This window comes from Cupressus sempervirens, chromosome 1 (genome assembly GCF_028749045.1).
Source record: "Cupressus sempervirens isolate cs-2001-9-10 chromosome 1, ASM2874904v1, whole genome shotgun sequence".
Classification (NCBI taxonomy): Eukaryota; Viridiplantae; Streptophyta; class Pinopsida; order Cupressales; family Cupressaceae; genus Cupressus; species Cupressus sempervirens.
The window spans coordinates 149,215,511-149,359,689 of NC_143118.1; positions in this window are offsets into that span (position 1 = coordinate 149,215,511).

The window sequence follows — 144,179 nt, forward strand, 5'->3', positions numbered from 1 at the left end:
CATGATATCTTATACCATTTTTTTCTCCTTCTTGATCATACAACAAGGTTGTTCATAGCATTATATCACCATTCATCTTTGGTTATGATCTCATAGTGAAGTCCACTTCTCCAGTCTTATAGCCTTCTTTCTTGCCATAACATCATGAACCTCCAAACTAAGCCCCTCGATCCTCTAGTCTCTCTATAATATTGTGGGTCCTCCCCTATCACCTCTGTCTTTTCACCTGGTGATATTACAACAAGCCGCTTGGGTTGTGCCATGTGGCATTCCTTCTTAGGTGCAAGAAGTCAAAATTTTTCTAACCATACTATCCACATAGGCACCACTGTGTGAGCCAACAACTCATTGCCCAAGTGTGCTTTTGGAGACACTCAACAAGTGTGTCTCTTGGCTTATAAATAGTAAATAAAACTATCACCCTCATGTGGGATTAATATCCTATAAGATATCTCCTATGACCTAGTTCTTTTGGCACCTAATTTTTTTACTTCAAGTGGACACTATATATTTTAAGAACTTTGATTGGCTTCTATGTTGATGCTGCCCTCTAATTGCAAGGTGTGGTGTCTATATATAATGGATAAAACAAACAAGACCCAACCTCCCTTCATGCCATGAGTCATTCTTGGCATCTTCTTGTAGGAGTTAATGTTGCTCTTATTTGGCATAGAAAGCTCCTTTACATGGGCAATTTTCTCAATGACACTCAAAATTGAGGCTTCAATTTTGAGTCCCAATAGTGGCTCTATCTGGGGATGCATGTCCCTTGTGGGAATGGCAATGACTTAGATCTATAGGTGAAGCAAACCATTCCTAAAATAGAAAAAATTCTCTCAAACAACTTTATTGAAAGCAAGAAACAACTACTCCTACTATGTACAAATGATGGCCCTAGGTCATTGAACTTCAACAAAAACTTTTACCTTTGTCATATATCTAGCTTTCATCTAAATGTGCATGAGGTAAACTAGAAACATTATTCATTTCAGTCCCACCAGTCAGATTAGCATTGTGAATTTCTTTAATTAGAAAAAAAAAATCATCACCATTACCTTCATAGTGCATGTAAAAACTTGGCATAACTTCAACGTCTTGCTTACTATGAAAAGGAACATCAGCATGCTCATGAACATCAACATCAAGCTAAAACTAATCTTTATAAACTAATTCATGAACATCATTAAATGGAAATAAAAAGGCCTTATACTCAACTTCATGAAATGAGTTATATATATCGCTCATACCTTGACTTTGCATCTCCTCAAATGTTGTTGACTAGATTTCAAATGAGCAGTTAGATTTATATTCACACATAACATCAATGTTAGAATTTGAAACTAATCCACAATCCTTCAATGACTCCTTGAAATCAGAAAATGGATTAATCATCTCATTAGAGTATTCATCATAAAATTCATTACAAGGTGCACACTGATTTTCAATAACACCTTCATCAAACACCGTGTCATCCATATTATGAGATGCAACATCATTATCATTTTCACTATCAAACTTGGAAGAAGAACAAACTAATATCTTATAGCAATAAGACAAAGTATCATCATTAAACTCATTATCAACTAAATTTGAAACTTCCATGTGCTCTTCAAACAATGGGTTGATAACTCCATGCAATGATCCTTTTTGAACATCTTGACAAAATATAGGCTAATCATCATCAAAATTTTCATCATATAAAGCATTAGTATACAATTTAAACTCACTACCCATTTCATCTTCATGGGGACTTTCAACATGTGAAGAAAAATCAGAACTATATGAAGACTCAACATCCACTTCATCAACAAAGCATGTAGAATTCTCATTGTCTTCATCAAGCTGATTCAAATGTCTTGCAAACCATTATCTTTAGGTGCTGATGCATTAACCTCAAAATCACTTGTATGCTGATTATCACTGCATATACCTTCAAGACATTCATCTACACAATTAGTTAATTCATCCTTAGAGATAACCTCTTTGTCTTCATATTGTGTAAACACCTCTTCCTCACATCTTTCAACCTCAAGTAGATTTACATAACTATGGAATGGAACTTCATTTTTAGATTTAAGAAAAGAACTCATACCTCTACTAGCATAAGAGTACTCACTTCCATCATTGCCTTCTTCCTAATTTGCATCATATTTGCATGAAGATGAACATGTACTACCACTATCTTCTTCTTGACTTGAGCAAAAACACTCATCATTATCTTCACATGATGCTTCTTCACAATATGTTAGATTAGCAACTTCACCTTCATCACTTGACACATCACTCCTAGCCTCTTCATCCTCATATTGTGATGAATAAATTTCCTCTTCACGACTAGTTATGTTTTCAGCATAATGCAAACCATCAATAGAAGAATGAATAATTGAATTTATATCTTGCATGTATACTTTTTCAAATGAATCAACTCTATCATCTACTATTGTAATACTAGAAACATGTGCATTACATTCTACAAGAACAAACTCATATCTTCCTTCAAACCAATAAACTTCATCTGTACATGTCTTTAATTTTGAATTTTCAACAAAATCCTCTACCATAGTAGGGGTATCTACTTGCTGATCTAAATTTTCCACTTGATTAAAACTTACTATTGGGGTATTGCTAGGCTAAATTGAAATTGGAGCATCAACACCACATTCTTCCTCTCTTTCAAATACATTATACGAGTACAAATTTTTAGCAAAATGACTTCTAGTCAATCCATATTTCAAATTATTTTCAATCTCTATAGCAGTCATAAAAGCCTAATTAAATGTCCTATCTTCTTTATCCCTTAATAAATAGCTCATTTTCTTGTCAAATGCATCAAAAGAGACAATTAAACACATTTGATCATCCGGTCTATGATTCTCAGGGATATCATTCAAAACTTTTGCAAATATGATATTGAATTGATGTACAAGTTCATCACACTTAACATGAATCTTCAAGAGCTTATCATAAGAATTAGATATGCTTACTCTTTCTCCAAATTGCTCCATAAAGTTTGAATAAAACTCATCCCAAGATGAAATAGTACATGCTAGTAGGAAAGAAAACTAGTCTCTATCATCGCCTTCCAAAGTTTGAACAAATAACTTCATGTGCAAATCCTCATGAGCAATCTCATAGTCACCCATCACCCATCAAATCATAAAAACTTGAAGATTATGAATAGCTAAAATAGGATGGTTCCCACTAAACTTGGGCATTTTATTTCTAAAATTATTAGGACTAACATTTGGGAAACCATAAATACCATCAAAACATAATGGCATATACCTCTTGGTAGAAATAGATCTAAAAATTTCACTAATAGGCTACATACTAGATGAAAAGGAACTTGACATTCTTCAAAGATTTGAAACTCATTCACCAATGATAAATGTTAGTTTCAAAACTTACAATGGATCTATACAACCTTCTACCAAATAAATCTCTTCAAATACACTTCACAAACTTTATACAACAAGCTGAAACTCAATCCAATGAAGTGTATGAAACTTGTCAAACTATAATCCTCATCTTAGTGCTAAAAATCACTTGATGGAGAACACTACCTTTTAACAATCAATTTTCATGAAAAGATAATACATGAAAATAAAAATACCTCAAGATCTAGATGGCTAAAATTTCTCTGTCCACTATTTACAATAGCAGACCCAAAATCTCATCAATTCTTTACTAAACTATTTGAACTAGCACATCACAAATCTTACCAACCATTGAATGTTTCAACCTCTTTGAATCTGCTCTTCTCTTGTAGAAACTAATCACAATTCATGTATAGAACTGCACTGGTACAGAGATTAACTTTGAGTCACCACTCACATTAAGTGAGACATGAATTGCATTAGTCTTGAAGATACCACAAACTGACTTAAAAAAACAATAGATAGAAGATGCCTCTTCAAATTTATCTTGAATTTAAAACCTCTACACAAAGCTGAAACATAACTTTCTTAACTTTGGAATTACAATAGCAACTCATACCAAATTGGGTTGATTGAAGGCATACTCATTTCTCAACACAATTTGAATCCAATTTAAGAACTACTGTTGTAAGAGAATAAATCTTACTAGGGAACATGAAAATGTAGCAAGGAAATGGATTGAACACATCAACTTATTGCTGTATAAAAACTTTCTCCATGTCTTTCCTCCTCTTTTCATGAGTAGAATCTCTAGCAAAGTTTCCATCTTGTTGGCTCTAGATTTAACAATTTTGAAAATAACAAGGAAACTAGACTAGTGCATCTAAGGCTAGCAAATTCCTATGATGGATACACTTGACTATAATCTTGGGCCAACTATAAGGCATAACCCCTTCTTAACTTTAGGCTCTGCAAGACTTAGGAAGGTTAACCTTGAGGTTCTAATATATGGTACCAGTGCAAATAAACATAAATTTGAACCTATTAATAGTAGATGAAACCCATTTTATCTTCTAATACTTATGCAATGATATAGGAATGAAATAACTATAGATCATAACCTATGAACCCATAAGCTAAGTGAGGGTAAATTCTTTTCAACCCACTACAAAATGTGAAATATTGAATTGATTTTGATTAAAAGATTTTGTGTAAATAACCTTCATATCAGCTTGTACCTAATTTAGAGATCAGTGCCTTATCCATTGAAACATACAGTCATTACTAGCAAGATGACCTAACTTGACTGCCTTACAATTAAGTTTGTCAATAGAAATCCCAAAATCCCATTCTTATGAAGTATCCCCTCCATACACCTGAAAACCCTATCAGAACATTGAAGCATTTACTTAACTTCTTGAATCAAAAGCAATAATAGATCTGACATACAACTCATCCAAGTTGTTTGAAATCAAATAAACCTTATTCATTTAACTATAAATTCAATAGCATATGAAGAATCAGGAGATAGAACAAGAAAACTCAAATAATTCATTGAAAATCCCCTATTATATTCATCATTGGAAAGACTGAATACATAAATGGGTAAAACTAAATGTAACTCAAGATACTTCACATGATCTAGCATCAATTACCATTATCTCAGAGAAACAATACATGAAATGAAATGAAAATCTACATAAGAGTGAATGTGTGGCCTTCACTACTAGAGCTCAGCTCAATAGATAGGAAGAAAAACCAACAACAACCATGGTTTCACAATGAAAACTAGAACCCTACTGGTATCACAGAGAAAATTGCCAACCACCACAATGAGAAAGAACAAGAATGATATAGGAGAAATGAATTCCTAGATCTGTTATGAAGACAACATGTGTCCACTTGAAATTCCATCTCCTAGAAGTTTAAAACATCTTTCTAATCTCTCTCTATAATTGCATATCAAATCCCCATTATTCTAGCTCCTAAAAGCATAAAGTATCTCAAAATATTTGATGAAAAGAATAACTAATTTTAATGCTAGATCTGAACCCAAAACAATAGAAAAAATTGGTTAAAATTAAACTCTAAAGGGATGAAAACTTTTTTAGAATTTTTTTAGGCTTCAACAGACTTCAATGTTTGCCTCATAACTCATTCTAATGCTCCATGATGAATTCTTCCTATTCCACTGAGAATGCCCCAAAAAACACAAATCTTCTTGCAAAGTGAACTAGCAAAGACCTACTAAAAAACTAACCCCAAATCTAGAAAATTTATCATCTCTCAGTTCCAATGATATGCTGCACTATATATTTTGGATAAAAATTGTGCCCCTAAGACCAATTTGAAAATCTAGCTCCTAGACTAAATTAGAGCATTGAAATTGAAAAATTAAAAATGTTTATATAGTTGAACTATATAAAACATTTAAATCAATCAAATCCTTTTAAAATCATCCCTTGAAAACTTGGGATTTGGATTTTATATTCATTTTTGATTTATTACTTTTATTTCTCCTTGCCACTTGTTGATTTCTTATTTGCCAATATTACCCAATGGGTCCCACATCCATCATTTGAAATATTTAAAAAATATGATTCTATGATATTACGATAAATCATAACATCAAAGTTCATATGCCAAACATTCCCAACCATACAACAAGCTCTAAATCATAACATCTCACCTCTTCATTCTTAGCTTCCCCGACCTCATGACAAGCATTAAATCATAACATCACAAAGCTCATAAATTTGATTTCTGATATCATAATTTTCATAGGATCATAGCCTTTATATCTTGCTTCCTCCAATTCTATGAACCTACATATTCTTGTAGCATCTTATAACTCCAAATTAATTTCTCCTATGATACAACCCCAAATTTTATCTCTCGATGTCACGACAACTTCACAATTTGGAGCTTTGAAGATGTTTGAAATTCATTACACAAGCCATCAAATAGAGCCTTCTAACCTTATGATCCATTGTAACATTGAGCAATTTCCTCCTATCATGATATCTTATACCATTTCATTCTCCTTCTTGATCACACGACAAGGTTGGTCATAGCATCATATCACCATTCATGTTTGGTTACGATCTCATGGTTAAGTCCACTTCTCTAGTCTCACAACCTTCTTTCCCGTCATAACATCCTAAACCTCCAAAATAATCTCCTTTATTCTATATTCTCTTTGTAATATCATGGGTCCTCCTCTGTCTTTCCATAATCTTGCAAAAAATTTCAAGATCATGGCCTCCTTCTTTGCACCTAGTGATCTTATAATGGGCCTCTTGGGCTATGCCACATGGCATTCATTCTTAGGCGTTGGAAGTCAAAATTTTGCTGACTGTACTATCCACATAGGCTCCACTGCATGACCCAATACCTAGTTACCCAAGTGTGCTTTTGGAGACACTCAACAAGTGTGTATCTTGGCTTATAAATAGTAAATAAAACTGTCATGTCCCCCATGTAGGATTAATATCCTATAAGATATCTCTTGTGATCCAATTCTTTTGGCCCCAATAATGTTTACTTCAAGTAGACACTATATATTTTAAGAACTTTGTTTGGCTTCTATGTTGATGTTGTTCTCTAATTGTAGTGTGTGGTGTTTGTATACAATGCATGAAGCAAACAAGACCCAACCTCCCTTCATGTTGTGAGTCATTCTTGGCATCTTCCTATAGGGGTTAATGCTACTCTTATTTTGCATAGAAAGCTCCTTTCCATGGGCAATTTTCTCAATGGTACTCAAAATTGGAGCTTCAATTTTGAGGCCCAACATGGTCTACACAATGTGTTTCCCATTGAGGAAACACTCTTTTTATGGTAAGTTTTTTCTTCTTGTAATGGGGTATTAAATATCCCTCCTAAGAGTCTTGTGGTCTCTGATTTAGAACTTAATGAAGAAGATTCTCTCCCTACCACTGGCTAGTATTGAGAATTTACGAATATACTACCTCTTGGTTTCCAAGTAGGATTTACATCTACTTTCTTCTTACTTTTGGTTCTTCCTACCACCTTGAGGAAATTTAGTATCCAATGGTATACTAGGATTGGATCTTGTATAACCTCATGTACTTTTTCATTTGTCAGCGATTCATGGGGATTATTTGTTAGTAAGCACTAGCTTCAAAACCTTGACCAAGTCACCACACTTTTCTCAAGAAAAAATAAATGTAATAACAATCTTGACTTAGGGAAAACATCATGAGATAGTATGAATTAATTTGGCACATAAAGAAACCAATCACAATAAACCTAGGACTGCAACTCTTGCTTGATAGACAAGACACTTTATAAGGGCTGCATACATTAGTGTACACCTGTAGGACTTAGGGTTTTCTCCTTTCTTATTAAATTCATGTAGTGCCTTCCCTTATTTACATTTTTCTAGACATATTGTTGCTATTATTGCTAGACTCTATTAGACTAGTTTTATGATGATAGTTGGTAGCATTGTTTTGAGACTATCAGATATTGTGCTATGGATTCAATTGATGTATGATGAGATTATTTAGACTCTACATTTCATATATGCATCGTGATTGTTACATTACTTTCAGTTATTGATGATGATTAGTTAGGTGGTAATTATTACATGTGTTTTCTTATGGATACTTTCCCCATACTTGCATGTGTATGTGTGTGTGTTTGTTCTCTTATTGTATGGCATTTCTGATGTGGTTAAGGAAGGGAGTCGTAGTCACCAGCTAGTCGGGATCTACACGATGCACCACTTCCTGTCATTGCCTGTTTAGCTTAGCTTATATATATTGTATGTACATGCATGGTTTTTATGCAGGTTGCAAGTACTGAGTATCGACTTCCCTTAATTGCCAAGATGAGCATACCCTATTGCACTATCTCAATGGTAAGAGAGGGGAGATAAATTCTCAAGTCCAAATCCTAAACGCTTAAACCTTTTTGTCCTAGAGATGTAGAACAAGTATCTGAGATATTTTACCTTTCAAATGTGTTGGATGACATAATTCATGATTTTAACCCTTTTAGATTGATTTTGTATGGATTGTTCTATGATGGGTTCTCGTATTTTATCTTGGAGGTCTATGGTGAATTTTCTATTAATTAAGTCTTAAATTAAAAGATTTAATTATTTTGGAAGAATTAATATAATGTCATGATATTTTGATATTTTGATATTTTGATTTTAGTTAATTAAATGGGGAATTAATTGAGAAAAAGAATTAAATGAAAGAAATTAAAATTAATAATAATAATAATGTAATAAATAAATAATAATAATAGAAATAATAAAAGAATTAAAATAAAAGTTATAAGTCTACCTAGGAGTAAATGCACCTCTTCAATGCATGTCTACAACACAGGAGTTAGCACACAAATTAAGCACATAGTGTCTACAACCTTATAACTCATCTAGAAGGTTGGAAAAAGCTTGTGCTTAGTTGTCAACGCTTATCTCATCTTCTAGTTTTTTCTAGAGACATTCTAGGTGCTTCTTGAGAGTTCTTTATATTTAGGCACTCCTAGAAGCTTAGAGAGAATTTTTGGAGGACCCAGGAACATTGGAGAAGGAAGGAGCTTGCTCTGCAGATTTTGAGGAGAAGTGAATTAGCATCAGTGTCTAGGTAGACACTTGTAAATTTTGCATATGAAATTTTGCTTCTTGTACTTCCTATCTTCATCATGTCTTCTGAATGCTTTTTGAGGATTTTCATATGTTGAATATCTTGGTTGTTGTATTTTGTAATGGGTAGTTAAATTCTAAATGAGAAAAATTTCATATGCGTAGATCTGAGGAAACTATGGGGCTAGGGTTTTCAAATGCTTATGGTAAAACTTATTAGAAGGATCAATTAGGCAAGTTTGAAAGATGATCATTATAGGAAAAAGATTTCTTAATTGGAAAGCCCTTCTTGTTTAAAGATTATATATACGTTTTATTTTAAAATAAACATATATGTTACAAATCTGCATACATGTATACACACACACACACACACACACACACATATACATAAATATAGGTAAACATATACATACATACATACATACATACATATATATATAGAAAGAAAAATGTTTTTTTATTATCACAATGGAAAAACAATATTTAAAAATCTGAATCGCATAGTATAAAAATTTTTTTATAAAAAAAATGTTATAAAAAAAAAGTGATATTAAACATTGTGGAGGGATTATACCCATGCCCACACACTCTGCAATTGTAGAGTACCTGCTGTTGTAGGTACTATAACAATAGGCGGTACAATGTACCATTGTCACTGCAGGCCCTACGATAGTAGGGTACCACTTGCGTGGCAACATTTTTATTTGATGTGTCATTTTTTTAAAAAATGATTACAATGTATGTTTTATGAATTTTTTTTTAATATTTTGATTTTCATATATAATATTATTAAATATTAAATTTTAAATATTAAATATTATATATTTTAATAATTATTATTATTAATTATTAGTTTTATTAATTATATATATAATATTTTATAATTATTAATTTTTATATAAGTTGTTAATGATATTTTATTTATTTAATAAGACATCAAATAAAGACGTAGTTATAGTTAAACATTAAAATAAATTAGAATTTAAGAGATATGGGGATGGTTAATAGAATGCTAGGATATTTTTAGTTGCAAATGATAAATGATTTAAATAGATAATTCTTTCTAGAGTAATTTAGAGGAAATTGATCGTTTATTAATATAGTGATTAACTAGAATATTCTTAAAACATTTTAGAGAATTGTTTTTAAGAAAAGAGCTAAGGAGGAAAACTTTCATCTATCAAAACAAACACATGGTTTGAAAGAAATGTGTAAACATTCCCTTACTTGATTTTTAAATCCAAAATGAAAACTAAGACCTCCACACTTAATTCAATTGTGCAATTTTAACAAACCCAAATATGTGCTTGTATTTTGTGTTTTCTCCATGCTATCTATTTTGGGGTTTTTGGGTTGACTAGTTGTTGACCAGTTATAGGACATCTACCAAAGGCTTGGGGGTTATTATTGTGATGTCATGATGGTGTCTTTTGATTTCGATTCTTTATAAACCCAACCATGGTAATGTGATGGTATGCTCTATGATATGTTTGTGTTTACTGATTGTTATTGCTCATCATTCTTCTTGAGTGAAGCTGAGTTATATGTATCTGAGACACTTGACTTAACCATTTTTTAGTCATCGATCAATTATCCTTGGATTAATTTCCAGTCCCCGTGATGGGACTGAAGTGTTGATTTATTCTTGATAATGTCATGTTGTGACATGTTTTGACTCAACCATTTTTGGAGTCTTCGATCAGTATTATTTCTTTGAGATATTTTTTGGTTGCTTGTTAAGAACCAATGATTATTCTGATTTTTAGTGATACCTTCAGTTGTCAATAGAGAATTGTTGTGGTCATGATTATCTATGGATGCTTTTCAGTTGTTCATGGGGATTTGATGCTCTTACTGTGGACTATCTTTTGGTATTTTTCCAGTCGCTTGTATAAGACTATGGAGATTTTGTGATTTATGATTCCATGAGCTTAGGGTAGGTTATCTACTTGTAGTGTTGGGAAGTGGCTTGCAATGAGGGCTAGGGCCCTAAGAGGCTGCCAAGGTAACTCATTGTAAGTTCTTTTAATAAGTGAAAACATCACACCTAATACTGACTTAAATGGACTTAATAAGAGAATTGTTTGTTCTCACCCATGCCTCGAGTGCTAGTACAGACTAGGATGGGAGTAGAGAGAACATTTGGTTGTGACCTTGCATTTTGTAGTATGCCTCATCTATATGAGAGGATACTAGTGGCCGCACAGGGATCACTAGGGGGCCAGGTTCTATTGGGGAGACTACCGGGGTAACTCTAGCATGATCCATGCGATGAAAATTTCTCGCTTGCATAGTAGGTTTCCTATATGTCTTTGTGTGCCTCTAGGATTAGATGTCAATTTGTGTTGGAACCTTTGAGTTAGTATACTTTTAGGATTCCTAGACTTAGAGAGTATTTGTGCTATGTGATTTGAAAGCTTGTTTGTGACTTGAGATTATCTCCTCAGCGTGGTGGGAGTGGACCATTTAGGTTCCACACAATTGGGTGGTAGTGCTTTTCCACTCTTATCATTTGAGATCCATTTGAGACACCATGGCTAATGCATTCTTTGTTGACATCTATCTTCATTATGTTCATGGATTATAATGGTGGACAAGTATCCTTACATTGATGATTTGCATATGTTAGATAATGCTATCTTATTCTTTACTTTGTATGTTAGATTTCTTTTCTGCATATGATGTGGTATGATTTAGGAGTGACATTCCTACTATGTTAATGCTGATGATCCCTTCAGTGATTTGGGATGTTATGCATGGAGGGATGGCTAGGGCCCATGATGGTCTAATGATGCTATTTACGGTTGGGAGGAACCGTGCACTTAGTTAGTTATGTTTGTGATGATGATTTTTCATGTATGACATGTGGTTATATTTACTTTATTGCATTATGGACTAGAACAAGGATGATGATAAACTTTATTTTAACAGATTTATATTCTTTTTAGTCTTTCATACCCTATGGAATGTATAGTGGATGATTGAGCATTCAGATATGTGATGTATGGACATTGGACTTTTCATTATTATTTTATGTGGATGTAGTGTTACATGGAATCATTAATATTAGTTGATTTAGATGTATTTCAGCATTAAGGGATCCTTAAAGAATGTAACCTGTTATGTATTTTTATGTTTACTTTCACTTGAATTGTTGCTATTGCTTCCGTTATCATGTGTATGATGTAGATGGTTTAACTTTCATGTTTAAAAAAAAAAAATGCTACCAAACTTAGTGAAACTTTAGGTTAATTCTTTGGATCCCTTGGCGGTGCATTACAATTCTCAAGTTTTGTCATTGGAAAAGTCCAATTTAACCATGATTAATTGCTAAGGAATCTGAAAAACATGTATACCAACATAACCAAAGAAATTGTGGCAAATTTCACACATAAGCATGTGTTGTACAACTCCCTAGTAGTGTCACCATTTTTCTGGTATTTTTAGACTACTAAGTAACAAAATAATTAATACCAAGATGATGAAGATCATAATAACCAAAGGGTTAGCTAGTTCCTATAAATAGTTATATGTTCTTTAGATCTGGACCCAACTTCAATAAAATCATGGAAGATTTTCTACTTTGTTGGGTCTAAAAAACCAAGGTGGGTGCACCTAAGGGATGAAAAAATTCACATCTCAATATTACATTCATATATCATTCAATTCATCACATTTTATGATAATATTCATCCCTTACAGTAGATTGGTCACAATTCTTCTTAGATCTAAAATAATTCTGGGAAATAGTAGCTAAGACTCAGAAGTTAAATGTAAACAAGTATTGACCAACTACTTACATTTAAAGAAAAATTGACATCAATTTTTAAATTCTTCTTTTTAGCAATATATTCAATTGGTAATGTTATAGTGGGAGTTTTGTATTTAGCATCAAGATATTTGCAACCTGAATCACGATATTAGCTAGAAATAAGCTCATATGTCCTTCCCATGCTGGAAAATTGTCTCTTTTTAGCTTGGGAATTTCTCTTTTGTAGGACATCCTAATTTTTAGCTTAGGTCTTTGAAAATTTCTCTTCAAGCACAAAAATCTCTGATAGTTACTAAGATGTAGATAATGCAACCTGAGTTACAACTTGAAGGACCTAAGTCACAATCATAGGCTATTGAGCTAGTTAAAACCAATCTTGATAGACTCGAGTCACAAACAGAAGTGCCCAAGCCTAAAACTAAAATTCAAGATGCATATGGTGGAACTCATTCAAAGAACAAAGAACCTATATTAGCAAGATATGTCAGAAGGCATCATGCACCTAATCAAATCATTGGAGACAAATCATATGGAAAAATGACAAGAGGAAAATTAAAAGGTACATGTTTACTTACTAAATTTGAACCTAGAAATGTTAAAGATGCTATGGAAAATGAAAGTTAGATTGAAGCAATGAATGAAGAGATAGAGTAGATAGAAAAGAACAAAACTTGGACTCTCGTTCCTAGACCCAAGGATAAAAATATAATTGGTACAAAGTGGGTATTTAGAAATAAGTTGAATAAAGATGGAAAAGTTTCAAGAAACAAAGAAAGATTGGTGTGGAAAGGTTATTCTCAAGAATAAGGTATTGACTATGGTGATACTTTTGCTCTTATGGCAAGACTAGAAGGTGTTAGAACTATACTAGCATATGCAACACATAGAAGATTTAAAGTATATCAAATGGATGTTAAATTTACATTCTTGAATGAAATTCTTGATGAGGAAGTCTACATTGAACAACTAGAAGGTTTTGTAGATCCTAACAGAAAGGACATAGTTTACAAATTACACAAAGCATTATATGGTCTCAAGCAAGCTCTCAGAGCTTGGTATGAAAGACTTTATAATTACCTGGTACAAATTGACTTTCAAAGGACAAATGATAATAGTAGTCTGTATATCAAGGAAGGACCAGACAAGAAGATTGTGTTCATAGAAATATTTGTTGTTAATACTCTATTTACAAGAAATGATGAATTATGCAAAGCATTTTTAGAAGAAATGAATAAAGAATTTGAGATGTTCATGTTTGGTAAGATAAAATTCATTTTTGGATTGTAGATACAATAGGACAAAAATGGTATCTACATCACTTAATCTAAGTATATCAAGGAGATACTAAAGAAATTTGGAATGAAATTCAAGACTAGTTGGAAACCCTATGTCTGTTGGACATAAAATATCCAAAAATGATGATTCTAAAGAAGTAGATTAGACCACATACAGATCGATGATTGGAAAAATTATAGTATGTAGTAAACTAAAGGCCTAATATTTCTCTAGCAATTGGAGTAGTAGCATGATTCTCAACAAATCCTAAGGAAAATTACATGATGGAAATTAAGAGAATCATGAGATATCTAAAAGGTACTGAAGACTATAGTTTATGGTATAAACTTGGAGGCAATTTAGACTTGAATGTATTTACTAATGTTGATTATGTTAGCATGAATGCTAATGCTATGGGGGAGTATTATAGAACATTGTTATGATGTATCTATAATTATGTTTGTCATTGATGAAAACATAGCAATGAGTTTGTAAAAGACTGGTAGAGCAACAAACTATTATTTTTGTATTTAGGACAATACATTACTTATCTGCTTATGCATAGTTACCAACACATCTTATAGTATGTATTTGTTACTTGGGCAAGTGCATAGAACATAAATTGATAGTGTATGGAAGATATGGTTGATATACAAAGAACCACATGGGAACAAAGCATTAGGAAAGTAATTCCTATTGTATGATTGATACAACTCATTATAAGTGATATAAAGGGTTGTGTAATTAACTAGAGGTAGTATACTACCACTGATGATGTTAGAGAGTGCACATGTATGGAATTGCACGTGAAAAAGTGTTTTTATAACTATGAGATGATATCATTAACTAAATGTGTATTTCATTTAATTAACATATGATGATAAAGTGTGAAGCTAACTCAAGGACATAATATTGAGTGTGGTATAAAGGAAAGATGTTTTCCAAGTTTTAGACATCATCATTGAGATCTTTGAGGAGAAAAGAGTTACAAATTTGGAAGCAACAGAGAAAAGTGTTTTGCTAATGCATGTAAGTGACCTTAAGGGTTATTGTTGATGGTTACAATGTTCTAGGCTTAATTATATGATTTGAAGGTAAATAAGTCTAACGTTGTTAGAGTAAATAATTAATTATTAATTATTTATTCTATTTACTTAAGACTACTTAGGTAAATGCATTTATTAATTAGTTGTAGTCTAGGAGTTAGTTATAAGTTGTTGACAATATGGGAGTTTGTTCTCTCCTAAGTCATACTTATCCTCTCACATTGTTCAAGGACTTTCCACCTTAAGTGGATGTATGCTTAGTTGTCACACTTATCTCCTAGCACCTTCTAGCTTGTTCTAGAAGATTCCTAGAGCTCTTTATAAGCGGGCTCCCTCTTTGTATTTTTAGATCACATATCACTTCATACATATTGTAAATACATATTTTCTTGTGTTTCAATATCTTGTGGTCTCTCATGTCCATTTAGGGTTTTTCCCTTGCTCCATGCTCTTCCTCTCCTTGGCTTCTCTTTGATAGGTTCTCGCATCCAAGTGATCTTAGGCATCTTTGGAATTGGCTTTCATCAACTCCAACATGGTATCAAAGCCTCCCTACTACTTCCTTGTTTGAAGATTCTTGAAGCCATGATCATTGGATGAAGATTTATGTTACATTGCTATGATCTTGCTAGCCTATTAAGATTTCAGCACTGCATGTCAGTTTAGTGAGTTTGCATGTTAGTTTTGACAACTACCAAAATCTTGCATGTCAAAATTTATGGTCGCATGCTACTTCTAATCATTTGCATGTTAGTTCTTGGTGAATTTGGTGGTTGCATGTTGCTTCTAATCAGCTGCATGTTAAAATTTATGGTTGCATGCTACTTCTAATCATTTGCATGTTAGTTCTTAGTGAATATGGTGGATATCTTGAGTATTTTAGGCCCGAGGATCATTTTCCTAGCATGGATTCTCTTGTTTTTTGTTGTACTTTGTTTTTTTACAACTTGTTTTCAGTTTTGATCATTATAGCTATCATTTGAAGCACTTTTATGTATCACACTGAGATAAAGTGCCACTCTTGCATTTTGAGGGTCATGAATGTTGTTTTAGAGTCAGTTGTACATGCACTATTTTCATAAAGCACCATGGGGGGATAGTTGTTTTCTATTTAGGCTTCTCCCTTTTTCAAGTGAGTGTCCCTTCTGTGACATTAGCCCATGCAGAGTCAGTTTGACCATGTCTTTATAGGTGTTTGTACCTCTTTCCCTCTTTCGTCGTTCTTGGTTTGTTTGCAAGAGACTTCAGCCCACCTTCTTAGTTGCCTATCATCACGCCCTGTCTGCATTAAGGGGGGGTTATTCTATTGTTCTAATGCATCTATGGTTTGATGGTTTGATAGTGTGAACTATGTATTCAGTGCTTGATCCTATGTACAAGGTGATTGCGGTGGCTGGCTACCTATGCATTTCGGTGAGATGGATCATCTACCATATAGACATGTTCAGTTCATACCTTCTTCTTCCATGGAGGTTCTTCAAATTAGTAGTTTGATAGATTTTTGACTTCTTCATGCTTCAGTGATGCTTCTTCATGATCACTTCTTGTTCCTATTTTAGGGGACATTTTCTTAGTTGGAGGCTTCTTCAGTTCTTCACTAGGTTACCTCTCTTTGGGGGAGGGTTTTTCCCATGTGGTTTTCTCTCTTTCCTCATTTTCAGAGGTTGCATTTTGTTGCATTGTTCATGGGTACCTAACATGGCCTCATTGTCGGGACCCATTCTGCATTTCATCTTATTTTTTTGAGCTTAAGGCATTTCCCTAAGTTGCACTTAAGGGAGGGTGTTAGAGTAAATAATTAATAATTAATTATTTATTCTATTTACTTAGCTTACTTAGGTAAATGAATTTATTAATTAGTTGTAGTCTAGGAGTTAGTTATAAGTTGTTGACAATACGGAAGTTTTTTCTCTCCTAAGTCATACTTATCCTCTCACATTGTTCGAGGACTTTCCACCTTAAGTGGATGTAAGCTTAGTTGTCACACTTATCTCCTAACACCTTCTCGCTTGTTCTAGAAGATTCCTGGAGCTCTTTATAAGCAAGCTCCCTCTTTGTATTTTCAGATCACATATCACTTCTTGCATATTGTAAATACATATATTCTTGTGTTTCAATATCTTGTCATCTCTCATGTCTATTTAGAGTTTTTCCCTTGCTCCATGCTCTTCCTCTCCTTGGCTTCTCTTTGACAGGTTCTCGCATGTAGGTGATCTTGAGCATCTTTAGAGTTGGCTTTCATCAACTCCAACAAATGTACTAGACATAAGGAAGAAGAAAAATATTGTCACATATCTATTATTTGAAAGGAATATTATTGAGGTCAATTGGATAGTAGGTTCACTGATTTAATCCTAAAGCTATTTGTACAGTGGGTTTAGGTACCTTCCACAACTCCTAATAGGGTTGGATTCTCCTAATAGGGAGTCAAAGTCTTCTAATGAGGACTCTTGTACTAAGTGTTGTAATAGACTCCTAATAGCATCCATCCTCTAACAAGGAATATTCATATTAGTACATCATTTTGTGGGCATCATTCCCATTGGAGTTTTCCCTCTAATCAAGGGTTTCTCTAGTCAACATATCTAGTGTAATTATGTGTATGCATCTCTTTATGATTGTTGATTACTTTGATTGAATGATTGAAATTGCTTAAGTAGACAAATGTTTTAGAGTGCTATATAATTGATTCACCTAGCACCTCCACCCCACCCCTCGCAAGTTATATTGGTGGACTATTATTTCTAACAATTGGTATTAGGGCCTCAAGTCCTTGACAAAAAAGTTAACAAATTTGGGAGATCCATGGTGAATTTATTCAGAAAGGAAAGTTTGAGATTTGATGGTACAAACTATGATAGCTAGAAGGATAAAATGAAGACTCATCACCTATGCATGGTTCTAGGATATTGGCTTGTAACCAAGGCATCTAAAAACATTGCAAAAGAAGACAATCTTGAAAGTTGTATTGAGGAATAAAGAGAAGTATTCATGTGGAACATAAGGGAAAGAAAGACAATATTTCCTACTCTACCTAAAAGTGAGTATAGCCAAATAAAACAACTCAAAACATCTCATGAAATTTGGAAAATATTAGAAGCTAACTATGAGGGTGATACAAATGCAAAAATGGTTAGATTACAAAATTTGTATTTCACATTCCAAGATGCTAAGATGATGGAAGATGAATATATGAGAACCTATATTGGCAAAATATCTGAGATTGTTGTAGGAATCACATTTCTTGGTGGAATGAAGTTTGATGATGAAGTAATATGGAAGATCTTGAAAAGTCTAACACCACCTTTCAAGACTATAATACAAATGATTTGGGTAATATTACCTTGTACCACTAATTTCACCAAAGAAACATTGGTTAGTATATTGGAAGCTAAAGAATTTGATCTAAAACAATCTAGAGAATTAGAGAAATTTGAGACAACATTTAGTGCATTTAACATTAAACCGTGTCTAGCAAGGAACACAAAAGTGCAAGGAGACATTGCTAGCAGTAGCAAGTTTATTGAGGAAAAGATCCAAGAAGGAGTGGCTCCTCTTGTGGAAAGAGAAAAGGATATTAAGAATATCTTCAAATGTTGGACATGTAATGAATATGGTCATTATGTATCTAAATGTCCTAAGAGAGAAAGAAAGTATAAGGAAAGGTTCAAATCTAGAAGACCTAGAAAATATTTATATGGCAATGAAGAAGAAGAAGAAGAAAATGATCAAAGAAAAAGTGAAGATGAATTAGGATTGATAGCTATAAAGGAGGATTATCTTGACAAAGAAATTAGAGAATAAAGTGCACTGATCTTACAAGTTGAAAAGAAGGGTTGGATCATTGATAGTGGTTGTTCACATCACATGACTTGTGATATGAGAAAATTTGTCAAATTCAGAAGCCATGACGGAGGAATTGTCAAAGTAGGAAACAATGTAGCTTGACACATCATAGGAATTGGATCTATCACACTATATGTTAAAATAAATATTGATGATGTTTATTTTGTTAATGGACTAAAACATAATTTGTTAAGTGTTGGACAAATTATGGACAAAGGTTACCAACTGCAGTTTGGCAATGACACGTGCATTATCAAAAATAAGGAAGGAAAACTCCTTGGTACTAACACAAGAACTAGAGGTAATGTATTTCAGTTAAACTCTATTGAAACAACATGCTTGGTAGATAAAGTTGACAATAGTTGGTTATGGCATAGAAGATTTTGTCACATTAATTTTGATAACATTGTGAAAGCTAGTAATACACTTGCTATGAGAGATTTACCAAAGATCACTAAGCCCACTGACATTATTTGTAAGGAATGTATCTTGGCTAAGTAGAAGAAAGTCTCATTTCCTAGCAAGTAGTTTGGTACTACACAAAACTTGGAATTGGTTCATACAGATATGATTGGTCCTTCAATAACAAGAGGATTCTATGGAGAAAGGTATTTTATGATTTTACAAGAATGATGTGGGTAGCTTTTCTTATGAAAAAGTTAGAAGCATTTGAGAAATTCAAGATATTCAAGAAAAAATTGGAAAATGAATATGGAGTTAAAATCAAAAGCTTAAGATCAGATAGAGGAGGAAAATTTACTTCTAGAGAATTCAATATCCATTGTAAAGAGCATGTTACCAGGAGATAGTTATCCTCACCCCCATACACCTAAGTAGAATGGGATTGTTGAAAGAAGAAACAGATCAATTACTGAAGTAGCAAGAGCTATGTTATTTGAGAATGACATACTAAAGACACTTTGGAGAGAGGTAGTCAATACAATAGCATATACACTAAATATAGTACAAATTAGAAAAGGTATGGAGAAAACATGTTATGAGTTATGGTTTGGTCACTCCCCATCAATCAAATATTTCAGGATATTTGGAAGAAAATGCTACATCAATGAGATGATGATATCGGTAAGTTTGATCCAAGAAGTGATGAAGGTATGTTTCTTGGCTATTCATTGAAGAGTAAAGCTTACATATGTTTCAACTATAGCAGAGTGCGCAAATGTAAAAATAGATAAAATGTTTGGAACTAAGAAAAAGATGATGGACTATAACTTTGATGGAGATAATTATTCTGGAATGACCAATAGAAGCAATGAACTATTTCTCAAGGCTAATAATGACTTGTAGAATAATGTTCAAATAGAGGAAGTAAGGGAAGAATAGAGAATGGTACCTAAAATAAGAATTAAAGTAGTAACTCCTACCCCAAATAAGAATTTAATTAGAAATCATCCTGTTGATTAGATAATAGGAAGTAAAGAAAAATGAGTAATGAAAAGAAGCAGAATTAATGATGAACTATGCCTATATCTCGAGTAGAACCAAAAAGTATAGATGAAGCAATCAAGGATGATCATTAGCTAAAAGAAATGGAAGAAGAAATTCAATAGATAATAAAAAATGACACGTGGGAGTTTGTTCCTAGACCCAAGGTCAAAAATGTGATTGGTACTAAATGGATATTCAAAAATAAAATGAATGAACAAGGAGAAGTAATAAAAAACTAAGCAAGAATAGTATGCAAAGGTTACTCTCAGCAAGAAGGAATTGGTTACGAGGAAACATATGCACCTATAGCAAGAATAGAAGTAATTAGAATGTTCTTAGCATACGCAGCAAATACAAATTTCAAAGTATATTAGATGGATGTTAAGTCAGTATTCCTGAATGTGGAACTTGAAGAAGAAGTCTATATTGAGTAGCTAGAAGGATTTCCTTTGACAGAAGAGAAGGATATGGTTTGCAAATTAAAGAAAGTTTTGTATGGATTAAAGCAAGCACCTAGAACCTAGTATGCAAGATTGGATAAATACTTAGCATAGCTTGGATTTACTAAAGGAACAACAAAAAGTAACTTATACTTGAAAGAAATAGAAGATGGTTTGCTGATAATTATTTTATTTGTTGATGATATCATTTTTTAAGGAAATGATGAAGCTAGTAACAAGTTTTCAAAAGAAATGAAGAATGAGTTTGAGATGAGCATGATAGGGGAAATGAAATTTTTCTTAGGATTGCAAATTGTTCAAAACAAAGAAGGAATATTTATTTCTCAAAAAAAAATGTAAAAGATTTGTTAAAAAGATTTGGTCTAGAAAATTGTAAACCTATTGGAACTCCTATAGTAACTGGTCACTAGTTATCAAGCAAGGATGAGGCACCTACTATTGAATAAAAGAAGTATAGATTTATGATTGGAGGATTACAGTATTTGAATCATAGTAGACCTAATATAGCTAATGTAGCTGGAATTGTGGCAAGATTTCAAGATGATCCTAAAGAATATCACTACATAGTAGTAAAAAGGACATTTAGATATTTGAAAGGAACATCTAATTATGGCATTTGGTATGATAGAAGTAATGACTTTACTCTTTGCACTTATACTAATGTTGATTGGGCTAGAGATAGGGATGATATAAAAAGCACCGGTGGAGGAGCATACTTTGTTGGTGGAAGATTGGTTTCTTGGCTCAAAGAACCTATTATCATTTACTATGATAATACAAGTATAGTTAACATGTCTAAGAATATTGTTTTACATTCTAAAACTATGCACATCTTTACAAAGTATCATGTGTTGAAAGAGAAACTTGAAAAGAAGGAGATTAGGATAGAGTACATTAACACTAAGGAATAGATTGTAGACATTTTCACAAAGGCCTTACCAAAGGATACATTTGAGTACTTGAGAGGCATGCTTGGGGTTATGCCCCTGCCTACTTCATAATAGAAGATGCAAAAGTGCATCAGCCCAAGGTACATATCACCATTGCTAGATTAGATTGGATGTTGATGCTTCCTCAATGGGGGAGTATCTGTGATCAAAAAAGTTAGTCAAGGACTCTTGGCAATTGGTAGTTGGTAATTGGTATGCAACAATGTCTTTAGAAACTTGTGTTGTTTATAGAAGTTATAAAGAAATAGATTGGCTTGTGGTTATGCTGATAGATTTGTATATGTTCAAAATAATTGAACCATTTGTGTACTATCTTTGACATTGATTTCAATAGGGGAGAATTATGGCATGAAAAACATTGTACTATAGGGGACAAATATTGCAATAAAGGATTTGCATAAAGAAAGATTTGATTGATGAAGAGATTTTTTGGTATTCTTAGAACTAGATGTTTTTCATCTATGTTGCCATCAATGCCAAAGGGGGAGATTGTTAGCATGAATGTTGATGCTATGAGGGAGTATTGCAAAAAATTGTTATGATGTATCTATAACTATGTTTTTCATTGATGACAACATAGTAATGAGTTTATAAAAGACTGATAGAGTAGTAGATTATGACTTTTGTATTTAGGACAATACATTACTTATCTAATTATGCACAATTACCATCACATACTATAGTATGTATTTGTCACTTGGGCAAGTGTGTAGAACCTAAATCAATAGTGTATGGAAGATATGGTTGATATATAGAGAACCACATAGAAATAGAGCATTAGGAAAGAAATTCTACTATATGATTGATACAAATTAGTGAGTGATATAAAGGGTTGCACAATTAACTAGATGTAGTATACTAACCACTGATGATGTCAAAGAGTGTGCATGTATGGAAATAACACATGTGAAAGTTTTTGTATAATTGTGAGTTGACAACATTAATTAAATGTGTATTTAATTTAATTAACATATGATGATAAAGTGTGAAGATGACTCAAGGATTTAATATTAAATGTGGTATAAAAGAATTTTTTTTTTTGAGTTTTAAACATCATCATTGGGATCATTAAGGAGAGAAGAGTTGAAAATTTGAAAGCAATAGAGTAGAGTGTTTTGCTAATGCATATAAGTGACCTTAAGAGTTAATATTGATGGTTACAAAGTTCTAGACTTAATTATATGATCTAAAGGTGAAGAAGTCCATTATACTAGATATGAGGAAGAAGAAAAATATTGTCACACATCTATTATTTTGAAAGGAATATTACTAAGGTCAATTGGACAATGGGTTTGTTGATCTAATCCTGAAGCTATTTAGATAGTGGGTTCAAATATCTTCCACAACTCCTAATAGGGTTGGAATCTCCTAATGGGGATTAAAGGTATCCTCATAGGGACTCTTGTACTAAGTGTTATAATAGACTTCTAACATGGTCCATCCACTGACAAAGAATATTAATACGAGTACATCATTTTGTGGGCATCATTCCCACTAGGGTTTTCCCTCTAATTAAGGGTTTCCCTAGTCAATATATCTGGTGTAATTGTGTGTATGCATCTCTTTTTGGTTGTTGATTACTTTGATTGAATGGCTGAAATTTCTTAGGAGGATAAATTTTTTAGATTGCTATATAATTGATTCACCCCCCCTCTCAGCTATATTGGTGGACTACTATTTCTAACAAATCGGCAAGTAGTATTGATGATAGAAAAAGCACTAGTGGTGGAACATTCTTTCTGTGTAAAAGACTAGTGTCTTGCACAAGAAAGAAGCAAAATTGTACATCTCAATCCACAATAAAGGTAGAATATGTAGCAATAGTAGTTAATTATTCGAACATTTTTTGGCTCAAATAATTATTGGATGGAATGAGGATAGAGAACAAGGATCCAATAGTCATATATTGTGATAACACCAGTGCAATTAAGATATCAAAGAATCTAGTGATGAATACTAAAATGAAGCATGTTGCAATAAAATATCACTTCTTAAGAGAATTGGTGCAATAAAAATAAGTTAGATTGGAATATGTATATACAAAGGAATAGGTTGTAGACATATTCACCAAGCCATTACCTAAGGATGCATTTTTGTATCTAAGAGGTAAGCTAGGGGTCACGCCCCTATTTGAAATTCACTAAATAAAGTTTAGTGATGCATCAACTAAAACCTATTGAAGATCAATCAGTTGGTGTAGAATTGGCAAGGGCATATTGCAAATGACTAAGCACTTAAGATACATTAGTATTTACAAGATTATTATCTTTGGCATGTGTTGTCAAAGAGGGAGAAGTTTACAGTCATACCTCTAAGAAAATTTTGGAACCATAATAAAGGAACTAAAGAAGGAGAAGTTTGTTGTAAGAGGGAGAAAGTTATGAATGATCTTGGAAAAATTTGTTGGAGATAGAGAAAGAATTTAGTGAAAGGAAGAGCTCATATTGATAGAGGGAGTTCTCAAAGAACTAATCCAAAATATCATTATGCTATGACATGTGTTGCCATCAATGTCAAAGAGGGAGATTGTTGGATAGAATTGATTAATTGTGTATTGTCTTTGATGTTACACAAATGCCATTATCATTATCAATCAGTATATGTCAAGCTCACTCGAGTAGTGAAGATAGTTTTTTGTGTCTACCAAGAATTCCTATGTTTGCCTAGTTTAGAAGACAATGTCTACCAAGTTCACTAAGGCCTCAAAGGAAAATATGTAGAAGATGAGTGTTAATTGAGCTCATTGATTTAATGAAGGAAAGTTGGATGGAACTAGTGCTAACCAAGCTCACTCATTTGCCAAAGGATTTTTCTAAAGTTTGTAGCATTAATTGAGCTTCTTTTGGTTAACAAAGGAAATCATTTATGAGTTAGTTTCTACTAAGCTAGGTCGACTAATGAAGGATTTTCTTATTTTGGAATATTAAGCTTAATTGATTTATCTATTAATTCCAGTCAACTAAAGTGATGAATATTAATTATTCCAAGTTATATTTGAGCCAACTTGACAAAGTGGAAGATATAAGTATAAGGTCAAGTTGTGATCTAAAAGTGTGTGTGTGTGTGTGTGTGTGTGTGTGTGTGTGTGTGTGTGTGTGTGCATGCACATGGACGCACGTGCACATGCACATTTGTGAGTGTGAAATTATGAAGGTGTTATTGAATATTTAATGATAAGAAAAGGAAGAAAATTTGATGATGGGGACACGACCCAAGCATAGAATGGAGACAACAGGAAATGAAAAATTTTATTTACTATGTAAATATGCTATTACATGCAGTACAAAGAAAATGGACTTCAAAACATGCCCTATGGGCTTACAATAGTATGAATCAAGAGATAATTTCTTCTCCCAGTTCCTTCTCTCAAACTCCACTCCAAACTATCTTTTACAATGCATGAAATGTCCTTAAATAGACCCCAAAGGGTTAAGGATTAGGAATACATTCTAGAAAGTGCTATTTGGCATCCACCAACCAAATAGAAGGCTCCAAAAGCCATGTTAGAAGTCGGTACAAAACTAGAAGAATCCAAAAATGGTAATCAAACTTTCGAGAGGCATAACTTTTGAACCGTAGCTCTGATTGATGAATCGTTTACATTTCTAGAAAGCTCTTGAAGCGTTCTATAGCCCTATTGATAGCTTTGCTCATCCCCATTTTTTGGCCTTGTACGAGGTCATTTAATGCCCTGAACCTAACTTTGAAGCACTCTTAAGAGATCTCCAAAAAACCAAAAAACTACAATAACTTTCAAACCGTGGAGACTTTTGACCTGATTCTTTTTTTGGAATGCTCTAAATTAAAATTACAATCATCGAACCAATTTACACCTTCTAGTTCACCAAAATGATGGCTCAATTACATACTCCTTTTTTTTGGCATTTACACATATCCCAAGGTGCTCAAATACTCTAACCTAGAACACTAATAGTGGAACTATGAGAGTTGGAACCTTTATTTGACCCAAATGGGTATCCAGAAATGTAAGCACATGAAATAGAAACTAAGTCTAAGTACATTTTTTGGGTGACACAGGATTGCCCTTATACCTTTGGATGCTCCTACATCAGACACCTAGGGTAGATTGAAAAGTGACCCTATCTCTTTATGGATGGTAGAGGAAATCCCAAATGGGAAACCTTAGTTGTTGATATCCAAGTTGAGTCCTCGATTAGTCAGCCTTTCCACTTAACCAAATACTCTTCATACTACCTATTTCTAGTACTCCTGCTGACATGATGATCTAGAATGTCTTCGATCTCCTCCTTCTTAGAAGTAGGAATTAGACATGGCTCTAACATCAATTCCTCATATGCACCATCGTCATGATACTCGATTAAGTCTGCAATGTTGAAGATAAGGGAAATGTGAATTCCATCTGGTAACTCCACCTCATTTGCATTTCCTGACTCATGTTTCTTCAGAATTTTGTAGGGGCCAAATTTCTTCATCTTCAGCTTGTTGTAAGTACCTACTAGAAATATCTTCTTTCTTAAGTGTACCATGACTAGATCCCGTACTTGGAACTCCTTACATCTTCTCCTTTGATCAGCCCTAGCTTTATACTCTTGATTCATCTTGATAATGTGTGCCTGGACCTCCTCATGTAGGCTCTTGATATGTTCAAAAAACTCTTCTACTTCAGCACTTTTCCTCTCCCCTTGCTCCATCTTCCTCAATTCTGGTGCAGTCCTTGGGATACTTACATATATAATTTGGAATGGTGATCTACCAGTACTCTTATTTATAGAGTTATTGTAAGCAAATTTTGTCTATGGTAGAATCAAATCCCAGCCCTTGGGCTTATCCCCAACTAAACATCTTAGCAAATTTTCTAGACTTCTGTTTACCACTTCTATTTGACCATCAGTCTGCGAGTGGTCTATGGAACTAAATTTCAAGTCTATTCTCAACTTCTTCCACAATGTCCTCCAGAAATACCCCACAAATTTAGTATCTCTATCAGAAACTATACTCCTTGGGAGACCATGTAGTCTCACTACCTCTCTGAAAAATAAGTTTGCAATATGGACAGCATCATGAGTTTTTTGGCAAGGAAAGAAATGTTCCATTTTGGAGAACCTATCAACCACCACAAATACTAAGTCATTACCCCTTTGTGTCCTTGGAAATCCAAGAACAAAAGCCATACTTATTGTTGGAATTATGATACATTTGTCATTAGTGCAAACACTTATTCTATCCTGAATGCTTATCTTGCTCATCACTTAGTCTCAAGTATATACCAAGCATTCAGTGTTTACCTTATATGTTAGGAAAATAGTTCTCACCGAGCATTCCAGAAGATACCAAGTGAAAAAGGTAAAGGAAATTTAGCAATGTTTTACCAAGTGGAAAAGGTCATCAAAGATTAGCATAGTTTACCGAGTGAAAAAGGTTATCAAAGATCAGTAGATTTTACCTAGTGAAAAAGGTAAACAAAGGATTCAGTGTTTAGCAAGCTAAGCAAGGTAAATGAAGAAGATAGTTTCTACCGAGTAACACTATATCTACTGAGTCACAAATGGCTATTGAGTTCCAAGCAATGTTCTATGACTAGTATGAACTGAGTCTCTACTTCTATCGAGTCTATGATGATGCTGAGTAATATAGTGGATGCCGAGTATCAAAAGGTCACCGAGTCAGTTCAATGAACCCGAGTTTACTAATGGGCTGACTCAATAATGTTTTGTTCACTTGTGTTTTGGCCAACCTTGTAACTATAAAATATTGAAATGGTATATATGTAATGTATGATATCATTTTTGATATATGAAATGGAATATAAATATATTAGCATGAAATAAGAAAGTATTGTTCACATGAAAAGAAGGTATTTCTATCAGCAGCAGAGCAAAAGGAATACAGCGAGGTCAGCATAAGGAGCAGAAAAGTTATATCTATCAGATCAGGTGATCAATGCAAAAGGATCTTATTAGAGAACAAGTTATAAGTAGATCCACTATTTCATCCTAACAGGTGAATCAATTTTTAAATCTTATAACAAGGTAGACTTAACAGTCTTTTGTAAATCTCCTAACAGAGTGCATACTTCACTATATGTTTGTAAATCCTCTAACAAGGTTGATCTAGTAGTCCTACTTGCTCCTAACAGGGTAGATCACTAGAAGTGATCACTAGAAGCTTTAACCAGCCAACTTCATACTGTAGTAATGAAGTTTTGTGGGCATCATCCCCACCCCAGTTTTACTTTCTAATTGGAAGGTTTCTGGGTCACCAAATCATTGTGTTCATGTGTTATGAATGATTAATCTTTCATTTATGTAGTATATTAAATGAATGAATGATAAATGGTTAAAATGCATAAAATTTTATATGTTATTGATTCACCCCTCCCCTCTCAGTAACACATTTCATCCTAAATATTTCCAACAATTGGTATCAGAGCATTTGGTTCTCTAGAAAAGGTTTGACAGCTTGAGAAAAGATCAAGAGCAATGGAGATATTCAAACTTGACAAAGCTATTGAAAATGAAAAGTTAGATCTGGAAATGATCATGGCTCAACTCAAAGAAGCTAAGGAGCATCTTTCTCAATCCCTGAAAAGAAGGAAGGAACTTGCAAGACAAATGGATGATCATCAGTATGTTGAAGAAAGAATTGAAGACGTTTTACCTTCGAGTAGTTCAAATGAAGCTAATGAAGCAATCAAGGAATTTTTGGCAAAGAATGGTTCCCTGCAAGAAGAAGTAAGAAAACTCAAAAGAGAACAAGAAATCCAATCAATCAAGCTATGTGAAGTCTTGGAACAAAGAAACAAGGCAAATGAAGACTTAGAGGTAAGAAATAGTCAATCCCTTCAGCATCAAGATCTTATAAATCAGCTTTCCAATGCAAATGAAGCAATTATGAATTTGAGATCTGAAAATGAAGACCTGAGGAATGATCTGATCACTGAAAGACAAATTAATGAAAGCTTAAAAAGTGACTTGAGATCTAAAAGACAAATCAATGAAAGTTTGGAAAATGACCTAAACACTGAAAAGCAAATCAATGAGAGAATGATGAAATCACAAGCAGACATGACTCAATTAAATTAGCTAAGTGAGCAAAATCTTCATAGACAAAAAGGAAAAGTTGGACTTGGTTACAAGGAAGAAGGTGAAACTTCCAAACAAGGTGCACAAAGAAATATAAGGCCTACTTGTAATCACTATGGTAAGATAGGTCATACATCAAACAAATGTTGGAGTAATGGAAAGGCAAAATTCAATGGAAAATACTTCAACTACAATCAACATGGTCACAAAGAAAATGAATGTAAAGAAAAACCAAAATTTGAAGGCAAATGTCACAAATGCAAGAAACTAGGTCACAAGGCATCTCAATGCAAATCAAAGGTATTTAATCCAGAAAAACAAATTATCAAAGCAATATTTGGTTGGGACTACAATACCTAGTGCAGATGTCACTATTGTTGAGAATATGGACACATCGGGATAAACTGTGCAAGACATCACCTAAGAAAGAAGGACACAACCATAAGATGTTACACATGTACTGAACTTGGTCATATAGCTAAGAATTGCATGAATATTGGAAGAATTGAAGATGAAAAGAAAGAAAAAGTTGATAACATTCGAAAGCAAATGAGAAAATAGTGGATTCCTAAATCTATTGATCAAGATAGTTCAAATAATGATCATGTCACTCAAGAAGTGGGTGACTCCATCATTTCCAATTGAGACTTAAGAAGACTCAAGAACTGCATCTTCTAGCCACATCTTAAATAGTTCCAAATTATAAAAAATGGGTGCAAATGATCAATACAGTATTTCAGATACATGGATCATAGAAATAGTATCAATCATTGAGTTGCATGTACCGAGCAAGGTTGACTAAAGACCTTATCGAGCTAGGTCAGGAGTATCAAAGATTCTATTAGTCCATCGAGTTGCAAGGTTCTACTAACTATTTCAATGACAGACTGGCATGCACTATGTCATCTCATCTACCTTTGTACCCAGCCTTAATGATAGTATTTCATTAAAAGGGCAGAATTCGATTTCATTTTCCACCGTGACTTAAAATTCTCAGTGCCAAAAGGATTTCTAGTTGCATGCCAAGTGATTTGAATCAAAATTCCTATGAAGTAATTGTTTGAAAATCTTTTCATCCACTGAGTAACAATGGCATCCACAAGCACCAGCAGCAGAAGAAGGGTTCTAAAATGCTCATAAAAGAAGTCGAATGGAAAGCCCCAAAATTCAAAGTAGTACCCGTAGTTGTAGAATCACTTGACATTCATGGAGCTCAATCAAAAATCCCTCCTAAGGTACTTCTTGTTAATGATATTTGCACTCATTTCAAATGTGATGATCAAGAAATTGGTACATTAGATATGAATAATGCCCTAGGTGAATTATGTGTTGATGGAGCCCTAAAACCTGAGCACAAACACTTAGAAGGAAAAGGATTGACCCATATTCCACACCTACCAAGAAGTTTCCAACTTAAATGGGTTAGATATGTTCTAAGCCATGTTCATAATGGTTAGTTGTGGTTGGAAAAACTCGTATTGATAACCAAAAAGATGATTCATAAAATCATGGGTTTGCCTATGCTAAGCAAAGCTAAAACCACTAACCCTAGGTCAAGATGAGTTACAAAAGATAACCCTAGCAAAGTGGGATGGTAGAGGACTAAAGCTTAACAATATATTTGATGTGGAACTTAGATTTGGCATTGATGTGATTACATATAAGTTATACAGTTCTAGCAGATTGAATAGTGTACCATGTGAAACTATGGATTTAGCATTTAAGATTGTAAAGAAAAATCTTGAATTTGATTTATCAGAATTAGTATTGAGACAACTGAATAAAAATATGGAAAGCATAAGGACTTCCAAGAATAACCCCTATAAATTTGTTTCTTTGTTAATTTGTTTATTCTTTTATGTACAAAAGTTTTTTCATCAAAAGGATCTGTAGTATGGAGGAAAGACACTCCAATTTTATATCAGATTAATGAGTTCATAGCAGAAATGGGTGAAATTTTTGACAAAGTCATGGATAACTATTTTGAAGATTTCAAGGAAAGGATGAATAATAGGTTCAGAATTCCTCCTAAGCTTGTTGAGGATTACAAAGATAATATATGTTTCATAGTTGTGGTCATACAGGTAGTCATACCCCGAGTGGCATGGGTAAAACCATTGCCTTATGAATTAAATATTGATGATGCAAGAGATATCATTGAGGCACTAGTCAATGAACCAGCTATCCCTAACATTCCTACCTTTGGAACTTATGATGAAGAAAAGGCCAAAATAGAGCTTGAAATTAAGCTACCTTAGGCAATAAGCAAAGGCAAGAGGAAGATAGCCAAAATAAAAACTGCTAGTGGTCCTCTTATGCTAACTAAAGGTAAAGGCAAGGATGAAGAAGATGATGAAGAAAGAGGAGAAGAAGAACAACAACAACAAGAATCTGTAGGAGAAGAACTTCTAAAGAAGAAAGGTAAGGTAGCCATTACCAAACCTAAGAAGATGCCTACTGCATTATTCTAAAGGAGGACCAAGAAAGGAAAAAAAGAACCTATACTGGTCAGACCTTGACTCACATTTGAGGAAAGGCTCAAACAATTGGAAGAAGGGGAAGGCATCACAAATTTCAAAGCTTTGAAATTTGAAACAAGAACAGATGCTGAGAAAATATAGATAGAGGAACTGGTACTCTCCAAGATGGGAAAATGGAAATACTCCCCGGACCAACTTGCCTCTCAAATCTCCAAGGAACTACTGGAGAGATTGCAACTAGGATGGAAAACAGCCACCAAAATGGTGAAAGATATCTATGAGCAATCTTTGAGAAACCTTCAACCAAATCTCACTAGAGTAGAAATAAAGGCTGCAATGAAAAATCATGAAGGAAAAATGACGATCAGATTCCACACTTGTTTGATTTTAATGAAAGACATTGAGAATGTTGTAAATGATGCAACAAACATTTGGAAATATATCTATCATCTACATAAGCCCAATGAAGATCTAGTAGAAATCCAAGATGATGACAGTAGTGACAATGATGGTACAATTGCCTCTCCATCCATCACAGTCTCACCAAGAGAGCTGCATACATTAATGGAGGGAGACAAGGAAGAAAAAGAGGAAGAAGTTGAAGAGAAAAATAAGGAGGAAGATGATCCAGTAAAAATTGTAGCAGCAGTCATTGCATCTCTTCCTCACTCTCCACCTAAAACTATCACATCATCAAGGTTGGAGTTAGCTTCCGTAGGTTTGATAGCATCTTCATTAGATTTATCATCTACACCTACCACTTCACAGCTCCAGGTATCACCAATGGAAGTGTCTACCACTTCAACTACTAAGCTACAACCCTCTTCTTCAGTCACTAAGCCAGCCTCCTCTATTCCAACATCATCAGGTGACACATCAGTAAGTTCTACAATTTTGTCAGTTCCAGCAATTTTGATAGCATTATCTGCATCTACTTCAAGTATAACTAGTTTAGATACTATTATAATGGGTATATCATCATTTTTGGAAAGTATTCTAGTTTTTGATACAATAAATACTTCTATTGGCATTCATTCTTCAAGTCTTATCCTAGTTTTTGCTGCTAGCCCTTCCATATCTACTATTGTGTCTACTCCTAAGATTAAACCAATGGCCATAGAAGTCAAACAAGAGAAACCATTAAGATTTCTGATAATTGGAAAAGAAATACCAGAAGAAATTGATTTAGACACAAATATAGTTATTCCAAAAATTGACTATGAAAATGCTACCATTGAAGAAATGAGGTATGCTACTCAATTAATAGAGATGAAGGCTATGCAGAAGTAGTTAAGATCTGAAAGGGATAAGGAATACAACATAATAAAGGATGCCAAGAACATTATTACAGAGGCTATAGGTGTTGAAGTAGATTCTATTCAACACATTTTGATTCAATTAGAAGAGGCTATAAATAAATTCAACAAGGACACCTCTAGTCAAGAAAAATTGATTGAAAAGGCTGAAAGGAAATTTGATAATAATGTGCTTGATTACTATATAAAACAAATTCCTTTGGTAATAAATAACATCTCCATTTCTTTAAGGCTTGAACTATTGCATAGAATTCTTGATCATAAACAGAATACTTCTTCTTCACATCATTCAATTTTTCACTAAAATATGCAATAGGCTTACCTTCTTGGCTCAATACAGCTCCAATAGCACTACCACTAGCATCAAAATCCACTTGGAACAACTTTCTAAAACTTGAAAGTCCCAAACCAGGTTGTTTTGTCACCTTCTTCTTTAGAAATTCAAAACTTCTCACAACTGTTGCAGTCCACTTGAACTCTTTTCTATCCCCTCTTATTGTGTCAATCAGGGGTGCACATATGCCACTGAAATTCTTAATAAACTTTCTATAAAAACTAACTAGACCATGAAATGATCTTACCTTAGTAGAAAATCTTGGAGTAGGCCATTCCAAGATTTCTTTTACCTTCTCTAGATCCATTTTAAGACCTTTAGGTGATACAACAAACCCCAAGTAGACTAACTTCCTTTTTTCAAAAATACACTTCTTTAGATTATTTAATAGTTTCTCTTCCCTCAACCTTTCAAGGACACTACAAATATGCAATAAATTTTCTTCCAAAGTCTTGCCGAAAATTAAAATATCATCCAAATAGACAATAACAAATTTTCCCAAGAACTTCTTAAGTACCTCATTCATAAGCCGCATGAAGGTGCTTGGGGCATTTGTCAATCCAAAGGGCATGACTAACCACTCATAAAGACCCTCCTTGGTCTTGAAGGTAGTTTTCCACTCATCTCCTTCTCATACCCATATCTTGTGATAGACATTCTTGAGATCTATCATTGTGAAATATTGAGCTCCACTCAAGAAATCCATAAGATCATCCATTCTTGGCAAAGGGAACCGATACTTGATGGTTATCCTATTGATAGCTCAAGAGTCTGTACACATCCTCCACTCTCCATCCTTCTTTGGTGCCAATACTGTAGGTACTACACATTGACTTAGGCTCTCCCGAATCAACCCCTTCCTCAATAACTCTTGAACCTATCTATTTAACTCCTCAATTTCAGTAGGAGTCATCCTTTGAGCAGCCTTGTTAGGAAAACTAGTGGCATCTTCTTAATCTATCTGATGAATGATTTGCTTTACCAGTGCTAATCCTTCTGAAACATTATCAAAGATGATATCTCCAAACTCACCTAGTAAATCTGAAACTTCAAGTAGTATTTCACTACTACCTTCTTTATCTTTCCTAGGAATCAAAGCATAACACATACACTGATGTTTCATGCCATCTAAAAACTTCCTTCCATCAACAAGACAAATCCTAGCACTACTACATACCTTTTCACCTTCCTTCTTAATGGGCTTTAGTTTGTAGCGAAGTCCATCCTTTGTTAGAGAGTATGTGTTTGCATGACCATCATGTACTGCATGCTTGTCAAACTGCCACGTTCTGCCCAACAATAGATGGCAAACATCCATTGGAATAACATCACAGAGAACTTCATCATGGTAAGTCCCAATTTTGAACTTCACTAAACATTGTTCAATTACCAAGACCTTATGATCATCCTTCACCCAAGCAATCTGATAGGGCTGGGGGTGTTTCTCCCTCTTGAGCTTTATCTTAGAGACCATCTCCTTTGATACCAAGTTATCAGTGCCACCACTATCAATGACCACATCACAAAATTTATCCTCACACTTGCACCTAGTACAAAATAAACTCCTCCTTTGTCCTAGTTCAATATCACCACTTAGTAGGACCCTTTCATTTACTAAAGTCTCTCCTCTTTCTACATCCTCTAAATGTGATGATCATGCATCCTCATCCACATGAGCAACCCTAGCTTGGCCTTCAATTCTCCTATCTATCCTTTCTTGACATTGAGGGCATTCAAATGCACGGTGACCTTCTTCATTGCAATGGAAATAGGTACCATGGAAGCCTCCTCTTCCTTTTCCATGTCCTTGACCTCTTCCTCTTTGATTTCCAAAGTCTTGATCATGGGAGCGGTTGAAACCCTCGTTCCTCTGGTTCTTGCTAGTACCCACATCTTCATTTTTCTTTTGGGTCTCATTTTGACCTCCAGATGACCTACCACTGCCCTTTCCTCCTTGACCATGCCCTCTTTGTCTCCCTTCAAACCTTTTATTTAGATTTTCTTCAACTCATAGTATAAACTGGTATGCTTCTTCAACACTGGTCATTCTTACCAGACTTAATTCCTCCTGGATGCTAGGTCGCAACCCACTGATATAATGAGCAACCTTCTCCTTATTTTCTTCTACATGCCCTGCTCTAATCAAAAGTTGGTAAAATGCCTCCATATATTCTTGGACTAATTTTCCTACTTGCTTTAAACCTTGCATCTTCTTAAACAAATCAAACTCATAGTCAACAAGAATGAACTGCTTCTTCAATTTGTCCACCATTTGATCCCACCTTGTGATCTTATCCTTTCCTCTTTTGTTTCTTTCCAATTGAACTTAATGCCACCAAATTTTGGCATGGCCTTTTAGTTTAGTCTTTGCAAACTTAACCCTATCTAGATCCCTAATATCCTCATATTCAAAGTACTCTTCCAGTTCATTGATCCAGTTGATCAACTCATCTGGTTTCAAATTTCCTAAAAATACACCCACATCAGTTGTAGGTTTTTTCCCAATCTTAGTAATGGCCCTAAAAATCCTTTCCTCTACTTGATTCAAAACTTCTTCATCAACTTCCCCTTCTAGTCCAATTTCTTCTTCATTAATGTCCTCACTTTTGTCCCCTGCAACAACATTTGCTCCCCTACGGAGCTCCTCCTACAATGCTTGGACTTGCCTTTGGAGGGCTCTAACCTCCTCAGGATTAATAGCTCTAGCCCTTCCACCACACTCTCATCATGGAGGCATCTTCTTAATTCAAACGCACAACCACATAGTCCTGGTGCAAACTGCTTCACATTCGGTGCTCTATCTACACACTCAGGAAAACCTGCTCTGATACCACTTGATGGGTACACGACCCAAGCACAGAATGGACACAAAAAGAAAGGGAAAATTTTATTTACTATGTAAATATGCTATTACATGTAGTATAGAAAAAATGGACTTCAAAACATGTCTTGTGGGCTTACAATAGTATGAATCAAGAGATAATTTCTTCTCCCAGTTCCTTCTCTCATACTCCACTCTGAACTATCTTTTACAATGCCAGAAATGTCCTTAAATAGACCCCAAAGGGTTAAGGATTAGGAATACATTCTAGAAAGTTCTAGTTGGCATCCATTGACCAAATGGAAGGCTCCAAAAGTCATGTTAGAAGTTGGTTCAAAACTAGAAGAATCTGGAAATGGTAATCGAACTTTCGGGAGGCATAACTTTTGAACTATAGCTTCGATTGACGAACCATTTACATTTTCAAAAAGCTCTCAAAGTGCTCTATAGCCCTATGGACAATATTATTTTCCCCCATTTTTTGGCCCTGTACAAGGTCATTTAATGCCCTGAACTTGACTTTGAAGCACTCTTAGGAGGTCTCCAAAAATTGAAAAACTGCAATAACTTTCAAACTGTGGAGACTTTTGACCTAATTCTTTTTATAGAATGCTATAAATTAAAATTACAATCATTAGACCAATTTACACCTTCTAGTTCACCAAAATGATGGCTCAATTACATACTCCTATTTTTTTGGCATTTACAAATATCCCAAGGTGCTCAAATACTCTAACCTAGAACACTGATAGTGGAACTGTGAGAGTTGGAACATTTATTTGACCCAAATGAGTATCCAGAAATGAAAACACATGAAATAGAAAATAATTCTAATTAAAAATTTTTGGGTGACACAGGATTGCCCTTATACCTCTAGATGCTCTTGCATCATTTAGAGGATAAGAAGAATATATTTTTCAGAGCAGCAAAGCTATATTCGATCAGGAAGGATCAAGTACAAACTAGAACAAAGATTTGTAATCAAAAAATTAGTTTCATTTATATAGTCATCTCATTTTTACTCTCTAACCATTGTAGAAATGATCTAAATCTCTTGATAGAGGTAGCTTAATAGCTATTTGCAAATCTTATAACAAGATGGCAGTTCTATTGAATTGTCTCAAGACCTCTAAAAGGGTCACTCCTAATAGGGTGATTAAATCATTGAATAGGGTCACATCTAATAGTTTTTTTTGTAACCTTTAATAGGTTTGGCTCCTAATATGGCTCACTTTAGAAGATTGAAAATAGTAACTAGTTGCAATTGGTGATTTTTCCCAAATTGGTTTGTCACATTAAATCTTGGTGTCAACTATGTTCAAGCTATTTTATTTTATGTATTTTCAACTAATTTAAAGTAGTGGTAATCATAGATAACATCTAAAGTTTATATGTCAAGCATTTACTGAGTTACAACATTCATTATGTGTTTACCAAGCTTCAACAATATTCAATTTTCATTTTGTACTGACATCTAAGGGATCTAAGATTTATTTTAGAAATAATTGATTCACCCCTCCCCTCTTAGTTACTCCTCTTATATTTCCAATAGATTGGTCACAATTCTTCTTAGATCTACAAATAATTCTAGGCAAGAGCAACTAACTAAGACTCGGAAGTTAAATGTAAACAAGTATTGACTAGCTATGACATTCTTCATACATTTAAAAAAAAATTGACATTGATTTTTAGATATTTACTTGACATCTATCTAAGACATTTTATGTGATAATTAAAATAGTTGATCAGTGCCTCATCCATGTGGATTTAGAGTCTATCCAATTTATTGACCTAATTAACTGCATTACAATTAATATAATCAACAATTCCCTTTACAACTCATTCTTATATTAATCCTTCCTAATTCTTAGAGATCTTGTCACATTCATTGAAGCATTTACTCAATTCATTGAATCAAAATAAATAACAAATTGACATACAACTTATCCTAGTTGCATTGAATTGAACAAGCTTTGCTAATACAACCTCAAAATAACTAGCCACTAAAAATGGAGACAAGATTTAGAGAGAAAAGATATTGGAGATAGTTCATCTTTGCATTAATCTTCTTTGAAAATTATATAACATTGAATAATACTAAAAAAAAATCAAAATAAGACACCATGATCATGGAAAATTAATGTCTTCTCAAAATTTATAGAAAAATACATCAAAGAGTTGATATCAAGAAAGACTAGACCAAAATAGACTAATAGAACTAAAATTTATAATAAATTAGACCCCTTTCTCTAGCTTGGAGATCTCACTTATATAGTATGAGATGCAACAAGCTTCGGGCATAGAAAAACTAATAGTTGTGCTTAAGACAAAAAATATACAATATTACTACCATAAAAGAAAAGAAAAAATGTAACAGAAAAGTTTTACCAAATATTCTCTTGCAGAGACCACTTTTTGCTATATTCTTTGTTCCTAAGAAGTTCATGATTACTTTTAAGTTGTTTGGAATTCCTCAGATGGTGTGGCCAATTAAGTTGCATGTGATGGACATGGCTTGGACTTTTGTAGAATTACTTTAACTCAAGAATCTCCATCCATGTCATCATGTACTGCCAAAACCATAGTTACATCTGATTCTCCTACTACTTTATTATTAGTTTGGACCTTAGTTCTACTAGTTGTGATTGGTTTCCTTCTCTTATCTTCTTCAACTTGTAGTGGATGGTAGATTCTTTAGTGGACACTTTCTAGGTGAATATTCTTCAACATGGGAAGATGATCTTGCTCTAGTTTCTACTTCTTGGGAGCATGTTTGTCAAGTGAGGTTGTATACCTTAGCCTCTTGTATGGTGGAACATATTGTATGTTATGGGCCACTACATACCAGACTTTCTTCTACAATGCATACTACTCTAGGGTTATAGTCATTATATTGGCCATCCTCCTCTCCACCTTAATAGCCTTGTCTAGGTATGCTTCTGTTATGATTTCATTCTTCTTATTTAGTGTTTTCATAATCCAAGAAAAGTTTTCCATTATCATATGTATTTTCATTCCTCAATACTTTCTATCTTCTAAGGGATCATATTTTGGCTCAAAAGCATTTATAAAATCCAAGACTTTGCTATAAACTACCCATTTTTCTTTTCGAAGCTCTTGTTCTTGTAAAGAGAACCTATTTCTATTTATGTCCTCTAGAAAATAGTTTGCATCTGAACCTTATCCTTGATCCTTTATCTCAGGAAGTCATAAAATCCTTCTAAGTCAACAAAGAGGGCATGGGAGTGAGCATTTTGATATTTGTCTAAGAATTTTCCCAAATTACTCCATCCCTTTTTGACAAAAAAAATTGTGAATAACAATAATCATTGGAAATAAAGTACCTTTAGACTTACCAAGCAAATCCTTCTCCTCAACTGATCCAATTTTCCATAATAAATTAACAATCCCTACTTTCAAAGGCACTTGGTGTGGTAGCCCATGTGCCTTTCCCAAAAATCCATAAACTCTTAAAATAGTGGAGAAAGGATATGAAATAATATCACCCCAATTATGGCTTACCAATAGTCCTTTACCATGGTCCTTAGGTCTTATAAACTCTAATAGAGACTATGGTATTCTTGGGCTATCCCCTACTAACAACATTCTAAGCCTAGAGGAAAAGTATTTGTCAAATATAACAAAGTTGACATCATTTACTTCTCATGTCATGTCTACACTCCATAATTGCACAAGGGAGTCTCTCTCCATCTCTTTCTAAGTCTAGCTTCATCTCCTTGAAGAAAAAGGCAACTCTTTTGTATAAATAGATATACATCAACATTGAATACTAGCAAAAGGGCTTGTCAACTTTAGCCTTTTCTATTCCAATCAAACCATTATGAATTTCTTCAGCCAAGAAAGTAGCAAAATCAAGGATTAAACTCATCCCATATTGAAAATTTTGAGTAATAATAAGAGCAATAGAACCTAGGAGGTGATCTTGTTCATCGATACCAAAAATCTTGCAAAGATCAAAGTACAAGGCATGTTCCCTAGGGTTAAAACATATTTTCAACAAGGGCTCGAGGTTATTTTGTGTGACTGAGAGAAATTATACAATTTTAACAAAATGCTATTATAATGGCCCTCCCCTTGGATACATCCTTTGTGCATCATATCTAGCTTGGAGGTCTTCCATATCAATTTTTTCATGAACTGTATGATTAGGGTTTAGCTCGAAAACCTCTCTGATTAGCTCAAGTGAAACCCTAAAAAGGTTGTCTCCTACATGGTTCTTCACCACTCTAGTAATTGGATTATACTTCTTCCCCATGTTTGCTAGTAGATAATCATCAAAGAAGACTCTAGGAACAATAAATTTACCTATGTCAAATTCCTAGACATTACTTACTAGAGTATCCAATTTCCTTTCTACAAACCATATTCTAAAAAGCTCTAATCCTCCCATAGACACCTTTGTGTCTCGTAACCAATTTGCTTTGTCATAGAAACCCTTACCAACTAGTAACCTAGGAATTTTTGGAATCAACTCTCTACCTCTAGCTAATTCATTCATTGATAGCGGCATTTGTTCTAAAAAATCATCATGAACTACCCTCTTTAGGTAATCCACTTTTCTAGAAAAAGCCTTGCATGGAGGTATTTTTTGCAATTTACCCTAATGCAATTACAATATATTTATCAATTCTTAGAAGTTCCAGACAACTTACCCATCTTTTCTTACTTTTTTTGTCTCTATAAATCAAATTGCAAAGTCTTGAAAACCTTGAAAAATCCTTCCCTTAGCTCTAGAAATTTTCACACTATGAGAATTTTACTATTTTATGGCTTAATAATGGAGAATTGTGAATTTTACTATAACATTAAGCTTGCACAAAGTGGCATTGATCAGAATTAATGCACTAACAATCAAAATTTTACATCATGCCATGAATTTTGAATTTTAACTATTGATCATCAAGCATTGAACAACTTAGTTTAAAATAAAAAATGCTTCACTAACTCATTTTTTTAGAAATTTCCATGTGTCAATAGGGCACATTCCCTCATTTGTTAAAGTTTGAGAAAATTCTCAATGTGGGCATGTACTCATTATTGATCTTCTGAAGATCAACAATTGACAAGAGTAAACAATAATGGATAAGATATTTAGCAAAGTATTAAGGAAATAAAAAAGGAAAAATCATGGTTAGGGCAAGGTTTATAATGAAGGGTTTCTAAATTCCAAAAAGGTAACTTAAAAAAATACAAGAAAAGGGTTAAATTAAGACCTTAGGGTGATAATCTCCCTGCGTTAATTTTTACAAAACCTACTTTCCAAAATTTTGAAAAGCTAGGGAACATGACAAGGGCTTAATGGAATTTCAATAATATCAGCTAGGGTTTTGACAAATTTCACAATTTTTTAACCATGGGCACCACAAAGTGTAAACAAGAATACCCTAGGAAAAAACTAGGCCAACAATGTGGATATGGCACAAAAGATTATGCCATTTAAATTTTGAAAACTTGGTTAACATTAATAAGATGAGAAGAGCTAGATGTTTTCCACAACTAAAGAAAATTCTAAATGTGATTTGCAAATAATGTCAGTGACAAAGTTTGGTTTTAAGAGTAAGAATCATACTTCAAAAGAAATTTTGGAATTACTTCATAGTGATCTATGTGGACCAGTTAATGTGAAAAGATACAATGGTGACAAGTATTTTATTCTATTTGTTGATGTTTATTCTAGAATGATGATAATGATTTTTTTGAGAGCAAAATATGATTCTTTTCAAATGTTTAAGTGGTATCTAGAAAAATTTGAATATAAAACTAGCAAAATCTTGAAATGTTTGAGATTTGATAGAGGTGGATAGTTTACATCGAATGAATTCAATAGCTTATGTAATGATAGAGGAATCATAAGAAAAACTTCTAACCTAGGGACCCTCCACAAAATGGGATAGATAAAAGGAGGAATAAATTTGTAATGGATTGTGCTAGAGAACAATGATAATGGAGAAGAATATTGCTTTGAAATACTAGAGAGAATCTCTCAGTACATCTATCTATATCTTGAACTGAGTACAAGTCAAGAAGGGTACAAATTTTATGCCTTCTAAATTATGGTATGGATACTCACTTAATTTCAAATATTTTAAGTTATTTGGAAGAAAGTGTTGCATTCTTAAGGACAAAAAAATGGTAAACTTCATGCAAAAAGTGAAGAAGGTATATTCCCAGGATATTCCACAAGAAGTAAAACTTGTAAGTGTTTAAATACTAATACTAACAAAGTTATGGAAAGTGTAAATGTAAATTTGATGAATATATAGAAATACATGAAGATGAAAAAAAAATAAAGAACATGAGGATTACAAAACCTTTATGTACTATTATGAAAGCATGTCTACTAATGTTGATGATACTACAAACCAAGCTCCTAATCAATAAGAATTGGTTATTGTAGAGTCACATACAATGGATGTCGAGTTACATTCAAGATCTGACTTATAATCAGAAGCCATGGTACATTGTCATGCTGAGATTAGTTTACAAGAATGGAATGTTAAGTTATCTAACAAAGAAGTACACAATGAGCTTGAAATTAAACTTCATGAATGTCTTATTGTTGAAGAAAGAAGAACATGAACATGATTATAAAATATGTTAGAACACATCATCCTGCTTAACAAATTAGTGGAGAAAAAGAGGATGATGAATGAAAAGGAATAGATTAAGGAATGAAACATATTTGTTAAGCATACATGAAACTAAATTAGTGAAGGATGCCTTAGAAAATGAAGATTGTATTCAAACCATGAAAGAAGAAATTGATCAAATTCAGAAGAAAGAAACTTGGACAATATTACCAAGACCAAAGGAAAAGAATAATATTGTAACAAATTCAGTGTGTAGAAACAAATTGAAAGAGAATGGTGAAGTAAAAAGGAATAAGGCAAGGTTGGTTAGAAAATTTTATGCACAATAAGAGGGAATTTACTATGGAGAAACATGTTTCCTAGTTGGAAGATTGGAAGGTGTAAGAATTCTACTTGCTTATTCTGCATATAAATGTTTCAAAGTTCATCAAATGGATGTTAAGTTAGCATTTCTAAATGGTATACTAGAAGAGAAGGTTTACATTGAATAGCCTAAAGGATCTTTTGATCCAAACAATAAGAACATGGTGTGTAGATTTCAAAAATATTTATACGGTTTAAAGAAATCTCCAAGATCATGGTATGAAAGATTGCATGACTATCTTGTGAAGACTAGTTTTGAGAGGTCTGATGAAAAAGAAGTGAGAATGGAATATCTAAATACAATGGAATAGATAGCTGACTTATTCACAAAGGCTTTATCTAAGGATGCACATGAATATTTTAGAGGTAAGATAGTGATGATACCCCTATCCAGAGCTACTTAAGAAGAAAGAGTGATGCCCTACATCAACAAAGTTGAATGGAATATTTTACAACTTGATGCACAGTATCTTACTTTAGGAGCTATCTAAAGTAAGTAAGGAGCTAAATAAAGATTAACACTCAGAACCAAGATGGTAGAGAGAGAACCTAAATTATTGATATTTACATTAGAAGATGACAGGTCTTTGTTATTGTTGTCAAAGAGGGAGAAAATAGGGAGAAATGTAGCATTATCAAGAAAGAGGGAGACTACTAACAAAATGGAGAGAGATTAGAAAAAGGAATAAATATTTTAGAAGAGTTTACATTGAATATCTAAAGAAGAGATACTGTACCTTGTACAAAATAAGGAATGATATTGATAGAGGGATAGATTTCAATATAAGGTATTATGTTAGTTTTTGGTATTTTTGTTGGTATTAGTTTTCCATCAATGCCAAAGAGGGAGATTATTGAAAAAGAAGATTATTGAAGTATATAAGTGAAGGAGATTGATGAAACCTATCATGGAACAATCATTATTTTTTCATTGATGTCAAACCTTCTATTTGTTGGTAAGATAATTATTGATTTGGTATAAATGATATCATTTGATTGATTGATAAAGAGAATTTGAAAATAAAGGATAAAAAGAGTGCGGCGAGAAAGGTTGAGTTATATAGTGTATATAAGGAGCACTAAGACAAAGTAAGACATTGATGATATAATATATTATTTATCTACTTAAGGCTACAATGAAAGGATACTTGAGAAAAGAAAAGAAGAAGACTAAGAAAAGAAATGTGTCTGCCAAGCCTAATTGAGAAAATAGTGGAAGCTGGGAAATTTTGTTTAGATCGTAGAGAAATTTAGTTGTGGCTGAGAAAAGACAAATTCAATCCATGCCAAGCAAAGGAAATTTAGTATGTATTGAGAAAAGAAAATTTAGTATTGTTCAAAGGAGATTTTTGAAGTGAAGAAGATTGATGAAATATATCATGGAACAATCATTATTTTGTCACTAATGTCTAACCTACTGCTTGTTGGTAAGACAATTGCTTACTTTGGTCTAAATGTTATCAATTGATTGATTGATGAGGAGGATTTGAAAAGAAAGGATAACAATAGAACTTAGAGAAAGGTCAAGGGTTATATGGCGTATCAAAAAAGCACTAAGAACAAGCAAGACATTGATGATATAGTTTATTGTTTATCTACTTAAGGATGTAATGAAAGAACACTTGAGAAAAGACTAGAAGAAGGATAATTAAAGAAATGTTTCTACCAAGCCTAACTAAGAAAATAGTGGAAGTAAAGAAAAGTTAGTGCAAACCAAGTAGAAAATTAGTTGAAGCTAAGAAGTAAGTTCAGTATGTGTCAAGCAAAAGAAATCCTATTGGCATCTGTATATGCAAAATGTGGCCTTACGCTTCACACACACACTTCAACATGGTCCTTATTTGTGGATTCATCTCAAAATGAACATTGGATTGTTCATCCGAAAATCAGCCGGCAAGGTGACCTGATACCTTCTATCTAAAGGGAATTCCTTGTTAGATATCCTCAAATTTGAGGTGTTAAGCAACTAGACCCTCTACGAATGAAGGATTTAAAAGAAAATGCTACTAATCTATATGAGAATGCAGATTAATCTAGAATGGAGTAGGCATGTTTAATCTAAGAACATGTAAAAGAAAACTATGCTAAAATGTATGCATATTACTTCTATATGAAAATTAAGCTAAATGAGAATCAATTGAAAATGCAATAAGCTTCAAATGAGTATGCAATTTGGCAGCAATTCAATGCAAATTCTAATTTTCAATCTCTGTAATGAGGAAATGAGGGTCTCTTAAATAGACTTTCCTGGAATCCATCAATAGTTGAGATTGATTTCAATCAATGGGTAGGATTGAAGATGAAGTTCAGTCATAAAGGAAGATTCCTAAATCAAAGAGAGTTAATTGGCTCAGATTTGAGTGTAAGAGTTAGTCAACTCAGATAGACTTTAGTGTCAGAGTAAGTGATCTAAGTCATTTCTAATTTGATCAGCAGTGAACTGAGAATTTCCCTTTTTTGAATTGAAGAGAGATCTTGGAGAGATATTTAATTTAATAAAATGAGATATGCTCTCATAATTACCTTATTCCATTTAATTAAATAATTCTATTTAATTAATTAGAGACACTTTTCTTATTTAATTAAATAACTTCATTTAATTAATTAGGAATGGCTTCCCATTTAATTAAATAACTTTGCTTGATTAATTATAAGTAGCTTCTCCATTTAATTAAATAATTTTGTTTAATTAATAGGCATATTTATTAAATTAAATAAATTTAATTCCATAGTACATTAGCCTTAGGAGATAATTTAATTTAATTAAAGTATAAATACTTTAAATTAAATTAAATTGTAATCAGTAGGTTTAATGTGACTAATATGAATCAATACTTTAGGAATTAAATAAAGAGTATGATGAATGCAAATTTAGGTTTTCCACATTTGACAATTAAGTCAAGTAGTGAGTAGCAGAATAAGAATTGCCTATTAGAATAGGTCTTTAGAATCAATCAAATATAGACCAGAATTGGTGATCGTGGCAATAAGCCAATTTTGGGGTATTAAATTTTTTCCCTCTTTGAATGAATGTGCATGCAACATGTTAATTCAAAGAAAAATTAGAAAGAATGATGTGAGGATCAAAAAGTGAGATTGGTTCTGAAATTGATGATAAGAAAACCAATTTGATAAGCTTTTAAGGACTATCTCTAGAATAGAGCTTACTCCCAAGGAATCCAAGCAGAATGCCTAGATACCTAAAATTGATAAGCATTTAAAAGACTATCTCCAAAATGGAGAGTAATCTTTAAGGATCCACACAGAATGTCTAGATACCTGAAATTGATAGCATTTAGAAGATTATCTCTAGAATGGAGCTTAACCTAGAACACCTAAATACCTAAGATTGATATCATTTAGAAGATTATCTCTAGAATGGAGCTTAACCTTCAAGGATCTAGATAGAACACCTAGATACTTGAGATTGAAAGCATTTAAAAGATTATCTCTAGAATGAAGCTTAACCTTTAAGGATCCAAATAGAATAGCTAGATACCTAAGATTGAAAGCATTTAAAAGATTATCTCCAAAATGTAGCTTAACCTTTAAGGATCCAGATAGAACACCTAGATACCTAAGATTGAAAGCATTTAAAAGATTATCTCCATAATGGAGCTTAACCTTTAAGGATCTAGATAGAACACCTAGATACCTAAGATTGAAAGCATTTAAAAGATTATCTCCAGAATGGAGCTTAACCTTTAAGGATCCAGATAGAACACCTAGATACTTGAGAACAATAGCAGATACCAAAATTGACTTATAAGACATAGAATCATCTCTAGAACAAGGCTTGATCCTCAGGAGTCAGGGTTTAGACTGTCCCAATACCTGTCCATCAAACTCTAAGAAGAGTTGTTATAAGATTGATCAGTTGATGAAAAGATAAGATAGATAGCAAAGATGCCAGATAGAAGGGAGCAAGATGTCCTAAGTGATGAGATGTCCCAAGAAACAAGGACATAAGATAGGAACAAGATGCCCTGAGCAATAAGTATTTAATGATGTAATCATCCTACCCCCTCGGGAGTGAAAAAAAAAATATGACACACTAGAAATGTGACATAAAGTAGTAGAAGAAATTTGAGATTCAACAGAATGTAAAAGAAATCAAAAGATGATTCAGAGTTAATTTAGAATGGTTTTGAGGTCTAGCAGACCAAGTTTGACCAAAACCTAAATTGGCCATCATTGATTTGAGTTGACTATTTCCAAAATGGATTTTGAAAGTATGATGAAGTTTGAGTTGAAAGAATTCAAAGAATTGCAAAGTATGAGAAACAATTGGACACACAAGTGTTCGATTGAGTCAGTCCCAAAATTTTAAAACACATTTTTGAGGCACTTAGGTGTGTCAGATTTTGAGTATGATCTCAAAAATGGATTCAAAGTAGCCAAAATAGCCAAGAGGGTGATTGATTGATTATTTGTGCAGTCATGAAGAACATGATGCTTTGAAGAAGCCAACAATTCCTCATCACAAAGCATGGGAATAAAGTTACAATTGAATCATGTGCTTATGCAAGTGAAGTATGTAATTCAAGACTATGTTAAGTGCAACCCTAGGTCTAGTTACCAAGGCTCGATAATTTATAATCACTTAATATAGAACAAAGCTCGTATGTCATATAATTCCCACTGACATTGCAATCATGGAAATATGAATATAACATACGTTATTGGTTTGTCAGGATTAAATGTAAGCATTCGAGGCACAAGAAGCTAGAATGACTAGAACATTTGTCCCTTTTAATGTAGAAAGTTGACATAAGCATCAAAGCATAAATGCTAGGATGACCAAAATTTTTCTTGCATACAAACATGCTAGACACACAGGAGATCCAACTTATGCTAAGTATTCAATATTTATTCTGTCCACAACGACCCTTGCATTCATAACCTGAGACATAAGTGTGCTAGATATACTTGCAGTGACCTATACGTTCACTTAGTATGATGAGTATTAGTATTTACTGTAGCATGAAGAGTTCACTCCAACAAACAAGGAGAATAACCAATGTTATTAACGTATTCATACAAAAGGAGTCGAGGTACACTTGACCATCCAATACGAGATGGAGGCTCTTACAATGGACACCCCTTTTATAGGGATGTATCAACTTGTTGGAACTAAACCACAGACAAAAAGCAAAGAAAAGATCATGCCCCTAGTCATTGCTTCTCTAGTCAAAGACGACATTATCAAGTTGCTTGAGGAGATATGATAAAGAAAAACAAAGAAAACAAAGCAAAATTTTCAGCATATCTAAACAAGTATGTCTTTTTCTTTTTGAGTTCAATGTTTTTGGGATTGATGTCAAGTGTCAGTGTCCAGAACATGTTTGAAAGAAATCTCTTCAGTAGGGTGACAACGGTAGGTAGACACGGTCAGAATGATTGGTGATTGAGGTCAAAGAGGAAAATTCACAATGAAGAACCTAAGAAGGACTGAGAAATAGTAGACAAACACAGTTAGGATGACTTGTGACTGATGCAAGAGAGATCTTTCATAAAGGGATCTGGAGATGTGACTCAAGCAATAGTAGGTAGACATAGCTAAAACAACTAGTGACTATTGCAAAAGAGATTCTATGAGGAGAATCTTGAAAAGAGTGACACTGGTGATGGAAGGAAAATGCAGTGAGGACCACTGGTGACTGTCGCGAAGGAGATTCTATGAGGAGAATTGCAAAAGGAGTGACACTGGCGATAGTAAGAAGACACAGTGAGGACCACTAGTGGCTATCACAAAGGAGATTCTATGAGAAGAATCTCAAAAAGAGTGACACTAAAGGGGAATGCCCTCAAGCTATAACAAGACTCAATCCATAAATACATGAGCAGAAAGCAAGAAAAGAAAGAAAGCAAAAGCATGAAAGTGACTGTACAGAATAGCCAAAAGATGCACTACAAGATGGAGCATAGGGAACAAGATGTGTCTGTTTACCAAGTTTTCACCTTCTTGGTAGGATTTCTCTTTTTTTGCTACCATGATGCTTGTTTCCAGGTTTTCACCAATGGCACTTTTCTTGTTTTTTCAATTTTTTGGTATTTTCCTTTTTTTGAATTTGTTTGTATTTTTGAGATTTTTCACTTTTTTTGGTGTTGCCAAGGTTCCTATTGCTAGGTTTTCACTAGGGTAACAATTATTTTTCATGATTTTTTCAAATTTTTAGAATTTTTTTTTAGGACATATAAATATGTACATAGAGCTTGTTGATATTAGATCATTTGTAAAATTGCTCCAGGTGGAGAGTGTTGATAGGTTCTTTGAGCACTTCTCCCTTAGTTGTTGAAAGCTGATAGACACCAGATCCATATACTACAATAATGATGTACGAACTAAGCTAGTTTGGTTCAAACTTTCCCTTTTGTACTCGCTATTGTTGATTCTTGGGGTTCTCTCTCAGGACAAGATCACCTAGCTGGAATTCATGTGGCTTGACCTTTCGATTGTAGCTTCTGGCCATTCTTTGTTGATCTGCTTGTAGATGATCACATGCCACTTGTCATTGTTCATCCAATAACACAAGCTTTTGAAGCTGAGCTATCCTATAGTCATCATCAGTGATAAGGCCCTTCATAGAGATTCTCAAGGTAGGAATCTCAACCTTTATTGGAAGCATAGTATTCGGTCCATACACCAAAGAAAAGAGAGTCGTGCCCATTGGAGTTTTGATACTTTTTCTATATGCCCACAAGGCTGGGTTAATCTGGAGATGCCAGTCTCTCGCTGACTTGCTGACTATGCGATGAAGAATTTTGAGGATCGCCTTATTGGATGCCTCAGCTTGGCCATTACCCTAGGGGTAATAAATGGAAGACCAATGTTGTGTGATCTTGAATTTCTTTCATAGTTTCTTGAGGTCTTTATTCTTGAATTTTCCTCCATTGTCAGTAATGATTGAGGATGGTACACCATATCTATAGATGATGTAGTTTCTGATGAAAAGTGCTACAATTTTTCCATCAGTAACTATGAGAGGTACTACCTCTACCCACTTTGTGAAATAATATGTAGCTGTGATAATGAACTTATGTCCATTAGAGGAGGTTGGGTGGATCTATCCCACCAAGTCAAAGCCCCATTGTTGAAATGGTCATGTTGTAGTAGAGAGAATCAGTTGTCTGGCTAGAGCATGGATGAGATTCCTGTGTAACTGACACTGCTTGCAAGACCTAGCATACTTGATAGCTTCTTGCTCCATTTTGGGATAGTAGTAACCAGCACAAAGGAGTTTACGAGCTCGTGTCGAGCCATTAGAATGAGATCTGCAAATGCCCTCATGAATTTCAATTAGTTCATGTTTGGACTCTTTGAGTTCTAAACACCTAAGGAGTGTTCTGTCGAGACCTTTCCTACATAGATCGTCAGCAATAATGACATAATGTGAAGCATTATGGATTAGGTAATGTTTCTCATTCTGGGTCAGACCTTCTAGAATGGTTTGATTATGAAGGTAGGAATAAATGTGATGGTAGCAAGATGATTCTTGTCCTATAATGGAATAGATCATCTTAGAATTAGGGGTGTCATAGGCTGCGTAATGTAACACTTCCACCAAGAACTCGTGTTGGAGATCATTTTTAGGCATTTGTAGCAGAGAGGCTAGAGTGGCCATGGCATCAACTGCTTTATTATCTACTTGTGGAACTTGCTGGAAGGTGATGTGTGCAAAATACTTCTTTAAGTCATCAACCATGTGCTTGTAAAGAATTAGTTTCTCATCCTTTGTTTGGTACACATCATTAACCTAGTTGAAAACAAGCTTAGAGTCACCAAAGATATCTAACTAATCCACTCTCCATTCAGCTAAAATTTTCATGCCATTGATCAAAGCCTCGTATTCAAAAATGTTGTTTGTACAAGGAAATAGAATATTGTATGCTTTGGGTAATGAGTATCTCTATGGTGTAATGAAGAGTAATCCAGCACTCAAAAAAGAACATAACTCATGTGTGGTGCATGAATGTCAGAATTGACTCATCTGGGAAATCAATGTTCATTGCTAGAAGACTCTATATGGGTGCCTCAGCCACCTAGCCTACAATTTCCTATCCCTTAATAGCCTTGTGTTCAAAATATTGAATGTCAAACTCACTAAGTATCATAACCCATTTAGCCAATCTTCCTGTGAGAGCTGCCTTACTGAGCAAGTATTTTAGTGGGTCTATTTTAGCCATGAGTCATGTAGTGTGGGCAAGCATGTAATGTCTCAACTTATAGGAAGCAAAGAAAACTACCAAAAAAGCTTTCTCAATAATGCTATAGTTCTTCTCATAAGAGACCAATGTTTGGCTCAATTAGTAAATAGTTCTTTCTTTGTTGTCATTATCTTCTTGAGCTAATAGGATGCCCAGAGATGTTTCAGTGGCTGAAATGTATAAAAGCAAAGGTTTCCCATGAATAGGAGGCATTAGGATGGGTGGATTAATAAGATATTGTTTGATCTACATTAAGCTTTACTCATAATCCTAGCTCAAATTGAATTTCACACCCTTATGTAAGGTCTTTGTGAAGGGTTGTGATCTATCCACCAATTGTGAAATAAACCTATGAATAGATTGAAGCCTTCCTTGTAGCCCTCTCATCTGGCTAATGTTATGAGGTGGTGGCATGTCCATTATTTCTTGTACCTTCTCTAGATCTACCTCAATTCCTTTTGCAAAAGCAATGTATCCCAACAACTTCCCTGATGTGACACCAAATCCACATTTCTTAGGATTGAGCCGAAGACTGAACTTTTTCATACGATATAAGATGGTACCCAAATCTTGTAGATGAGTATTACATTTAGGACTTTTGACCAAGGTATCATCAACATAGTCCTCCATGGTTCTATGCATCATGTCATAGAAAATTGTAGTAATAGCTCATTGATACATAGCACTAGCGTTCTTGAAACCAAATGGCATCACATTCTAGCAAAAGGTTCCCCATGCACACGTGAAAGTCATTTTCTCCTAGTCTTCTGGTGCAATTTTTATCTGATTGTATGTAGAAAAACCATCCATAAGTGAATACATTTCATAGCCAGTCATCATGTCAACAATCATATCAATATTAGGGAGAAAAAAGTCATCTTTAGGACATGCTAAGTTAAGTTCATAGAAGTCTGTACAAACCCTGATACATTTATCATGCTTGGAAATTGGAACAATATTGGATATCCATTCAACATAATCAATTGCACAGATGAAACCAGCCTTTAGGAGTCTCTCCAATTCTACTTTGACGAGCAATGCAACATGAGGATACATTTTTTGAAGCTTTTGTTTAACTAGTTTGATGCCTGGTGCTATGGACAAATGATACATGATAAGATCAGGATCCAATCCTAGCATGTCAGAGTATGTCTAGGAAAAATTTATTTTCTTTTCCTTGAAAAAAGCAATGAATTGTTCCTTCTCTTAAGGTGACAGTGACTGTGCCAGATGTATCATATGAGGATGTTCTTCTATGCCCAAGTTAATTGGCTATGTCAGCTCTATCAACATTGATGATCTCTCCTAAAAGTGACTAGGAAGGACATCAAATATCTCATTCACGGGCACCTCAAAGAGGTTTTCACCCTTGGATACATCTTTTTTTTTATACTATTTTGGGTTCTGACACTGCCGCAATGTGGCTTTCACCATTAGACCTTTTCCATTTTTTCCTTTTAATTGTGTGACAAAGATATTTGATGTCAGCCTTAGTCATGTTGATGCTCTATTCATTGGTGGAAGACATTATAGGTTCAATAGCATTTAGGTAATAGGTGAGAGCATAGTCATTCTAGAATGTGGGGACTTCAGTAGATGTATTAGTATTCTAGTCTATAAGCTCAGGATGTGTGAATGAGAGAGTAGTGACTGGTTCAATTGCATTTATAGTATAGTCATTAAGTGCTTGGATCAGCAATTTGAGACCTATGGTGACCTCATCCACAGGTGTGTTCAAATGCCTTAGAGTATGAACATCAGTAATTCATGACTCATGGACACTAGTTGAATCTGACCCATGTGACCTAACTCTAGACGTTTCACCCACCTTGATTTAGTTTTCATAGACATGCACTTGGTCAATGTCTTTATCAGTAGTCCCTTCTGAAAGGGAGTCAAACTCATATTCCTTAGAATTAGTGCTACATGGTGAGAGATTATAGAACTCCCCAACGGTGATAGGGACATAGTCACCTTCATCCTTTGGATTCTTACACATATACTCAACACAACATGATTGACTGGATTCTCCCTTTTCTAAATGATATTTGAATTGCTTAGTATTTTCCTCAAAAGAATCACTAGTATCATCCATAGTGCTAACATGTGGCACAAAGTCATCTAGGTTAGCAAAGAATTTAGCAAGATCATAAGGGATAGGATGAAGATAGGAATCTTCATCATCAAATTCTTCCTCTTGAGTATCTGACTCAGATTGTGACTTGTTTTCAAATGAATTCTCAGGTTTGGGGATGAATTTATTTGATCCCAAATGGAAAGGGACCTTTTTAAACCATAGGCCAGTTATATCACTATTTCTTTGAGCTCTTGCTTTGATATGATCAATTAGGCCATTCTTATTGCAACTAATAGGGCTAGTTCTCTTGTAACCAAAACACTTCATAAACCTAAGACTAGGTCCATATTTCTTAGGACTGATTTCTCAAGCTTGTTCTGTTAGGTCCACTGGAGCCTCTTCTCTATAAAGTCATGCAAAAATGGCTCTATTTTCACTTTCATCTTCTAAGGGAGCTGTAGCCTTGACAAAAATGCCATTATACTTGGTCTGAGGTGTCAACACCAACAACTTCTTTGCGTCTGAGGGTCTCCCATAATGTCGAGGGGACTCTGGGAGAGATGTTAATGATAGTGTTGGTTCAATGTGGTACTCTCCCATACTAGTTTCTTTCAGTTTGAATGACTGCTCAATTTGTTTCAGCTTATTGTCATGATAATCAGTGGACTCATAGTTAGCAATGATGAAAGTTTCAGAAGCTTTGAGCATATTACATGTGTAGCTAGTAGTGGTAGGAATGGTAACTTCGGAGCCATGAAATGGGAACTTGATGCATTGGTGGTATGTGGATGGTATAGCGTGCATCTCATGTATCAATGGTTGTCCTAACAGAATGTTGTAGGCCAAGGGAATGTCAAGCACCTAATAGGTGACATCCCTTTTGACAGGACTGACATGAATTGGTAAAACCACAAGACCTAGAGACTTACGTTCCACTTCGTCATATGCTTTGATAGTGATCTTTCATCAAGGATCAATAGAGTCCTCAAAATAATTTAATTTTCTAAGTGAAGTAGCAGAGACAATATTTAGGCCAGCACTATTATCAATGAGTACCTGACAAACACATGTCTGATGGATCATAACCTTGATGGGTAGAGGTTGATTATGTGGGTGACTCAGCGAGTTGTCATCTTTCTTAGAAAAAGTCATAAGATATGGTGAGGTCAGGTGACCTACCATAGATTGAAATCACTCAAGATCAAGATCTTGGGGAGCATTTGCCTCAGTGAGGGCTTTATCCAAAATCTTCCTGTGAGTAGGCAAGATTTTAAGTAGCTCAAAGATGGAAATTTGAGCATTAGTTTGTTTCAATTGATCGAGAATACTATAACTGGTTGCACTCAAGTTCATTGTGGGTTTTGCACCTTTGCCAGATGGACCAGCAAGGGTTTTATCTTTGTGTTGTTCAAGATTTGAAGTAGGAGGCATAGGGCCTTTGAGCACCAACTTGGCAAGTGAGCAAGTAACATCATTAGCATAGTGTTGTGAAGGCACATTATACATTTCATTGGAAGTAGGGCCCCTCAAGACAAATGGTGTCTTGGGTTTGTCATTATCTTGCTTGCCCTTAATGGTAATAACATCACAATATTCAGAATCCACATGTTCAACCATGTGAATCACATTGTCATCATTGAAATATGTATAGTTGACCTTGTTGTAGGGTTGTGGTTTTCAAGTCTCTCCTTTTTCATAAGCTGGGAAAGGTTATTTGAATGCCTTGTGATCTGAGTTTTTGTTATGTCCATCTACCACAAGATCACCGACATCAATCATGTCCTGAACTTTATGGCACAAGTTTATACAGTTGCTATTTTTGTGTCCCTTGTTTTGGTGATACTCATAGAATGAGGTCTCATTACACCATGGTGGGTGTGGTTGTAGATCATAGGGATGAGGGTTATCCATTGGTGAAATAAGCTTATGTTGTAGAAATGTTTTGTAAACCACATCCAAAGGTTCTCCCAAAGGTGTATACTCTCATTTAGGGCATGTTGTCTAAGAGTTTCTCAATTTTTTCCCAAATGTTTTATTGTCCGAGGGAGGTTTGTCAACATTTTTGGCCACTTTGAGGCCATCTATGAGATTAAATGCCATTTTAGTAGGTTTGGGTGTGACATTGTCAACAACTCCATCATGTACAATTTCTTAGTTCTTGTTGACATGTTTGGTTTTATTCCTGTTGGAAGTGGAACCTTTTTTATGTCTCTCTAAAGAGTGAGTTCACCTTTCTTGACCATAAATTATTTGATACGGATAGCTTATGTAATCTTGTCTTCAAAGGTATGTGGACCTTGTAGTTGGACTCTATACCCAAAATTAGGTAAGAGGTTATCAATGAAAATGTCAAGCTTCTCCATTTCTGGGATTTTACGAGAATACTTAGTGTATAGTTGTCTCCACCTTTGGAGGAAAGTGAGGAAAGGTTCACCAACCTTCTATTTAAGGTTGCATAGATCTTGAATATTGACAAGATGTTGAATGTTATGAGAATGTTGCTGAAAAAAGAGATTGGCAATTTCGTCAAACATCTTGATACTAGGAGGTAAATGTGAGAAACACTCCAAAGCCTAACCACCTAGGCTTCTAGGGAATAAATGCATGAGGTAGGTTTGATTGTGTATAAACTCCATAGACAAATCACCAAATTCCCACAAGTGATCTTCGAGATCAGTAGTACCAAAGTAATTGTCATATTTGGGTAGCTCTATGCCTTGTGGGAAAGGCGACATGTTTATGCTTTTTTCAAATGGAAATGGACAAAGAGCATCCAATGTGTATATTTTTGTGGGTTTCTCTTTCTCATGCGTCATCTAAGCCAATTAGTCCTGCATAATTTTCAATTGTTTTTGGAGTTTAGGGGTCTCAGTTTCTTCTTTAGGTGTGACAATGGTTTCCACATTGAAATGAGAAGGTAACTTTGCTCCCTCTTGGGAAAGTTTGAGAAAGTATTTTTCTTTCTCTTCATTGAGTAAGATTCCCATGACCTTTTGGAAGTTTTTGTCTCTTTGAAATTTTGCTATGTTTTTAGGAAGTATTTCCACCTCTTCATGTTCCTCATTGGTGTCATAGTCTTTCTCTTTCTCTTTGTCATTCTTAGGTGTTTCTTGATGTTGACTATGACTACCATGTTCAGGTTCACGATTAGTCATTATAGGAACATGTTCAATTTTAGTGTGTTGTGTTTCAAAAGATCCTCTGAAAAAAGGATCAGACATCATGTTTGGTAATGTAGGACCTCTACCTGTCTTGGTATCCTCTTGGTACAAAGGATTCCTAATTTGTTGCAGGTTTATGGAAAATGTTCGCTAAACTTGAGATGAGCTAGTAGGTGAGGGAGATCATGAAGATTCCTCACTAGCTAAACTAGATACAGATTGCATAATGAAAGGTAAATGACCTCTATCATGATTACAACCCTTGGCACAACCATGTCTAAGGTTATGGAGATAAAACATGTTGCCGCTTCGAGTTGCGACAGTCAGAGACAAGGACAAGAAGCTAGAACCTGGACAAGGACTACACTAAGACTGAGTCTCAAAGAGGACAAGATAATAGTAAGAATGATGTTCACTAAGGCACAAATGGTCTGATTTAAAGGTTAGAAAAACTAGAGATTATGACCAATGTGATAAAAAGTATGATAAGCATTAAGATGAGAACCAAAAATAACTTATGAGACAAGACTAGTCAAAGTGCAAGATACAAGCCCTTAGCAAAGCAAAGTGCCATTATTTTAGGAATGTTTGTAGATAGAAAATGACAAATGAATGCAAAAAAGGGTAGCGTGTAGGCTACAGATAGCTAAATCAGACCAAAAGTGGAAATGATGACACAAGATCTTGCACGAGAAACCTTTATAGGCTGCACAAAGAAGTTTTTTGAGCCACGTGAATAAATTTCCTATATCACATCAAAGTCAGTGACAACAGTTTAATTTCATGCGAGGAAGTTCAGAGGATCACGTGAAGACTCGTGAAAAAAATTTAATTTTGTGTGAGAACAAAATGATTTCGTGCAAGGACGAAATGATTTTGTGCGAGACTAAAAAAGTTTCGCACAAGAAGGCAGACCAATTTTACAATAGTGACTAGATTTGACAAGATTTCTAGACTTTTGAGATAGAATAGATAGATTTATTAGACAAATCTGATTGGACAGGAAACAAGGTTGATCAAGCAAGAGATTTGGACAAAGTTTTAAGTTTTCAATCCAGGCAAAGTGTTTAAACAAGACAGTAGGGAACAAGCAGTAGTTGAAAACAATCCTATTGAGGACAAAGCAACTCGATAGGATAGGGGAGTCTTGAACTTTCTTTGTTGTAATTGGTTTGGACTTTGTTGATGACTTGATAAAAAAAATGCTTTATCCTTAGAAAGAAAAATTGGTAGAGAAGGAAAAATCTTTGTCCCACATCTTATGTGCATGCATGTACCTCACACAATTGTGTCACCCCCTAGAGGGTGCCCATGTTTTTGGTATATTCAAAGGACTCAATACTATATGATGAACAAGAACCCTTGTGGTAGGGGATGAGCACGTATACCACCTTCAAATGTCTAGTAGCATGCTTATGGTGAGTTCTATAGGAGAGATTATTTCCCCTCCTTGCACAAAGATTATGCCTCCTTTTAGAGGTGAATCGAGTGGCTTCTAACTAAGAGGTTTTTACTTGGCTTTCATTCAAATTAATCCTTGATAGCTCCACAAGTGGAGTTGAGGCGAGTAGCCCACACCAACATCTGAAAGTACACACTACTTTCTTAACAAGATAGGGGTTAGTGTCGACCAGTGCACAGATAGAGCTTCCCCTTGATATGCGATATCAAGAATTAAGGGGAAGAAACTAATCTGGCTTTGGATTCTTTCGCTCTACAAAGCATCTTGATTATAGTGAGTTAGAATCTTTGGTGAAAGGAGTGTGCTCACTTGGGTCATTCCCAGAGGTTGGATCACTTTGGCAGGCCCTCTAAAGGATTGACACAAACTGGTGGTTTAATCTAAGGGTCTGAGTTTTTGATTTCCCTCAAGGAGAAAGAGCATAATCCTCTACCTTATTTCCTCACCCAAACATGCAAAACAAGTTAATTACCAACTTGGTTTAATCAATCCAAACTCATTCTTCCTTAAAGATTTTGATTCCCTTAAAGGAAATCATTGTCTTATCATAGAAGAGAACAAGCTCTGGAGAACCACCAAGCTACTTGCCTTTTTCAGAATGCTATCTTTTAGAAGCATCTAGGTTTTTGATTCACTCTTGGTCATGACCTCCAAGAAGTGAAGAGCATATTCTCCTATTCTTCCGTCTTGCACCCTAGGAAGTTCACAAGCCCCTAATTAGACTAGTTTTGAAAGTAGGAAAAGAAGACACACATTGTTTTGTGGGTTTGAAATATGGTCTTTGACAAGTGTATCTTCGACAAGGGTCTTGCAAGAAAATAGTCAGTCTATTTTTGAGTGTGTTTTAAAAGGAGTCTTTGGCTAACGTCCTGCAAACAATGGTTAAGCTACAAGAAATCAAAAGGAATAGATCAAGAAAAGCATGTTAGTCAAATCAAACAATCTAAAGATCAAAAAATAATTATTAAAACTAAAATTGCTGTCACATGATTTCACGCAAAGTCTCTATCATAGCCATGCAAAATTGTTTGGAGCCCGCACAAAATTGTTTTATGGCTCACGCGAAGAAAATAGGTGCTGCGAGAAGTTTTGTGTGCTCAGGAACTTTCTTGTGTGATATGAAAAGAGTCTTCGCGTGAAGATTCTAGATCCTTGCATGAAAATCAATAGTCTTGTGCGAAGATTCTTGAATCTATACAAAACAATATGGACAAAAAACACAAAAATGATTTAAAAATGCAGAAAGAGGCCAGAAAAGTTGATTTTCTTGGCCCCACGGCACATGCTAGAAATGTATATGGGAAATGTGGCCTTACACTTCACACACACACTTCAACATGGTCCTTATTTGCAGATTCATCCCAGAATGAACATTGGATTGTTCATCCAAAAATCAGCCGGCAAGATGACCTGTTGCCTTCTATCTAAAGGGAATTGCTTGTTAGATATCCTCAAATTTGAGGTGTTAAGCTACCAGACCCTCTATGAATGAAGGATTTAAAAGAAAATGTGACTAATCTATATGAGAATGCAAATTAATCTAGAATGGAGTAGGCATGTTTAATCTAAGAACATGTAAAAGAAAACTATGCTAAAATGTATGCATATAACTTCTATCTGAAAATTAAGCTAAATGAGAATCAATTGAAAATACAATAGGCTTCAAATGATTATGCAATTTGGCATCAATTCAATGAAAATTCTAATTTTCAACCTCTGTAATGAAGAAATGAGGGTCTCTTAAATAGACTTTCCTAGAATCCATCAACAGTTGAGATCGATTTCAATCAACGATCACGATTGAAGATGAACTTCAGTCATAAAGGAAGATTCCCAAATCAAAGGGAGCTAACTGGCTCAGATCTTAGTGTAAGAGTTAGTCAACTCAAATAGACTTTAGTGTTAGAGTAAGTGATTTGAGTCATTTCTAATTTGATCAGCAATGAACTAGGAATTTCCCTTTTTTGAACTGAAGAGAGATTTTGGAGAGATATTTAATTTAATGAAATGAGATATGCTCTCATAATTACCTTTTTGCATTTAATTAATTAGAGACACTTTTCTTATTTAATTAAATAACTTTGCTTTATTCATTATAAGTAGCTTCTCCATTTAATTAAATAATTATGTTTAATTAATAGGTATATTTATTAAATAAAATAAATTTAATTCCATAGTACATTAGCCTTAGGATATAATTTAATTTAATTAAAGTATAAATACTTTAAATTAAATTAAATTGTAATCAGTAGGTTTAATGTGACTAATATGAATCAATACTTTAGGAATTAAATAAAGAGTATGATGAATGCAGATTTAGGTTTTTTGCATTTGACAATTAAGTCAAGTAGCGAGTAGCATAATAAGAATTGCCTATTAGAATAGGTCTTTAGAATTGATCAAAAATAGACCAAAATTGGTGATCGTGGCAATAAGCCAACTTTGGGGTATTAGAGTGTCAAGTGAAGAAAAGTAGTATGTGCCAAACTTCAATAAAGATTTAGTGGATGTTGAGAAATGTAGTGTTGGTCAAGCATCAAAAGATAGTATTTGCCAAGAAAATAGTGATATTATCAAGTGAAAGTAAAATGAGTTAGATTAAAGATTTAACAAATCTTTGCCCAAAAAGTTGATTTCTTGAAATGTGTGAAGTGTGTGAAAGATTACTAATGAGTCAGTTGCACAAAATTCAAGATGAATAGTTTTGAGGCAAATTCAAAGAGGATTATATAGGAAGTTTCTAGAAAGGGTTAAAAAGGAAAAGTGGTTTGATTTAATGAATCTTACCTAACCCTAGAATGAATGATTATGGTTAAGCAACAAAAGATATAAGTTCTTCATTTACAGAGATAACAAGTTGGAAGAAATTATTGTCATGTGCAAGAACCTAAGGGAGACAAGAAGTCTAGGGTGTTGCTTTATATGTTGGTCAAATAGAAGATTATGTAGTTTGCATACAAAGCAAGAAGGATTAAGGTGATGAAGGCTTGAAGGGTGAACAAGATGTTAGAGATGAATAGGATGAAGGCCAAGGAAAATGGAGGACTGAATGTGAGATCTGTAATATGAAAGAGAGTTGTTATTATTTTCAGATCAAGCCATGTTGCTACTCTCTAACAATTATATCAGTTTGGATAAGTCCTTTGGACTAAGGTTGACCTAATAGTCATTAGTAAATCCTTTAATAGGGTGACATTCTAATGAAATGTTCTAAAGTCCTATAATAAAGGTCATTCCTAATAGGGTGATTGAAATACTTTAACTAGGTCACATTTAATAGTGTGCATTGTAAACTTTAATAGGGTTGGATCCTCATAGGGCTTACTTCAAATGAGTAAAAATTGGTAGCATATTATTGGTGGTTTTTCAAAAATTGGGTTTCCACATAAAATCCTTATGTCAAAATGCATGATTAATTTTGTATTTTTCATATTTACATTTATGCAAAGTTATTTTGAAATAGGACAAAAATATGTCTATGTTTAAGATATTGAATGATCAATGCATGCATAAGAATAAGTTGCAATATTAAAAAAAATTATTTGTACATTTCAACCTTGGATAACTAATTCAACCCCCCTCCCTCTCAAATATTCCAACAATTGATAGCATAACACCAAGTTTTTAAGAGAAATTTTTGAAGGTACTTAAAGCTAAAGATCAAGATGTAGAGAAAGGAGGTACCCAACTTAACAAGGAAAAATTTCATGCATGTCAAAGTTTGATGAAGCTACATCTAGGAGATCTTGGAGATTATGCACAGTCAACTATAACTACTGAGAATGTTGATCTAACTAGATCCCCAACTATTGAATAATTAAAATAGAAGAAAGAAAATAATCGAGCAATATTGGAGATTGCATCTGCCTTAGGCTACTTAGAGTTTGATGACATCATGGATGTGATTTTGCTAAGAAAATGTGGCATGTCCTACAAAATATATATGGAAGAGACCTGAATTTTTTGAGAGACAAAGCTAAAAACCTAAGAGGAACATTTCATGAAATGAGAATGCAAGTTGGTGAGACTATAGTCTTGTATTGTGCAAGGATCAAAGATATTGTTAATGCAATTTGAGGATCTCATGGATAGATTAAAGATGAGATTGTGATCAAAAAATATTGAGAACCCTACTAACTATCTATTCTATTAAAGTATCTTCTATACAAGAATTGAGGTGTACCCCTAGTATTAATCTAACCCTTGAAGGATTGGTTGGTAGATTCACTTCTTTTGAACTTTCAAATTTTGATAATTTCAAAATTGAGAATATTGAATCTACTTTCAAAGATAATCTACTACTAAAAGAACCTAAAGATATGAAAAATGAAAAGGTCAAACATGTTGCTAGTGATAGTGATTGAGATGATGAAGTGCTATAAGAACTAGTAGCATTGTTTGCTAGGAAGTTTCATAGAGGCAAAGGAAAATAAAAAGGTAAGTTACCCATCATATGGTTTAATTGTCATGATGTTGGTCATACTATAGTGAGATTTCCTAATATATCAAACAATAATAATGAAGAAAAATTTAAAGGTGGAAAAGTTGATAGTAACAAAGGCTACAAGGAAAAGAGAAAGAGGACTTATTATATTGCTGAAAAGGAATCCAATGATGAATTTGAAGATGATGATGATGGAGTTGTCTATGTTTTTATGAAGGCTAATTCTGATGAAGATGAGGCAACTACATTGACATCTTATGTGACGAAAAGTGATAAATGGATCATTAATATTTAATGTTCACATCACATGACTGGACTCAAAAGTAAGTTCCTTACCCTTGAGTATTATAGTATAAATAGTGTTAGATTGGGTAATGATGCACACTATCTAATTAAAGGAAAATGATCAATAAGTTTGACATATAAGATTATGTGTGTCAATGCTTACTATGTGGAAGGACTTAATTATAATCTATTGAGTCTATCACAATTGAATAGTTTAGGTTGTAAAGCTGAATTTGATAACAAAAAGGCTAAGATCTATGAAACTAATGGAAAACTAATTGGAACTAGAGATCTAACTAGAGTTAATCTATTTTATCTTGATATGAATGATCCTACTTGTCTTGTTGTAAAATTTGAATATGTATGGCTATGGTACAAGAGGTTATGTCATGTAAATTTTGACAATTTGGTCAATATCAGTAAGATGAAAAGAGCTAGAGGTTTGCCAAAACTAAAGAAACCCAATAATGTGATTTGCAAACAATGTTAGTTAGACAAGATAAAAAAGTCTAAGTTTGAAAGTAAGACTCATACTTCAAAATAAATTTTGGAATTAGTTCATACTTATTTATGTGGACCAATTGGTGTGCAAATCTACAAATGAGTCAAGTACATTATCCTATTTGTTGATGATTTCTCAAGAATGATGATAGTAACATTTTTAAAAGAAAATTTTGATGCTTTTAAAATGTTTAAGTGTTATTTGGCAAGAGTTAAAAAGGAAAATGGTAAAATCTTGAAATGTCTAAGATCTAACAAAGGTGAAGAGTTTACATCAATTGAGTTTGAAATATTTTGTAATGATAGAGGAATCAAGAGACAAACTTTTGCACCTCCACAAAATGGGCTTGCTAAAAGGAGGAACATATTTGCAATGGATTTCACTAGAACACTAATGATGGAGAAAAATGTTTCTTTGAAATACTATAGAGAAGCTATCAATGTAGCTACCTATACCTTGAGCTAAGTACAAGTGAAGAAAGGTACAATTTCCACACCTTTTGAATTATGGTATGGATACTCACCCAATTTCAAATATTTTAAGGTTTTTGGAAGAAAGACTTACATTCTTAAGGACAAAAAAAATGGTAAAATTGATGCTAAAAGTGAAGAAGGTATATTCTTAGGCTATTCCACAAGAATTAAAACTTGTAAGTATTCAAATACTAACACTCAAAAAGTTGTGGAAAGTGCAAATGTAAATTTTGATGAAGATACAGAAGTGTGTGAAGATGAACCAAAGAAGGAACATAGAAATTATAGAACCTTTATGTAATACTATAAAGGAATTCCATTTGATGATGATAGTTAATCAGATCATGTTGCTAATCAATAAGAATCAGTGATTGTTGAGTCACATACAATAGATGTCAAGTTACATTGAGAAGTTGCAATGCACTCAAGTGTCAAGTTACAATCAAAATTTGAGGTACATTATGATACCAAGATTAGTTTATATGAAAGGAATGTCTAGTTACTTGATAGAGAAGTACATAATGAATCTGACATTGAATTTTATGAAAGACCCAATGTAAAAAGGATAGAAAAACTAAGGTTGTCAAATTATGTCCAAAGACATCACCCTGTTGAAAATTTAGTGATAAAGATGAAAGACCAATGGCAAGGAATAGGTTGAGAAATTAAATATTTTTTTTATGAATGTATGAGCCTAAGCCAGTGAAGGATGCATTAGAAAATTAAGACTAGAGTAAAGCCATGAAGGAAGAGATTGACCAAATTGAGAAGAACAAAACATAGATTCTAGCACCCAGACTAGAGAACAAGAATCTGATTGGAACCAACTACATGTATAGAAACAAAATTGATGAGAATGGTGAAATTACAAGGAATAAGACAAAATTAGTTTACAAAGGATATGCACAAGAAGAAGGAACTAACTATGGAGATACATTTTCCCTAGTTGCAAGATTAGAAGGAGTAAGAACTCTACTTTCTTACTCTACATACAAAGGATTTAAAGTTTATAAAATGGATGTTAAGTCATAATTTATGAATGGTATACTAGAAGATGAGGTTTACATAGAACAACCTAAAACATTTGTTGATCCAAAAAGAAAGAACATGGTGTATAGATTACACAAATCTTTATATAGTTTGAAGCAAGCTCCCAAAGCATGTTACGAAAGGCTTCACAACTATATTGTGAAGATTGGTTTCAAGAAGATTGATGACAATAAAAATCTATACTTGAAGACATAAAGAGTTAAAGGAGTATTAATAATTGAAATATTTGTTGATGATATCATAATTCGAGGATAAAATGCACTGTGTAAGGCATTTGCAAATGAAATGGAGAAAGATTTTGAGATTTATATGTTTGGAGAACTAAATTTCTTTATTGGATTACAAATATATTAGATGAAATATGGTATTTACATCACTTAGTCCAAGTTTGTGAAGGAAATCTTGAGAAATTTTGGTATGGAGGATTCAAATTCTATTAGCACTCCTATAGTGACAAGACACAAATGATTCAAAACTAATGATTTTACTAAAGTAAATCAAACATTATACATGTCTATGATTGGAAAATTGTAATGTGTAGTTCATAACAAACTTGGCATTGCATTAGGTGTTGGAATTGTTGCAAGATTTTTTGCAAATCCTAACAATAATGATTTGATGGTTGTTAAGAGAATTGTGAGATATCTAAAAGTAACAAAAGTATATGGTCTATACTACAAGAAAAATGAATTAAAAGACTATATAGATGTTGATTTGGCCTGAAACATTGATGATAGAAAGAGCACAAGTGGTAAAGCATTTTTCATAGGAAAGAGATTGCTCTCTTGGACCAGTAAGAAATGAAATTATATATCTCAATCTACTATTGAAGCTAAATATGTGTCTACTACAGTGAATTGCACAAATGTGGTATGGATCAAATAGTTACTCAAAGGAATGAATGAGGAAATTAGTGAACCTATGGTACTCTACTATGACAATACAAGTTCTATAAGCATATAAAAGAACTCTATGATGCATAAAAAGAAAAAGTGCATTGCAATAAATTATCATTACTTGAAAGAACTGGTTTAGGACAAAGAAGTGAGAATGGAATATGTGAATAAAAAAGAAGGGATAATTGATATATCCACAAAGGCTTTACCTAAGGATCTACATGAATATCTTATAGGTAAACTAGGGGTGATACCCTTATCCAAAGCTACTTAAGAAACAAGAGTAGTGCCCTACATCAACTAAGTTGGATGACATATTTTAAAAATTGATGTATTGAATCTTCCTTTAGGACTAGTCTAAAGTAAAGAAGGAGCTAAAAATAAAAGATTTATAGTCACATGCAAGGTGATAAAGGGAGAACTTGAATTGATTATATCTACATGTATAGATGAGAAGTCTTTGCTATTCTTATCAAAGAGGGAGATTTATAAGAAATATGGGGAATATACAAATATTTATACTTAAAGAATATATTGAGTGAGATATGTTGGATAAAATTAATTAATTATGTATTGTCTTTGATGTATGTCATATCATTATCAGTTAATGCATGCTAAGCTCACTTGGGCAATGAAGACAATTTTTTGTGTCTACTGAGCATTCTTGTATTTACCTAATTCAAAAGGCAATGTCTACTGAGTTCACTCAGAAATCAAAGGAAAGTTTGTAGAAGATGAGTGTTAACCAAGCTAACTTGGTTAATGAAGGAAATGTTGGATGGACCCAATGTTAACTGAGCTCACTTAGTTACTAAAAGATCTTTGTAAATATGAAGTGTTAACCGAGTTCACTGGTTAACACAAATAAATCATTTTTGAGTTAGTTTCTACTGAGTAGGGTCGACTAATGAAGGATTTTTTTATTTTGGCATATTGAGTTAATTAATTGATCTATTGGTTTCATCTGACCAAGGTGACAAATATTAATTATTCTAAGTTGTATATGAGTCAACTTCATAATATGAATGATATAAGTATAAGGTCAAGTTCAGAATTTGAAAGTGTGTAAGAATGTGAATGCATGGAAAAATATAAGATCTAATGATGCAATTAGGAAGTGAATCAGAAGGATAAGTAGAATATCCTTGTGAAGCTGAAAAGATATATTTGATAAGGATCAAGTACAAGCTAGAACAAAGATCTCTAATCAGCAATTGAGTTACATAAAAAATTAGGTAATCTCATTGTTGCTCTCTAACCATTGTAGTAGTGATCTAAATCTCTTAATAGAGTTGGCTTCACAGCTATTTGTAAAACCTCTAACAAGGTGTCAGTTCTATTGAATTATCTAAAGACCTCTAAAAAGGCCACTCCTAATAGGATTATTAAATCCTTTAACATTGTCACACCTAACAGTGTGTTTTGTAACCTTTAATAGGGTTGGCTCCTAATAGGGCTCACTTTAGAAGAGTCAAAATAGTAACTAGCTACAATTGGTGGTTTTTCCAAATTGGGTTCCCACATTAAATCTTGGTGTCAAAAGTGGTCATGCATTTTTCTTTTGTGTTAACATCTAAGTTAAAATAATGGTAATCACAAATAACATCTAAGATTTTTATGTTAAGTACTTACCAAGGATATTTAGTATTTAATAAGTTACAACATTTTATGTGTGTTTGCTAAGCATCAACAATATTTAGTTTCTAGAGTTTTTTTGTACTAACATCTAAAGGGATCTAGGATTTATTTTTGTAGTACCTGATTCACCCCTCCCCTCTTTGTTACTCCTCTTATATTTCCAACATTTGGTATTAGAGCTTTTGGTATTTTTAGAGAAGGTTTCAAGGACCTAAGCTAAAGATTAGGATGTCTTATAGAAGAGAAATTCCCAAGTTGAACAAAGACAATTTTGTAGCATGGCAAGGTCTTATGAGGTTACATTCAGCTACCATCAGTGATTTAGGTTGCAAATATCTTGATGTTGAATACAATACTCCCAATAGAACATTATTAATTAAAGATATTATTGAAAAGAAGAATCATAACATCATGATGATTGATGTTGCATACGCTCTCAATTATGCTGAATTTGATAAAGTAAAAGATTATAAAACTACTCATGAAATGTGGACCAAACTAACAGATATTTATGGAGGAGATGAAAATGTGAAAAGAGCTAAGGATGAAAGTCTTAGAGTTCATTTTGATTAGATGAAAAAAAGAGAAGATGAGAACATTTAAAAATATGTGGAACGAATCAAAGCAAGTGTGAGCACAATCAAAGCATCTGGAGGAGACATTCAAGAAAAAATAGTTGTAAGCAAGGTACTTAGAACTCTTGTTCCTATTTATGCAATTAGAGTGTCTTCTATTCAAGAGATCATATGTGATCCAAATAATAAAATATATTTGGATGCTCTAGTTGGAAGATCGATAGCTTTTGAGTTAGATAACTTTGATAACTATGTTCCTAGCTCAAAAGGTATTGAGTCTACATTTGAAGCTAAACTCTCACTCAAGAAAAAGAGTAAGAAATCAATGTATGGTCAATTATAAAGGAAAGAAGAAGAAAAAAAAGAAAGCTTAGACAATAATCTTGAAGTTTTTGAAGCCCTATGTAAGGACTCAAAATGAATGCAATGATTTTGAGTACCATTGAAAAAATCAAGCCCTTAAACGCTTGTTGATGCATATGTACCGAACCGTTCACTTGAGACCCATGAGGTGTTTAATGTTTCTAACACCTTGCATTAAATTTATCTATGTGTTCCATGAAGATAAATTTATATTTGAGCCATTCTGTGAAGTCTCATTTTGAGCACTTTCCAAATATGCATTTTTGGCTAAGTGCTAAGCAGTGATAGGAGACCATGTTTGCAATTGAATATCTTGCACCTAGTAAAATTTCATGACTCACCACTTTGGGAATGTTTAGTTTCCATACCAAAGAGCCTATATTTCATATTTTGAGTCATTTTGACTAGGTTTTGAGTCCCCCAAAGTTGGTCATTTCTTGATGTCATGCTGATGTAAACTATTCATAATTCTGGGAAGCCCTATTTGACTTGTTATAATTTTGACCCAGTTGACTAAATTGAGAAGATTAATTTTAAATTGCATTTTAGAGGTTAGAGAATTCCTACATTTCAAATTTGAGTTCATGAAAAAATCCATTTGATCAGTTTTCAAATGTGATTCCAAATGCAATTTCCAACTTTTTACTGGTTTCAAAAAGTGCACATTTGTCAGTATCCCTATTCATGATGTCATAACTTTAAACCTATTATAGGTGATATTGAATGGATTGTACCACTATGTTCTCCTCTAAAAATACTTCAAATGTGCCAATTTTCAAATCTTGAAGAATCTGTCTGCACATTTTCTCAAGTCCATTCCATTTGTAAAAAATGCTTTTCTACCATTGTTTCCAAGATAGATATTCCGAGTAGCTCACTTTGACCATTCACTAAATGTGTCCTATTATTCTTCATGAGCCCAAATCATATATTTATTCTCTCCTCATGATAATGAACAAGTTCCCTAGTTTTCATCTCTCCAAGTGTTAGTTTAACCTATTTTCCAAGCCAAATCTGAACACAATTTATTGTTTTCTAACATGTTCTCTTGCTAGTAGTTTTAAGAAGGTAACTTTGACAGTCAATATCTTTTGACTAAGAATTCACCATGAGACAAGATTTGATAGGATAGGAGTATGCAGAACAAAGAATCAATGTGTTGAATTTAGAGCTTGGTCAAGTGTTTGGGTCAGTTTTCAAAGATAGTCAAAGGATCTTCCTCACACAAAGTTAACAATCTATAGAAAAGTGGAAATGAGTTTTAATAGCGTTTCAAATGGTTAATTTTTTTTTGATAAGTACTTGATGATCTATGGATTAGTTTGCAATATCATCTATTCGAAAACAAATTTTTTTTAGCCAGACCCACTTTGGGGCCTGACTAATTCAGCTAGGATTGACAAGTTTCAAGGAAAATAGATGATATTTTAAAAATGAAAAGTTATTCACAATTAGATAAGAGGAAACTGCATGTAATCAAAGGAGAAATATAAAACATCCACATCCTGAGTATCATGATATTTTAAGATGCTAGAAATGGACAACAAAGAGGCTTCGCAAAGAAACAAATATAGAGGTTGTTTGCAAAATAACCTTGAATAGGATGTACTTTTGAGAACTAGATTTGAGGTTTGAAAATATTAAGGAAGGAATGATAGGGAATATGATGAAGATATTTAAAAACTAAGTATCTCCAAGTCATTCCTCAATGTGAAGATCGTGATATAGAAGCAAGTATTATTAATGTATCTGATGAATGCAAAGCATGAAGTTGAGCGACTATAATTGGCCATTGTGTTTTAGAATGCTTTTGAGCATCTTTCTACCTAGACATTATTGCATTTATTAGTATGATATTTATAATCATGTCTCACTAGATATGTATATATTTATAGATCACCTTGTCATCATGGGAGGGAAATGAATGTGAGGAACCCGTGGCACATTTTTCGTTGATTCAAGCTCCAACTCTTGTTGAAAGTTACAAAGTTCAATGTGATATTCTTTTTCAACTTCCAACTCTCCCTAATGTGATACATTCTATCAAAAACCCATCCAGCTACATCTTTGTATCCTTGTTTTGGATGAGGTGATGACAAAGGAGAAGCCACAACATGAATAGGAGAGCACATTGTGGCAATAAAATAGAGGACTCCATGCCAAAGGGAAAAAGGAAAGTGTAGGGCATGGCAAAGAGAAGAAGGAGCTAGTTATATAAAATTTCTAGGCCAAGAAATGGAGTCTATGGTGGAAATGGCACAAGGAAATGTGAACAAAGGAGCCTCCATATTAAGAGGCAAACCACACAAAAGGAAGATAGCTAATCAAAAAGGAAGCCCACAATGGGTATGAAGACAAGCTCATACCAAACTTGCAAGTACCAAAGAAAGAGGCCCACTGCCAAGCAAGAAGAGGCAATGACATAAACAAAGGAGGAAATAGCAACCAAATCCTACCTATGTTGTAGCATCATTAATGAATTCTTCTTTGCCACTAGTTATAGTGAAAGAAGGGGCAAGGAAACCCATATTGAGGGTAGACCATGCAAAGAAAGCCACCAAGTAAAAAAAAATGAAGCATGGAGAAGGTCTATGCTAAATAGAAGATCAACATGGCATTCCAAATTCAAAATAATAGCCCACATAGTAGGAAAAAGACCACAACACATCAAAGGCAAAGAATTTTTAGTAGGTGTAGAACAAGAAGAGCAGAGAAAAAGGAAAATGGTTCAAATGATTTATCCCACATTCACACCATCATGGTTATTTTAGAAGTTTAAATACTATTTGACTCCTATTCTAAGTTTTCTTAAAGGCACATGGCTTTTAAAGCCTAGAGTAGGTTCATGGAGGGACCCACCTGATCAGATGAAGATGTCAAAATTTTAAACAAACTAGCAAGCATGATGACATGGTAGGCTCAGATCCAGAGGCACAAGATTGTGCCATGTGGCATATCCTACAGTGGGCACTTCCCTACTTCGAGAATTTTCTCAAAAGATAAATAAAGCAGGGAAGTGCATGGGTGCCATGTGGTAGTAGGGTCAGGCCAGTGCTGAGGTGGTGATCAACAATAGAATCAAACTAGATGCTTAGATTTTTCCACATTTACAGAACAAATGGTCAGCACATTCTCACAAAATTGAGTTGCTTGAAAGATAAGGAATGCAGGAAAGCACCAAGTTTCCATGTGGTAGTAGGTCAAATAGGGTTGACCCAAATCTCAAGGGAGAGGGGAAAATAAAGCATTTCAAACTATCATTTTTTAATGTTTTTTCCAAAAAATGCCCACGACCAAAATTTCTAAATCTAAAATAGGTTATATTCTAAAGTTTCAACTTGAGAAATTTTTTTATTTTTGAAAATTCAAAGTGGAGACCAGAGTTTTATAACAAAAGGGTACATTTTTCAAACTAAGATTTTAGGGGTTTTCGATAAGAAAATATAGAGGTATTATATATCATCAGAACCTAGATAAGATGAACTTTCTAATTATGGAGTTTATTTTCACATAGGAAGTCACTAATTCAAGTTATAGGGAGAATTGTAAAATTTGGGGCTTTGTTAGTGAAATGGGCTAGAATTTAAAACATAGCTATAGGCTTGGTAAAACATGGTAAAAATGTAGTAAAAGTCAAATTTTGTTACCTTCAATTAGTTTAAACTCTGATTTTTACCAACATTTCATGAGGCTTTTAGATTTTTGGAAAATAGAATGGTTTTCATCATGGAACAGGAGATATTTCAAGTTAGTTACAGAATATTAATGAGAACAAAATCAGATCTCAGGGGTAGAAAGATGGAAAGAGGTTTTGCAATAACAAAGGATGGAATTTCAAGTGGACACATGTCATCTTTAGATTAGATTCAAGAATTCACTCCTTGTTTATATCTTCTTCTTTCTCATCCGTTATAAGGGTTGGTTCCAATTTTGGAGAAAAAATGAATCATTGTTGTGATACCATGTGTGTTTCAATCTGGAGTTTTCTTAGATTTGTGAAACTAGGGTTCTAGTCTTGATGTGTTGCCATCACTGTGACACCACATTCTACAACATATTATCTCTTGTATAAACAATAGTAGTGAAGATAATAGAGAAAATTCAAATCTATTAGGTGTTTTTATGTTTTTTTTTTCCATGCATTTGAATGTATTGTTTCAAAGAAATGAATACGAATGAGCCATAATTTATTTAGTTTCATTTTGATTCTCATCTCCTATCATAGTAATTTGTAGTCTTATATGGTCTACAAACAAAGAACTAAGACTCATTTGCATCCCTTTAAGGTTATATGTCAGATATATTTTTCTATTGGAACAAAGGGCCAAGTAAATGCTTGACATGTTTGATAGGATTGTTAATAATTTGAGAGGGATACTTCATGAGAATGAGGTCTTTATGAACACCAATCTCTGATTCACAAGGTGATTAGATAGATTTGATACTTTTTTGTATAGAATACATTATTGATATCAAAGATGGGTGTATTTGATTCATGAAATTTCCCAATAGATAAGGCATTGATTAGCTTCATGATCAATTTGTTCTTACTGTTGCATATTTGGGGTTTTATTGAAATCAACATCATTAATCAAATGTATTTCCCATTCATGTTGAAATTTATTCAAAGTCTAACCCTCACTCAGCTTATGAATTGCATAGAGTTGCAATTTTCTACTGCATATCTTTGTTATTACATAAGTATAGGATAATAAGGGCTAAATCTACTATTACTAGATTCAGGAATATGTTTAGCACCGGTACCATATAATTTGAATCTGAGGTCCACTTTCCTAGGTTTTGTAGAGCCTGAAGTAGAAGAAGGGTCTAGCCTTATAGTTGGCCCAACGTCTAAAATGGTACATTGAAGATGGGAGTTAGCTACCCATAGATGTGTCTTGTTCTCATTGTAGTAATTTAGAACCATGTTGTTTCAAAACACTAACAAAATGGTGACTCTACCAGGGAGTTGTATTGAATCTAAATGATAGACAAACTTTGAGAATTTGAAAAAGATTCAATACAATAGGAAGAATTTGCTACAAAAGTGAGGAATTATGGTGCTCTTTTCATATCCTTTCTAAATTTATGTGTCCCTAGTTAAGCTTTATTCATAAACAAAAATATGTTGTAAGATTGGATGCAAACTCTGTTCTATGACTATTATAAGTTTATCTTCAATCAGTTTAGTTTTTGCATATGATGTTGCAAAAGTTTTAGAGTCAATAATTTATGAAGTGTATTCTCTTTTCAAGGTGTTAGTGATCTGCAAGTTTTTTCCATATTGAAAGTCTGGTTCAAAATTTACAAGTGGTAAGTTGTTTTAGATCTTTTCTCACTAAGTGTGAATGGTGACTCTAGTCTAAATATTTGTGCCAATGCATATTTTATTTTAATATCAGAGGCTTTTAGTATTTGTGGGAAAATCTAGTTTGTTGCTAAAGAGGAAGTATAAGTTTCTTGATTGATAATTTATGTGGTTGTTTGTATCTACTGAAGTAGTTGATTTGAAAAGGTGAATCACTATTGTGATTTCATTTTCCTCTTTAAGGAGGTGGCAACTCTACAAAGATTTTATTTATGGTGTGAACGATTTCATGTTTATATAGTGCCAATTAGTAGATCAAAGGTTTCATACAACAACACATAAAAGGTATTTTAATTTTCATGTATTTTTCCTTCATGAAAGTTGAATGGTAGAAATGGTTGCCTCCATCTAGTGTTTTAGCACTAAAAAAATAGAGGTAGGAGTTTGATATTTAAAAAGATGGAGTCATATTTTAGATCTAAGATTGGTTTGCCAAGTTCTGAAAGTTTAGAGACTATGGCTATCAACATTGTTATGTTAAATAAACTGATCTACAAAAGGATTATCAATGTTATAAGAATTGAAGTAGGAAGTACTCAAGGTTTAAATGCCGAACAATGTTATTTAAGTCTTAAACCAATAATCAGAAAGAAGCCTTTTCATTATAGACCTAAGGAATCTTTTGTACCTAGTGTTTTCCTTGATGTTTTAGTGCTTGATTTAGTTAATTGGCCAGCACCCATAAGATTACAAAGATTTTTGCAAGTTGAAAGATCCATTGAAGATGGAAAGTAGTGATTATAGATTTCATGTTATATCTTCTAATGATAATGAGTGTGCTAAAAGTCAAGGTAGTAATGAATATAATAAATCCATAGAGAAAGATAATTTGTCTTTCAATTGTGAAGAGAAGGATTCAAATGCAAATGAATTAGGTAATTGCAATTAGCATAAGGAAGATGGATATGAAAGTGAAAATAAACTTGGTTATAGTAAATATGAAGTTGAGGAATTATTTAACAATAGTAGAGGTAGTGATTGCCATGATAAGAATGAATGTTATAATGATGCTAATTTTCTAGATTGTTATACTAATGATCTTGTTGTTGTAATTTCTTCATGTTATCTAGATGATAATCACAACTAGGAGAAGATTTATGAGGTAGTCTTCTTGAGCCTTGATGAAATTTTAGATTTTTTGGCTCGTGATTTTGAAAAGCACGTAAGTATTTCTAAGGATGCTCATATTTTCTATTATAATATCTCTTCATTTAGTCAAGTTACTTCCCCAAAGTTTGATGTAGAAAGAGATTTAGAATCTGAACAATCCTTATAAGATTTTGGAAGTGTAGATGACAATACCTCAAATGTCTTTACACATGACAACTTGTTGGATGTAAGGGATGTTAGTGAAGGGAAGTTTGATACATTTTCAAATTCTTTTCATGCTGATCTTGCTGAATTTTTTTTTGATGTTTCATGTGATGAAGAGGAAAACAATGAAAGTTGTCAATTAGATTATAGATTTTCTTTATGTGCTAATAATTCTTGAAAAGATAAGTTCAAGGGTCATTCTGACATTTTGTTAGATGAAGAAAATGATTTTGATCAACATAGTTTAGATCAGCACTTTTAAAATAAGTTTTCATGCTTGGTAACTAATCAATTTTTTGAAGAATGTGAAGAGGTTTCAGTGAAAGATAAATATAATTTTGTAAATAACATGACCACAAGTAGGCAACAATTAGATTTCACATACTCTTTGCAGCCAAAGATACAAGGTGAGTTGCAAGTTTTGGGTACATGCAATTTGGTGAATGGTGTAGAATCTGAAGTTTTCATGTTTTCGATCAACATGCATGAATCATTGTTGGATTTTGATTCTCAATTCAGTTTGTGTAATCATGAGCATGTTGATGTTTTTTCTCATAGTGAGCATGATGATGAAATAGTCTTTGAGTTTTATATGCACTATGAGAATGATGACAATATGGAATATATTTATCACTAGTACCATATCATTTGAATTTGAGGTCCACCCACCTAAGTTTTGCAAAGCTTGAAGTAGAAGAAGGGTCTAGCCTTATAGTTGGCTTAGTGTATGAAATGGTACATTGAAGATGGGATTTAGCTGCCCCTAAACGTGTCTTGTTCTCATTAGGGTAATTTGGAACCATGTCATTTCAAAACACCAACACCATACTTGCAAGAAAGTATTCCAAAGGCAAAGGAAAGTACAAAGGTAAAGTTCCTTTGATCTATTTTTCTTGTGAAGAAGTTGGTCAAATTGTTGCAAGGTGTACAAATAGAGAAAATAAAAATAAAAAGAAAAGCAATAAGCATAAAGCTAAGAAGGATTCCAAGAACTACAAGCATGAAGGTAAGAAATATTTTTAATGGCTAAAGATTCTGATAATAGTGAAGATGAAGTGTTATATATTGTAGTAAGAGATGAATGTAATGAGTAAGGAGATAAAATGGCACTTATCTCTCATGTTAGAAAAAATGATACATGAATTATTGACAGTGGCTATTCACATCATATGACTGGAGACAAAAAAAAATTTGAGCACATGGAATATTATGATGGAGGTAGTGTGAGATTTGGAAATAATGAACCTTGTAACATAAAAGGAAAAGGATGTATTTCTTTGACAAAGAAACTTTTATGTGACAATGATTATTGGGTTGAAGGACTAAACCATAATTTTTTGAGTGTGGCATAGTTGAATAACATTGGATTCAAGGTAGAATTTATGGATAGACAAACGAAACTATTGGCTGGAAAAGGAAATCTAGTTAGATTTGGAAAGAAAACAAAAGTTAATCTATTTTATCTTGATCTCAATGAAAGTTCATATTTTATTTCTCAAGTAGAAGAAAGATGATTATTGCACAAAATATTATGTCATATAAAATTTGATAATCTAGTTAAGATAAGAAAACATAAAAGAGAAAGAGGTATTTCGAGCTTGAAGAAGCTTGATATGGGTCTATGCAAAAATAACCAAATTGGTAAGATGGAAAAGACTAGTTTTAAAAGTAAGAACTACCAATCACAAGAAGTCTTAGAACTTGTGCATATAGACTTATGTGGACCTATTGGAATAGAGTTTTTAGTGGAGAAAAGTTTTTCATTCTTTTTGTTGATGATTATTCTAGAATGATGATTGTAATGTATCTAAAAGAAAAATTTGAAGGTTTTCAAAAATTCAAGTGGTATCTAGCAAGAGTAGAAAAAGAAACTAGAAAGAGATTAAAATATTTAAGATTAGATAGAGGTGGTGAATTCATCTCTAAAGAATTCAATAATTTCTATATTGAAAGAGGGATCAAAAGATAAGTATCAACCCCTAGTACTCCATAGCAGAATGGTATAGCTAAAAGAAGAAAAAGACCCATCATGGATTGTGCATGAACACTAATGATTGAAAAGAATGTTCCAATAAAATACTAGAAGGAGGCTATCAACACTACAGTTCATACTTGAATGGAGTAAAATTGAAGAAAGATTCAAAAAAAGATCCTTATAAACTATGGTATGGCTGCAAACCTAATGTAAGTTACTTGAAAGTATTTGGCAACAAATGTTATATCTTGAAAGAATCTAGAAAAGGAAAATTTGATGTCAAAGGTATGAAGGCATATCTTTAGGATACTTCTACAAAAGTAAAGTATCTAAATGTTTGAATTTGTATACTCATAAAATCATAGAAAGTGCACATGTGAGAATTAATAAGTTTTCAAAAAAGAGTGAAGAAAAAAGTAGCAAGGAGCCATAAGATTACAGAAGATTTGTTTACTATGAACCTGATACCCTTCCAAATCTATCTAAAAGAAAGAAAGCTTCACCCACTAAGCCCCTAAAATCCCCAATAGTTACTGAGTTGTAGATAGTGCAACTCAATTTATAGTCTAAAGGAACCCAGTCATAATCAAAAGCTATCAAGCTAATTCAAACCAAGTTTGATGGACTCAAGTTGGAGATAGTGGAACCCAAGCTTGACACTAAAGTTAAAGATAAAATAAGTGGAACTCATTCCAAATTAAAAGAACTTATATTAACAAGATATGTTAGAAGACATCATGTACCTAATTAGATCATTGGAGACAAATCTGACAGAACAATAATAAAAAGAAAATTAAAAGGTACATGTTTACTTATTGAATTTGAACCTAGAAATGTTAAAGATGCTCTAGATCATGAAAGTTGGGTTGAAGCAATGAATGAAGAAACATAAAAAATAGAGAAGAATTAAACATGGACCATTGTTTATAGACCTAAAGATAAAAATTTAATTGGCACATAATGGGTGTTTAGAAACAAGCTTAATGAAGATGGGAAGGTTTCCAGAAAAAAAAAAAGAAGCAAGATTGGTGTGCAAAAGCTATTCTCAAGAAGAAGGTATTGATTATGGTGAAACTTTTTCTCATGTTGCAAGATTAGAATGTGTTAGAACTCTACTAGCATATACAACACACAAAGGATTCAAAGTGTATCAAATGGATGTTAAATCTACATTCTTAAATGGAATTTTTGTTGAGGAAGTCTACATTGAACAACCAGAAGGTTTTGTACACCCTAAGAAAAGAGACATGTTTTGAAAATTACACAAAGAATTATATGGTCTCAAGAAATCTCCTAGAGCTTGGTATGAAAGGCTTCATAATTAGTTGATACAAATTGGCTTTCAAAGAACAAATGATAATAGTAGTCTATATGTCAAAGAAGGATTAGAAAAGAAGATTGTGTTAGTAGAAATATTTGTTGATGATACCCTATTCATAGGAAATGATGACTTATGCAAAACACTTTTAGAAGAAATGAGTAAATAATTTGAGATGTCTATTTTTGGAGAGATAAAATTCTTTGTTGGATTGCAAATTCAGCAGAACAAAAATGGTATCTATATCACTCAATCCAAATTATATCAAGGAGATACTAAAGAAATTTAGAATAGAAGATTCAAGACCAGTTGGAACCCATATGTCTATGGGACATAAGCTTTCCAAAAATAATAATTCAAAGGAAGTACATCAGACCACGTATAGATTAATGATTGGAAAATTGTAGTATGTAGTGCATAGAAGGCCTGATATTACATTAGTGGTTGGTATGGTGGCAAGATTCTCAGCAAATCCTAGAGAAAATCACATGATGGAAATCAATAGAGTCATGAGATATCTAAAAGGTACTAAAGACTATAGCTTATGGTATAAAATTAGAGATAATTTGGACTTAAAGGTGTTTACTAATGTTGATTGGGTAGGAAGCATTGATGATAGAAAAGAACTAGTGGTGAAACATTCTTTCTTGGTAAAATACTAGTATCTTGGACAAGCAAGAAACAAAATTGCATCTCTCAATTAACATCAAAGGTAGAATATGTATTAGTAGCAGTTAATTGTTATAACATTGTTTGGTTCAAACAATTGTTGGAAGGCATGAAGATAGAGATTAAAGATCTAGTAGTCATATACTGTGATAACACCAGTGCAATCAATATATCGAAGAATCCAATGATGCATACCAAAATAAAACACATTTCTATAAAATATCACTTGTTAAGAGAATTGGTGCAAGATAAAGAAGTTAGATTGGAATATCTAAATACAAAAGAACAAATTGTAGACATATTCACCAACCCATTACCTAAGGATGCATTTTTGTATCTAAGAGGTAAGCTAGGGGTTGTTCTGCTATCTGAAGCTCACTAAGTAAAGTTTAGTGATGCATCAACTAGAATGTATTGAAGATCAATCAGTTGGTGTAGTGTTGACAAGGGCATATTGCAAATGAATTAATACTTAAGGTACATTGATATTAACATAATTCTTGTTTTTAGCACTATTGTCAAAGATGAAGAATTTTACTATCATATCTCATAAGAATTTAATTAGAAGGAAAAAATTTATGTAATAGGGAGAAGCATGCTATCATAGAGATGTATAAGAAGGGGAATGAACTTGGTAGAAGTTATTGTAGATAGAATTTTTCTTATAGATGTTGAAAATGAAGACAAAAAGTGTTCATACTAAGAGAAAAAGTTCTCATAGATGAATTAGAATGATTCTAGGGATATGTTCCTTACTTTATTCCTATTCCAAAAAATTTATTATGTTATGACATGTTTTGTTGCCATCAATGCTAAAGAGGGAGATTATTAGATACAATTAATTAATTGTGTATTGTCTTTGATGTTAAATAAATGTCATATCATTATTAGTCAGTGCATGCCAAGATCACTTGGGTAGTGAAGACAATTTTCTATGTCTATCGAGAATTCTTGTGTTTGCCTAGTTCAAAAGGTAGTATCTACTGAGTTCACTCAATTAATGAAGGAAATATTACATGGATTTAATGTTAACCAAGCTCACTTAGTTACCAAAGGATCCTCACAAGTATGCAATGTTAACCAAGTTTACTTGGTTAACACAAAAAGAAAAAATCAAAGTTAGTGTCTATCGAGTAGGGTCAACTAACGAAGGATTTTCTTATTATGGCATATTAAATTTAATTGATTCATCTATTGGTTCTAGCTAACTAAGGTGATGAATATAAATTATTCTAAGTTGTATATGAGCTAACTTGATAATATGAATGATATAAGTACAAAGTCAAGTTAAGAATTTGAAAGTATGTAACAATGTGAATGCATAAAGATTTTGAAGATCTAATGATGTAGTAAGGAAGTGAATTAGAAGGATAAGTAGAATATCCTTGTGAAGCTAGAAAGATATGTTCATTTAGGAAGGATCAAGTACAAGCTAGAATAGAGGTTTGTAATAAACAATTTAGTTACATGAGAAATTAGGTCAACTCATTGTTACTCTCTAACCATTGTAGCAATGATCTAAATCTCTTAACAGAGTTGGCTTAACAGCTATTTGTAAAACCTCTAACAAGGTGGCATTTCTATTGAATTTTCTAAAGACCTCTAACAAGGCCACTCCTAATAGGGTGATTAAATTCTTTAATAGAGTCACACATAATAGTATGTTTTGTAATCTTTAATAGGGTTGGTTCCTAATAGATCTCACTTTAGAAGAGTGAAAATAGTAACTAGTTGCAATTGGTGGTTCTCCCAAATTGGGTTCCCACGTTAAATCCTAGTGTCAAAAGTATTCATGCTATTTTCTTTTATGTGTTAAAATCTAAGTTAAAATAATGGTAATCATAGATAACATCTAAGCTTTTCATGTTAAGTACTTACTATTGGCATTATGATACATTTTTGTCATTAGTTACAACACTTATTGGATTCTGAATGATTACCAAGCTCTCACCGGACATTCCTTTGTAAGCCAAGCTTTACCTAGTTCTCAGTGTTTACTGAGTGATTGAGGTGAACAAAGAAGTCAGTGTTTACCGAGTGATCGAGGTGAACAAAGCGGCCAGTGTTTACCGAGTGTTCGAGGTAAAGAAAGGAATCAGTTTTGACCGAGTGAAGATGTACTTAGTACTGACCGAGAACTTCATGATAACTGAGCTCCTGAGGTTATCAAGGAAATTAATTTTACCGAGCTCAGACGGTTATCAAGGAAACTAACTATCACCAAGTCACAAGGTTCTATCAAGTGTTTCCTTTGATCACCGAGCTACAGTTCAGATAGAAGTGTTCACTGAGTGACATCTCTTCTACCGAGTCTCCAGTGGTTACCAAGTTCAAAACTACTCGAAGTGTTTAGTATGGACCGTGCCTTCACTTCTACCGAGTGCATGATGATGCCGAGTAACGTAGTGGACGCCGAGTATCAGAAGGACACCGAGTTAGTTCAGTGAACCCGAGTTTTTACCTTGGGCCGACTTTGTATAGAGATTTGCACTTGTTGTTTTGGCCGACCTTGCATGCATTATTTATTTGGATGGAATATATATGCAATGTATTATATCATTCGAATGTAATGGTAATGAATGAAAATGTGAAAGTGTGAAAGAAATACATGCGTGCGAAAGTATGTGTGCTGAGTTGTGAAGGTATTCAGCAAGGTCAAGTTTTGGAGAAGAAAAGTTTTATCTATCACATCAAGGTAAATCAGAGCATAGCGGATCTTATCAGCAATCAGTTGTAATCAGATCCACTATTTCATTCTAACAGGTGAATCAATTTTTGTAAATCCTTTAACAAGGTAGACTTAACAGTCTTTTGTAAATCTCCTAACAGAGTGCATACTTTATTGTATGTTTGTAAATCCTCTAACAAGGTGGATCTAGCAATCCTTTGTGCTCCTAATAGGGTAGATCACCAGAAGTGGTCATTGTAAGCCTTAACCGGCCAACTTCATACTGCAGTAACGAAGCTTTGTGGGTTTCATCCCCACCCCAATTTTACTTTCTATTTGGAAGGTTTCTGGGTCACCAAATCTGTGTGTTCAAGTGTTGCAAATGATTTTTTTTCATGCTTACAGTAGGTTACTTGGATGAATGGTGAATATATTAGTATGTAGTTTTATTGTTTGAAATTTTAAAAGTTACTGATTCACCCCTCCCCTCTTAGTAACTTGTCATATCTTGAATATTTTCAACAATTGGTATCAGAGCAATAAGGTTCTCAAGATAAAAGTTTCACAGCTTGAGCAAAGATCAAGGACAATGGAGATATTCAGACTTGACAAATCTATTGAGAATGAAAAGCTAGATCTGAAAATGGCCATGGCTCAACTCAATGAAGCAAAAGAGCATCTTTCACAATCCTTGAAAAGAAGAAAATAACTTGCAAGGCAAATGAATGAGCATCAATATGTTGAAGAAAAGATTGAAGATCTCTCACCATCAAGTAGTTCAGATGAAGCTGACAAAGCAATCAAAGAACTTTTAGAAAAGAATGATCTCTGCAGGAAGAAGTAAGAAAGCTCAAAAGGGAACAAGAAATCCAGTCCATCAGGCTATGTGAAATCTTGGAGCAAAGGAACAAGGCAGCTGAAGACTTAGAGGTAAGGAATAATCAATCCTCTCAGCTTGAAAATCTTGTAACTCAATTATCTAATGCAAATGAAGAAATTATAAATCTAAGATCTGAGAATGAGAATTTGAGAAATGACTTAATTTCTGAAAGGAAAATCAATGCAAGCTTACAAAGTGATCTAATCTCTGAAAAACAAGTCAATGAGAGAATGGTAAAATCTCAAAAGGACATGGATCAATTGAATCTGCAAAATGAAGAAAACTTTCATAAAAAAAATAATAAAGCAGGCCTTGGATACAAGGAAGAAGGTGAATCCTCCAAACAGGGTACTCAAAAGAATCAAAGACCTACTTGCAGCCACTGTGGTAATTTAGGTCATACATCTAACAGATGTTGGAGCAATGGAAAAAGCAAATTTAATGGAAAGTGCTACAATTGCAATCAGCATGGACACAAAGCCAATGAATGCAAAGAGAAACCAAAATTTGAAGGTAAATGTCACAAATGCCAAAAGCAAGGTCATAAGGCATCACAATGCAAATCCAAATCATTTAATCCAGCTGAACAACTTGTCAAAGTAGTATTTGGTTGAGACTACAACACTTGGTGCAGATGTCATTATTGTGGAGAATATGGTCATACTGGCATAAACTGTGCAAGGCATCACCTAAGAAAAAGGGATACCACTGTAAGATGTTATACATGTACAGAACTTGGTCATATATCTAAAAACTACATGAACATAAAGAAAGTTGGGGATGAGAAGAAAATCAAAGTAGACAATATTTGGAAGCAAATGAAGCAGTAATGGATTCCTAAGTCTACTGAGCCAGATAATTCAAGTGATGGAATGGTCACTCAAGAAGTGAGTGACTCTACCATTTCCAATTAAGACTCATCAGGATAAGACCAGGACTGTATCTACAAAGCAATATCCTAAGCAGTCCTAGAATGAAAATATGATCAAATTAGTATTTTAGATACATCAGGATCATGGTCGGTACATGACCTTGACAAGGTGTACATACAGGCAGTTAGACCCTAAGTTGCATGGGTGAAACCTCTTCCATATGAGGTAAATATTGATGAAACAAGGGATATCATTGAAGCACTGGTAAATGAGCCAGTAGACCCAAGGCAATGGATTTTTGGTACTTATGATGAAGCAAAGGCCAGAATTGAACTAGAAATCAAAATTCCATAGGCCATCAGCAAAGGTAAGAGGAAAGTGGCCAAACTGAAAACTGCAATGGGTCCTCTTATGCTCACCGAGGGAAAAGGTGAAGATAAAGAAAGTGAAGAAGAAGAAGAAGGAGAAGAAGAATCAGAAGAAGAGCAACTAATAAAGAAGAAAGGCAAGGTAATCATTACCAAGCCCAAGAAGCAGCCTACTGCAGTATTTACTCGGAGGACAAGAAAAGGTATTCAGGAACCTGTACTGGTCAAGCCTGCACCTACATTCGAGCAAAGGCTCAAATCATTGGAAGAAGGAGCTGGCATCACAAATTTCAAGGCATTGAAATTTGAGACAAGGACTAATGCAGAGAAAATGTAGATTGAGGAACTAGTACTTAACAAAATGGGAAAATGGAAATACTCCCCGAACCAGATTGCTCCTCATATCTCTAAAGAACTACTGGAGAGAGTACAGTCAAGATGGGAGTTAGCCACCAAGACGGTAAAAGATATATATGAGCAATCCCTGAAGAATCTTCAGCCTAGTCTCACTGGAGCAGAGGTAAAATTTGAATTGAAAACCTATAAAGGTAAAATGATGATCAGATTCCACACTTTTTTGATTTTGATCAAAGATATAGAGCATGTTGTAAATGATGCTACAAACATGTGGAAAAACATCTATCATCTACATAAGCCCAGTGTAGACCCAGTAGAAATAAAGGATGATGACAGCAGCAGCAGCAGTGATGAATCAGATAGCGCTCCATCCATCACAGTTACACCAGAAGAGTTGCATGCAATGATAGAAGAGAAAGAGGAAGAAGACAAAGAGGAAGAAGCTGAAGAGGAAGATAAGGAAGATGATCCGGTAAAAATTGCAGCAACAGTTATTGCATCCCTTCCTCACTCCCCAGCTAAACCTGTGACATCATCAAGGTTGGAGTCAGCTTCAGCAGGTTCATCTACACCAGATTTACCATCTACACCTACCATATCTCAGCTCCAGGTATCATCAGTGGAAGTGACTACCAGTTCATCTACTGAGCTGTACCCCTCTTCATCTACCGAGTTGGCCTCCTCGACTCCATCATCATCAGTTGGTATTGCTGTGAGTTCTCCAATTTTGACTACTCCAATTTGTTCTACAATTTTGTCGCCATCTACTTTAGGCACAGTGAGCTTAGATACTATATTATCGAGTGTATCACCATTTTTGGCCAGTACTCAAATTTTTGACCCTGTACATACTCCTATTGGCACTCAACCCTCAAGCATCCCAATTTTTACTGCTAGTCCTTCTGTCTCTACTGTTGTGTCTATTCCAAAGGTCAAACCAGTCATCTCAGAAGTCAAAAAAAAGCAACCATTAAGACTTATGATCACTGGAAAGGAAATTCATGAAGACATTGACTTGGACACAGAGATAGTAATTCCAAAGATTGACTTTGATAATGCTACCATTGAAGAAATGAGGTATGCTAGTCAACTTATTGAGAAAAAGGCTACTCAGATGCAGTTAAGATCAGAAAGGGATAAGGAATACAGGATAATTGAGGATGCCCGGAACATAATTACTGAGGCTATAGGTGTTGATGTTGATACTTCTCAACACATTTTGATTCAATTGGAAGAGGCAGTTAATAAATTCAATGAAGATGCCTCTGGACAAGAAAAGCTGATTGAGCATGCAGCAAAGAAATTTGATAATAAGGTGTTGGGGCACATTGCCCAGAACATTGCAATAAATCAAGTTGCAATAACCTCAGTTTTGGCAGATATGGAAAATTCTTTTAATAATGTAACATCTCTTTTTGCTAAGCTTTGTGATGTTACCGAGTACACTAAGAGAATAAGAGAGAAACTAAATAAAATTGATGAGGATCTGAAGGTGAGCGCACAGAACTTGAAGCTTGACCCCAGTTCAAGCTCATCTCATCACCTCAGGATCAAATTTTTGTCAGAGAAGCAGGCAGAGCTGTTGAGAGAAGAGGCAAGGATCCGATCTACATTGATAGATATCCAAAACATGATCCTTCCCATCATGGATTCAATGCAGAAGCACATTGCACATTCAAAGACATTAATCCATGATAATAACTTCTCCATTGCAGACCATGTGATTGAACTTTCGGCTGAAGTTCAAGTAGCTCTTTCCACCTGCAAAATTTTGCAAGAGAATTGGGATAAGACTCTCTAGCTTATTCTTTAGGTACATTCAGAGTTCATCTCTCATTTTGGTGTTTCTATATAAGTATATATATTCTTTTATTCTTTGGCATTATTGTCAAAAAGGGGGAGATTATTGTTGGATATGTATACTATGGGTGAATAAGTGTTTTCAGAAAAATTGTACAAAGGAAGAGATATACAGCTCATGTAAATACTGTATGTACATTCTATGGGGGAGTTGTATATAACGAAGCTATGTATATTCAGAATCAGTCATCAGCATGTCAGATAAATTTTGTCTCATAAGTGTTTTTGTCACTAATGCCAAAGGGGGAGATTGTTGACATTATGATACATTTTTGTCATTAGTTACAACACTTATTGGATTCTGAATGCTTACCAAGCTCTCACCGGACATTCCTTTGTAAGCCAAGCTTTACCTAGTTCTCAATGTTTACCAAGTGATCGAGGTGAACAAAGAAGTCAGTTTTTACCGAGTGATCGAGGTGAACAAAGCAGCCAGTGTTTATCGAGTGTTCGAGGTAAAGAAAGGAATCAGTTTTGACCGAGTGAAGATGTACTTAGTATTGACCAAGAACTTCGTGATAACCGAGCTCCTGAGGTTATCAAGGAAATTAATTTTACCGAGCTCAGATGGTTATCAAGGAAACTAACTATCACCGAGTCACAAGGTTCTATCAAGTGTTTCCTTTGATCACCGAGCTACAGTTCAGATAGAAGTGTTCACCGAGTGACATCTCTTCTACCGAGTCTCCAGTGGTTACCGAGTTCAGAACTACTCGAAGTGTTTAGTATGGACCGTGCCTTCACTTCGACCGAGTGCATGACGATGCTGAGTAACACAGTGGACGCCGAGTATCAGAAGGACACCGAGTCAGTTCAGTGAACCCGAGTTTTTAACTTGGGCCGACTTTGTATAGAGATTTGCACTTGTTGTTTTGGCCGACCTTGCATGTATTATTTATTTGGATGGTATATATATGCAATGTATTGTATCATTCGAATGTAATGGTAATGAATGAAAATGTGAAAGTGTGAAAGAAATACATGCGTGCGAAAGTACGTGTGCTGAGTTGTGAAGGTATTCAGCAAGGTCAAGTTTTGGAGCAGAAAAGTTTTATCTATCACATCAAGGTGAATTAGAGCATAGCGGATCTTATCAGCAATCAGTTGTAATCAGATCCACTATTTCATTCTAATAGGTGAATCAATTTTTGTAAATCCTTTAACAAGGTAGACTTAACAGTCTTTTGTAAATCTCCTAACAGAGTGCATACTTTATTGTATGTTTGTAAATCCTCTAACAAGGTGGATCTAGCAATCCTTTGTGCTCCTAACAGGGCAGATCACCAGAAGTGGTCATTGTAAGCCTTAACCGGCCAACTTCATACTACAGTAACGAAACTTTGTGGGTTTCATCCCCACCCCAGTTTTACTTTCTATTTGGAAGGTTTCTGGGTCACCAAATCTTTGTGTTCAAGTGTTGCAAATGATTTTGTTTCATGCTTACAGTAGGTTACTTGGATGAATGGTGAATATATCAGTATGCAGTTTTATTGTTTGAAATTTTAAAAGTTACTGATTCACCCCTCCCCTCTCAGTAACTTGTCATATCTTGAATATTTCCAACACTTACCAAGAATATTTAGTATTTACTAAGTTACAAAATTTTATGTATGTTTGTCGAGCATTAGTATTATTCAATTTTTAGAGTTTATTTTGTACTGACATCTAAAGGGATCTAGGATTTATTTTTGTAGTAACTAGTTCACCCCTCCCCTCTTAGTTTCTCCTCTTATATTTCCAACAAGAAAGGGCTATCAGAATGATAAAGATATCAGAGAGATCTAAGAAGGAAGGAGAAAGATTGTCAAAGAGGGACAGGACCATATGAGGGAGAAATTAAAGGAAGATATTAGAGTACATAAAGGAAGGTTGACATACTCATAGAGGGAGAGATTTCAATAAAAGGTACTAAGTTTCATTTTGGTATTATTGTTGGTATTAGTTTGCCACCAATGCCAAAGAGTGAGATTATTGAAAGCTGATTGTTGAAGTGAAGAAGATTGATGAAATCTATCATGGAATGATCATTATTTTTTCACTAGTGTCAAACCTACTACTTATTGCTAAGATAATTGCTTACTAATTTCAGAATGTTATCAATTGATTGATTGATGAAGAAGATTTGAAAAGAAAGGATAACAAGTGAACCTAGAGAAAAATTGAGTTATATGGTGTATAAAAGGAGAACTAAGACCAAGAAAGATATTAGTGATATATTGTATCTACTTATGGCTATAATGAGGGGATACTTTAGAAAAGACTAGAAGAAGCCTAAGTAAAGAAATGTCTCTACCGTGCTTGATCGATAAAATAGTGGAAGCTAAGAAAAGTTAGTACAGATTGAGTAGAAAATTGGTTGAGGTCAAGTAGTAAGTTTAGTATGTGCCAAGAAATAGTAAAGACTTCATGGATGTTGAGAAACATAGTTTTGGTTGAGCATCAGAAAAAAATTTGTCTAGAAAATAGAGCATGTTATTGCCAAGTGCCAATAAAATGAGTTAGATCAACGATTTAAAAAATTTTAGCTAACAAGTTTGATTTCTTGAATTGTATGAAGTGTGTGAAAGATAGCTATAATGAGATGGTGGCACAAAATTCAATATGAACTATTTTGAGCTGAATTCCAAGAGGATTATAGAGGAAGCTTCTAGAAAGGGGTAAAATAGAAAAGTACGTAGATTTAGTGAATCTTACCTAACCCTAGAATGGATGATTGTGGTTAATTAGAAAAAGATCTCAGTTCTCTATTATAGATATAACCAACTAGAAGAAATTATTTTCATGTATGAGAACCTAAGGGAGACAAGAAGTCTAGGGTGTTGCTTCATATGGTGGCCAAATAGAAGAGTCTATAGTTGGCATACAAAGCAACAAAGCTTAAGGTAATGAAGGCTTAAAGGGTAAACAAGCTATCAGAGATGAAGAGAATGAATGCCAAGAAGAACGGAGGATTGAATGTGAGATTTGTAATCTACAAGTGAGTTTTTATTATTTTTATATCAATTCTTGCTATCTCTCTCTAATAATTGTATTGGTTTAGATATATCCTTTGGACTAAGGTTGACCTAACAATAATTAGTAAATCCTTTAATAGGATGACATTATAATGGAATGTTCTAAAGTGCTCTTACAAGGATCACTCCTAACAAGGTCATTGAAATCCTTTAATTATGCCACATTTGATAGTATACATTGTACCCTTTAATAGGGTTGGCTTCTTATAGGACTTAGTTTAGAAGAGTGAAAATTGGTAGCATGTTATTGTATTTTTTTCCCAAATTGGGTTGATGTAAAATCCTTGTGTCAAACTGTGTGATGTATTTTGTAGTATTGCATGTTTATATTTTTGTAAAGTTATATTGACATAGGACAACAATATGGATATTTTTAAGATATTGAATAATCAATGTATGGATAAGAATAAGTTGTAGTACTAGAAATTTTTATTTGTACATTTAGACCTTGGATAACTTATTCACCCCCCTCTCAGTTATTCTAAAGCATTCCATAAAGTATATACCAAGAAAATTTTAGTAGGTGCAAAGAATCAGCAAGACTTAGCGTATGCCAAGAAACCTAGTTTTGACCGAGCATTAGAAGATTGTTATTGCTAAGAAAATAGCATGTTATTGCTGAGTGATAGTATAAAGAGTTTGATAAAAGTTGCAAAATATCTCAAAATTGAGAAATTATTGTTCAAATCAGGTCCATAGATGGTTTTGGATAAACTTGGGTTCATTTGAATAAAACTAGATAGGTTTTAGGTGTTGAAAAGGTCATTTTTACAAAAATTACAAAAGTTCCTCATGACAACTTTCCTCAAATTTATGAATATGGACTAAAGAGGTCTAGCATTTGACCTGAGGATCTAGATAGTTAGGACCAATGTATATTAAGATATATCAACCAAATTTAGGGAATTAGAAGCTTTATTGTAATAATTTTTCAGGTGAAATGAGATAAATATACATAGAAAACATCATTTTTGATACAAGACTTGACATTTTAGAATTGAGATGCAAGCAAGAAGATTTAAGTGTTCTTGCTTGATTGGGGCGAGAAAACATTAATTTAGGAAATAAAGTAGGAGGAGTCAAGGGTTCATAGGCTAGAGGAGAAGGTTTGAGAAGTACAACCAAGAAAACCCAAGACGAGATTGTTGTCATTGCCGTAGAAACCCTAAGAAATGGGGTTTTCTTGGAAAGGACTGAATGGACACCATTGGAGTCTAAAACCTAGAAACTCCTTAAGTCCAAGTGTTTGTGAAATGAAGTCTAGAAGTCACCAATAAGTATTATTAAGGATTTTTTAAATTTATTTCAACATTCATGTTTGTAGGAGGCCTAATTGGGGCTCATAGGGCTATAACATTTACAATAGCAATTTGGTGATTTTGAAGTCTTGGAGTTGGAAAGATGATGTAGATTAGTTAGTAAATGACCAAGAACATTGAGGGTATGATCAAAACATGTGTTGGCCATGTTGGAAGCCCTAGGTGTGTTTATCTACTTGGTGAGCACTTAAGCGGTTAGTTGGGATTTAAAGGGCTAAGAGTGTGATTTGAAATTGATAGTTGAGTTTCTAGGTTCGAGAGGATTAGTAAAAGGTCTGCTAGAGTAGGGTATCAAAAGGAACCCTAAGAAGGCTATAAAAAGCCTTAGTTAGAGCCAAGAGGCTCTAAGTGTGACAAACTTGCCATCAAAGTGGTATCAGAGCCATTGAAAGGCTTAGGAAGTGAAAAGTGGATATCAATGGAAGGAGAATCTATAGGTGAGTACATCATGATCACAAATGCAAAGTTGGAAAGGAATTTCAATATGAATCAAGAAAAGAATAAAATTCTTGAGAAAATTGTGGAAGAGATGAAGAAAAAGCTGGAGTGAGTTACTGAGACTAGAGATAAGGTGAAGGAATAGGTAGAGGGAGATAAAGAAAAGGGAAAAGAAAAAGTTGAGAAATATGAGGAAATGTCACCTACACCATACCCTCCATTAGTAGAGGAAATTTTTCTCAAAGCCTTGAAGGCATTAAGTGGTAAAGAATTAGAAGGCATACCTTTTTCACTAGAAAAATAAATGTAGAAGTAGTTACAGAATGGATTGAAGATACACAAAATCACTTTGAATGTGATGATATTTTAGAGGCCCATAGAGTAAAGATAAGTAAATCAAGATTGAGAAGAAAAGCATTAACTTGGTAGAAGTTCTTGCAGGTAGAAATAGAGAAATAAAACAAGAAGCCTATAACCAATTGGAAGATTATGGTAGCCAAGATAAAAGAGAACTATATAATAGAAGACTACATGATAGATCTAATTGCATAAGAAGAGGAAAAATTTGAGACAAAGAGACCTAGATGTGTCTCCCTATACAAAGGAGTTTCAAAAACTAAGCCTTAGGTCTAGAATAAAAGAAGTTGAGAGTATCAAAGTGGCTAGGTATCTAAATGGCCTTAGATGCAATATACAAGAGGAGTTGAGTCTCTTCTCCCTTACAAAATTGCATAGTGGTTATCAAATGGCCCTTAAGGTGGAAGAATAACTAAAGAAGAAATAATAATTTAATAAAAAGGGTGGAGGAAGAGGCAGGGTTTCCATAGGTGGACATAGAGGTGGCTCTATTAGAAGATGCATTGAAAATATAGGCCAAAGTGACCCCAAATCTAGTGAGAAGTCTCATGACTCTAGTATTAGAGGAGGCTAAAATAGAGGCATAGGTTTTTCTAGTGGTGGAAGAGTAAGATTAGGTGGGTTCTGAAGAATCCCACACTTTACTACAATGAACTATTATAATAGAGGATAGTTAGGGTATCCTTCCTATAAGTGTCCTAACAATCCATAATATTCACAAGGAGAGAAGAAGATTACTTATGTGTAAGAGGAGGACTGTAAACATATAGAGGTAATCTTCGACTTAGAGAAAGGGGATAATCTAATGATTAGGAGACTGTTGATAAAAGAACCTCTCAAGTATGAACACAAGAAAAGGAGGGCTCTTTTTAGAGTCAAGTGCAAGATATTGCACAAGGTATGTAGAGTCATTATTGAATTAGGGTCCACTAATAATATTATATTAGAAGAGGTAGTTCAAAAATTGAAACTTACCAAGGTACCTCATGTGTATCCCTACAAGATCACTTGGTTAAATAAAGGGTAGAACATACTTGTTAATGAGAAAGTGTGGGTTGAGTTTACCATAAGCAAGTATCAGGACAAGATAATGTATGATTTTCTACCAATGGATGTATACCCTCTCCTTCTTGGAAGACCATGGTAGTATGACAAGGAGGCAATCCATTATGGTAAGGATAATAATTACTCATCCAAAAAGAATGGAGTCACCTACAAGATACAATCTTTACTAAAGGAGGATATTATGGAAAAGGTTGAAATTAGTGCATTTTTGATGAGTGGGAAAGAATTCTTAAAGGATCAGAAATAAGGAGAAGGAATTGGTTAAATGCAATTATGGTGAAACCAAAGGAGGAGGAGTAACCAAAGGAAACACCTCTACCTACAAAAGTACAATAGTCATTGGATCAAATTTTCAAAGAAATCATATGTGATGAAGCAACACTTGCATTGCCCCCAAAGAGAGAGATAAGTCATTAGATGGACTTCATACTAGGTGCCTCTTTACCAAACAAAGTTGCATATAAGATGACACCAATGAAAAACAAAGAGATTGCAAGGTAAGTCCAGGAGCTAATTAACCAAGGATTGATCAAAAAAAGCATAAGTCATTATGTTATTCCATTTGTCTTGGCTACAAAAAAAGGAGGTAAGTGGAAAATACATATAGATTCTAGGGCAATAAATAGGATAATGATACAATATATATTTTCTATTTGTAGGATAGAGGACTTAATGGATTGTCTTGGTGGAGTTAGATATTTCTCAAAAATTGATCTTAAGAGTGGATATTATCAAATAATGATGAAAGAAGGGGATGAATGGAAATTTTCTTTTAAACATAATGAAGGACTCTATGAGTGGTTGGTATCCTAATATTTAGCAAGATAAAAGAAGAGCATCTAAAACACTTGGTAATTGTATTGAGAAGACTTCAAGAGGAGAAGTTGACCATAAACCTTGAAAAGAGTGATTTCATGAAGGAGGAACTTGTTTACTCAAGTTTTGTAGCATCATGAGGTAATTTAAACATGGACTAGAGTAAGGTGGAGATAATACTAAGTTTTCCTACTCCTAGATTTTCTAGTAAAATGAGGAGTTCCCATGGGTTAGCCCAATTTTATAGAATGTTTCTAAGAAGGTTCATGAAATTTGTGCTCCTATGAATGATAAAATAAAAGGAGGCATGAAAAAAAAGTTTGTATGGAAAAAGGAAACAAATGAGGGTTTTGAAAGGTTAAATAAGGAGGTAGTCACTTAACCAATATTGGTTTTTCCAATCTTTGAAAAGTTGTTCATTATGGAGTGTCATGCAAGTAACATTGTAGTTGGAGAAGTGTTAAGCCAAGAGGGGAGGCCTATATCATTTTTTAGTGATAGGATGAATGAGGCAAAGAAAAGATATTCTTCTCATGACTTCAAACTATATGCACTAGTTCAAGCCCTCAAGAAATGGTGACACTATCTACTACCCAAAGAGTTTATGGTCTACATTGACAACTAGGGACTTAGTTTCATAAACACCCAAGAGAGGCTTAGGCTTAGGCACATCAAGTGGATGGAGTTCTTTCAATCCTACACCTTTACCATAAAGCACAAGAAGGGCCTTAATAAAAAGGTGGTGAATGCCTTAAGTAGAATATTGTTGACTGTTCAAGAGGTCAAGTTGCAAAGTATATATATTGAAGAATTATAAGACTTGTATAGAAAAGGCACTAAACTTGTAGAGGCATATAAGGTATGTAGAAATTTTGAATAACCACTTTCATAGTCAATTTGATGAGTTCCCTTTACAGAATGGTTTTTTGTTTAAAGGGAAATAGTTGTGTGTACCAAAAGGGTCTATGAAGGAGAATTTCATTTAGGCAAAACATAATGGGAGTATGAGTAGTTATTTTGGCCTTAATAAGACCCTAGATGTAGTAGATATGTACTACTATTGGCCTAATATGTAGAGGGATGTGAGGAGGTATGTGGAACAATGTGGCATATCTCAAAAGGCTAAATGAACTTCATCTAATGCAAGACTCTATCAACCACTACCTATTCCTAGTAGGCCTTGGGGAATGCATTAGCATGGACTTCATAGTGGCCTAGCTATAACAAAAATGAGATTGGATAGTGTATTTTTTTTGGATAATAGATTTAAAAAGATGAGTCACTTTATACCCTTCCAAACTACAAATGATCCTAGTGATATAGCCCAAGTTTTCTTCAAGGAGATAGTTAAGATAAATGTTAAGTATTGTTGCACACATAGATGTTAAGTTCATGGGAAATTTTCAGAAACCACTTTGGAAGAGGTTAGGAACCAATCTATCTCATAGTTCTTCTATCATCCCCAAGAAGACAAGAAAGAAAAGGTCATCAACAAGTTCTTGGAAATCTATTGAGGTGTTTGACTAAAGACTATGGGCAAGGCTAGGAGCAAGTTATTCCACAGGCAAAGTTTTCCTATAATGATAGTAAAAATAGAACCAAAAGGATAAGTCCTTTCTAATTTGTATATGGTGCACATCCAACGAGTATTGTGGATCTTAGAGAGCTACCATCACATGCTAAGGTTAGTGGGCATGTAGATGACTTTTCTCAGTTAGTGAGGGAAGTTTATGATTAAGTAAAAGAATAATTAACTGAAGTCGATCATAAATTGAAAGAAAAGAAAGATGAGGGAAGAAGAGAATTATAGTTTCAAATAGGAGATTTGGTAATGGTGTTCTTGAATAAGTCTAGTTTAAAAAAGGGAATTCTAACTAAGCTTCAAATGAAGAAGATTGGACCATGTAAGGTGTTGGAGAAGTATGGTGCCAATGCCTATAAAATTTATGTGCCAGAGCTACAAGTACTTAAAAGGATGTAACCTCAAGCTAAAAGAATATTAGATGCTAGAGTGAAGAAGAGTACTAGGAATATGGTCTACAAGGAGAATCTAATCAAATGGAAGGACACCTCTAAAGATAAAGCAACATGGATTATAGAGAGAAACTCCAAGAAGCATGGAATTAGCATGGAGCTCTTCTCACCACATGTAACTTATAATTTTCCTTGTGAGGGAGTATAGTGTAGGAGCACCTTAGGGGAAAGGAAAACCCTAATAGTAATTTTGGTTTCTAAATGGCCTAGCAAACCATTGACCAAATAAGGACTAGTTATAAAGCCACAAGATTTTTTGTAGTGTGTGACAGTAGGTTGACAGAAAGTGTCATCATGTTTTAGTTCTTAAAGACCTAATTAGTGTTACAAGGTCTTGATAGGGTCAACTATTGTCAAAGTTCTAAAATCCCTCAAAATTGAGAAATTATTGTTGAAATGAGGTCCATAAATGTTTTTGGATCAATTTGGGTAGATTTGAATCAAACTACATAGGAATATGAACTAAAGAGGTTTGAGATTCAACCGGAGGGTCTGGATAGTTAGGAACAAGATATATAAGGATAGATCAACCAATTTTAGGGAGTTGGAAGTTGGATTATATGGATTTTTCATGCGAAAGGAGAGAAATATACATAGAAAACATCCCTTTTTATATAAGACCTACTATTTTGGATTGATAATCTTGCTATTTTGCATGGATTAGTTTCTTTATACCATGTGACTAATCTATGAGTTCCTATTGGAGGAGTTTGAATCCATTTTACTAGGTTTTGATAATTGCTTTGTTTTCTATTTCTTATTGGTCTATATATAGTAGTCTACACTAGAATGGCTATAACTTTAATTTCCATGGTTAAAACATAATTTCCTTTGAGATTCAAGATGTAGCCTCTGTAAATTATGTAAATGTAGTTTTTCGATATTGGGAGAACAATTTTTCTATTTTTGGAAGTGAGTCCTAGGAAATCCTAGAGTTGTTTGGCTAGGAATTGAGATGCTTCCAAAAAGGTTTAAGTGTGCTTGATCAATTACGGTAAGAAAATACTGATTGGGGAAATCAAGCAAGAGGAGTCAAGGGTTCTTATGCTAGAGGAAAAGGTCTAAGAAGTAGAAACAAGTAAACTAGGAAGAGATTGTTATCATTTTCCTATAAACCCTAAAAAATAGGGTTTTCTATAAAAAGGCTATCTGTATGCCATGGGAGTCTGAAACCTATAAATCCTCAAGTCTAGCTATTTTTGAAACAAAGTTTAGAAGTCAAGAAAAATTATTTTTAATGAATTTTTGAAGTTATTTCAACTTCTTTGTTTGTAGGACACTTAATTGGGGCTCATAGGGCGACAAGGCCTAAGAGAAATTTGATGATTTTGAAGTCTTAGACTTGAAAAGATGGTGTAGAGTGGTTGGTAAATGACCAAGAAAATTGAGGGGATGATCAAAACATGTGTTGGCCATGTTGGGTACCCAAGAATTTTTTTCCTACTTGGTGAGCACTTAAGTGCTTTGTTCAAACTTGAAGGGCTAGGAGTTTGATTTGAAATAGGTGAGTTTCTAGCTTGAAGAAGTTTAAGAAGAGGTCCTCTAGAGTAGGGGTATCAGAAGGAACCCTAAGAAGGCTAGATAAATCCTTGGTTAGAGAAAAATTCTCTAAGTGTGAGAAACTTCTCATAATAACCCTAAGAATGACCATTGTGATGAAGTGGACCAAAGATCAAAATTCAATATATAAGGAAATACCAAGCCAAAAGAAATAGTGTGAAGAGCATGTGAAAGGTGTGTACGAGCTAGGATTGTTGTTGTACCAAAAGATCAACCTATCAATGCCTAATACAACCACTTGACTTATACTACACAAGAGGTAGTTAAACCATGTCATGAATCCCAAAGGAGAACATTGGTAGTTAGTCAAAAAATACCCTCCTTAGTGTTACTCAAGGGGATTTGAACTTTTTACCAAGCTTTGATACCACTTTTTACAATCTAGAGTTGTCATTGCACCAAAAGATTGAGTTTTCAATACCTAAAACAATCACTAGAATTTTAGTACATAGGAGGAAATTAACCCATGTCATGAATCCCAAAGGGGAATATTGATAGTTAGTCCAACAAGGTGTTGCTTCATATGGTGGTTGAAGGAATGAACCTACAATTGGAATAAATGAAGGTTTAAGGAGGTGAAGGCTTGAATGGTAAAAAAGTTATTAGAGATGAATAGGAATGAATGTCAAGCAAAATGATGAGCTAAAGAAGAGATCTATAATCTACAAGTGAATTATTTTGTTATCAGATCAAGTCCTACTATTACATTATAATAACTATATCAATTTGAATAAATACTTTGTATTAAAGTTGGTATAAAATTCATGAGTAAATCCTTTAAGAGGGTCAAATTCTAATGGAATATTCTAAAGTTCTCTAACAATGCCCACTCATAATAGGGTGATTGAAATCCTTTAATCAAGGTCACATTTAATGGTGTGCATTGTAACCTTTAACAAGGTTGGTTCCTCACATAGCTTACTTTGGAAGCATGAAAATTGGTAGCATGTTACTAATGCTTTTCCCCAAATTAGGTTTCCAGTTAAAATCATCGTGCCAAATTGTGTGATTGAATTTGTGGTATTTCACGTTTACATTTTTGCAAAGTTCATTCGACCTAGGATAGTAATATACTAAGGCGTGAGATATTAGATGATTTGTTTAATGCATGGACATGTATTTGTTAAGTACTGAAAAGTTTTATCTCTACATTTGGACCTTGGATGACTAATTTACCCCTCTCTTAGTTATTTTAAATTATTTGAACAATTTGAGGCCACCCTTATAGATTTTTCTCTCTTGAAAATCCATTATCCTTTAGATGTATGAATGATGCAACCTATTCCTATCTTCCCAAGATTTCCTTTTGAGGCATCATCAACATTTACTTTTTCCCATCCATCAAGTGGTGGAGTCTATTTGTAATTTCCTCTTTCTTGCTTTTGTACTTTAGTCTATATAATTGGTGGATTTATAAGATTATGCCAATTTTTACTCACTTTTGTATCCTATTATAAAAATATTCCTTCTTTAATTGAGTTTATAAGTTCTTTGTTAATGTTTTTGACAATGCTTGCCTCTATTTTGTTCAGAAGGGATGTAGTGACAATTCTTCATTAACAAAGATTCTTCATTTTCTTTCCTTCCAAGTTTTCCAAAGTATGATTGATGGGGAGATCTTCCAAAGGGTGTTTTAGATTTTTATGAGTCCATTTTTGGGTCATCCTTTTGAGAGATTCCAAAGATTATTTAAAAGGGTTATTTGCCAATTAATTTTGTTACAAATCTATAGCCAATATGATTTAGTGAAGGGGAAATTAAAAAATAGATGTCCAATCATTTCTAAGTTATTTTTTCATAATAAACATCTTCAAGGTCCTTCATAACCCATTTTTAAGAATCTATTTATTGTTGGGATCCTATTTTGAATTGCCATACATAAAAATATTCCTTCCTTTGAAAGGTATGCTCGATACCAACATAGTGTCAAATGTATTTCTATTTTGTCCCACCTTTAGGATTTTTTAAATATTGTTGGAAATACAATAGGGAAAGTAAACTCTGGGAGAGGTGTGGGGGGGGTGCAGGGGGGGAGGGGGGGGCGGAGGGGGGGGGGGGGGGGGGGTGGGGTGGTGGTTCAATCAGCCCTTCAAAACTTTAATCATAAAATCATTCACCACACATCCATCTCTCAATTTTCATGTAAACTAAAATAGCTACCTAAACATATTCATCCATATAATGAAAGAAAGTAGCATTCAACACATATATCACACAAGATATTTTGTTACTCAGACTCCCTCTAATGAGAAGGTAAAAATAGGGTTGGGATGACACCCACAAATCTTCATTGCTACAGTTGTAAAGTGTATCCAATCAAGGTTACAATGTTCGATCATAAATTATGATCAACCATGTGAAAGGTCTACCATATTAAAGGATTAAAATATTATAAGATCTTACCATGTTAAAGGATTTCAACACCCTATTAGAAGTGTGCCTAATTAAAGGAATTAAAAATTACAATAAAGTAAGCATCCTATTAAAGAATTTACAACAACCTATTAGGACTACTCTTAAAGAGATTTAACTAATTCACCTATTAGAATGTCTCAGCCATAATCTTGTGGTTAATACTATGTTGCTAGATAACAAATCACCTCTTTCATGATGTGTACTTGATCCTCTCTAATCAAATTATCACTTATGTACTCTAACCCTTTTCTTTTGTTCTCCTCTAAATGATTCTATAAAGTATCTCAATTCACTACTCCTTAGCCACCAAGAATTCTTTGTTTGCATATGAAAACCTTTCTCTCCATGCATTTCACACTTTTTCTCTTAGGGTTTGTCCTACATATGAAGACTTAGGTGATAGAGTTAGGTATGAATCAATGATTGTGATTCACCCATTTTGCCTCTTAAAATATCCCTTTTACCAATTGGTTGCATGTGCTACATAGGGATCCCCAATATAGGATTCATCCTTATCATCTAGAATCACAAAAAAATCCTTAAGTCAGCTTTAAAATGGTTTACATAGAAGTTTGTGTCATTAGAAATGACTATGTCCAAAACTATTTTACTTAGCACTTGAAATGGTTGATGGTCAACATCCATTGTATCTTCGATGTTATAACTTGAACTCTGAATGAATCAACATCTATTGATCACTTGGCATCTAAATGACTTGGAACTTACTACTTACTTGGGATATACTATCTAACATCTTATGCTTGACATACGTTACTTCTTTGACATGAACTAAGAAAATGACTTAATTGTATTTTCACTCATATGTCAAAACCAATCTAAGATTAACAATCCCCTCCTTTGACATGAGTAAAAAAAACACTTGGTCATGCATGAATAACCTTAGCTATTGAGCATAACCCAGATAATCTCCATTTTGTACTTTTCTTACATACAAAATTTCAAAACTTCAAAATTTTGCAAAAACTTCAAAATTATATAACCCCCCCTAATTTGATTCTTCTATTCTAAATGTAAAATTGAATACTCCTACTGAGTATATTTTTTATGCTAGCTCTATTTTTGTAGTCTACCCCTTTGGTTGGTCTCCTTTGAAATGTATTCTCTCATTTCATTCATTCTCCTCCTTTTGGTAATTATGTCATGGGTGTTACATGAATTGTGTATTTGTCCAAGAATGATTTATGGACCTCCAACATAATCTTTAGTGATGTATCATAGTTTTCATATGCTACCAATAGAGATTTAATCTGAATGTCTAACTTGATAGCATGGGTCACTAGGCCTTCATGAGTAGAAAGATGGGGATCTTTCTTTATCAATGTCTTTGCACAGAATAGTTCCTTGTGTAACACCTTCATGTGAGGGGTTAACATAGACTAGATATTGATTAGTGTAGCCCTAATATTTGCATTTTGAGCTTGTAAAGATTGTAGTTGACCTTGTGCTAATAGAAGATTGTTGAATTGAGACTAACTTTGATAGGAGATTTTTGTAGGATGGTAGCTATTTTCTTCAAATCTCCCCCCAGGTAGTCAATGTGTCTCTACACTTCTTGTGTGAATAGAGGAACATCACACAACTTGGTGTAAAGAGAGAAAATCTTCTTCACACCATCAATTTTGGTTTCTAACTCAACCTACTATAGTGCAATGACACTAGATATCTATTCATTCACCTTTGTTTGAAATTTCTTCTTAGAACATTCCAGTAATTTGAAATTAGTATGTAGGTCTTCATCATTGATCTTCTCCACAATATTTTCCACCTACTCAATGATTGTCTTTCTTTCATTAGTTGTAGGTAGGTTGAATGTATCAAGAAATATGTCCTTGATATAATGAAGTGCATGTTTTTTCCTATTCTCCCTTATGAGTAGTTCCCAATGTTTCTTTATTTCCAAAGCATCCTACAACATGCTCATTTTCTCTATTTTAATTGATGCAAGATCAAACTTTGGTAATTTAATCACCTCATCTAAGTTGATATCATGATATGATGTCACCTCATCAACTCTAGATGTGCTAGGACTAGATATTGATACTTATAATGGTGTAGCTTTTGTACTCGGCTATAAAGTGCTTGACTAGGAATAGGAGTAGTAGTGTTTGGTAAGGTAACCAATATGTAAATTACTATCACTTCCTTTGGTTTCATAGTCAAGACTAAATATTTAGCCCTAACCTTCTCCTTTTCATTATTTTCTACTCCTCCTTGTGCTTTTGGTATAGGTGTAGTACTTGCTTCTTGACATGTGAAGTCATAGTTTCCTCCCTTTGGTATACTAAAATAAACATTGTAGGTTTTATTTTTATAGATTGAGAGGGGGAAATGGATAATTCTTTCCTCTTCTCCCCTATAGATGCAAATTATACCTCCTTAATCTTATCCACACTCACCAAAACAAGATGGATGCATAGTTGTGCTTTAGTGGTGGAATCAATCAATATCTTTTTCATATCCTCCTTTTTGTGGGATTGGTGTTCTGGGTAAAGCTTTTAGAGACATCCTTAACCTTTACTTCTATATTATTTTGGACTAGCACTTGGCATATGTACTTTTGGTACATTCTAGTCTTGTTGTTTCTCTTCCTTAGTTGTTGCCTCTATAGTGCCTTCCCCATGTACTTCCCTTATAGATTCATCATTTGTTACTTTAATTATGTCTTTTTCTTCATTGTCTTCACCTACTTCCTTAGGTGCTTTCTCAATAGCCTTTTGTGTTGTTAGCCCACCGATCACTTTCCATAAATGTGTGCTTTGCTAAAAAAACCTCCTTAATATTGCTCTGTAAAATATTAAAGGCTTAGTATTTTGCAGAAAATATCCCCTTAAACTTATTAATATCTTTTTTCATTTCATACTTGTCCATGTCTAGTATCACTCTAGCAAGTATGTTCTCTCTAATATTTCTCTTAGTTGCAAGACTATATTTCCACCTTTTCTCAACTCTATCATATAGGATCTTGTATAAAGAGTTGGAAATCTCAATTGGAGTCTTCTTAAAAGTTGCCATCATGGCATATGCAGATTCTTCTACTCTATTCATTTCTATCTTCCCAAGTTTATTAAATCCACATGTGTAAATCCACTTAAATCAACATTATTCTTGATATTTTCACACAAGTTGTCCAAATCAAAAGAGAGACTATGACTCACCATGTTGAATTGGATGTTGTCATCTGAATTGGTCCTCTCTCATCTAATTTAGATGGGCCAATATATTTCCTTCTTTGTTTTTTATGAGGTTCATCTTCTTTTGTAGTTGTTCTATCTCTCTTTCCTTTAAGCTTTTGAATTTCCTAATTTTTCTTAGTAGTAGCTCTTGTGTTAGCCCTAATAATAGGAACTATAGGCTTTTTTTTTTGGTAGGTTTCATAACCCTTTGGGTTTTCTCACCCCTGGCTCCTTTTCTTTTACCTTCTTTTCTTTTGTAGCAATAGGTTCTTCATTGGCTTCTTCTCCCTTGAAACCTTCATCAAATTCTTCTTCTTCTTCTTCTCCTTGGTCCTCACCTTGACTCTATGTGAGAGCAAGTGGTGCTTGGGCAAGTGTATCTTCATCATATTCATTATCTTCTTTCTCTTCATCTACTTCTTCCTCTTCACCAAATTGTTCCTTGAGGTTTTTCACAATCTTTTTCATCTTCCTCATCATTAAAGATCTCTTCAAATCCATTGTTATCATTGATTTTGCTACATTATAATTTCCAAATGTAGTAGCATTCTTATCTACTTCTTCTTCTAGTAAAGAATTGATGGTTTCAAATGCCTTGTCCACATCAATCTTGTAGATGGCTTGAGTCATCTCACCCTTGGAACAATATCTTGGACATAAGTGAAATCAACATCAACTAGAAAAAAAATCATTATTGAAATGCTTCTCTACTAGTGACACTAGAAATCTCAGTAATTATTTCCTTAAATTCTTAAAGTCTTCAAAGTAACTAGTCATCATAGTCTCAAAATTATCTCCAACTTGCTCTATGAATTCACCAATCTATACTGCAACTGACCTATTAGTCTTCCAAGATACCTTCCTAAATGAGGGAAAATTGTTCTAAATAGAAAAATATACAAACAAGTATTGAACCAAATCTTCATTGTGCACTTTTTGTTTTTCTTATGGCTCTCAAGTTTTCTAATAACTTTTGAAGTTCTAACTCAACAAGGTCATGAGAGTGGTCTTTCTTTACTATCTTGTAACCCAAATCTATAGCCATAAATGTACATTATTCAACCTACTAGATTGAAATAATTTTCACTACAAATTCAAGTAGGGGATTAGTAGTTGTGTCTATGGTCATCCCTCTCTTGTTCCATAGTGCCCATGTATTCTTTTCAATTGTCTCTTTTGCATCACTTCTCATAGTCTTAGGTCTATCTAGGTGTGGATACCCTATCACTCTGTAAATAATCCTCTTTGTAATTTTTATAGGGCTATCCTCCAACCATAAAAAGTTCTCATGAATTCTACTAAGCACAATCTTAATCCACTCTATCTTGAATATGTCAAGAAAATCTAGGGCACAATATTCCCCTTTTCTCTCTACAACCATGTTTTCTTCTTTTAGTACTCCATTCTCACAAAATTTTCCATATAAGTCTCTTATTTCCATGTCTCTTATTTCCATGTCTCCAATGCTTCCTACATTACAAGTGTATCAACAAGTTAGAACAGGTATCATTAGAACTTTCGGTGCTATCATAGATAACACACCAGATAGGTCTCCTTTATATGAAATGTTAAGAATTGTCCAAAAATGTGGTTTTTTGATCTTATTACTAATCAAATGAACATTTAAAGCTTCCTTTCCTTCCTTAACCATAGTACAAAAAGAGCTAGATTCCATAATAACCAACTAGGGTTTGCATAAATTCAAATAGTCTAACTTAACACATGATAAATACCTTGAAAAATATGATGTTTGGTGTCAAGTAATAGTTGAATTCAGTATCAAAATTCTTGAATCAATTTCTCCAATTTTCCTTATTGTCTTTGTTCTCTCTTTAATCTCTAATAATTGCAAATGAGTGGAAAATTGACTATATAGCCCTTGAAACTTCATAATAAATGCTTAGTGCTTACATAGTTCTAAGCTCGGCTCCAATAGAAATTTTGACTCACTCAGGCATAATATAATTCCTACCATGCTCAAAAACCACAACAAGCTTAGCTAACACTATCACCTTTGATAGCTTTGAAATAACTAAACTTTCACTTAGTAACACGAGTGAAACTTTTCATGCTTGGCAATAGCATTAAAACTTATAGATTTCTTTTAGTTCTAACTAATATTTTTCATCATATGTCATGCATATATAATCTTTTCAGAATTAAATCCTTAGAATTGATGTATAATTGAACTTTGAAATATTAGTCCCATACATACCTCTTGATTACCTAGTTGGGGGTGGTGTACTCACCTAGTCTATTTGATGAAGTGATCTCATCTGAATTTGATGTACTACAATCTTCCTTTTTCTTCCATTTCTTGTTCATCTACACTTGGACTTGTTTAGCATCAACCTTTCCTTTGCCTTTATTAAATTTATTGCTAGGTGCTTTTGACCTTGTTGGACAATTTTTGTTATGTGACCAATCTTCAAATAGCTAAAACATGTAGTTTGACTCAACCATCTACCATAGTCACCTCCAAAATGTGTTCTAATGCAATTCTTAGAAACATGTCCATACTTTGCATAATAATTACAACTATTCCTTTTATTTTAATCCCAATTTTAGGATTTGTTAGTATGCTTTACCTTTGCTAGCTTGTTTGATGACCAGTTAGGCTTTGATCTACATTCATATGCCCTATGTCCATACTTCTTACAATTATAGCAGTAACCTTCAAATCTTTGTGTGCTTGATTTCTTGGTCTTGTATTCATGTGCCTAGTATCCTTTATTGTTGCACTTATGATAGTTACTAATGAATTTCTTCTTAGGGTTATGATTTGCATTTTTGCTCTTGCAAATATTTGTTGTATGACCTATCTTTCCACAATTATGACAAGTAGGTATGTAGTTCTTACCTTTGTTTCTTCTTTTTTTTCCAATCTTAGATGATTGTCCTTGTTTAGTGCTGGTGTAGACCAATCCAGTCATATTATTGTTAGATCTAGGAAATTTGATCAATTTCTCAAAATACTTGATGGCTTCACTAGGTCTGTTGAAACTTACAACAAATTATTTTTCTCTTTTTAGATCATATCTCTTTTGTTCATTTTGAAGCTTTAGTTGTGATCTCAATATCCTTTCCATTCAATCCATGATTGGAAATCATTATTTGATTCATTATTTCCAGTTGCATGTGAGAAATCCTATTCACCTTTGATGTCTTCTCTTCTAGTATGTTGGGCAATATCCTTTTGTCATCTTCAATCATGATTTTTTCTTCTTTAAATTTATTTTTCTACTCGATCACCTCACATAGAAATACTAAATATTTGACTTCTATTCTATCTTAAGATTTTTGACCTCTTTAGTTAAGGCATCATTCTTTTCCATCAAATCTACAACTACTAAATCAAATTTTCTTAAATTTTCATCTATAAACAATTTAGTAGTGTCAATATCTTGTTAATGTGTGTCATTATCTTCAATATCCATCTCTTTCCTTCTCTTTAATGAGTGATTCAACTCATCTCTTGCTTCATTTAGCTAATGTAGGGCAAGATGGATTTCAATCTTTTAATTTCAATAGTCTTTCCCAACTTGTAGAAATCCATCTTCAAGATCTTTCCTCAAAGTTTCCAAGCCTCTTGAGAGAACTGTGCTCTAATATCAATTATTGGAAATAAAATAGGGAAAGAAAAATCTAAGAGGCATTTAACCATAAAATGATTCACCACACATCCATCTATCAATTTGTATGTAAGCTGATATAGCTAGATAAACATATTCATACATAGCATGAGAGGAAATAACATTCAACACATATATGACACAATATATTTGGTTCCCTAAAAACCCTCCAATGAGAAGGTAAAACTAGGGTGGGAATGACACTGAAAAATCTTCAGTACTATAGTTGTAAAGTCTATCTAATGAAGGTTATAATATTTGGTCATAAACTCTGATCTACCCTGTGAAATGCCTACCCTATTAAAGGCTTACAAGATTGTTAGATATCACCTTTATTAAAGGATTTCAAAACCCAACTAGAAGTATGCCTAATTAAAGGACTTAAAATTTACAATGAAGTAAGTAAACTGTTAAAGGATTTACAATAGCTTGTTAAGACTACTTTGTTAAGAGATTTAATTGATTCACCTATTAGAATGTCTTAGGAATGATCTGACAGTTAGTAATCTACTATTAGATAATATATCACCTCTTTTCTAATGTGTACTTGATGCTCTCTAATTAGATGTATCACTTTTGTCCTCTAACTCCTTTCCTTTGTTCTCCTCTAACTAATTCTACAATGTATCTCAATTTACTACTCCTTAGCAACCATAAATTCTTTATTCATGCATGGAAACTTCTCTCTATGTAGTCCATACTTTTTTCTTTTAGGGTTTATCCTCCTTATGAAGACTTAGGTAACTTAGGGAGAGGTATGAATCAACAATTGTGATTCACTCATTTTTTTGCTTAAAATATCCCTTTTATTGATTGGTTTCATGTATTGCATAAGGATCCTCAATATAGATTTTTCCTTATCATCTAGAATCACAAAAAAATTCCTTAAATTGGTTAAAAAAATAGTTTACATAGAAGTTTGTACCATTACAAACAACTATTGTCTAAAAATTTTTTACTCAACACTTGAAATGTCTAATGCTCAACATCCACTATATCTTCAATGTTGTAACTTGGCCACTAAATTACTCAACATCCATTGATCACTTGATATATCAATAACTTAGCACTTCTTACTTAGTGTATACTGTATGGCAACTTATGCTTGGAATACATTACTTTTTTTCCATAAACTAACAAAATGATTTAAGTTTATTTTCACTCATTTTTCAAAACCAATATGACATCAATAATTATCTCATACCCTCTTTTCACCTTGTATTATCTATCTTTGGAAGCTCCACATATAAGTTTATCTTTTCTATTTTTATGGTTTTCTTTTTATTTTATTAATAAATAACCCATATTATTCTCTTTTTTTTTGTCAAAAAAATTCATAAAATAATTTCCATTTACTTTTTTTTGGTTGTTCTAGATTTGAAATTATTTGTTAGTCATAAACTAAAGTTACCCAGAGATCAGTCAACATGTTTTTGATATTAATGGGTAAATTTTGATTGTTGAGAGTTGGGAGGGAATCCCTCAAATATTACTAAAAGATGAATTATGTTCATTGCCTATGTCCTATGTGATATTATTTATAATGATACCTCAATAGTGAATCATAAATTTCCAAGTTTTGGATCCCTTAGGAGGGTTGAAAGTTCAAAATAAGGAAGTTTCATTAGATGAAGTTAGGTATTTTTGATAAAGTATTTTCACCCATTTACTTTCTTTCTTATGGTAGATCCTCTAGAATTTTACCCCCAAATCTTCTTTTTTTCAAGTTAAATTTTTTGTACCTAAATATTTTCTTTTTGGGGTCTACAAATATTGTCCCACTTGAGTAAAGCTTCTTTTTTTACTTATCCTCTAGGCCATCACAAAGATAGTTTATAATTTTTTTTAGTTTTCAATTAATTTTATCATCAAAGTTTATTTTATTATATTTTATATTTAATTAGGATTTTAAAATATATATTTTTAATTTCCTAGAATTAATGATGTGCAAGAAGAAAATTCACTATCAAGCACTTTACAAAACCCTCAACAAAATCTCCACAAGCATCTCTACAAAACCATTAGAGTGGGGATAATTTTAAGGGGATAATTTTAAGAAGTCCCCTTTGGAATTAAGTATAAAATCTTGGTGAATCCAACATTATTTTTGGGAGGAAAAATTAATTTCTATTAGTGAAGAGTTTTTTCAAATGAGGACAAATATTAATTTCATTGGCATTTTTTTTCTTCATATGAAAATTTTGTAGAACCTTGGAAAATCTTTAATTATTGAAGAAACTCAAGACTAAAAGTACAAATACCTAGAAACCATAATTTTATATCATCTCAAATAAAGTCACTAGTTTTAATAACCATTAGATGATCTTAAATTGATAGTATAAATCCTATTTTAGGCCAAAATGTTAAAGGAAAACTTTGAGAGAAAGTCTCTAGAATAATGACACTTGTCCACAATCAAATCTATTTTAGGCCAAAGAATAGAAGAATAAAAAACTACTTGGAAAGTATTTTTAATAGAGATGCGTTTCAAGTATATGTACTTAACATATAACATAACTTAAAGTTTTACCACATATTGGCAAATGTGACCATCAAATAAGACAAGCCTTAAAAATTATATGTGAAAATATTTAATTTAGCATGTAGAAAGATTAGATTCCATTAGCAAAGTCATCTATAATGGTCCACTCAGAGATCCTTGGAACAAGGATAAATATAAGCCAAGACAATTTTTTATTTTTCAAGTATGAAAGCACAAAGAAACCAACATATGTGGATCATAAAGATTACAATGGAAGACTATCCAAACAACCAAACACCAAAGATCTCCAAGTATCACCAATGACCAAAACATAAACAAGAAACTAGTAGAGACAAAACATGGTCTCATACATGTCTAGGACACAAAGAAAGTACAACTCAACTACTAAACACCAAGCTCAAAGACAAGAGTTGACTCTTGAAAATTGGCTAAGTTTGAAATCTTAAAGCCCTAAAATTTCCTAGAATCATTATCTTAGCTCATAGAGGTCTGGAACCTAACTCAAAAGACTTGTCATATATATTAAAATATTTATGAAGTATAAGGAATTAAATATATGTTAACTTATACTTAAATGATATATTTTAAACCATATATCTTAAACCCCATAGGAAATCTATTTTGAACTAGGAAGACATAAAACCTAAAACGGTGTCCAAAACCAACTTCTGAACTTTTTGTAGACAAGCCTACGTGCTCCTATTCAAAAAATTTCTAAGAGAAGCAAGGAAGTGCAACAAAACACAAGAGAATCTACCATCCACATGAGAAAGTTCACCAAATGGTAAAAGAATGTACTTTTCCCAATAGCTAAGACACCTAAAATTGGTGTTGGGTATTGTGTGAGAAAGTGCCAAAAGCTACACAAAGTGTAAGAATTTTTCTTAGGGAAAAATCACCCAAGACAAGAAAATCAAGAACTAGTATAGAATGGACCAAAGTATGATTAGAACAATAATATTATATTCAATTGATGTAATTGATTATAAATTACAATAGGAGTGTTTGTATATAAAGGTCTCTAGAATGTCTAGGAGTTAGCAATACGATAAGCCTCACAACTAAGCACATGTCCACCAAAAGTAGATTATCCTCCATTAAGCACAGGAGTTAGTATGATGATGAGAGGATAAGCCTTCAAAGGTGTGTCACATAAAATTATGTTGTAGACACCATATGATAGATTAGAGTTTCTTACTTTTGTGTTGTCAACATGACAACTCATATGAGCATGCAAACTCCTAGGTGTCTAACCTAATAAATAATAAAATAAAGAATTAACCTAAGTAAACTTAAGTAAAGAGTAAATAGTGAATACTTCTTTAAACCAACACCCCCCTTTAAGTGCAACTTAGGTGAATGCACTTAAGCTCACAAAAGCTAGGATAAAAATGCAAGATGGGTCCTAACTACTAGGCCATGTTAGGTTCTCATGTACAAAATGCAATGAAATCTCTCATAAAGTGGAGAAAGAGGAAAAACCTCACCGGAAAAGCCCTCCCCCAAAAAGAGATATGAAAAAAAAAGATGCATGGATAGATGGAGTAATCAAGAACCCCCCATTACAACATACATCAAGTATATACACTAGAGAAGTATGAGAAGAACACAATCCCAAAAGAGGAAAAGGTCCCCCCATAAAAGAGACTACCCCCCCACCCCCCCAAATGTAGAATGTTTTTTAGTGATAGCTACTCCAATGTAGAAGTTGATCCATCACTACTGAATAATGTTCCTCCCTTTAGGAAGAAAAAATGTCATAGGTAAATATGAGATGCTTCCCCAATGTGTAGAAAGAATCTTGAAGATGAATGGTGTCTCTAAAACCTACTCAATTTTCCCTGTGTCAATACTGATGGTCACCTTTCCCAACACTACTAAAAAGAACAAGTGTACTTCTAGCAAGGATGGATGTAGAACATACCCCAAAGAATCATCTCCTCAAATGATAAAGAGACCTTCTACAACTGTTGTACATAAGGATCCATAATCATATCAACTTACTTGGGAAGACTAATCATGTAGAGAATGGACAAGAGGGTTAGATTATTCCTTCACAACAACTAAACAAGGATCTTCTTCATCAAAGAGAAGACGTATATCATCAATGATGTCTCCCAAATCTACTATGTAGGACTCTACAAACAAACCTAAAATATTTTTCATGTACTCATCCCCTGATTCTGTAACTAGAAGACAAGGTGTACCCAACTATTATGAATTACATGGACCTATCACTGTAGCAATGTATACATGTGTAATATTATAATGTCGTGACCTTATTCTAGATCTATGAATAGGATCCCCCATATCTAAACCTATTGAATCACTATCAATTTTCACAATGTATGAAGTATGGAGTGTTGGAATTATGATATATTTGTCATTAGTCACAACACTTATTCGACTATGAATGCTTACCAAGCTCATCACCTAGTCTACAGTTCACACCGAGCATTCAGCGGTTACCTTATAAAATCCGCAGGTAAACATTTGATACCAAGCATTCCTTTGGAAATTGAGCATATGGGCAGTTCAGCAGTATTTACCAAGTTCACAGTGGTTATCGTGTAGAACAGTGGTTACCGAGCAGAACAATGTTCTCCAAGCAGTTAGTGGTTACCGAGCAGAATAGTGTTCTCCAAGCAGTCAGTGCTCACCAAGTCATCAGAAGAACTTAGTGTTTACTGAGTCATCAAGGTAAACAAAGAACTTAGTGTATATCGAGTGATCAAGGTAAACAAAGGAATCAATGATTACCGTGTAAACAAGGTTAATGAAGGAATCAATATTTACCAAGTGAAGAAGGTTATCAATGGATTCAATTTTTACCAAGTGACACAATATTCACCGAGTCACCAATGGTTACAGAGTTCCAAGCTACTTAGAATGGTTAGTATGGACTGTGCCTCTACTCTATCGAGTGCATGATGATGTACTGTATTGTAGTAGATGCCGAGTATCAGAAGGTCACTGAGTTAGTTTGTGGAACCCGAGGTTTTCACCACCCGGCTGACTCAGTAATGTTTGTTCACTTGTGTTTGGCTGACCTTGCCAGTGTAAATATTGGAATGGTATATATCATTTGAAATGATGAGATGTTGAATATCATTGGTTGTGTTGTATTGCAATAATTTGAGAAGAGGGAAAGTGAATCATTAGTAGAATAGAGGAATACAACAAGGTCAACATTGATACAGAAAATATATATCCATCACATCAGGTGATTAGAGCACAAAAGATCTTATCAGCAATTAGTTGTAACCAGATCCACTACTTCATCCTAACAGGTGAATCAGTTTGCTAAATCCTTTAACAAGGTAGACTTGACAGTCTTTTCTAAATCTCCTAATAGAGTACATACTTCATTGTATGTTTGTAAATCCTTTAACAAGGTGGATCTAGCAATCCTACTTGCTCCTAATAGGGTAGATCATCAGAAGTGATCATTGTAAGCCTTAACTGGCCAACTTTATATTGCAGTATTGAAGTTTTGTGGGTATCATCCCCACCCCAGTTTTACTTTCTAATTGGAAGGTTTATGGGTCACCAAATCTGTATGTTCATGTGTTACAAATGTTTATCTTTTCATGCATACAGTAGATTAGATGGATAAATGGTAAAAATATTAGTATGTAGAAATTGAATTAAAATTTTAGAGTTACTGATTCACCCCTCCCCTCTCAGTAACATTTTTAGTCTTGATTATCTCCAAAAATTGGTATCAGAGCTTTGTGGTTCTCAGGATAAAAGTTTGACAGCTTGAGCAAAGATCAAAGAAAATGGAGATATTCAAACTTGACAAATCTATTGAGAATGAAAAACTAGATCTAAAAATGGCCATGACTCAATTCAATGAAGCAAAGGAGCATCTTTCTCAATCCCTAAAAAGAAGGAAGGAACTTGCAAGACAAATGAATGATTATCAGTATATTGAAGAAAGGATTGAAGACCTTTTACCACCATGCAATTCAAATGAAGCTAATGAAGTAATCAAAGAACTCCTAGCAAAGAATGGTTCTCTGCAGGAAGAAGTAAGAAAGCTCAAAAGAGAACAAGAAGTCCAATCCATTAGGTTATGTAAAGTTTTGGAATAGAGAAACAACGAAAATGAAGACTTAGAGGTAAGAAATAATTTGAATATCTTATAGGACAACTATCTAATGCAAATGAAGAAATTATGAATCTAAGATCTGAGAATGAAAGTTTGAGAAATGATTTAATCACTGAAAGACAAATCAATGAAATTTTGAAAAATGAATTAAATGTTGAAAAACAAGTCAATGAAAGGATGATAAAATCTCAAGCAGATATGGATCAATTGGATTTACAAAGCGAGCAGAATCTTCATAGATAAAAAGGTAAAGCGGGCCTTGGATACAATGAAGAAGGTGAATCTTCCAAAAAGGTTACCCAAAAGAATCAAAAACCTACTTGCAATCACTGTGGAAAGTTAGGTCATACATCTAACAGATGTTGGAGCAATGATAAAAGAAAATTCAATGGTAAATGCTACAATTGCAATCAACATGGTCACAAAGAAAATGAATGCAAAGTGAAACCAAAGTTTGAAGGCAAATGTCACAAATGCAAGAAACAAGGTCACAAGGCATCTAAATGTAGATCTAAATCATTCAATCTAGTAGAACAAATTGTCAATGCATTATTTGGTTGGGACTACAATACTTGGTGCAGATGTCACTATTGTGGAGAATATGGACACATTGGAATAAACTGTGCAAGGCATCACCTAAGAAAAAAGGATACTACTATAAGATGTTATACATGTACCGCACTTGGTCATATATCCAAGAATTGCATGAATATAGGAAGAATTGAAGATGAAAAGAAAGCTAGAGCTGACAACATTCAAAAATAGATGAGACAACAGTGGATTCCAAAATCTACCGAGCTAGAAGATTCAAATAATGACTATGTCACTCAAGAAGTGGGTGACTTCACCATTTCTAATTAGACTCATCAAGAAGGACCAGGGACTGCATCTTCAAGCAACATCCTAAGTAGTTTTAGAATGTAGAAGTGCAAATGACAAATCAGTATTTTAGATACAAGACACAATTCACTGTGATGCATTTTATCAAGCAAGGTTGGTTTTAGACTTAACCGAGCTAAGTCGGTAATATGAAAGATTTTGTTTGTTTATCGAGTTCCAAGGTTTATCGAGTAAGTCGATGACTATCTCACAAACCCTAGGTCATATCAGCTACCTTTGTACCTGAACACTAATGGCAAATTTTTCATCAAAAAGGTAGAGTTTGATCTCATTTTTCACCGCAAATTTAGAATATACAGAGAAAAGAGTTTCCAAGTGTGAAAAAGTGAGTTCAAGTGATTTGAAGTGATTTTCCAGTGAAGAATTTGTCTAAAAAAATCATTCACCCACCAAGTAGCAATGGCATCCGCAAGCACCAGTAGTAGCAAGGAAAAAAGAGGCTCTGAAATGCTTGTGAAGGGAGTAGAATGGAAAGCACCTAGTTTCAAGCTCGTTCCTGCCATAGCTGAATCGCTCGACCCTCATGGAGCAATCAAAAATTCCACAAAAGGTACTTCTTATAAATGACATTCTTACTCATTTCAAATGCACTATTCAAGAAATAGGGACACTAGATATGGATAATGCCCTAGCCAAGTTGTGTGTGGATGGAACCCTCAAACCCGAATTCAAATATCTGGAAACCAAAGGTTTCACCCATATCTTGCATCTACCAAGGAACTTCCAAATGAAATGGATAAGATACATTTTAAGCCATGTGCATAATGGTCAGTTGTGGTTAGAGAAACCCATCTTGATAACGAAGAAAATGATTCATAAGATCACGGATTTGCCAATGTTAAGAAAATCAAAAACAACTAAAACCCTAAGTCAGGATGAACTTCAGAAGTTAACCTTAGCCAAATGGGATGGCAGAGGATTAAAACCTAACAATGTATCTGATGTAGAGTTAAGATTCAAACTCTATTTAATTGCATATAAGATGTATAGTTCTAGTAGATTGAATAGCATGCCCTATGAGGCTGTAGATTTAGCCTATAAGGTTGTAAAGAAAAACATGGAGTTTGACCTAGCAGATGTGCTGCTAAAACAACGTAATAAAAACAAGGATAGTATAAGGACCTCAAAAACTGACTCCTATAAATTTGGTTCTTTCTTAGTTTGTTTATTTTTCTATGTACAAAAGTTTTTCCCTTGAAAAGGTACAGTTGTATGGAGGAAAGATATTCTAATTTTGTATCAAATAAATGAGTTTGTAGCAGAGATGGGTGAAAATTTTGATAGCATTATGGATAATTATTTTGAAGACTTCAAGGAAAGAATAAATAAAAGATTCAAAATCCCTCCTAAGCTTGTTGAGGACTACAAAGATGATGTGTGCTTCATGGTTGATTGTGACAAGGTATACATTCAGGCAGTAAGACCTTGAGTTGCATGGGTAAAACCTCTTTCTTATGAGGTAAATATTGATGAAGCCAGAGACATCATAGAGGCACTAGTAAATGAGCCATTAGACCCAAGGCAACAAATTTTTGGAACCTATGAAGAAGCTAAGGCTAGAATTGAGCTTGAAATCAAGCTACCACAGGCCATAAGCAAGGGCAAAAGGAAAATAGCCAAATTGAAAACTTCTACCAATTCTCTTATGCTCATCGAGGGAAAAGGTGAAGATGAAGAAGGAAAAGAAGAAGAAAGAGGAGAAGAAGAAGAAGGTGAAGAAGAAGGAGAAGAAGAATCTACAGAGAAATAGCCAAAGAAGAAAGGTAAGGTAATCATTACCAAACCCAAGAAGAAGCCTACTACAGTATTCACCAGAAGAACTAGGAAAGGTAAGCAGGAACCTATACTAGTTAGGCCTGCACCCACCTTTGAGCAAAGGCTCAAACAATTGGAGGAAGGAGCTAGCATCACAAATTTCAAAGCATTGAAATTTGAAACTAGAACTGATGCTGAGAAAATGCAGATTGAGGAACTGGTACTCAGCAAGATGGGTAAATGGAAATACTCCCTAGACCAGATTGCCCCTCAAATCTCAAAAGAACTACTGGAGAGATTACAACCGAGATAGGAGTTAGCTACCCAAATGGTAAAAGATATTTATGAGCAATCTCTAAAGAATCTCTGACCAAGTCTCACTAGAGTAGAAGTAAAAGCTGAAATGAAAAACCATGAAGGTAAAATGATGATCAGATTCCACACTTGTTTGATTTTAATTAAAGACATTGAACATGTTGTAAATGATGCTACAAACATGTGGAAAAATATCTATCATCTACATAAGCCCAGTGTAGACCTAGTAGTAATCAAAGATGATGACAACAATAGTGATGATGAACTTGATAGCACTCCATCCGGCATAGTCTCACCAGGAGAGTTGCATGCACTAATGGAATATAAGGAGGAAGAAGCTAAAGAGACAAATCACCATGAGAAAATTGCAGTAGCAGTTATTGCATCCCTTCCTCACTCTCCACCTAAAACTATGATATCATCAAGGTTGAGTCAGCTTTGACAGGTTTGGTCACAACTTCATCAGATATATCATCTGCACCTAGCACATCTCAGCTCCAGGTATCATCAATGGAAGTGTCTACCACTTCATCTATCAAGCTACAGGAAACTTCTTTAGTTACCGAGTCATCCACTGCAATAGTCACCACATTAGAACTATCTATTACTCTTGCATTATGTACAGTAAGTTTTCCAGTTTGCTCTCCAATTTTGTCAACTTCAGCTACATTAGCACCAATTTTTGCACTAGTAAGCTCTTCAATTATAAATATTTTGATATGCACATCAATTCTGGGAAGTATATCAATTTTGGACACATTTAGCCCCTCTCTCAGTCTTCCTTTAGTTGGTCCTATTCTAGTTTTGACAGCCAGTCCAACCTCATCAACCATTGTCTCTGTTATCAAAGACAAAGATGTTAGTACAGTAGAAAAACCAAAGACTCCATCAAAACTTCTGCTTACAGGCAAGGGAATTGATGAGGATGTAGACTTGGATACTGAAACTATCATTCCAAAGATAGATACGGATACTGCTTCAGTTGATGAACTAAGACTACTCAGTCAATGCATTGAACTGAAGGCAAAGCAGAAACAACTAAGGAATGAGAGAGATAGAGATTTTAAAATTATTGATGAAGTGAAAAATATAATTATAGAGGCTATAGGTGTTGATGTTGATACTTCTCAACACATTTTTCTATAATTAGAAGAGGTAGTCAATAAATTCAACAAGGACACCTCCTGTCAAGAAAAATTGATGGAGAAGGTAGAAAAGAAATTTGATAATAAGGTGCTTGAGCACATTGCTCAGCACATAGCAATAAAATAGGTTGAATTAACAACAATTTTGGCCAACATTGAAAATTCTTTTAATAATGCAACATCTCTTTTTGCTAAGCTTTGTGATGTTACCGAGTATACTAAGGAGATCAGAGAACAATTGAATAAGATAGATGAGGATCTGAAGGAAAGCGCACAAAACCTGAAGCTTGACCCCAGTTCAACCTCATCTCATCACCTCAGAATCAAATTTTTGTCAAAAAAACAAGTAGAATTGGTGAAAGAAGAGTCAAGGATCCAATCTACATTGTTAGATATTTAGAATATGATCCTTCCCATCATGGACACAATGCAAAAGCACATTGCCCTTTCAAAAACATAGATCCATGACAACAATTTCTCTGTTGCAGACCATGTGATTGAACTCTTTGTAGAAGTTTAGATAGCTCTATCCACATGCAAAATCTTGCAAGAAAATTGGGATAAGACTCTGCAACTCATTCTTCAGGTACATTCAGAGTTTATCTCACATTTTGGTGTTTCTATGTAAATACATTTTTTTATTCTTTGGAATTATTGTAAAAAAGGGGGAGAAAGAGATACTTAGAAAGAGTTATTGGTGAGATAAATGTACAAAATGGACAAAGAGATACTATTAATAAAATTCATATAGCTCATGTAAATACCTTGTGTATATTGTATGGGGGAGTCATATGAAAGGAAGTCATGTATATTCAGCAGAATCAGTTGTCAGTATGTCAGATATTGTATATAAGTTTTGGCTCATAAGTGTTTTTGTCACTAATGCCAAAGGGGGAGATTGTTGGAATTATGATATATTTGTCATTAGTCACAACACTTATTTGACTTTGAATGCTTACCGATATCATCACCTAGTCTATAATTCACACCAACCATTCAACGGTTACCTTATAAAATCTGTAGGCAAACAGTTGATACTGAGCATTCCTTTGGAAACTGAGCATATGGGAAGTTCAGCAGTATTTACCAAGTTCATAGTGGTTACCATGTAGAATAGTGGTTACTAAGTAGAATAGTGTTCTCCAAGCAGTTAGTGGTTACTGAGCAGAACAGTGTTCCCCAAGCAGTCAGTGCTCACCGAGTCATCAGAAGAACTTAGTGTTTACCGAGTGATCAAGGTAAACAAAGAATTTAGTGTATACCAAGTGATCAAGGTAAACAAAGAAATCAGTGATTACCGTGCAAAAAAGGTTAATGAAGGAATCATTATCTACCAAGTGAAGAAGGTTATCAATGGATTCATTTTTTACCGAGTGACACAATATTCACTGAGTCACCAATGGTTACCGAGTTCCAAGCTACTTAGAATGATTAGTATGGATCGTGCCTCTACTCTTATCGAGTGCATGATGATGCAGTGTATTTTAGTAGATGATGAATATCAGAAGGTCACCGAGTTAGTTTGTGGAATCTGAGTTTTTTACCACCTGGCCAACTCAGTAATGTTTGTTCACTTGTGTTTGGCCAACCTTGCCAGTGTAAATATTGGAATGGTATATATCATTTGAAATGATGAGATGTTGAATATTGTTGGTTGTGTTGTATTGTAATAATTTGAGAAGAGGGAAAGAGAATCATTAGCAGAACATAGGAATATAGCAAGGTCAACATTGATACAAAAAAGATATATCTATCACATCAGGTGATCAGAGCACAAAGGATCTTATCAGCAATCAGTTGTAACTAGATCCACTACTTCATCCTAACAGGTGAATCAGTTTGCTAAATCCTTTAACAAGGTAGACTTGACAATCTTTTGTAAATCTCCTAATAGAGTACATACTTCATTGTATGTTTGTAAATCCTTTAACAAGGTGGATCTAGCAATCCTACTTGCTCCTAACAGGGAATATCATCAGAAGTGATCATTGTAAGCCTTAACCGGCCAAATTTGTACTACAGTATTGAAGTTTTGTGGGTATCATCCCAACCCCAATTTTACTTTCTAATTGGAAGGTTTCTGGGTCACCAAATCTGTATGTTCATGTGTTACAAATATTTATCTTTTCATGCATACAGTAGATTAGATGGATAAATGGTAAAAATATTAGTATGTAGAAATTGAATTAAAATTTTAGAGTTACTGATTCACCCCTCCCCTCTTAGTAACCTTGTTAGTCTTGATTATCTCCAACATGGAGAGCATTAGAGGATAAGCTTGGTGAACTTTCCTCAAAGTGAACATTCCTCTCTATGAATATCTCTTAAGTCTTAGGATCCATAAGTCTATATGCCTTAACACTATTGTCATATCTAATTAAAGTACAAGGTTGTGTTGGTGGTGCCTTGCATTCCCTTGAAGATAGTTGTGCCTATGCTGGACAACCAAAATTTTTAAAGTGTTTCACAACTAGTTTTCTTCTACACCATGTCTCAAAATATTTTATCCTTCTTCCTTTTTTTTCCCTTCTTATCGAAAGAAGAATTGCCTTGTTATGAGGAGGAAGATTGTAGTTCTTTGATTGTGATTTTTTCTTCCACTACTTTTTCTTGTTGTTAGTAGAATTTTTTATGCCTTGATTTGATTGGTTCTTATTACTAGCCACCAATGCTTTGGTCTATGATGATGTGAGAATTTCCATATCTATCAACTTGGATTGTTCCAACATCAACATTTTTACAAATGCATCAAAAGTAGGCTTAATGAAGGCACTTCCCATCGTTAACCTATCAGTGTTATAACTCAAAATAAAAGATGTATACTCTGAAGGTAGCCTCTTCAAGATGGGATGAAACAATCTATCATCCTTCATGGGATTACCACAATCCTTAAGTAGTGCTCTCAACTCATTAGCTTTATTGACATAATCTTGAATTGTGTCAAAAGTCTTAGGATCCAAGAGAAGTAGATCATCCTTAATTTGAAACCCCTTTTCCTCATCTACCTTACCATACAACCCTTCAAGTTTGGACCCCAAGCGCCCTTGGCATCCTTAAAGCTGGAAATGTGGAAGAAGAGATCTCTATGAACACAACTCAGAATAATTCTTAAAGCCTAGTTGTCTTTCATTTTCCAATCAGCTAGTGTTGTAGCATCAATGGGTTTTACAATTGTACCATCAACATATAGATTTAAACCATTTTCCATTAATCTACTCCATACAATATCTTTCCATGTAGTATAATTGTGTGAAGTTAGAAGTGGAATTTTAGGTGAACCCATGATGTAGAAAATTAAAAGAGCACAAAATTGAAAGAGAGACACAAGAACACAAGACACACCCCCCTTATTCACTCAATAAATGAACCCCCTAAAAATGATGCTTTTGGCACTTTATATGTAGTACATTTACAGTAGACCACTTGTCAAAATGGACAAAAGTGGGCTTCTAATTTTTCTATTTACAACTACCTTCTGGAGTTCAAATTTGGTACTAAGCATTGTAGCTCAGATGCACAACAATTTTTAAGTGTAACCAAGGTAATACAATGCAAAAAGAACTTAATTTTGAAAGTGATATTCTATCCACACAAGCCTATAATCTAATTGCAAATCTAGAAAGTAAAAAAAAAATTAAGCACTTTAAAAATAAATAAATAAACCTGCAAGTGTGTCCAGATGAGCCTATATGGAGCATTTAAAGTTGCAAAATGTAGGATTAGATAGGTATCATTTCCAAAAATAAAATTTTAAACTAGAAAAGAATAGCACCACTAAAAATGTCAGGAAAATTTATCCAAAAAAAAAAAAAAATGCACCTAATTTGGAGTCTAGATGATTGAGTTATGGCCTCCCAAAGTCAAACTATTGAATCAAAATTGATTATGAAGAGGGGTTTAAGTAGCAAAATGTTATGTTAAATTTGACATCCAAATGGCCATCATGATAGTGTAACTTAGCCTACTAATTGTGACCAAATAGTAGGTGATGTCATTATTAACATTAGCTATACGAAAATCTACGTGGCTTGTTGACTAGGATTGTATGGACGGGCCACGTGGTCATGTATGAAATGCTAAGGTGGATAGTATGGCAATCCAATGTGTTAGGTCTGAGCTAGAGCTAACATGGACTTGCATGTGAATGATTTTTGATGTCTCTTAGGGTAGTTTTCATGGCACTTTGGGTGGACATAGATCTGCCATGTGGCACTACATGTCCAATGACAAAGTTGGGCCACATGGCAGCTAAGCTAGAGTTGCCGCATATTTGGCTATTTGATGTTGTGCTAGAGTTTTGGAAAAGTGACACTAGAAGACTTTAATGATGTTGAAGAGGATTACTACTCTGCTAGCATGTGGGGATCTCTAGTGTCAATGGGTGTGGGAATATCCCACATGCACTCTGTGAGGGCCTATCAAGATGTTTTTAAAACACTTGGCCACAAAGGTAAAAAAAAATACAGTCCCTTGGAGGTTGTGTATTGGCAATGGGTTGTTTCTATTGAAATTGATGAAATCCACTCAGACTATTGTAGTTAGCCACTAGTATTATATGTTGCTCACCAAGTAGTGTGAGCTAGAATATGCAAAAAATATTCCACCTATAGGACTTGAGATTTCATCACCCGATTCTTGCAAAAAAAATTCTTTACAAGCCTAATGGCCTAAAAAAATTTGGACAAAATGATTTGAAAAATTGTATAAATTTTTTGACAAAATTTTTAGTGAAAATAACATATCTAGAAATAAATTCCACAAATCTAAAAAATGATCATACCAAAATTTCAAATCAGGCCTTCGGGTGTCAGTTTGCAAAAAAAAGTTTGCATCAAATTTGACTATGGCCTAGGGTAGGAAAATTTATAGTCAAATTTCACCTAATCAATGCTCCAAACACAATGGTGAGGTTTTCTCCCAATGACTACAATATTCCATATCTAAGTTGAGGTCCTCTAAGAGGTGAAGAAAGAAAATAGTTTCCAATAGCTATGTGAAGAGAAATTACCTCATCTCTGATACCATGTAGGAATTTTTCATAGGAAAAAATCACCCCGGATCAAGGAACTCAAGCACTAGCACAAAATGGACCAAAGTATGACCAAAATAATAATATGATATTCAATTGATGTAATTGATTATCAAGTACACTAGGAGTGCCTATATATAAAGGCCTCTAGAATGCTTCTAGAATGTTTAGGAGTTAGCAATATGATAATCCTCAAAATGAAGCACATGTCTACCAAGAGTGGATTATCCTCCATTAAGAATAGGAGTTAGTGAGATGATAAAAGGATAAGCCTACAAAGGTGTGTCATGTAAAATTATGTTGTAGAAACCATGTGCTTAATTAAGAGTGTGAACATGATAACTCAGTTAATTATGAAAACTCTAGTGTTGTAGACACCATGTGTTAAATTAGAGTTGCTTACTTTTGTGTTGTCAACATGACATGTTACTACTAAAACATGCTACAAAGAAAGCATAAGGAAATCTAACATGCTAAAAGTAAAACATAAGATAATCCTATGAATACAAATAACATCATCTATCATATGCTAATCATCGAAATAAGAAAATGGGTCAATAAATAACATCATTTAAACATGATATACAAACATCCCAATGAAAGCATAAATCACAAGAAAGAATACTCTAGAACCAAAAGCACCAAGTGAAAACATCTAGCAATAGTTACACTGGGTGAAAGTATGAAACCATGTCGCATTTAGGTTGATTAGTCAAAATGACTAAATTTAAGTATTTCTATCTAAAAAACAATTTTTTTGGAACATATGAACTTGTTAAATTTATTCTAGCTAAGTTATATATGGTCTCACACTTTTCCAATCAGAAATGTCAATTAAATGCATGTTTTATAGAAGATAGTATCAAATTATCAAATAAATTAAATTATTTTAGAAAAGTGATGTTTCAATAACTATTATTATTTTTAATGATATTTTTTTAATAAAATATAAACACCATTTTATAGAGCTCATAGTCAAGAATATTCTTATATAGAGTCTATAGTGTTTTGTTGGAGTTGATGAAATCCAACTCCGCAATCACCAAGATCACCTACATACAAAATAACTTGTCAATAGGAAAACAAGAAGAGGTGGAGCTTGGAAAAATCCTAAATGGACATGAGAGAGAAATTATACAAAACAATGAAATTTTATTTACAATGAGAATTCATTGTGAAAACAATGTGAGAGAGACCAAATATAAAGGCCTCAAGGAAGCTTGTAGAACAAGCTAGAAGGAGGTAGAAGATAAAGTTGACAACTAAGCACTCTTCCAAAAAAAGGTGGAACATGCTAAAAGGGAATAAACTCCCGTGTTGTCAACAACTCATCACTACATCCATTAACTACTAAATATTAAATAAATACATTAACCTAAGTAAGCTTAAGTAAATAGAATAAATAAATATTTACTCTAACAACCCACCTTAAGTGCAACTTAGGGAAATGCCTTAAGCTCACAAAAATAAGATGGATACAGAATGGGTCTCGATAATGAGGCCATGTTAGGTACCCATGAATAGTGCAAAAGGATGCAACCTCTAAAAATGGGGAAAGAGAGAAAACCATATGGGAAAAACCTTCCCCCAAAAAGAGGTAAGAACCTAGTGAAGAATTGAAGAAGCCTCCAACTAGGGGAATGTATCATTAAATAGGAACAAAGAAGATTTTGAAGAGCATCATTGAAGCATGAAGAAGCTACACAATCTAACATCAAAAAGAAACTGTAACTACCGATCTGAAGTACCACCAAGGAAGAAGATGGCATGAACCAAGTGTGTCTATATGGTAGATGGTCCATCTCACTTAATGCATAGGTAGCCAACCACTACAATCACCTCGTATATAGGATCAACCACTAAATACATCATTCACACTATCGAACCATCAAACCAAGGATGCATTAGAACAACAACATAAACCCCCCTTAATGCAAATGGAGTGAGATGATAGGCAACTGAGAAGGTGGGAAAAAATCTCTTGTAGATGAACCAAGAATGATGAGAGAGGAAGAGGTACACAATGATGTTGCATGGGGCTAATGTCATGGAAGGGACACTCACTTGACAAAGGGAGAAGGCCTAAAACAAAAAAAAACTACCCCGCCATTGTGCTTTATAAAAATAGTGCATGTACAACTATCTCAAAAATAATGTTCATGAACCTGAAATGAAAAAATGGCACTTTATCTCAGGGTATATACATAAAAGTACTTAGAAATGATGTCTACAATGATTAAAACAAAGAAAAAGCTAACAAAAAAGAAAGTATATCATAAAAAAAAAGAAACCATGCCAGGAAAATGCTCCTCAGACCTAAAACACCCAAGATATCCACCATAGAGAAAAAATGCAAAAAATATGATAGAAAGAGCATGGGATAGAATCTAAGTGAAAAAACCAAATTTCTAAAAAGATGACAAAACCATCTTTCCAAAAATATAACATTTTCAAAAAATTGACATGGGATGCAAAAGATAAGCTTGCCGGAGTCAAAAACACAACATTGAAATTCAACTAAAAAAATAGCAATAAAATTGTATTAAAACCTAAAAATACCTACACCAATGTCTTCATCTCAAAATCAAATTTTTGGCACTTCTTTTAGATTAGAAAAATACATCTGTATGCTCAAGTTATGGCCAAAAAACTGAAGTTAGGTCAAAAAGGACCCTGGAGAGGTGTAAGGGGTGATGCAGGATGACGTTAGTAGGTAACAACATTAAATTTCATGACTGGAAGTCCATCACCACAAAAAAGGTGCAAATGACATGGCAAGGTCCACGTGGTAATCTACCATGTGGCACCCTTTCCATGTGTCAAACGCTAACTATACCACCCAGTAGGGACATGTGTCAAACTTGAAACTACTGACAGTGCAAGAAAATTTGACTAGGTGTTGTAGTTGATGTGGCTGCTGAACTAATCCACATGTTTCTAACAATGTAGAAACCTAGCACGAGCAGCACTGACTGTGATAGAAGCGGCACAGAGGGGATAGATGCCGATGGAGCAGCACTACGAGAGGCAAGTCGAGGAGGTGCCATGGTGGAGGTTGCCCAAATGGTGGTAGATAGGCTAAGGTGGGGACTAGGCTAAGTCATCAGTGTTGGGGAGGCATGGGCAAAGCACAAGTAGGCCCATGGTAGCTGCTAGGCAGTGTGACTTGCGCTTGTTGTTTTTTTAAAACCAAAATCATCCGTATGACCATATGGAACCTCCTACAACTGATTTTTTTTGCCTCCTAGAGCCCTGTTGCCAAAATAAAATAATTTTATATAGATTCTAATTGAAAAGTACCTTCTAAATCCAATGGTAATGTTCGTTTGGGCCCAATGTGCTCCAAAATTTGTTGTTCCCCCAATTTGAAAAAAAATGCACAAATAAACTAGGGTTTGTGTCTCTGAATCACGGCTTCAAAAAACCTTTAATGAAGTAGCAGTAGGGAGGCTCTAATACCATGTTGGAGTTGATGAAATCCAACTTTGTAGTCGCCAAGATCACCTATATGCAAAATAACCTATCGAAGAGAAACCAAGAAGGAAGAGGTGGAGCTTGGAAAAACCCTAAATAGACATGAGAGAGAAATTATGCAAAATAATGAAATTGTATTTACAATGAGAATGTGTTGTGAAAACAATGAGAGAGAGACCAAATATAAAGGCCTCAAGGAAGCTTGTAGAACAAGTTGGAAGGAGGTAAACGATAAAGTTGAAAACTAAGCACTCTTCCACAAAAAGGTGGAACATGCTAGACGGGAATAAACTCTCGTGTTATCAACAACTCATCACTACATGCATTAAATACTAAATATTAAATAAATGCATTAACCTAAGTAAGCTTAAGTAAATAGAATAAATAATTAATAATTAATTAATTATTTACTTTATCAATTTTAATTAGATATAATATATTGTAATTAAAAAATTCTAGAAGTACATATTTTAACACTTGAGGAGATGTAAATTTTGTGATAGAAAAAATAGTAAATCATATCAGAAATTTTTTAAAATTATATGACATTCTAGAGGAGAGAGCCCTCTTCAAGAATCTATAATTTTTCTTTTGGTTAGAATAGATTTATTTTGAAAAATGTGGTGGGAGATGAAAACTATCGATTTGAAGAAGTTGAAATTTTAATCGTTATAAAAGAGAAAATATAGGTCTAAAGTCAATTTTTATTTTTGATTATTCTAGCTACATATATTATCTATAGCATAATCTAAGATTTAAAAAAAAGAAAAGTTTATTTCCTTGTAGTTTTGCGGTGGGAACTAGAACCCTAATTTGCAACATTTTTTAACTAAAAAATTATCTTTAAAAAATAGGAAAAACTATCATCTTTTTTTTGCAAATAATTATTAAAAATTATAATCCTAAACTTCATTGATTTCTACACATTTCATTAGTTTACTTCATTTTCAAATTCTAAATAATAATACAAGATTTATGTCATTGAAGTTGAACAATTATACTTTTGTTAGCTTGACACAAGTTTGTACTTTTACCCCACTAGGACAATAGACTATCTCTTCTAGTCCCTAGTAGTGGAATATATAGATATGCCTCCCAATTACATGGAACTTGTAGGCACACTCCCATTATGCTGATGGAGATAATGATCCAACCACAAACACACACAAGCAAGAAACCATTGCTAACATGCACAACAAGTAGTATGATGACTAAAACCAAGACATAAACAATGCATAAACTATAGGTCTTAGTTAGACACTCAATAGGCTACCAAGTAGAGGCTAGCATCATCAAGAGTCACTTGTCATTGATAAGCCCAAGCTAGTATTGGTAGCTAAACTCCCAAATGGGAAATGCACACTCTAGGCAGTAGCTCTCCTCAACAAAAGGCACACAAGCCCAACTTTTTAATTATTTTATATTTATTACCACCCAGTATTTTAATTTAGTTATCACTTATATAAAATATTCTCTACCAACCAATTGAAAATATTCACTAGGTTGCTAGATAGAAGCCTTTCCATGTGGTACCCTACCCTACCCATGCTCATCCAATGATGAGTTCCCATAGGCATGCAAATTCCCAACCCAACCTCAGTGATCATAACTTCTAAAAATACCATAGAAGATTGGGCCTCACAAGTCACCCAACAATTGTACATGCCCATACTCATGTGTGCTACACCACCATCACAAAGATCATAATATAAGGATTGGATGAGAACGCAATGTTGAAAGTTGCTTGACCAAAAATAGACTCAAGAGGATGGATTTGAAATGTATCCCAATGCAACATAAAAGCATAACAATGGTATGACTAACATCCAAATGAATAACTTAGATCAACAACCAAACTCATGCCAAGAAAACCTAAAATAACAACAAAACATGGAAAATGAGGTAAAAAGCCCAAAAATTGGAAAACTTCAAAATTAAAACCCATTTCTCCTTTGGGTACAATAATTCCAAAAATCCAATAATATTTTTGTTCGGGCATCATATGCAAAGATAATCAGCATAACGGTGCCAAATCCCAAACTCCCATCCCAAAAATAGGGAAAATGCTCACACCCAACCAACTGAGTAGAACTAGCAAACAAAAATAGAGGGGAACACTAGTTCTCAGCCTCCAGACAAATAGCTACCAAGAAACAAAAGCTAAAACAAAGTAGAAAGAAGAAAACTGGAAAGCCCTACCTATCAACAAAAGGGGAAGAAATTGAGAACAACTCAATTAAATAAGTCACCCTTTGAATCTTCCAAAAATCATGAAAAATAAAGATCTACTTGAGCTAGGTCCAATTAAACTAATCTCATGGAAATCTCATGCTCACAACTCCCAAAATGAATAAAAAATCCAATCCTTTAGCAAAGGATTTTTAAAAAGCTCTCCAAATTTCTAAATTCCAAAATAGAAAAGTGAGGAATTAAATTCCTCTGACCAAACTTATTCACTTTTCAAGTGAATAATCAATTAGGGAAAATAGCCAGTTGGACTAGCTAGACTCCAAATTGACCCAAACAAAAATAGGTTATTTTTCAGAATGAGAATTCACATAAAGAAAAGTTGTCAGATATTAAATCTAATAAGATATAAAGCCTAAAAATCAAAAATCATAGAAAATCACTTAACAACTTTCACAACAATGTGAACCTCTAAATGCATAGACATGCTCTCTAGTCAAATCACATAATGTAGATGAGTTTAGATTTAAGAATCACTAAAAGGTTTAATTTAAAAAATTAAATAAGGATATGTCAACCATATAGGGATGAAATTGGTAAAATATGAATAGTTGAATCACTAACTCCATGTGCCACTGATAGGGATATAATTCTTGTACATTAAAATACATGATCAAGTGCAATTGCATATAATATCATAGCTAAAAAAAAATGTATTAAATACCTAATTAATCCATTTATATCACTTGCATTCACATAAAGCATAAAGAGACAAGAATTAAGTAAATAACCATAGCAAAAAATCCATCACATAGCATAGTTAAAAAATATGTCCAAATGCTAGATAATTAGATATCATCATAGATCTACTATCATCTCAAAATGGCATCACCATGTAAATATGATCAACTAAACAACATAGTAGTAAATCATCTAAGATACTAAATCAAAGTATAACATCTGACCCTTAGGTCATCTAAAAGTACATAAAATAAGTGTATCAATTATCTCTCGAATCAAAATAAACAAGGTATAGATTGAAAACACAAGAGACACTACATCCTCCCCCATTAGCCTAGGCTTACTCCTAGAAGCTAGTGAAAAGATAGGGATACAATCACCTCAATTATGTAGCATCTTCCCAAGTTACAGAGGTCCCATCACTCGAGTCCCATTGGACCCTTACCTACTTGATGTTCCATCCTCATAAGGTCAACCTCTACTACTATAGGATATGAATGAGCTCCAAATTAAGCTACCATCCACTACCTGCAAAGCATCCCAATCAAGAACATGGGTCACATCTATAATATACTGCCTCAAAATAGAAACATGAAAATGTCATGGATGTGTGATAGGCTAGGTGGAAATTCTAGTCAATAAGCAACAAGACTAATCCTCTCAAGGATATCAAATGGTTTAACAAAATGTGGCACCAAATTAGAGCATTTCCCATAATGGATGGGGCTCTTCCTTAAATGTACTCTCAAAAACACCCTTTCACCAATAGAAAAGTGATGATCCAACCTATGGGCATTTGCATACTTCTTCTACCTATCCTAAGTAGTAACTAAATGACCCTTAATGTAAACTACCTATTGCTCCATATCTTGAATCATCTCCAGACCTAAAAGAACTCGATCCTCTAAATGATCCCAACTCAAAGGGGTATGATATGGTCTATCATACAAGGCCTAAAAACGTGACATACCAAGAGAACTATGATAACTATTGTTGTATGAAAACTCAACAAGGTACAAATAGTCCTCCCACTTCACCTACCTATCCATAACATACATGTGAAGCATATCCTTCAAAACCTAATTCACTCTCTCAATCTGACGATCAGTCTCTGGGTGATAAGATGAACTAAAATTGAGCTATGCACCCAAAGCATGTTGAAGAGATGTCCATAGTGTAAAAGTAAACGCTAGATCTCTATCCAAAATAATCCAACAAGGGATCCCATGCAAACAAATAATATCCTCCCAAAAAAGATGTGCTGGAGAAGAAGATATGCAAGATGCTCTCATGGGTAAAAAATGTGTTACCTTCGAAAAATTATCCACTATCACCATGATGCAATCATGTCTCTATGATGATATAGGAAACCCTATGATAAAATCAATGGATATCATGTCCCACTTCTACTCTAGAATGGTATGTGGCTACAAATGACCTACTAAAGGTTGATGCTCTACCTTCACTCTCTGGCACTCAAGACATCTAGCAACAAAATCAACAACATTGTGTCTCATCCTTTCCTACAAGTAAAACTATTTGAGATCAGCATGCATCTTCTTAACACTGGGATGTGTGGAATATGGTGCATGATGTGCTTCTAACAAAACCAAGGTATGAAGATCACTCAACATAGGTACATAGATACACCCCAAGTGTTGCACTATCCCATCAAACTCAAGAATATAACTTGAAAATCTCCCCTTAAGGGTATGTCTAGACTCAATCTTTGCCCTCAATTTCTAATACCAAGTTTCACTAGGTAATGCCTCCAACATATGGCCTCACAAATCCACTCCAAATGACATCACTAATACCTCATGTCATGTCCTACTCAAGGAGTCTATGACAACATTCTCCTTCCCTTTAATGTAATGAACATCAAAGTCATACTCACATAAGAACTTCATCCAACAATGTTGTCATACATTCAAGTTTGGTTGATTAAAAATGTATTACAAGCTTTTATAATTGTATGGAACTCAAAATTTTGTGCCAAAAGAAAATGCCACCAATGAACAAGGGAATGCACTATGGTTGGGAGTTCCAAATCATGAGTGGGGCAGTTAAGTTCAAGGTCCTTGAGTTTCTTGGATTCATATGCAATCAAAACCATGAAATCACCTACAGAATTAGGCACTACAAGGACTAGTGCACTAGTCAAACACTCCTTAAGAGCATTAAGTGCTACCTTGCACTAGTCTGACCAAACATACTTCTTCCCTTTCTGCTAAAGAGAAGTGATGAGATGAGTTATTCATGAGCAATCCTTCACATAGTGATGGTAGTAACCCACCAATCCCATGAAACTACAAACTTCTAAGACATTAGTGGGTACTAGCCAATTCATGATAGAATGAGTCTTCTCTAGATCCAATGCAATTCCACCACCAATGATGATATGTCCCAAATACTTCACCTTAGACTAGAAGAACCCAAATTTACTCAAGTTTCCATAAAATTGATGGTCTCTCAAGTGCTATAATACCTAATGTAAATGGAATTCATGCTCCTCCATAGTCTTCAAATAAATTAATATGTCATCTAAAAATACAATGACACACTAATCAAGGTAAGTGAAAAATACTCCATTCATCAAATGCATAAACATTTATGGCCCATTGGTTAACCCAAAAGGTACATCATGTATGAGAAGTTGTTCGATGAATGTTAGCCTCCTAGATATGAAGTTGATGGTATCAAAAATTTAGATCAATCTTAGGGAACACTTTTGGTCCTTTCATCTAATCAAATAACACTTTTGGTCCCTTCATCTAATCAAACAAGTCATCTATCTTTGGTAAAGGATAATAGTTCTTCACCATCACCTTATTCAACTGTCAGTAGTCAATGCATGGAAAGAAACATCCTTCTTCTTCATGAAGATGATTGGTGCACCCCACAAGGATACACTAGGATAAATATGGCCCTTGGCAAAAAATTTCTCCTAGTACAATTTGAGCTCACTCAACTCTTGAGTAGTCATGTAGTAAGGAGCTCATGAAAATGGCTCCACTCTTGGTACAAGGTCAATTCAAAAATCAATGTCACTATTAGTTTTTTTCAATTATTAAGTATCAAAATACTTAATACCAAGATAATGAAAGAAGAAATAATCTAAGGATCAGCTACTTCCTATCAATAATTGAATGTGTTCATTATTTTGACCCAAATACAATGAAATCAAGATATATTTCCTACTCTTTAAGCTCTACAGAACCAAGGTGGGTATACCTAAGGGATGGTTCAAAGGAATACTATTGAGCAAGAATCTCTTAGTTTCATTTTGATTCTCATCTCCTACCTCTAACATATACATTTTTTTCTCATTCTATGACACTTTAAGATAATACACATCCCTTATAAATAGATTTGGTCACAACTCTTCTCAAATTTACAAGTGCTTCTAGCAATAGTAGCTAACTAAGGCCAAGAAGTCAAATGCAAACAAGCACTAACCAACATTGATAATTCTCTTGAATAGTAAAGTAAAATTAATTTTTAATTTGAGTTTGATGCTAGCCTATGATTTCTTCACTTATAGATTGAAATTAATAGATTAGTGCCTCATCCCATGGGATTTAATGTTTATTTTCTTCATAGATCTAATCAATTGATTTACAATCAACATTATCAATAATTCTTACTAAAACTTTTACTTATAAAAATCCTTCATATTACCATGGAAACCCTATCAATACCACTAAAGAATTTATTTAATTCATTGAATTAATAGAAATGGTGAATTGATAAACAATTTGATTCAATTGCATTCAACTAGAAAAGCTTTTCTTATACAACTTCAAAATAACAATGTAAAAGAAATGGATACAAGATTAAGCTAGAAAAGATGTGGTGACAATTCATCTTTGTATTAATTTCATTTTTCAAAAAAAAAAAATATAGTTAAAAAAGACTCAAAATAACTCAAGACCAAACATCTAAATCCTAGCAAATTGATGTATTCTCATAAATCTACAGAGAAAACATATCAAAAAGTATTCATCAAAAGGCTAGACCAAACATAGTTTAGTAAAGATTTACAAAGACAACAATTCAGACATTTTCTCTAGCCTTAGAATCTCACTTATATACTATGAGATGCAACAAGCTTCAAGCATCAAGAATTGATAGCTGTTAAAAGATATTTACATTTTAAAACTATCACAAAAGACAAAACTATGGGTAACATAAAAACTTTTACATCAAAACATTCTTTTGGTGGGTCCACTTTCTCTTAAATCTTTAAAGGCAATGACTTCACTGGTTAACATTTCTACCATTTTGATTCCTCAGAGTATGCAACCATCAAACATGTTAATGATGTGTCATGATCTAGTGCTCATAGGTTAACCTCAATTCGAGGATCTTCACCATCTTCATCATAAACTATTAAGGTAATAGTCATATATTGGATTTTTTCTACTACATCATTAACCTAACCCGTAGTACTTTCCACTTGAGATGGTTGCCTTTCTTTGTCTTCTTGTTTCCTTTGGTCTTCTGAAGGTGAATCAATAATCTAAATTTCATGTTGATCCATCTCATCATTATCATTCTCAACCTCTTCACACTACTCATTAGAATTCATATCTTCCATCCACTTGTCAAAAAGTGTGTCATCTAGCTAGTTAAGGTGCAAGATATCATTCTTCTTCTTGATTACAAATTTAGCCTCCTTATCAATGTTAATAAATTCTCGTTTTAAAGAATCAAAGAATAACTAGAGCTTCACTAGCTCCTCTATTGTTGTTTCCCACCATGGATGTCATTTTTCATTAATGACTTTATTTATTCTTGAACAAAATAAATCATCTAAATCTTTGGCCCATTTATCTTTATTCTTCAATTTATTCTTCTTATCCAAAGAAAATGGGAACAAGTCAAATTTTTTACTTTTGTACTTACTCAAGTAAATAAAAATCCTCCTCTATAACCCAACTCTTCTATCATAAAATTTTGGAAGATCATTAGTAATATCATAAGCTTTTTCTATGAGGTCATGTGAAAGTTTTATGATAGAATAACATAGAAATGTGACCTCTTTTCTCCTTTTGTTCCACTTATTGACAATGGATTTCAAAGTCTCTTCATTTTCTTTTATCTCTTCCCATATGTTTATTATCCTTGCTAATTAATCATAGAAAAATGGCCATTCAATTTTGTCAACCAGATACATGAGAGCTTTTCTCAATTTATCTTCATATTGCACATTCAACTCTACATGTAGTGCCCACAATTTTCTCTTTTCCTCTTCAAAATCCTCAACGATATAATATTGTGGCCTTTGTGAAGTATCAAGAATTTCAATGAGGAGAGTGGATTTAAAAGGCTCCACTAGTGGGTGAGGGCATGTGATCCTTGGCTTGGAAGACTACCCCCTCATCTTATTTTCAAGTTCAATTCTTTTTTGAACTTCTTTATTGTAAGCCTCAAAAAATTTCTCGTACTTATCCTATAATTCCAGCCTTTCCTACTCATCTCATTCTATAGTGGCCAAAGCTAAGTGAGATGTGCCAACATTCAAATGTGTAGCCTCCACATGGATAGTATCTGCTACTCTCTTTACAATTATATTTCCTATTAATACAATGTCATTTGACTATGATGAGATAGTCTTGGATCATTTCCTTAATGACCAAATGACTAATGCAACATAGTCTTTGTTGAAGATGGAACCTTTTGTTTCTTTCTCATTTTTGGTGTTGTATGTTTAATTTATTAGAAATAGATTTAAAAACTAGAGCATTTTCTATATTTCAATTGGGTAACAATAGAATATTAGATGCTTTCACCATTTGTCTTCCCTCTTCAGGGGTTATATTTTTGAATTCTTGCATCATTTCTTATTTTACTTGATCCTACATGGATGGCTTCTCCATTTCTAGATGCTCTATTCTTAACTTATTACATTTTTCCTCATATTTTCCTATATTTGCTCTCCATGCAAATTGGTAGAAGGCTCTTGTTCTAACAAAACTATCATTAGTCAAAAATTCATCACTAGCCTATTCAATTATAAGATCTAATTCTCTTCCTCATCTAGCTCTACTTGAGTAGTAAAAAATCCCCCTTGGGAACCTAGCTATGCAACTTTCTCTCCAATGAGTTTCTCATGTTCAATCTACAAAGGGGATTGGGTAGGTGAATATTCCTCAATATGAGGACCTTGTTCTTTCATTATTTTTTGCCTCTTAGGAGAGAGCTCATTAGGTCTCTCTTCTAAGACAACACTAGTGGATTCTATTATTTGTTTACCTTTATCCACAATGGTCTTCTTATTTTGGATTACATTATAGCCAAACCTTTTTTGGACAATCAATTGTCCTACTCCAACATTGGGAGTGAATGCCAACCTTTTCATAACCTCCCTGGGTTTATCAGGATAGCTATTAATGAAGATTTATTTCTTCTCATTCATTGTCTCAATTATCTTAGGAAAAGTTATCATAAGTTTGTTTATTTTGTCTACCTCTATTATTGCATTACCAAGAGGCTTATAATCTTTGTCAAAACAATGAATGAATTCCAAAACTTTCGAGAAGACTCTCCACTTTTCTTTCTTGGTTTCCTACTCTTGTAAAGAGAGCTCATTCCTTATTGTATCCTTAGGGTAATAAGGCTCATGTTTTATGGAACCAAGCTTAGCCCTGTGTCTAAAAACCAAATCATAGAATCTCTTAGTATCACAAAAATGGGGATGAAATACAACCATATTATACTAGTCTAATAATTTATATAGAAATAACCAACCACCTTTTGTAATTACAAAATGGAGGTCTACAGTAAAAGTTGGGAAAATTGAGCCTCTTTGTCTTTTTACTAAATAATTTTCCTCCAATACCCCCATCTACCATAATATCTCAACTATCCCCACTTTTAGAGGCACCTGGTAAGGAAATACATGAAGAGTCCCTTTGTAGCCATAAACTCTAAACACAATTAAAACAAGGTATGGTATAATATCTCCCCAATTGTGTGGTACTTTTAAACCAAAGGGGTTCTACATAGGTCTGATAAAATTCATTAATGCCATGGGGATTCTAGAATTGTTCCTTAATAAGAGACACCTTAACCTTGATGCAAAGTACTTATCAAACCTAACAAAACTTACCTTTTTTTGCTACCTAGGTCATATTTGCACTCTACAACTGAATTGGTAGAGCTTATCCCTCTTTTTCTTTGTTCAAATTCATTTCTTTCCCAAAATATGTCACATCTTTAAACAATAACATGTGCATCATCAATGAATAGTGACCAAAAAAAAAATCTATGAAGCTTATATGGATTTCTTCTACTAAATAGGAGGTGAAATAAAAAAGAATTTCAACACCAAAAGAAGAAATCTAAGCCATCATGTCCATAAAACTTATAGGTATAAAATTCTACTAGTCCTCACCAAAAACTCTACACAAAGTCCTATATATCTCCACAACCTAGGAAGTGAAGTATTCATTTTTAAAAGGTTCCCTAGTAGATGTTGTTATCATTGGTAAGTTTCCAATTATGCTTATGTTTTCCCTCAATGCACCCTGTCTGATCTTATCCCTCTTAGATAAATATTATTATTCTAACTCTTGTAGGTAAATAGGTTTATGATAATGTAATAGTGACTAAAGACCAAAACGTTCTTAAATTTCCTTAGGGCTTATGGTGATGAGACATTAACCATCCAACCTTCTCACTACTCTGATTACTGAGTCATGATTTTTAGCAATGATCTTTAAAAGATTATAATCCATGAAAACACTAAGGATCACTAGTTTTCCCAAGTCAAGGTTCTAGATGTTCCCATAAGGGGAAAATAATTTTCTTTTAGAGAACTATCTTTTGAAGAGATAAAGCCTTGTTAGAGAAGTTTTGGCATCCCTAACCCAGTTCCCCTTATCATACAATCCATCAACAATTTTGAGTCTAGGGTTCAGATTGGTTAATTTATTCACTTGACCATATTCATTAGTGGATTTAGGAAACAATTCAAGGAGGTCATCATGTATGTTTCTAGAAAAATAATCAACCTGGCCCAAGAAAACCTTCTTTGGAGGCATGACAATTAAAATTGTAGAATATTAGAATGCTTAATATATAATGGACTGAGAAACTTACTTTCTCTCCATCATCTTACAACTGTAATTCTATAGCACACCATGATTATTGGAATTTATTTGTGTTTTAGTCACTAAGCACAAGTTCTCAATTACTTTAAGCTCTGTGGAGGCTTGAAGATTTGTTCATGTATCAAGGAAAAAGAAATATTTCTATAATATACTCTATTCTTGGTTCACACAAGGAGATTTCAATATTCATAACTGAGTTGTAAGGAGAATAGAGTGGCACCACCTTCTATTTTAAAAATATACTACTGATTTTTAAAAAGATCTGACGATCCAAGAATAAAAACAAAACATGACTCATCTTCTACTTGCCAAGCTAGAAGTCAATCCACTAAAATTTCTCTATCTAAGCCTTTTTGTTACTGCTAGCAACTTGGACTAGACCCACTAGTACTTATGGACATGTGTTTCCTTCTTGTTATGTCACCATGTATAAATAGTGAGCAACTTCCATATGCGACATAATGACCACCATCAATTCATTATAATCAAATGACTTGCATTTGATCACTATTTTAACATGACTATGGTGGGTCCCTTCATCTCTCCCTTTGGTTGCTATGTCACTACCATTTAAAAACATACAATTTCTCATAGCGACTTAGTGCATACTATGGGGCATTCATTTTGCATGAGCTCAACAGAAGGAATCCATAGTGTAATTCCTCTCTTGAAAAGCAAATCTTTTTGAGGATCCACTCCAAGGTTCAGTGTTTGTCTTGTGATGTACCAAAATCTGCTTAGTAGAAGATAAATGTGAATGTTTAGGAGGAGGCCTTTGCTGGTTCCAAAAAACTCTTTTACCTTGGAATCAAGTAAAATCTATTCGCTGTCTCGAAATATCACACCAAAAGAATAATATTTTTGTATTTTCTATTTTTCAATGAATGCAACTCTAACAATGCAGCTACTATGAGGTCCTATTCTAACAGGGGGGTTAGCAAAGCAAATAACATGAAATCAAATAACTTGAAATTGAAATTCCTAAATGGACATAAACTACAGAACACAACACGCTACGAGTTAAACCTTTGAAGAGATCGGTAGGAAACCAATGAAAATAGGAGTAGTACTTCCTAGAATCCACTGATGCAATCGTCAGTGAGAATCTATAACAAATCAAATGATATTTCACTCTTCATCAAATCATAAGGCCACGAAAAGTGCACTCATGTGAGACAAAAAGCTATGTAGACACAATCGGGTGATCTCTTCTCAAGCTCGTTATGTCAACAGAATTTATATATCTGCAGAAAACACCAGAACTAAAAGATCGCACAACCAGAAACAACACAATAAACCTTTGGCTCAATCACAATATCATGAATAAAATCCATAAAACAATGACACATCTAGGCAAGAATAACTACACTCCGAATGCTAGCACCAAAAGCATAATTTTATTGCATAATAATGCCAGGCTTTGTTATATTTTACAATGGAGTATTTATAAGAAATCATATCCTCAATTTGTGTTGAGAGTGAGAGATATCTTGATGCAATAAAATGCTTTTAAAACATTAAAACAAACTAGTAATCAAACTGGTGCTTAGAGGGACTCCATCCATATTTTATTCATTAATTGGATGCATGAGCCCTTTACATGTCAAAAAAAATGAAAGCATGAGAGAGAAAGTAGGAGGAAGTCATCAATAAAAGTAGAAGTGCATGGAGACACCCAAAAATAGAAGCTAGCCCTTCACTTGATGTGTGTCACAGTTAACTTACCATCAAAATACATTTCCAATGCATGGAAAGTGCTATTTTTGAAACTGGCAGTCAACTGTCAGCGCACCTCTGAATTGCAAAGTTGCATGAAAATGAGGAGCTATGGACTTGCGTACTTGTGGACCTAGGAACTTGTGGAGCTGCGGAGCTACGGAGCTCGACTGAGTCAAAAACCTCAAAAATTTTCTAAGTGTCAAAATTGAAATTCTGGCATCTGGGTTTTGTTCATCTTCATCCTAAAGATATATTTTGATATTTTCCCTTGAATTTCTCTATAATCTCAATAATATCAGCAGCATTGAGAAGATCCAAAGCCTCATACTTATCTTTAACCTTTTGTCTGTAGTTGTCCACCTCAATTCGAGTTTTTGTAAAATTCCCAAGTTTGGTATCCAACTCTAACAATGCTTCTTCTGTCCTAAAGGCTTGTCTAATGTCTTCATCACTAGATGCTTCCTCTAATGTCTTTTTGAAGTTTTCTACAACTACCTCAACTGATAAAAGCTTCTCTCATTCTTCATCTTCAAAAATATCCAAGCATGCATCACTATATAACTTTTCTGCTTCCAAAATTTTCTCTCAAGCTTGGTCCTTGAGCCTATGTATCTCATCATGCAATGTTTCCATCACTTTATTTCCTTCTACAATCTTTTCTATCCAATCATCTATCATGTCTAGCTCTTCACCAATATATACATCAATCAAAATGTGGTACCTTTGTCCTTTTATGGCTTGCAGAATTTGCAAATCCTTGCTCCAAACCCATACCTCATCCATAATGTTGAAGTCCTGCCTCAAAATTGCAACAATCTTATCAACATTGTCTTGTGTAGCATGCAATAATTTCAGACTTCCTGTAATTATAGTGATACCCCTATCCTCAAGGTTGTCTCGACAATCCTGACAAGCTCTCAAAAATGGATTGAACCGTACACTTTCCCCTTCTTTAAGAATGGTAGTCAAAGTCTCCTCAGGGTGTTCAAAATCAAGAGGGCCAAAAAATTCAACTAGATATCCTTTCAAGATCTCAACTTGTCTTCAAACTGCTCTAATTTCAATCCCATCATGTTATATGTGGTTAAGAGCCTCTTTGACTCTCATAGTCATCATTTTTCAAGAAGTATCCCATTTAGGTTTCCCTAACGTGATATCCTTTACTTCATAGTCCTGAAGGCTAACAGCTTCTTCATCTGTACCTTTCAGGGGATGAGCCACTTGTGCAAATAGGTCCTGATTTCGAGTAGTGGTAATGAATGCAAATGGTGTTGCATCCTGTAATGGAGAGACGGGCTTTCTCAAAATCTTTGCAATGTCATAGATATCATCCTCTGTAGCAAGGTATTGATGCTTAGCACTTCTCATTATTTCCTTTCGAAACCATCTCAAGATGTGTCTTTCTTCAACCTTAGCTCTAGATGATGAACAGATGTGTTCAACTACCTCCTTCCCTTTGTCATTTTTGCTTGGAGTTTCCTATTGTAAGGGTTCTTCTTTTGTAGTCTCAAATTCTGTAGATCCCATAGTTTGATCCTCAACTGCCTGGGAAGGGTGTTGTATACATTCCATTACCTATGCCTCTTTTGGTGGCTCATTAGTCCTTGGTTCTAGTTCTCCTTGTAATGATGATTCTTTCTGAACATGTTCCTCTAAACTCAAAGGTGGAGGTGTCACTGAAACCTTATCTACCATCATAGATTGAGATGAAGATGGGGGCATTGGATGAGGACCTTGTGTCTCAGGTGGCATATGCATCCAATCTTGCTGTTGAAATTCACCTGTAGGAGTATCTCTAATCTTATCTCCAACCAATTTTGTACCTACTGGCATGAAATCAAAATTTGGAATGGAGAGAATATCATCACCTAGCTCTCTTTTCTCATTCACCCATTGTTGTACTTTTTCTTTCGATGAAGAGAGCTCTACTATTTCAGCTTGGGTGGGTGGTTGGGTATTTGTGACATTCTTCTTTCTTTCCAATTCTGTAGCTTTGGCAAGTTGGCTTCTCCCTTGTAGAGGCACTTGCTCTTCCTCCCCATCTAACTTTATTTTATCCTCATCTGATTCTTCCTCGAGAATGGTTTCAAGAATAGATGGATTAGGCACTAATATTTTATGAACTCTCTACCTCTTGTTCATTCTAACCTTGATCCTCCTCTACTTCTGTGGAACCATAGGAGAAGCAAGCTCTTGATGCATCAAAGGAATGGATGTCTCTAGAATCTCTCCCTCCTCTTGTTGGCTTGACAAAATAGGAGGTAATGGAAAATCAACCTGGATATGAGAAATCCCAGAGTCGTGGGGGTCTTGGGGAGTAGATTCATGTTGCTACAAAGGGGCCTATTCTTCAACATGCTCTGTCTGGATCCTCTAAGGAGAGGCTCTCTTCCTCTTTTCTTTCTTCTTCTCTAGTGGATGGTAATATCCCACTGAACAATCAAGCTAGTAGACCATTTATGGCCTAATAGGAGATTGGAGCACAAAGATAGGAACTGTGACTTTCCTCCCCTTTACCTTTTCTGGACAAGCATGTATATGGAATATCACTGTATCCAAAATTGGATCAAGTGGAAAGGGTTTCTTGATCCAACTCTTTGTCATTCTGATGACATGTCTTTCTCAATAATTAATATCATCTCCTTCCTCTCTATCAATTTTTGCATTCAAAATGGGCCTCTCGCCAACTTTATCTATATTGAATAAGGGATCTAGTAGTTCCTATGAATCTTGTAGCCTTATCTCATCCGGGATGGTCAAATGGAGAGCCTTCTCTACTAAAGACAAAGTCATTCTACAATAGTCCTTGATATGGACATCATAGTCATTTGTGGCATTCATCCAATGATCTTCAATGGTGTCCTTGTGGTAGAACTCTTTTGCTCCCAAATTTTCCACTTTACCAACACTGTCAAAGAACGGCCAGGGAGAGTTATATTCCTCAAGAGGATAGTTCTCCCACTCCCACTTGAAAGTCGAGATATCATGCTTTCTCTTTACTTGGTATGCCCCTATTACAAAAGGCCAATCCCAAAAAGGCCTTCATTGTTTCTTGATCCTCTCATAGGCTAACTCAATCTATTGAGAAATTTCCATCAGAACCAACTTGTCACTTGGGTACCTTGGGAGCTTCTTTGGATGGATAGATCCACCACCAACCCGATGTATGTGAATGTCTAGAACTGGATAAAATATGCACCGAGAGCTATGATCTGTGCCTTGGCCTCATTAGATAATCTCTTTCCATAGTCACCTTTGATGAATTGAATGACAAAAAAGATAAAGGCATCATTCACAATCCTATACTCTTTTCTTTGCGGTGAGAGCTTTTTCTTAACTAGCTAAGGATAAACTATATATGGCCATGCATTAGGATCTTGCACACTGCCCCTTTTGTAAAACTCGAGATAGTTGGTGGCTCTTGCTACAAGTAGATATATCACATAAGAAGTCATATAGAAGTTCTTCTTGTCCTTTACTATTCGCAACTGATCACACAAGTTCTCACTAAGTGTGGTAGCCCAATCCAGTGGCATCTTTGCATGTCTAATGGTTTCAATGAAGTTAACCATTAATGGAGTGAGATGACCTACTGCAGGGAATCCCATAACTCTGGTTAGGAGAATGATTGAATATCCAATGTCATCCCTCATGTATCCTTGAGCCATATCTACTTTGCTGATTGTCTTTCCTCGAGATGGCTTCTTAATGAAGTATGAGGAATATATGATGTTCATGGCCTCCTGGTGATGATGCTTATGCCACCTCTCAGTTGCTTCATATGAAAGCCTTATAAACTGATCAGCTCTAGGTAAGTGAAAGACTCTCTCGATATTATCAGGTCATAGATCCAAGACTACTTCCCCAGTGACACTCTTTACCACCCTTTCCTTGGGAACAAAATGTCGGGATAAGGTCATAATTAATTCAGCTGACTGAACAGTCCCAAGATGTGATGCTGCATTTACCAATCTAGACCGTATTAAGGCAAATCTCAAAGATCTTTCAGTTGGGTTGTTACAAACCCTCAAAACTTCTCCCAAGTCCTTGTGTCCAAGTTCTGTGTCTTTGATCTTAGAGTGTTCATTGTGCAATCGTGACTTCAGGGTTACACCTTGGAACTTGTATATGATTGGCTTTGCTATTGATCCAGATGTGGACGCCATTTGATTGTAATACCTACATGTCACAAAAAGAAAAGAAAAAATTATTAATTACTGGATACATAAAACACATTAAAAAAAAATGATATTCAAAAACCAATTTTATTTTACTTATGATTTTTTTTAAAAAAAATTTTAAAATTTTTTTTTATTTTTTTCATTTTTCAAAATTTTTAATTTTTTTTTTTGGGTTTTTTGATCAAATATAAAATAATAATTTAAAAAAAAATAAAAATTGAGGGCGGTGGTCACGGCTGCATGCATCGTGCGCCCAAAAGGTAGCTATGGCAGTACGGCGCGTGCAGCGCCACGTGCCCAAAAGGGCGCCTGGGCGCGCAATGCATGCATGTGCACAGCCCTAAAGGTGCGCGCAGCGCCGCGTGTCCAAAAGGGCGGTGTGGTGCATGCGCAACCCTAAAGGCGCATGCAGTGTGTGAATGGAGAGAGGGGTGGGGGGGGAAGAGTTTTCTCACCTTCCTCTCTTAGCTAAAAAAAACAAAGTGAAAAAATGATAATGACTAGGAGGAAGGAGGGGGTTTTATAACCCCCTCCTTGCTTGTTTTTACAAAGTGCATGCAATTTTTTATTTTTTTATTTTTTATTTTTATTTTTTTCAATTTTCAATTTTACTCTGACTGATTTAAATGAGACCTTCTCCTTCTTTCGATTTCTGAACTATGAGCTCGGGAGTTAGAAGAAAGTAGGGGGTCCCCATTCCTAGTGAGGAATGGGGCATGTGTTGTGGATACCACAACAATTAGCCCCAAAAAAAGGAAGAAATGACCAAGGCATTTCTTCATCAGCAAACATTCTTCCACTGTGTGTCAAACACCAACCGAACCTTAAACACCTCGAGCGTATCTCAGATGACCTTGCAATCCAAATTTCTAAAGTCTAAACCTTCAAACTCAATGTGTACATTGTGTATTCATTCTCTTTGATGTATCATGATGTCATTAATCAAAGTTTTTTGTCAACTTAAAACAATCTTCCACCCTTCTTAGCTCATTCATTCAGAATTTTCATGAAGGCTCTTTGTTAATCAATTGCTTGACCAGATAAGAGAATCAATTCGAGGGCTCTTGGCGGGATGTCATGTTCTTTAATTTCAAGCCTTTTGCATAATTGCTCCATTTCATTTAAAATGTTACTTTTGATGAAACAATACTTTTGATTGCAAGGCACTTTGTTTTGTAATGCACCTTTAGCCATTTTAGATCAGTAGAATCCTTCTGACTTAACATCGTCTCCCTTTTTTTCTTTTTCTTTTTTTCTTTTCTTTTTTTGGTATCTTGACTACACTTAGATTGTGTAGCCAAAACATCAGTGTCATTTCTTGAATTTGATCTCTTATGAACATCCCATGCGTTCCAATTTTAGAACCTTTTAAGAAACTCTTACGCCAAACAACGATCTTAGTAACCCTTCAAGGAGACCCCTTTTGTTTGAACTGGTCAGAATTTGGATCATTTCTCATCATCTTTGACTTGAAATTGAATGACACCTGACACCATCAAATCTTTAAATTTGCAAAGTGTTGAGAGTTTGTTAGTCTGGGCTTCTGATTTCCAGACTGAAAGTCCCTTTAATTCCATGAGAGATGTATGTTGCTTGGTTGGTATAAAACACACAATCGTCCAAATGTTTTGACAAAGAAATACCTCCTCCTAAAATCAGGACCAAAGAGTGGTTAGTGAAATCTCGAGAAAATTCCCAAGTAAACCTTACCCCCTAGGACTGACCTGACTTTAAAAGAAAACACACGACTGAAAGAAAACACACAACCTAGAAAAAGGAAACACACTTGCAGAAGTAAACACCATTGCAGAAATGAAAATTTAATCTACGTGCAAAAATGAAACCTAACTTTCTTTTTTTTTTTCCTCTTTTTTTTTTTTTTTTTTTAGACCTTAAAATAATGTTTCAAAAATTGCCCATTTACGGGCAAAGGTAGAAACTCCCCCTGTAAGGAACTTAGCCTAAATGTGTTTTCTCTGAGAATTTCCACAATCTAATATGGGCCTGTCCACAAGCGTTGAAACTTGGTATGGCTTCTCGACTTTTCTTTCACCTTATCCCAAAGTAGGAGTAGGTCAGAAATCCTGAAAGATTTTATGGTGGCCCGCTTGTCAAACCATCTCTTGACTATGGCTTGATGTTTAGCCATGTGCTCTAATGCAGTTGTTCATTTCTCATCCATTTCCAAAAGATTCATCAATCGAATTTGTACTCTGTCAGTGTCATCTGCATACCCACTCATGAATTTTAAAATAGGAATCTTAAGATTAAGTGGGAATATCGGTTCTTTCCCGTAAACAAGTAGATAAGGAGAAGTACCCAAGGCCTTTTTTTATTTTGACCCGATCTGTCCACAAGGTGTATTTCAATTGTGTATGCCAATCTTTAGGGTTCTCCTTCAACAGTCATTTTATCACAGTGATCAAATTTTTGTTTGTAGACTCTGCTACCCCATTTCCTTGCGGGTAGTAATTTGAAGAGAATCTGATGATGAATTTGTTTTCAAACATCGATTGTGTCAAAAATGCAGATGCAAATGCAGATCCATTGTCACATACAAGAGCAAATAACATTCCAAATTTGGTAA